The sequence below is a fragment of the Miniopterus natalensis genome, chromosome 8, assembly GCF_054644295.1.
Source record: "Miniopterus natalensis isolate mMinNat1 chromosome 8, mMinNat1.hap1, whole genome shotgun sequence".
Taxonomy (NCBI): Eukaryota; Metazoa; Chordata; class Mammalia; order Chiroptera; family Miniopteridae; genus Miniopterus; species Miniopterus natalensis.
Genome location: NC_142088.1, coordinates 4,942,531 through 5,064,426, shown reverse-complemented (window position 1 = coordinate 5,064,426; position 121,896 = coordinate 4,942,531). Strand labels below are relative to the sequence as shown.

At 45.6% G+C, this 121,896-nt stretch overlaps 3 protein-coding genes and 1 pseudogene across 3 annotated transcripts; 3 read left to right on the top strand and 1 right to left on the bottom strand.

Moving 5' to 3' along the window:
* The first annotated feature begins 10,617 nt into the window (after nt 1-10,617).
* LOC148092548 (nuclear body protein SP140-like protein) lies at nt 10,618-34,349 on the top strand. The gene is made up of 11 exons (XM_087819965.1): nt 10,618-10,800; nt 12,205-12,373; nt 16,620-16,711; nt 24,868-25,048; nt 26,784-26,926; nt 28,074-28,124; nt 31,586-31,701; nt 32,352-32,460; nt 32,755-32,832; nt 33,039-33,170; nt 33,936-34,349. Exons 1-11 carry the CDS (start codon nt 10,618-10,620, stop codon nt 34,011-34,013), a joined length of 1,332 nt encoding a protein of 443 aa, XP_087676091.1. The 3' UTR covers nt 34,014-34,349.
* Nucleotides 34,350-40,854: 6,505 nt separating this feature from the next.
* SP100 (SP100 nuclear body protein) lies at nt 40,855-96,472 on the top strand. The gene is made up of 26 exons (XM_087819524.1): nt 40,855-40,903; nt 55,081-55,240; nt 55,426-55,594; nt 58,037-58,117; nt 59,453-59,515; nt 62,521-62,670; nt 63,115-63,198; nt 65,814-65,960; nt 66,411-66,485; nt 68,047-68,106; nt 68,969-69,022; nt 70,559-70,612; nt 71,204-71,287; nt 75,436-75,552; nt 76,525-76,578; nt 81,490-81,561; nt 84,826-84,873; nt 86,566-86,670; nt 88,327-88,469; nt 88,872-88,910; nt 89,896-89,937; nt 90,734-90,849; nt 92,789-92,894; nt 93,180-93,251; nt 93,642-93,785; nt 94,315-96,472. The coding sequence occupies exons 1-26, from the start codon at nt 40,872-40,874 to the stop codon at nt 94,405-94,407; spliced, it is 2,364 nt and encodes a 787-aa protein (XP_087675650.1). The 5' UTR covers nt 40,855-40,871; the 3' UTR covers nt 94,408-96,472.
* Nucleotides 64,298-64,406, top strand: LOC148092547 (U2 spliceosomal RNA; annotated as a pseudogene).
* Nucleotides 96,473-97,761: 1,289 nt separating the features above from the next.
* Nucleotides 97,762-105,580, bottom strand: LOC107530745 (nuclear body protein SP140-like protein). The gene is made up of 7 exons (XM_087819526.1): nt 105,465-105,580; nt 102,825-102,984; nt 101,826-101,994; nt 101,080-101,163; nt 99,652-99,735; nt 98,452-98,601; nt 97,762-98,047 (listed from the first exon to the last, which is right to left on the bottom strand). Exons 1-7 carry the CDS (start codon nt 105,524-105,526, stop codon nt 98,028-98,030), a joined length of 729 nt encoding a protein of 242 aa, XP_087675652.1. The 5' UTR covers nt 105,527-105,580; the 3' UTR covers nt 97,762-98,027.
* Nucleotides 105,581-121,896: the final 16,316 nt, after the last annotated feature.

Genomic DNA, 121,896 nt, shown 5'->3' with positions numbered 1-121,896 from the left:
GGGAGGGAGGAAGAGGAGGGGAGGGAGGAAGACGAGGGGAGGGAGGAAGAGGAAGGGAGGGAGGAAGAGGAAGGGAGGGACGAAGAGGAGGGGAGAGGAAGAGTAGGGGAGAGGAAGAGGAGGGGAGAGGAAGAGGAAGAGTAAGAGGAGGGGAGGGAGCAAGAGGAGGGGAGAGGAAGAGGAGGGGAGAGGAAGAGGACGGGAGGGAAGAAGAGTAGGGGAGAGGAAGAGGAGGGGAGTTAGGAAGAGGAGGGGAGGGAGGAAGAGGAGGGGAGAGGAAGAGAAGGGGAGAGGAAGAGGACCGGAGAGGAAGAGGAGGGGAGAGGTAGAGGAGGGGAGAGGAAGAGGAGGGGAGAGGTAGAGGAGGGGAAAGGAAGAGGATGGGAGAGGAAGAGATGGGGAGGGAGGAAGAGGAGGGGAGAGGAAGAGGGGGGAGGGAGGAAGAGGAGGGGAGAGGAAGAGGAGGGGAGGGAGGAAGAGGAGGGGAGAGGAACAGGTGGGGAGAGGAAGAGCCGGGGAGAGGAAGAGGAGGGGAGGGAAGAAGAGTAGGGGAGAGGAAGAGGAGGGGAATTAGGAAGAGGAGGGGAGAGGAAGAGGAGGTGAGAGGAAGAGGAGGTGAGAGGAAGAGGCGGGGAGAGGAAGAGTCGGGGAGGGAGAAAGAGGAGGGGAGAGGAAGAGGAGGGGAGAGGAAGAGGAGGGGAGAGGAACAGGAGGAGAGGGAGGAAGAGGAGGGGAGGGAGGAAGAGGAGGGGAGGGAGGAAGAGGTGGGGAGAGGAAGAGGCGGGGAGAGGAACAGGAGGGGAGAGGAAGAGGAGGGGAGAGGAAGAGGAGGGGAGAGGAAGAATAGGGGAAGGAGGTAGAGGAGGGGAGGGAGGAAGAGGAGAGGAGGGAGGAAGAGGAGGGGAGAGGAAGAGGAGGGAGGGAGGAAGAGGAGGGGAGAGGAAGAGGAGGGAGGGAGGGAGGCCAGCGCAGTGCAGGCTGAGCCCCACCTGGGCTCTGACTTCCTGCTCTGCAGCGGGTTGTACTCGACAAGGAAAAGGCCAGAAGTCCTTCCTTTTCTCTAGGAAGGGGTCAGAAATAACACGACTTAATATGTTAAATATTTGGTTCTTTACATTCAAAACAAATACATTCTACGTCCTTGGTCATAAAACTTCAAATGGCCGGGATGTTACTAGAGGGGAACGTCCCACCCACACCCTGCAGCTTCCAGGCTTGGTCCTGTTGAGTGTTGTGGGCATAGTGTTTTAAGTCTCTTTCTCCGCATTTACACATATAACTTATTTTCCCAAGTAAATAATTTCTGTCTTGTTTTTTAATGAATGAGATTATCGTGTATACACCATTCTGGATTTTGCAGCGGTCCAGCCGCAGCAGGAGTCAGGGGTCCCGAAGGTGGGCAAGGCGTCGGCGCTGGGAGACAGCAAACTACGCGACTCGGAGGTGGTGTGACACTGTTCCACTTTATTGAGAATCAACATAATCTTTTATACTTTCTTTTTTGGCTACGATTACATTTCTTTGGTTAGCAAGAAATATTATTCATAGGTTAAACCATACAAATTTCAATTTCATCAGAACGGAACAATTTTGACTTATTTTTTAGAATAGAGGAGAAAGGAAAAATCAGTGACCTATAGAGTGATAGATGCGTCTTTGTTTGCAGCAGTAATATATTAGTTTGTGGACAGAAATTTTATATAATATTTGCCTGTGGTTACTACTTCTTATGGTTATATTTTAACTATGGACCTATTCATAAGCTATTATATTCTTCTTGCCATTTTCTTCTAAGAAAAGAGTGCCTTTTGCCATAGCTATGGATTAACTGCTAAGAATGCTTTTCTTTCGTTTCTTTGGGAGCGAGCACCGGCGTGGCCACCGCCTTGCCGAGCGTTTCATGAAGGGCAAGTTCTCACACTGAACAGGCCTTCCACTTACATTAACTGTTTTGATACTGTTCTCATCGTAAGCACCTGTATAAGGCAGAGGAGGGTCTGGTGGCCTTTCCCCACTGTTAGCCCCTTCAGGGGGATGCCACAATCTGCCATTTATTCTATGTGCTACCCAGGGTGGTCCTTGTACAGCAGGCGAGGGGCAATGGCCTTTTTCCTGTCCTCGACTAATCCTGCAGTCATAGGCGGAGGCACTTGAATATAGGCGGCTGTGTGAGCTCAGCTTTCTCTAGTTCCTCCATAAATTCCTTTTTGGGGGCGCCAGGGGGAGTTTTCCTGGCTACTTCTAATGACAATTTGTTAAAGCATCCGGCACATGTGATAGTGACTGGACTTGGGGAAATCGGGATTTCTTCAGAAGTGAGAACATTGTTTACCATTCCCAGGTTAGTTATTGATTTATGGCCCAAAATCCCCCTCCAAGGAGGAGATATTCCCATTAAGCCAATTCCTCCCACCCACATGCCACGTCCTCTCCCCAGAAGACGCCTTCCTTGAAGCTTCCTCTCCACGTCCGGATCTTGTCAGGCGACATGGTTGGAAGAGGACGTGGCAGGATTTTAAATTTTAAAAAGCTTAACATTAAAATTCTTAGAGGTCTTTTTCACGTTAATAAACATATGCACCTACTTCCTTCAGTTTAACAGCTGCATATTACTCCACAGAATTGATATACCATTATTTTTAAATTATGTTCCATTTAAACCATTTCTGTTGTTTTCAATTGTTACCAACAAACTGCGATAATAACAATTATATATTTCTCTGTTTTTGCATTTATGCAAGTATTTGTCTCGTGTCAAAAACCAAAAGGAAAAAATGGCTGAGGGAAAGGGGACTAATATTCAGTTGTTTGTAGAGCCTCCGAAATTGCCTTCCTAGCAGCTGAAGCCCTAAATTCCCACCAGCTGAGGAACCATCCCTCCACCCCCAGCTCCACACAGGGGATGGATAAAGAGATGCATCCTGTTTATTTGCATGCTCTGATTACATGGGAAGTCGAACAGGTTTCTGTGTCTATTGGCCTTTTAAACGGCCTCATCTGTCAACCGCAGGTTTATGTTTGGCCAATGTAATCAGTTGGGGTGATTGTTCTTTCTTCAATGGTAGGGAGAGTTGGCTACGAAGTCTGAACTTTAGAAATATAGTTCCTTGTCTTTTAACTGTTTTATGGTGACGTCTACCTTATTAAAGCTTTCAAATTTAGAGTGAAAACTTATAGCATTGATTTTATAAGATAGATGCACCCTTTTTATTACGAATAAAAGTGGTGAAGGAAGTTACTGGTGAGCTCCATGGACACTGTCTTTAACCACAGTTCTCACTTTCTTCAGGTGGCAAATTCAAGTCTACCTTTACTTCAGGGAAAGTTTCTTCTCTACTATCTTCACAAACATATTCTTTTTAAATTTGGAAGCAAAACTTTTCCTCCATTGGTGCAACTTTAGCCTTCGCAGCTTTCCCTATCCCTAGAAAATAATCCCTTTAGTTTTTTACTTTCTGTTCATAATGGTTGTTTCAAACCTTTCTCCTATGACAGTTACTTAATTTTTATTAGCCCTTGTGGTTTCTGGTTATTACTAATTTTTTTTTAAATGTTGATTCTGTTAGTTTCTTTGTCCTGAAGCCTGAGCCCTCTGCCTGAGTCAAGTCAGCCTCTAGCTGTGTCCAGAACTGACATATGCTTTCATAGCACAAGGTGACTTCACAGCTTTCAACTCTCTAAGTTCTCTGGACCTCATCATAATTTCATTGCCATTTCTGAAAGGTGAGCCTTCGGATACTTCTACTCTGCTTTTCAGAGACCCCTGACACGGTGTTTTGAGCTTCTTGGCCTGAAAATGTTGACTGTGTATCCTGAGGGAGAAACTGACTGTGTTGGGGCCCCTCACTCCAGCCCTGCATGACCATCACAAGCTTATCTGTCTTCCTTGCTCCCAGCAGAACTCCTTGTCCTTAACCAAGCCCAGATTCTCATTCTCTGTCTGTGACTAATGTTCTCATTTTCTTTTTTTAAATTTATCTTTATTGTTGAAAGTATTACAGGTGTCCCATTTTTCCCTGCCAATTGACCCCTTCACCACGCTCCCCTCTTTCCCCAGGCCTTTACCCCGTTCTTGACCATATCCATGGGTTATGCATATATGTGTATAGCTTCTTTGGTTAATCTCGTCCTACCCTCCACCCCCCTTCCCTCTTTCCTCTGAAATATGATCGTCTGTTGCCTGTGTCAATGTGTCTGGATCTATTCAGTACATCAGATTGTTTTGTTCATTAGCTTCTTCTTAAAGAAGACCCTTCAACATTTCCTGTAGTGCTGGTCTGGTGGTGATGAACTCCTTTAGCTTTTCCTTGTCTGTGAAGCTCTTTATCTACCTTCAGTTCTAAATGATAGCTTTGCTGGGAAGAACAATCTTGGTTGTAGTTCCTTGTTTTTCATCACTTTGAATATTTCTTGCCACTCCCTTCTGACCTGAAACGTTTCTGTTGAGAAATCAGCTGACAGTCATATGGGTGCTCCTTCTAGGTAACTAACTGCTTTTCTCTTGCTGCTTTTAAGATTCTTGCTTTGTCTTTAACCTCTGGCGTTTATAATGACGATGTATCTTGCTGTGGGCCTCTTTGGGGTCCTCTTGTTTGGGACCCTCTGTGCTTCCTGGACCTGTAAGGGAAGTGTTCTTTCATTATTTTTTCAAATAGGTTTTCAATTTCTTGGTCTCTTTCTTCTCCATCTGGCACCCCAATATTACGAACATTGGGCCTCTTGAAGTTGTCCCAGAGGCTCCTTATACTATCTTCATATTTCTGGATTCCTTTTCTTTTTGCTCTTCTGGTTGGGTGTTTTTTGTTTCTTCATGTTCCAAATTGCTGATTTGATTCTCAGCGTCCTCTACTCTACTGTTGACTCCCTGTAAATTATTCTTCATTTCAGTTCATGTAGCCTTCATTTCAAATTGGTACTTTATTATGTCTTTGATTTTTGTCAGTTATTTTCATACTGCTCTTACCATAATGGTTGAGCATCCTTATAAACAAAATTCTGAATTCTGTGCCTGTTAGCTTGCTTGGATCTATTTCATTTAATTCTTTTTCCACAGATTTCTTCTGTTCTATCCCTTGTGACATGTTTCTTTGCCTCTGCATTTTGGCTGCTTTCTGGTGTTTGTTTCTATGTATTAGGTAGAGCTGCTATGTCTCTGGGAATCTGTAGAGTGGCTTTTTGTAGTAGGTGTCCTGTAGGGTCCAGTGGCTCAGCCTCCCCAGTCACCTGAGCTGGGCCTTCTAGGTGCTCCCCTGTGTGGGCTGTGTGCACTGTCCTGTTGTAGCTGATCCTTGGTTGCTGTTGGCCTCACTGGGAGGAATTGACCCAGCAGGCCAATCGGCTGTGAGGACCAGCTACAACTACAGCCAAAGAGCTGCTATGCTGGAGACACCTCTATGGAGCAGGATTTACTTCAGCAGGGCTTTGGTGCTGTCCAAGTGCGCCCCTTGAGTGTGTCATTCATGGATGTGGTAGGGTTGTAATCCAGCGTGGTCAAGTCTGACCACCAGGTGCGCTGTCTCTGGGGCCTCCCAGGAGGTGCAAAGTCAGCCTCTGCCAGTGGCTTGCCCAGGGCCCCCCAGCATGAGCTACACACCAAATCGTAATTGGCTGTTGCTTGTGCTGGGCTTGGAGGTGCCCAGGAGAGGCCCAGCTATGAGCCAGTGCAGCTGCCGCTAGTGCCAGGCCTGGGCCACTTATCAAGTCGCATGGGGCAGCTGCTGCTTGTTTGAGAGATTTTAGGAAAGTCCTAAGCATGAGGCTGGAGTGGCCACTTGCACAGAAAAGCCCCCGGAAATGGCCTGGATGAGCTGCAGGTTGGGGGGGCGGGGCCTCAGGGAATCCCGGGGCGGGGCCAAAGGTGAGTCAGGTGCTGGCGACTCAAACATGGCGCCTGCCTGCGGGCTGTGCGGGGAGGACTCGCCACAGGAGCCATGGCCTCCGCCAGCCCTTCTGCCCGGGAGGAAGCTGCCCTCCACCTCTCACCCAGATCTCAGGCAGGTTAGTTCCCCCCGAGTGTCCCGGGTCCTTTCAGGCTGCTCCCGGCGCTGGGCTCAGAGGGAGCGTCCGAGTGAGTCCGCGCCGGGCCCTTTAGAGGAGCTGCTGGGGCTCCCGCAGCCTCCTCGACCCTCAGGACAGTCCCCGCTGGGTTCACAGCCCGAAGCTGTGGGGACGTCTCTTCCCGGCCTGGAGCCCTGGGCTGGGGCCTGCCGTGGGGCTGGGACCCCTCCCTCCTCCCTCCTCCCTCCTCCGGGAAACCCCCACCGCCGAGATGGCCCCTCACCGCCCGTTTTAAACCGGGGCACCGGGTATGGCCCGGGGCCGTCTCCGACCTGCCCACGTCTCCGCCCCTCCTGCCGGTCTCGGTGCTTCTCCAGCCCCCGGTGTTAGGGCTTCTGTGCAGCCGGATCGCAGGAGGCCCTGAGTGACGGTGGTTCTGGATTTCAGTTGTGATTTTGATGCGGTTGCGGGAGGCGGCGGGTGCAGCGGTTCCCTGCGCCGCCATCTTGTCTTTTCTCTCCCTCTGGACGGGGTTAACCTCATTTTCTTAATGGTGTTTTTTATCCGAAGGTATCAGGTTTTTTCTCTTACGGATCAAGCCTTCGATGTTACAGCTGCCTTTCTGCCTAACCCAAGGCCACAGATATTTGCTCCTATATGTTCTGTAAGAGGCGAGACCACGTTCCCTTTCCCCAGGGCCAGGGCCTGCGACTCGGGCTCCCACCCGCAGTGACCGTCAGCTTCTCCGGCTCCCCTGGGCTCCCCTGGGCTCCCCTTGGGCTCCCCTCGGGCTCCCCTGGACTCCCCTGGGCTCCCCTGGGCTCCCCTCGCCACTCCGCCACCTGTGAAATCGCTTTGCTGGCCTAGTGCGGGAGAAACGGTTCCTTGCTGACGTTTCAGTTTGTCCGTAGCCATCTGTTTATTGCACGTGTTGATTCTCTGTCCTCTAAGTGACTGTTCAGGTGCATTTCCTTTGGGGTCGTCTGTCATATTTTGTAAATAGGCTGGTGTTCTGTGTATCAGATATATGAACCCTTGGACGTGTGCACTGAAAGTATTTTCCTACATTCTTTTAATCTTACTGTATTTTTAGCATTTAAACTTATTAAGTCCCTGTCTACTTACGTTTCTTAAATACTTTTCTTTGCTTGGCTCAGATATTTGGTCTGTCATACAAATTTATAAATTACTTCATCCAGTTTCAGTGGGATTACAAATTGCAAGTGCACTTTTGCAATAATTTCACAAGGATTGACATTTTCAAATAGCTATATCTCCTGATTGGAGGCACCTTCTACATCTCCATTGATTTAGATCTTGTTTAATTTTCTTCAGTAAGACATTATAGTCATTTTCATAGAGGCTCATAACTTTTAGATGTTTATAAATATATGTGTGTGTATTTACTACTGTGTTTGAAGTCCTATTTTATTTCTTTTCAGTATATATCTTTGTTGCTGTAAGTCAAACCTCTTAGTTTTATGTGCCTGTTTTTGTGTGTGTGTGTTTTATTCATGCTCCTTAGCAAATTTTTTTTTCTAGTACTCAGAGAATTTAGTTAGGTCCCTATTGTTTCTTCACATATAATCATATACCATACAATGTTGTATCTTATTTTAATATTTATACCAATAAATTTATTTTCTTGTCCTATTATGTTAGCTAAAACATATATATATAAATTGTGGTAACAGCAGGCACCACTGTTTTTGTATCTGAATGGCCTCCTCATCATTTCAGTGTTTACTGTAGCATTTGCTATTTGGGGAGACTTGATATTGTGTCAGCTTCCGTCTGTTTCACATAGTTTTTCTAAAAATAGCTGCTAGGTGTTTCCAAATTTCTTTTAAATTAATTTATGGATATAATTAAATGCTTTTTCTGCTTTTGCTTGTTGCAATAAACTACATAAAGAGGTTTTCTAATATTGGTCCATCCCTTGACACTATTTCCCTGTTTTTCTTCCTCTTTTTCAAAATAGCCTCTAGCTGCAAAATTTATTTTCTCTTTTACTCAGCAGAGTGTTTTCTCTTTTCTTTCATAAAATCTTTGGGCCTTTCTTTTTTTTCACATGCCCGTTTAGCTTCTACCAATTATAACTTTCTGAGACTTCTTTTGTGGCCAAGATTATGATGTATTGATACATGTTTCAAAAGTATTGGGGAAAATTGTGTGTTCCCTGTTTTTAGGACATAAAATTAAGAAATATGTCTTTCTTGCTAATTTCTCCAGAGCCTGTATGATCATTTTTGCCTATGTGTAAATACTCAAACACTCAAGGTGAATGTTTTTCAATATCCATAAGATTTGTCCCGTTATTTGTCTTTTGAGTTTTCTGTGACATGGGTATGAGCCTCATTTTCGTCTGTTGTGTTGCTGACGTGTGCATGCTGTAGCTTGTCTGTCTTTGATTTTAACAACTTTGTGGCACTTTGTCTTCCTTGTGTTTCTTGTTGAATTCCGATTCTGATCCTGTGCCTTCCAATATCACCATTGTTTCATTTACATTTAGTGTTTTAAATAATATACTTTTATACTTTTTATCCTGTTTTAACTTTTATGCTCTTTATTGTTTTCTTTTGTCTAAAAATGCAAATTGTGTTTTCTTGTAATTTTATTTTTTACTGCTTTTTTTTTTTGCCTTTTCCCATTTGCTTTATTTTTTATTCTATTGTTGACAGTATTACAGATGTCCCTCAATTTTCACCCTGTTTACCCCCTCCTAGGCCTTCACCACACAATTGTCTGTGTCCATTGGTTATGAATATATGCATATAAGTTCTTTGGTTAATCTCTTCCTGCCGCCCCTCCCTCCTTCCCTCTGAGATTCTTCAGCCTGTTGTCCTATAGATTTTGGATGAAATCCCTTATTTGCCCCCCTGCCATTCTTGTTGTCATTGTGAAACCATATTTTAAATTATAATTGTAGTGGCATTTTTAATAAGACAGAGAGACAAATGCTTTTCTTCAATCTGCTATCTTTTTTTAATTGAATTTATTGGGGTGACATTAGTTTCAAGTGTACAATTCAGCAAAACATCATCTGCACACTGCATCAATCTTTATCTTTAACAAAAAAAATTTTAAACAGAATTTGACGCAGTCATGTGACATTATTATTCCCTAATGCGTGTTGGATACTGGGAAGTAGATAATTCTCTTCTGGTTTGAAGAACAAATTTCTGAGTCTTCATAATGTTTAGGAATACGAGATGTTAATTAAAACATTATTATCAGAGCGATAAAATGACCAACTAAGAAGCAGAATTACAGATGGGTTCACAACTACTGTCACAGGAAACAGCAGCCACTTCTGAAATTCAGATGCTTAAAAAGATTCATTATATACAAAAATAGCACAGACAGATATATGTTAACACAAAGCAGAAGTCCCAGGAAAAAAAATTGATATTCTTGTGAAATTTCAGGTTATACCACATCGTTCTTAAACCACATCTTATCATTTATGAACTAGTTTTATAATTCAGGGTGGTATTTCTCTTAACTGATGTCCGTCAGTGAGGGGACACTTTGTATTTATTGTTCTGAGATCACTTTTCTCTTAGATGTTAATGAAGATGCATTTTTAAGGTTAAATTCTATTGTTATTTCATTGTTTTTTATTCCTCCGTGGATGACCTGTTTACTCCATCTCATTGTTGTACAAATTCAATTTTTTTTCTTGTTTTAATTCCCATTTCCCCACTCCCTCCTCTTTGACAACCATCAGCTTGCTGTTCTCTGTGTCTATGGGTCTGTTTTGTTTGTTTGTTTATTTATTTATTTATTTATTCCTTCATTCATTTATTTTATTCTACATATAAGTGAGATAAAAAGGTATTTGTTTTTCTCTTTCTGACTTAATTCACTTAGCGTAGTACCCTCTAGGCCTCTCCATGTTTTCTCAAAAGGCAAGATTTCAGTCTTTTTCATTGCTAAGTCGTATTCCAATTCATGAGCATGGTATATCCTTCCATGTATTTGTATCGTCTTCAGTTTCTTTCATCAATGTCTTATGGTTTTCAGAGTAAAGGTATTTTACCTCTTTGGTTTTATTTATCCCTAGGTATTTTATACTTTTGATGCAATTGTAATGGGATTGTTTTCTTAATTTCTTCTTATAATCATTTGTTATTGGTATATAGAAATACAACAGAATTCTCTATATTAATTCTGTATCCTGCAACTTTACTGACATCATTTGTTAGTTCTAATAATTTTTTGATGGCGTTTTTAGGGTTTTCTAATATAATATCATGTCACCTGCCAATAACTAGAGATTTATTTCTGCCTTTCCAATTTACATGCTGTTTATTTCTTTGTCTTGTATGATTGTTGTGGCTAGAACTTCCAATACTATGTTGAATAGAAGTGAAATTTTTCATAAAAAAAAAAAGTCCAGACATGTTGAGGAGAAAATATGTTTACAATGGCCTTGATTGGGACAATCTGGACTTTTCAATAATATGTATGCCTTTCTGATCCGCCATGATTTCTTCTATTATATCTTTTTTATTGTATCAGTTCCATTTATTCTGGGCTATGCATGTTGATTCTTCACATATATCTTTATATCCTTCCCAAAGAAAGTGTCACAGCCTCCACAAGCATCTCAAAATCATGGTATCCATTCTCCCTAGGATATCTGCAGAAGACCAGAAAATAGACTACAATGCTCTCAGGAAAATTGCACACAAGCACTTCATACAACATAAGGTTGACATTTCAGATGCAATAAAAAAAGTGTTTCCTTTCCTTGAGATTCTTCGTGACCGTGGATTCATCACAGACAAGATCTATAAAGTAAGTGAGGCTTACTTTGTCACAAGCTGGTAAAGCAGCCCCAAATTACTTATGTTTTCATAGTTTGGAATCAAATGTCAGGGAACAATGAGGCAACTGAGGAGTCTCCTCTGTGTGGGGACCTTCTTGAGTACTGCTGTTAAGTGTTCCTATAAGGTCAAAAGGGAAAAGAGAAGCAGGCATTCCTGGGGACAGTCCTGCTCCTAACTGAAGGAATAGGGCTCCATGGTGCCCACTGAAGTTGGGGTGAATAGCATTGAAATTAGGCTGGATCTGAAGCTGGGGGCTCCACTGATGTTTAATGCCATGTAGGAATTATGTATACAATATAGCATGAACTGGGAATTAAAGTAATTTTATGAGTGAATGAATAGATGAATGGACTTGGGGTGCATTATGCTATAGGAAATACGCCGGTTAGCGAAAGACAAGTACTATATGACTTCACTCATATGTGGAATCTAATGAACAAACTGAACTACTAACAAGCAAATAGAGACAGACTTATGGAGAGAGCAGGTTGACGGCTGTCAACAGTAGAGCTGGAGGGGTGGAGCGATTGAGAGAAAAAAAGAGAGAAAGAAAGAACTCTTTGACACTGAAAACAGTGTGGTCATTGCAGGGGGTTATGGGTGGTTGGAAGGGGAAGAAGGTATGGGGAGGTAAATGATAATGGGGGGAAAATTAAAAATAATGATTTAATAAAATAATTTAGACAGCATTTCATTTGAATGCACATCAATTTAAATACTTAGATCTAAGATTAAAATCTACAGAGCATTAATGTCTTGTTAGGGTAAATTTGGAAGTAGCTGCTTGCTAGTCTCTCTCCAGTAGTTTTCAGTTTTCTTTTCTTTTGGTATTTCTGGAGTCTTGTAATTTAGGTTAATTTTAGCAAAAGACATAGGTGGACATACAGAGATGAAAGCCTTCTCTTTCCCCATGAATAGGCTTTCTTTATGGCAAAGTTCACAGAAGGGAGAGAATTACCACTTGGCTTCTTCGAGCCCTTCCAGGACAGGTCAGTCTTGGGGGAGGGACAAGGGTTGCCAGTTAGTAGAACAGCAGCTCATCACCACTAAGTCTCTTCCTAAAACATTTGGCCAGACTCTGAAAAGGCTACGCATCCCTTACCTGTGGACCTGGTTTTGTTCTTCACAATTGCTCTTTCTTCCATGTAATGCAAATGAGAGCGAGGAGATCAGATTCACAAATGGGTATTTTTAAGGAGGAGGGATTTAGGTGTTCGAGTTAGTCATACAAATATAGAGAAATTCTAAAACTTTACATGAGCAGGTACCTATGTTGGGAAATTGTGATGCATTAACAATAAAATCACTTTCTAGGGCTCTTCTGTAACTTGGATGTCTGTATTTATATTTTCCTCATTCGTTAATTTTTAAGAAGTCTCGCAAATCTTGGGAAAAGTCGTTACCTGTAGAAAAGGTGGTGTATGATGTTCTCGAAAAACTGGAGAAGACATTTAAGCTACCCCTTCTGGATACACTGTTCTGCAAGGTCATCATGAAGAGCTACCCTGATTTAAATGGCATTCGTGAAGGCTTCAGGAATGGTAATTGGGTTTATTACCTACCTTTGGATGCCCATGGCCTATTTTTTTTTTTTATGAATATATATCAAGTGTCTACCATGTGTCACACGATGCTGGCAGTAGAAATTTGTCAGTTGAGAAAAGAGACGTATCGTAAGCCTTCTCATAGCTTTTGGTATAAGGACCAGAATACAACACCCACCTGGAGGACAGCTTAACTAAGCATTTAAACTCACAGGGCAATCACAGTCATAGTCACAGTCACACCAGATTTACTTACAAGGACAGATGACAAGAAACACTGCATCCTACTAAGGCAACATCAGTGGCTCTTCTTTTATGGGACCCTCTGTAAGGGCCCACACACCAGTCCACCAAGCTGACCACAACCCACCTCAAGTGACAGCTTAGTTGTGAGTGCAGGACCTACCTGTCTTAGCAGCACCATGCCCAGGGGAGTCAATGTCTCATGGAACAACTTTGTAGTCATAACTTTCAGGGACCCCACAAAGGACAGCTGAGTTACAGAGGCCACCACAATGGCAGAAGGCCAATTATGGCTTCTAGTTTACACATAGTCCCTCTGAGTCCACATACAATTTTCAGGCACGGGTCATTTTTCACCCTAAACCCAGTGTTGGCCTCGTAATACAGAAGACAGACCACCTGCATCAAGTTTCCAGAGTTATGAGCAAGAAAGTTAACCCAGGTCAAATTGGCCTTAGTGAGGGATAATGGTTGTATGAGCTCTTTCTCCACAGAGGTGAAGCTAATATTAGTTAAATAACCTCAAAAACACTTGCTCAGCCAGAGACTGTTTTCCATACTACACAAAACTGTAGATTTGATTCACTACATTTTCCTAAGTTCACAATTTATTCTTTTTCATTGTAGCATGAATTTGTGGTTGAAACTGTCCCTCCCATTATTTTTGGATGGTTGTCCCTGGTTATATTTTGTCTCTCCAGTAATTTTTGTTTTGACTTGACTGGAAAAATTTCTATTCCAACACCATTTGGTATCAACCACAGTGTCCAAATAACGATGGAGAATTCATGAGAAAAATAACTATATGAGCTGAGGAAGGCAGATACTATGGGAAAATGTATAGAGTGCCAAAGGGTCCCACAGATCTGCAAAACAAGGACAAATTAGATTTCTCTCAATCAGAGAGTGAGAAGCAGATTGTGGGAGTTGGTTCAAAAGAATAAATTTGAGGCCTGCCCACTGTGGCTCAGTCGGTTGGAGCATTGTCCCACACACCAAAATGTGGTGGGTTTCACAGATCAGGGCACATACCCAGGTTTCGGGTTCTATCCCTGGTTGGATCCCTCTCTCTCTCTTTCTCTCTCCCCTTCCTTTCCTTTCTCTAAAAATTAAAAAAAATAAACCTGGAAAGATTTTGGAAATTTGGACATCCAAAGCTAAGGCATTCGATGTTTAGTTGCTGGGCATTACAGAGATAATACAGACTTCTAGGTTCATAAGGACAGGTTTATTGACCCAGGAGATTCACCTGCCGTCAGCCTGGGGGAAAAGTATACCCACCACCTTCGTAGTCTCCTCCTGCCTGGAGGCCCCTCAGATACCCACCCTGAGCTTCTTGGTTTATTTCCTCCCTTTGTTTCACTGGGTCACCTGCATGCAGATGCACTGATCTCCCCTTTTGGCAGCGTCCAGGGCCCCTGTCCCAGCCTCTTGGTACACCCTCCAGTGCCGCAATATTCACTCCCGCTTGCAGCGTCCAAGTGTCTTTCCCTTGTTCTGGGATCTGGGTCCCCCTGGGGGTGTTTCTAGTCTTTCCTGTGTCCTCTGGTGTCCCTTTGGGAAGTGCTCATCCTCCTGACCCAGTTCATTCCACCTTCTCTTCACCATTTATTTAAAGTTCTTGGGCTTTCCCTTTCATACACATAAACTTCTATAGGGCCTTCCTTCTCCCCCCAAAATTCCTGTTTCTTCCTTACTATTTGAACAGGTCAGAAAACTCATTCACTTTCATTATTTATTTGATATATGCTCTCCCAGACATCTGTAACTTTTTTAACATAAAAGGCAGGCTCTCAAGGTTTCCATGACTCCTTTATCCTGACGTTTGAGGGGCCCCTTTCTTTGCAGGAAGCATAAGGGCTCCCTTGTTGAGGGTCCTCTCTTCTGTCCCTGGGCTGATGGGGAACTTAACCACGAGGATGGGAACTCAATGAGCTTTGAGTGACCCAGCAGTAGAAATTTCTAAATGTGTAAATTTAAGATGATGTCCGTGGTCTCTGATGGAAATATCTAAGTGTCGTCTTCTCTCTCCCTTTTCTCAGTGATCATTGAGAAAATTTGTCAAGAAGCAAGAGATAGAGAAAGGAGTGCAAAGAACCTGAACACCCTGCTAAGCCTTGACCAAGGTGATTGCAACCAGATAAAAATCAATTCTGATCTGCTAAGAGGAAAGGAGAAGGGGAGGTGGGCCCTGAGTCCTCAGTGGAGTTTGGGGATCAGGGAAGAACTGTTGAGGAGCATGGAGAGGGCAGGGAGGGCTGTTCACATGAGAGTCTGACCAGGGGCTGATCCTGAAGGAGGAGCTGTGACGAGAGACCATAAACCCAATAACCAAGACAGAGAAACGGGAACCCAGTGTGTCAGGAAGCCAGATTTAAAGAGAATGCTGATGGTGAAGTAACTGGGATTTAGAGAGACCCCCTTAGGAGAAGATCAGTGTGAAGCTGTGAAGGGCTGAGAACTCTGGGTCCAGGTCATCGTCACAGAGCAGACCCCTAATGACGGCCGATTGAGGAACCGCTTTAATTGTCAGGGGTGCTGTTCAAGAGCAGAAACTTTCAAGGAGATGGGCAGTCCTGTAGGCGGAGAGGAGGGGAAGTGACAAGGTGTTGAGAAAGGGATGCGGGTATTTTGAGAGAGAGAAGGAAGAGAAATGAAAGACAGGAGAAAAGGGGTCAAGAACAATAAAAGCCACCACATTATTCAGAGCTCACTTCCTGAGCGTTTACTCCGGCAGCTGTGGCTTCCTGCTCACAGCTGGCCCTGGGCGTAGTGTCGCTCACTGTCTGCCCAAGTGCAGAAAAGGAGACTGAAATCTACAGAGACCATGTGTGTAGTTGGCTTGGGGGTCAGACGAGGAGGATGGCCCCAGGCATTCTGACCCCAGGGCCTGTGTTCTCACCCCTCTGCACATCTAGATGATCTCATGGCAGAGGCTGAAAGCTGAGACAGAAATAGGGACGTGTGCAGAGAGAAAGACACCGAAGGAGGAATACAGGAGCTGGAGGAGGGCACGGGAATCGGGCCCCGAATCCTGATGAAACGGCCAACAAGACAGAGGGAGCAGACCTGCGGAGGGAGAGTGGGGTGCAGGCCATGGGAAATCAGCTATGGCCACCAGGCAGGGGTAGCACTGGGGACAAAAACAGGTTCCCTGTGGCCGTGGGTGACAAGAGAAGCCACTGCCGGTTACCTAGTGGCTCGTGGGTGATCTCAGTGAGATGGCCTGAGGCTAGGGGTGCAGCTCTGTATGGACACCAGGAGGGAAGGGAGTCTTCAGCTCTTACTTTATAAGGATTTAAAAGGGATTAGGGGAGAGTGGCACGGCCCATTCTTCAATTTCTGATATAAACTTCTCATTTCTTCCCCCAGGAATTGCTAAAAACTTGTATGAAACATTGCCATGGCTGGCCCCGGATCCCTGGAGTGACAATGGTGTGTTCCTGTTGACTGTTGTGTGATCCTTTCCTGTTCTTGTCCCATCTGGCAGGTGCTGTGGTGGGAGTGATGCTGCTTTTTCCTACTGATCACACAGAATGGTCCGTCTGGGCTTCTGCAATTTCTCCAAGGACTTAGATAACAGATTCTTCATACACAGGGTGCCTGGGAGGTTGGTCCTCTCATTCTCAAATGCACTTGCTGCCAGCTGTTGACAGCTCTGGGACCCATTGCCCATGTGCTTGGCTCCATGGCTTTCTGAGGCCGTCTTACTTGAATCAGGCTGTGGCCTCAGCCATTTGACGTTGCATCTGGTGGCGGCCAGCAGGGGAGGGTTGGGGTGAGAAGAGTGCTGCAGGGCGGCCAAAGCTGCCCCCTGAACTTCACCACCTTCTGGATAGGACCTGGAGCAACCTGCAGGTGACACACTTCGGGCACAGACCGGGGGGACCTGAGTTAGATTAGCTTCTAGGTCTTCCTAGAGCTCTCATGAGGGGGTTTCCTGTCTGGGGGCTCCTTGGCCCCGCCCTGAGACACTAAGGGCTTTTTCTCCTCTGCACAGTGATCCAGAGTGAGGAACCCTCAGAATCCAGCAATGAAGAGAATCCCCCGCAAGCTTCCATCTCAGCATTGAAAAGGGGACCTGGTAAGGAGGTGGGAGCTCAAGGCTTGGGCTGCGGGAACCTGAATTAAGAGCTACTGTTTCCTGAGGCATCTATTCTGAGTTCCTTCTGTACCATAGATCCAGTTTACCCTGGAATCCCATTCTCTGCATTTATTTTCCTTGACCTTTTGGGATGTGCAAGGCAATAAGAAGTTATTATATTTATATTTTTTGAAGATAAGGCTATTGATTGATGGGTCCTATTAATCCACCTATGCACCCATCTATTGATTGTATAGTAGACATAGGCTGGCAAAGTAATGGATTTATTTTAAAACTAATTCTATGACTATAAAGTGTTGGATTTAGACAATTATTTCTGAAGAGAAGAGAAAGCTAAATATCTCTTGATTGGAAGGTCATGTTCCCATCTGATCACAAACTTTGAATAGTGTCAAGGGTCCATTCCTCCAGCTCTCTAGTGTCAGCAGAAATGGAGAAGGTATTTTGAAACCCAAAGTGTTGTTTTGGACAGAGTTCTTCAGCAAGTTCTGATACATGGAGTATCTTTTCAAAGGACCTTTGCAAATAGTGTCTTACTGTTTCCTTGAAAACAGCCCTGAGGAGTAAGCAGGACGGACATCATTGGCCTTGTTTCTAGGTGAGGAAACAGCCAAGTAAACGTTTCAGGGTCTCCCGAAAAGGCTCGTGGAGATACAGGGAAAGGCACGGCTACTGGCCTGGACTCTGTGCTATTTCCTCTGTAAAACTGGAGGTTGAAATGGTTATCAAAATGCTGCTTGCCTAATGCTATGGGCAGCCTTGTTTTATACAGTAGTTTCCATCCCCATCACACATTCCGTGGAACCCACGAAAGCCGAGCATTCTTTTGCTTCTAGATAATAGTGTCATTTTGTCACAGTCTTAACAAGGCCTCAGAAACGACTGATTCTGCCACTAAACTGTTAGGAAAAAAGATGTCAAATCAACTATTCTTAAGCCAGCACATATTTTTGATGGATGTCTGTGCTCCAGCATGTCACAGGTTTATACAGTGATGTCATACAAACCTTGGCACAACCTTCCCCATCAAAAGCTTAAGATCTAAACAGTATGTGATACCCGTTCCTGCCTCTGAGTATTTAACAGTATTTTTCAAAGTGCTATTGAGAAATAAAGGAAGACTCCGGGCCAATTCTGAAGTCCTACTTCTCAATTTAGTAGGATTTTCAGTTCCTTTAGAAAAAAGAAACAATAAACACCCTTATAAACTCAAGCCTTCTGCAGTGTGGGTCATCCTAAAATGTGTAAGTTCTGTGTATTTATTTGGTTTTCTCACCTCCGCCTGTTACTTTCTAGGTGCTGCGGATCTTAGAGAGACATCTACTTCGGAGAAAGGCAAGACGAGAAAACGTAAGACTAAAGTTTCATTTGCTTCTGTTGTGAGAAATGAGATTTAAATAGCAGGGCTTCAGCACCGCCGTTGTTACGTACAGCATTGTGGTGGACAGGACAATGGCTCCTCCAGGATGGCCGTGTCCTAATAGCTGGAACCCCTAATCTGTTATCTAGCATGGCAAGTGGACTTTGCATTTTGAATTAAACTAGGGGCCTTAGGATGGGGGAGATTATCCCGGATTACCTGGGTGGCCCCAATATACTCCCATAGCCCTTAAAAAGTGGAGAAGCCTTCTTGGCTGTGGAGAGAGGGAGAGGGGGCTGCGGAAGAACCGTCAGAGAGCTGCACGGCTGCTGGCTCCGGGGGCAGAGGAAGGGCATCGGGAGTGGGGCTGACCTCGAGAACCTGTAATCCGCACAGCGTTCACCTCTTCGTGTGTGATGTGAGATGGTAATTACAAGAAATTACCCCAACACTTTTTTATCCCGTGGATTGAAATGCCCTTTGGTGGTGCCTTTCCCTGCGTTCATGGGCCTGTGAATAGCAATCTACTCGGAGACACTCATCTGTTTATAATTCGGTACAAAATTGGCTTAATTAGAAAGCTTTAAAGTAAAATTTGCTTTTTTCACTCATTATGTTTTCTGTTGCAAAAAAGAAAAGATACATTGAAGACAAACAGAAAAGACGGATTTTCAGTTTGGTAATGCTGAACCTCTGTGGGTTTCGAATCTAATCAAGATGTTCTGAAACCTTCCGATTCCTTTGGGAATTTAAAAGTACAGTGAATTTACAGATTAGTTGGGGTAGAATTGAAACTTTTTTTAAAGGGGAATGGCCTATGCATTTATTCAAGTCACATTTTTTGTTCTTCAATAAAATTTTATAGTTTTTTTTATATAGATTGTGCACATTTTTACTTTTCCTGTCAGATTTGCTGAGATATAATTTATATACAATAGACTTCATCTCGTTAAAGGTTTAACTGAATATGTTTTAATAAATGTGGATAGTCATGTAAATGCCACCATGATCTTGACACAACAATTCCATCATCCACCAGTGTCCACTTCTTTCTCTCTTTGCACCCTCCGGCCTTGACCACAGTTGATCTGTTTTTATCACTTTTTCTCCCTGGAAATTCATGTAAATGAATTTATACAATGTGTAGTTTATTTGTATGTGTTCTTTTTCACTTAGCATAATGCTTTGAGACATTGATATTGCTGCCTGTGTCAGTAGTTCCTTCGTTTCTATCGCTGAGAAGTATTCCACTTATGACTAAGCAGACTGTCTATTCACCTGTTCGTAGGCATTGAACTATTTCCAGGTTGAAGCTATTACAAAGAAACTACGAGGAACACATTCATACAAATATATGGGCGGACATATTTTTAATTTCTCTTGGATAAATATCTAGAAGAATTACTACTGGGTCATATGAATTGAACATAAGTGCATGGTCGACACTTTGTGAATCTGCTAAGGTTTTTCAAAGTGGTCATACTATTTTACAATCCTACTAACAATGCATGAAACTTCCAGTTGCTCTGCATACTCACCAGTACTTGGTATTGTTAGTTGTGTTTTTTTTTTATTTTAGCCATTCTTAGTGGGTGTGTAATGGTTTTCCTCGTAGTTTTAATTTGCATTTCCCTTATAATTAAAGGTACTGAGGGCGTCTTTTCCTTCACTTGTCATCACCCACAGGTCTCATTTGGTGAAGTGTCAACATCTTTTGACCTTATTGAATTGGGTTCGCTCTGTTTTTCGGGTGAAAGTTATTTATATGTTCTGTATTCAAATCCTTTACTTGATTATGTCGTACGGTCTATGGCTGACCTTTTCATTTTCTTGGCACATCTGTTGAAGAACAAAAATTTTTAATATTTGATGAAGTCTAATTTAACAGGGTTTTTTTCCTTTTATAATCTGTGATTTGGGATTCTATTTAAGAAATCTTTGCCTAATTCAAGATCCTGCTTTCTTCAAGAAGTTTGATGGTTTAGCCCTTACATTTAGATCTGTGATCCAATTTAAGTTAATTTTTGCTTATGATGCTAGATAAGAACTTTTTTGGGGGGGTGGGATGTAGAGATATCCAAATATCCCAGCACCATCTGTTGAAATGACTATCCCTTCTACATTGAATTCACTTGTTTTCACATCCTTCCTGAGAGTCAGTTGGCCATATGAGTTGCATGACCATACGGGTGTATTTCTGAGCCGCTTCTTCTGTTCTATTTATCGATATGTTTACCCTTATGTCAATACTACACCATCTTCATTACTAGCTTTATAATTAGCCCCAAAATCAGGTTCGAAGGTCTACAATTTTGTTTCTCTTTTTCAAAATGGTTTTGGCTATGTTAGGCCCTGAGTGTATGGAGGCTTCTTCTATCTTTCAGTTTAGCCACTTTTAAGATCGCATCACTTTCCAACACGCCTGCTGCGCCCCAGCCACATGGCCATGTTCTAGGCCATCCAAGAGAGAAATGGAGGACAGCAGAACATATCTTCCCGCGAAGGCCTGTCCCCTTTGTGGGAAGCTTTCCTAGAGTTTCCTTCGTCCCACAACAATATTCTGCTCTCATCTCGCTCATCAAGCCTTAACCCGTTCGCCCTGCCAGCTGTTAGGGAAGTTATGAACTATGGTATTTTGTCTGGACTATGACATCTCCAAGAATGCAGATGTTAGTAAGAAAGAATTAAAAATGGGTTTCTGGAGCACGATATGAAGAATTGACTTCATTAACTCTTTAAAATGTGTTGAAAGTCCCTTTGGAACCTGTGTGACCAATATTTGTAGATGTTCTATGTCACTTTGAAGTGTGTACATTTGAACTCTTGGTTGGGCGCAGCTTCTCCCGTGTACATCCCCTTTATCCAGCACAGCTGTTTAAGTCTACTAGATCCATGGTCAATGAGGCTGTATTTGTTCCATCATGTCGTATAAAGATGTGTTAAGTTTTCCAAATGATTGAGTATTTGCCAACTCTCCATGTTCTGTTGTTTTACTTTAAAAACTTGGATGCTATTTATGGTTTTTATAACTTAGATAACTTCTTTTTTATCGTTCCTCTTTATCCGTATAAATGCTTTTTGCCTTCAAATCTCTTTTTCAGGATGCTAATATTGTTACACTAACTTTTATGTTTTTTCTCCTTTTTCTATACCCTCCTAGGCAGCTTTGTTTTATGTCTCTTGTAACGACGCTTAACTTTTTGTAATCTCCCCTGATAATCCTCATCTCTTAATAGTTATGTTTTATTTGTTACTTTTATTATGGTCCCTGATATATGTGGACTTATATATCTATATTATTCATAACCATTATTTTTGTGTGTTTGTGTGTCTCTTACCTACTTTCTGATTGATTGAGATAGAATTTTGTATTCTACCTTTTTTCTCTGCTGGTTTGGAAATTGGAGAAAAATTTCTTCTATTTCTTTTTTTAAAAATTAATCTTTATTGTTGAAAGTATTACATATGTACCCTTTCCCCCACATTAATCCCCTCCACCTGGCACCCACCCCACCCCCAAGCCAGGCCTCCACCACACTATTGTCTGTGTCCATGGGTTCTGCATATCGGCATAGAAGTTCTTTGATTAATCCCTGTGTAATTACTTTAACCATGCCCTAATCTCAACAGATGACAAGGGTCTTAGCATGGATTCCCTCAAGTTGAACATCCCATCCCCATCATTTAGTTATTATAGTTTAATATTTTATTATTTTTTCATTATAAATTTTGAAACTATTATCATTTTTCACCCTTTTATGCACTCATTGGTTCTCTTTGGTTTCATCTTTGGTCTAGCTGAGTAAATCCTTGGTTCTTTTAGTGCGGGTGTCTAAGTGGCAAACCTGCCAAGTGTTATATGTGCAAATCTGCCTTTATTTTGAAAGAATTTTTTTATTGATTCTCTAGAGAAAGGAAGAGAGAGAGGGAGATGTGAGAGAGAAACACCGATTGGTTGCCTCTCGTATGCGCCCTGACCAGCCAGGCACCGAACCAGCGACCTAATTGTGTGCACTGACTGGGAATCAAGCCTGAAACCTTTTGGTGTATGGGATGACACTCCAACCAACTGAGCCACACTGGCCAGGGCTCGAAAGAAATTTTTTATCAAGATTAAAAATTCTAGGTCAACGTTTATTTCTCTTCAGTAAACTAATATGATTACTGCATTGTCTTCTGGAATCTATTGTGTGACTGATGAATGTTCTCCTTGTATTTTAACTAGAATGCTTTGCTTGAGGATCTTTTCTTTCTTGCAAAAATCTCTTTTTCCAACTATATTGACTTGTGAAAATTTTAAGGCTACCAGAACCTTGGGAAATTTTACACTAATCATAGATTCACAATTAACATGTACTGTTCTTGCTGTATCACATTTCTCTCCATCTCTCCATGTCCCTATCCATCCACTAACCATCCTCAAGTTTGAAACATTTTAATGTTGCAGACAATAGTACACTTCCCTCCAAACACTTTAGACTGCATATCATTAACAAGACTCAATATTTGTATTTCCTTTTCTTCTGAGATGAAATTTGCAATGAGATGTACAAATATTAATTATGTCATTCTAGGAGTTCTGATTAAAGTATTCTCCTGTAAAAGCCAAATCTTTATCAAGGGACAGAACATGACCATCACCCTGGAACATAAGCAGCTGTCCTCTGAGGAAGAGACTTTACTATCCTGGGATGTTTAGAAGGAGGGAAATGTTCTCTGGTTTTATACTGGTCAGGAAACAAATGTGCCTTCTGACCTGGCGGGCAAGGGGACGGGTTTACATTAATTCTAGCTTCCACACATCCTTGAGAAGATACTCTGGGGCATGTGGAATTCCATGGAGAATTGCCTCCTAACAAATTCACCTCACACAGCACATTCTGGCAGTTTCCCCATGAGTACATCACTCACCAGACACTATGATTAATCTGACCCCTGGAGGATAGAAACAGGTTCATTCAAATTGTTTCCTTCAGCATTTAACAAATTTTGTAAACCATAATTGTTTAAGTCTCCTATGAAACCCCCACACACACACACACATACACACAGACACTGCCAAGGCTTAAGTCACCATGTTTGCATGAGGGAGGCAAGTGAATGCCTGGCTTTCACACAAGTGTTACAATCTCAGGGACACACACAGTGACCCTGAAAGAGGCATTTACAACTGCTGAGGTTCCTAAGGGGAATATATCAGCCATGGGTAAGGTGGGCTCCTTCACCTGCAACCTTAGAGTTTTCAGTTCTGTTCATTGCCGCTGGAGTTTGGAAGGAGGTGGGGGCAAGACACTCTACCCAATCTGTTCTCTTTGTCCATAATGTCCAGATGGCATGTGTTCCCCTGAAATGGCTGAAAATCAGTGTGGGGACCATGTCCAGAGATGTTCTGCGTGGGTTGTACAGATGCTGGCACCAGCCCTGTTCCCTCCTACCTGATGCAGAGCAGCAGACTCAGCATCTATGTCGTGGAAGAGCTAGACCAGGACGATGTCCTTCTGGAAGGATAACTCGGGGCAGTTCTGAAAGACAGATATCATTAATGCCTCTCCACTTCCCACACCTCCTAGGTGTTTCCTCCTCAGGTGCCTGGATCTATGTTCTTCCTTCAGTGCCACAAAATCGGTACCAACCACTGGCTGTAACTTCATCTTTCTTTCCGATAATCTCCTATTGTCACTCGGACTTTTCGTCCAGAAGGGTCAGATACAAGCAGGGCAAAGGCATTTCCAAAAAACATATAACCCAGATTAAATCTGAATCCTCCAGGCACTCCAAAGAGTGGGAAAGAACGAAGCATCATTACCAGCAGTGGTCAGAACAGAATCCAGGTGTTCAGAGTTGGCCTATATACCACTAATCCCCACCACTTTTGTCCTGATCACAATGCAGGAAGCAGCTGGTCCCTTTCTGCCTTCACTGGGGACAGCTGCCTTCAGTGACCAAAGAGCCACAGCGGAGAAGTGTGCAGACGGGGGGAGACGAGGTCACAGTTAGATGATCAGTGTATTGGGTGTAGCTTTTCATAAAGGGCACGCCATCGTCAGACGGCAAATGGTCCAGCCGGCCGCGCCATTGGCAGGTGGTTCTAGAGTTTCCTGAGCTCCTCTGTCTCTGGGGAAAGCTGGTGTGGGGAGAAATGAGGCAAAGCAGAGAACACAACGAGCAGGCAGACGCCACGCTCACCAGGTTCCCCATCACTGTCCCTCTGCTCCCTGAGTCAGACCCCAGCCGGGGAGGCACAAGGACAGTCTGACTGTCTCCGGGGCCTCACCGCAGCGGGACAGCAAAGCCGGGGGCTTCCTGCAGAGCAGGACGCGCTGTGTCTCGCTGCCAGGGAAGAGTGGGGAGGGGGCTGGCCGGGAGCTGAGGCGGTTTTCCTGATGCCTGATGTCTCTGGTGAACTACAGTGGTGCCTCGGTGTTCGAGCATCGCCGTTGGCGAACATTTGGGTTTACGAACACTGAACCTGGACGGAAATGCTGCGGCTTCCGAGCTCCTCTCGGAGGTCGAACATGCCCCGCGGCTCCCGCTGAGGGCAAGATCCCGAGGCCCAGCTGTCGGCTGTGGATCCCTCAGTTTTCCGACGTTTCGGAGCTCGAGCGGGCTCCAGAACAGATCACATTCGAAAACCGAGGTGCCACTGTATTGATTGTGTGAGATTTGAGAGGTAAAATCCTGGTAGACACTCTGGTTATGCTTCAAACTGCCACTGAAAGGAAAGCTTTGAATTCTGGAGATTTGAGGAATAAAGTTTCCTAAGTCCCCCCTGTGTCTGTATAGAAACGACCTCAACGTGGGAGGAAGGTGCACGTGTACAATTGTAAAACGAGACAGAATGAAGAATTTTCTCTTTCAGGGCCAAGAAGCCACAAAAAAGAGAGTGTGGATTTTAGCTCTGAGATACTTCCCGTGACCTGTGGGGAGAAGAGGGGGCTGTTAATTAAGAGAAAATTGAAACGAGGTAAGTTTCAAGGTCTACTTTAATTCGTAGCCCCTCTATAAGGAATCACAAGAAGTAATGGAATTACCCATCATTTAAGGAATTATTCCCCTTTGTCTTGAGAGGAGGTAGGGGTCCCTAAAATGATATTTTCATATTTTAAGAAATGGCGCATATTAAGTGCTCACTCCCATGTGGAAGTGTCCATGAGGACGCCCAAAGAACCAAGAGAAGTGCAGGAACGTCAGTCTATGAGTGGAAAATATTGCATATTTTACTTTGAATCAGCCTCCACCTTCATCTCCTGTACCCCTCCTGGAAATCATCGCCAGGACAGGGTGTTTGATGTAGTGAGATGACCACAAAACTTAGAATCAGATGACCTGAGCCCCAGCCTCAGCTCTGCCAAGAGTGACTGAGCAAAGAATGAGCCTGAAACTTCTCATCTAAGAAATGGGTCCTTTAAAACCTGCCTCACGGTGACTTTGAGAGTTAGTTTACATAATAAATATAAAATATTTTGTGATTTTAACATTATAAAGCTTTCCAATAATTGTCTATTATGATGAGCTTCATAGCAGATTATTCTCAATGTGGCTAAGGAGCACCAATTGACGTAAATGTTTGCATCTTAACTAATTTTTAAATTGCTTTGCTGAGACTTACCTCACAGTTCACCATTTGACATGTAGAATTCACTGCTGAGTTTTTGTTTGTTCCTATTATTTGTTCTCGAGATTCTACAGCCATCGTCACAGTCTCATTTTGGAACATATTGCCCCCCACTAAAGGAAACCCCAGGTCTCTCAGCAGCCAATGCCCACCCCACCGCCCAGCCCTGAGCAGCCACTGATCTATTTCCTGGCCTATACGCTGGCCTGTTGTAAGCATTTCATACCAACTGACTGATGTAACATGTGCCTTTCTGTGCCTGGGTCTTTCACACAGCATGTTTCCAAGGTTCATCCATGCAGTAGCATGTATTATACTTTATTCTTTTTTATTGTCCGTGGTATGGATACACAATATTGCATTTACCTCTCAGTTTGGGTTTCCTCACTCTTTAGCTATCATGAATAATGCAGTTTTGTGTAAAGTTTTTTGGTGAACATATTTTTTATATTCTTTTCACTATATACTCTGGAGGGGGATTTCTGGGTTATATGGCAATTCCATGTTAAAATTATTGACCAAAAACCAAAGTATTTTCTGCAGTATTGCACCAGTATATATTCCTCCCAGCAAAATCCGAGGGCTCCAATTTCTCTGCATTCTCACCAACACTTGCCATTGTCTCTTTTTTTCCTTACGGCCGTCCTCGTGGGTATGATGTCGCACCTCCATGACGTTTTGACTTCCTTTTTTTGACTAGTGTTGTTAAGTGTATGATTATCTTTTATGTATAAGTTAGATTTTCCACTGAAATATATTTCACAATTGTTTTAATGTTAGCTACCCATGATTTCAGGGATGGAAAAATATCTGTTCCATAATGCCATTCACCTGGAAGAAAATTGTTATAATATAGGGCAGAGACGTTTCCTTAGTGCCATTGTGAACAGTGGGGCCCCCACTTGAGATTTCAATCCAAAGTAGGAAATCCCCTTACAAGGGACTTACAGGCTGGGTTTGGGGATTCTCAAGCATGAAAGGTGAGGCCAGATTCTTCTGCTATTCAGGTCCAATGTGGTGGGAGGCCACTGTCTGAGCTCTGAGGACAAAGAGGTTTCACAATCAACTTACTCTGACCTTTCAGGAGCCACGGTGAAGTGTATAAGGACAGAAGATGGAAACTGGTTCAGCCCCAAGGAATTTGAAGTCGAAGGAGGCTACGAAAAATCAAGTAATTGGAAGACCAGTTTGCGCTGTGGTGGGGAAACCCTAAAATGCCTGATGGAGGTACGCCAGTGACGGGGCAGGAGATGTGACTTTTTGTTGTAGTCAAAGATAAGGTCACTATTTCCTCATGAAATACATGCTGAGTTGTGGCTAGAGCCCCCAGGCCTCTCACTTTATCTTTGTCCCAGGGAGAGGTGCCCAACCCTCATACTCAGCACAAGGCAGCACATTGATGTTGTCAGAGGGGCTCTGTGGGGGTAGATGCAGGAGCCTGGAGGAGGGAAGGGTCATTCTGACTCAGGTGCTTGCACACAACTTTAGGCCTTGAAAGAAAGGAGACAGTCTACAGCCAAACAAGCGGGCAGAAGGCACTCCAGAGAAAGAATGGGGTGAAACCAGAACCACGACTAACGTGGCTCCGTGGGTCGAGGTATACGGATTGTGTGTGATATGGCATAATCCATCAGTTGGGGTTGTTTGTGGAGGGATTCAATGCCAGGCTAAGGAGTTTAAACTCTTAATATAGTCAAATGCAGAGCCAGGAAGGTCTCCTGAGGTGTGAAATGACATATTTAAAACAATATCTCAAACAACATCATGCCTAGAAATGACTTCACTGTCTTTCAGCCCAAAAAACCTATAGTCAACCTACATTGCTCAGCTCCAATGTCACCCCTCTTGGAATATTCCCTGGCTGACCTGCCTGGTCATCCCATCCTTGGGCCCCCTGGCCCACTATTAAGACACCTCTCACACTGTGTTATATTTGCCTCCCATGCAACCTCTTGTTCTCGCTAGACCTCTCTAGGGTTTGTACATCTTTGGGTGCCCAACATTTTCCAGAGCGTCTGACACCTTGTAGGTGCGGGATACATGTGTGTTGGTTGAATAGCCCTGGTGTGAGGATGTAAGCTTGAGTGGCACAGGTAGTAATGGAAAGGAAGCAAGAGGTGTCAATGAGATTGTGAAGGAAAACCTCTTAAAACTTAAGCAAATAATAACACAAAAGAAATGGAAAAGATTCTGACGACGATTTTCCAGCTACCCTTGAGGAATTCTAGAAGAACAGATGGTGTCTCACTTAGACACCTTGGTTAGAGCTGAGGGTGGGACATCCAAGTAGAAATATTTGTGAGGAGGTGAGAATGCCAGACTCACAAAACACAAACACAAGCTAACCACACACTTGGATCTTTTACTCTTTCAGAATCTTCACCTACCTACACCCCCCCCAGGAACGTGTGGCATGAAAAAAAAGGTGATTATTACTTTATACAAGTTCTTATATACAAGTTCTTTATATGTACAGCATCTTTTTTATGGTCTGAGTTGTGTAATTAACATTGTTTCCTTTTCTCCTCTCCCTTGCCTTTATTTTCATTTAGTTATTTATTTTGCAAGTGCCTTCAGATTTGCTCCATTCAGCATTAAGTTGTACGCAAGGTCATCTTTGAATGGCAAACCATTTGAGATGGGGATGATCAGGAGCCATCAGAATAGGCCTCATAGCTGAGTTTTAGCTCTAGATACAGGTGCTGTCAGGGTGTCCAAGTTGTAAAACCAAACATAATTATGGAATACATAAAACCATTTCTTAATAAGGTCACAGGCTCACCTCCAACTTAATCCCTGATTTTTTTTCATAAAAATTACTATTTCATAACTTTAATGAAATCTGATGGAGCAAAAGTTTGCTCGCCAACATCCAGAAAAACCAGGTCTAATACTTAGTCTATCTTAAGACATGTACAAAACCACATACTGTTTCATAACATAGGCAACTAAAAGCATATTTCTTTTCTGATTTTTTATACCCTCTCCCATCCTTCCATAAAATACACACAGAGACATACAGAATTCTCTGTCAAGCAGAAATTATTGGCAGATTTTTCATGAGGATGGTGCTGTTGGGGAGGGAGCCCTTGGCAAGATGCTCCTTGAACCTTGCAGTTTCTCATATATGGCCATTTCTAAAAGCAAAAGAAATGACCAAGAATCCTGATTCCCCTAAAATAAGCATCTTCACCCAAAAGCCCAGAATGACTGGTCATCTTTAACTACTTTCTACACAAAGAGAAATAACATAGCTGTGTTCCAAATTACTCTGCCCATTTGCTTCCAGAAGGACATTTCTGATCTTTGTGGGCTGTTAACCGAGATATAACACAGACTGAGAAACAGACCAGTTTTCTCTGTGTATCAGGGTGGAACCAACCATTCATCAGGGTCTCGGCAGCCTGTACACAGCGGGCCCGACAGAGACAGTGGCACTAACAAAAGAAGTTTAACAATCCGTGTGAGGAGTGAGGACAGATAGGATTTGGGATGCGAGCGAGAGGATAGAACCAGGGTGGATTCTCAGGTTTGCGGGGGAAGGTATATATTTGTTTTATGAGATGGCAGCACCAAGAAAGAACACGTAGTGGTGTGGGGACAGGAGGACACACGGCTGTGACTGGATGAGTTTGGGGTGTGCCTTAAGGGCCCGGAGGATGCTGGTGAGCGCAGGGATGTGCACGAATGCAGAAGGCAGGCTGCACGCCTGGGAGCTGGAGACAGCGCTGGAGCTGCAGCTTGGAGAGAGTTTGGTGGAGACCAGGGGATTCTGTCTACACGCTGGAGGGGAAGGAGGGGAATAGAAACAGGTAGAGCGGAGGCTGAGGGAGCAGCCCAGGAGAGCGAGCGCAGAGACCACCCGCGTCTGCAGGGAGCACGAGTGGCCGTGGCAGAGAAAGCTGGACGCTGTCATCCCTGCCTCCAGCTCCCCGGGGGACCTCTCCCTCCACCCAGCACTCATCAGTGGGCGGGCCTGTCCCCAAGCCAATCTCGTTTTGTCACCTGAGTGGTCAAGAGAATAGAAACTTCTGTAATAGACCATGGGATAGACAGGATGCTTCTACCTCAGATAGAACTACCCCAGAGATGTTCTCAGACTGCCTCGATTCTCTCAGAAGGCAGAACCAGTAGAAGTACCAGGAGCAAATACAGTTTCTGATAGTTCTGGATTTGTATGCAAATGCTGATTCTCATTTTTTTGAAAAAGAATGAAGTGGTTTTCTGTTTTAATCACTTCCTCTTCACCCCATTGACAAGGAGGTGGTGTCCACCGGACAGTCTGGGAAGGGGAAGCAATGGCATCTGTCACTGGACAGATGGACTGACAGGTGTTTATTAGTCACATACCCTCTGAGACCGAGGAAGGAGGGCAGTGCCAGCTTTGCAGGGCTTGCCAAGGTTGCCCTTGGGAGCGGAGGGAGCAACCCAGGGCTCTGGAGGGTGGGCTGGCCCCCTGGTCTCCATGACTGACTTGTTTAAGTCATTCCGTGGCTGACAGTGAACTGAAACCTGTTAGTCCAGGATGGGCAGGGTTACACATGGCCTCTTGACTAGGAGCATCGTTTAGCTGTGGGACCTTATCCAGGGGAGCAGAGTGCAGAGGGGAACTTGCAGTGCAGATAGGCAGTTCGAGGCCTTCTCAATTTTGCCAGATGTCACAGCAGCACATAATATTGAGCTTTAATATCAGTCCTTACACCACATTTTTTTGATTAGCAAAGGGCTCAGTCACAGGCCAGCTCTTTTTCAGGAATACACAGGCATTTGTATATAACACAGTGTTTTTTCATATCTACTCTAAAATTTTTTTTTAAATATATCTGTATTGATTTCAGAGAGAGGAAAGGAGAGGGAGAGAGAGAGATAGAAACATCAATGATGAGAGAGTCATTGATTGGCTGCCTCCTGCATGCCCCCGACTGGGGATCGAGCCCGCAACCCGGGCATGTGCCCTGACCGGGAATCGAACCCCCATCGCCTGGATCCTGGGTCGATCGATGCACAACCACTGGAGCCACGCCCAGCCGGGCAACTCTATAAATTTTGTTGGGTTCAGTGAGTAGGAGTTACACTACAAGATTGGGTGGAAATACTATCTAATTTTATTTTCTCCAAGTGAAATTAAATTTAGTTAAAGGCCACATATTGAGACTCGTAAGAAATCCAGTATTAGTTGTTTAAGGGGGCCCCTCTCTATACTGTTTATAGAACAAAGCAATTGCCACACTCCCTGGCCATTCGGAGACGGAGCCTCCACACCGTGCATGCCAAGCTGAGTCCCCAGGCTTCCACAGCCAAAGAGCTCCAGCCTCCCTGGCACCACCTGGTCATCTGTGCCCATGGTCTTTCCAGCCCAAAGACACTGTCACAGGTTCAGAGGACATCCAGGGACAATCCATAGTTCAGGAACCCTTACCAGGCCCTTCAACTCAGAGGGAGCCTACAGCCAAGTAACTAAGATGCCATGCTTTCTTAGAAGTTTATTCCATCTTACTAATTTCTCAATATACCATCTTCCCCTGACACATCTTAGTCATTGTAGTGTAGGCAAATGCATTTAACACTTTATTCCAGGACTTTGTTTTATCAGCAAGGTAATAAAATGATTCACATTTCTGTCACAAGCATCCTCTTGTTTTGTTGCTAGTCTCTCTGTGTTAGAATCTCTGGTTTTATAGGAAGAACTTGTCCAGTCATCCTGAACTTCACTGCAGACCAAGAATTCTTTTTCTGAAACCACCACTCCATGCAGTTAGTTCACAGCTCAAGGAGAAACACATAAGTTTCTCCATGCAGGTTCGCACAAAGGCAACAAGGTCTAGATTCCCACAGCGCTGGTCTTCAGGGTGGCACTGGGGACATTAATGTTGTTTTGCCTTCTAGCTGGACAGCTCAGATAAATGCAAGATCTGCCTGGACGAAGGAAAGCTCTTCATATGCATTTCTTGTTTTGACGTCTTTCATGGGGACTGTCACCTCCCACCTGTGGAACCTGGGAGGTTTGTGAGATGCAACCCCCTCTCCTTTTAGGGACCTTCCTCCTGCCATGCAAACCCCCCATCAGAGTTCCTCCTTGTGTCCTGGTGGGGAAAGAGCAGGGTCAGAGGTACAGGGTCCAACAGTATGGTCCCGGGAGCTGTTTAAAGATGTGTCAGGTAGAGGGTAATATTCACCTCTCTCCTCTGGGAGGCTGAGGCCAGTGGCTGGGTCCTTTGCCTACATACTACTACTGTCCTTTCCAGAACTTTCCCAGAAAGGACTCCTGTTTACTTGTTTGTGTTCTGTGCTCACTCAGAAAAGGCAGGAAACATGGCCTGGTTCCCTCATTTTGCCATGTCCTCAACAGGCTAATGGAGGCCCGAGGCCCCAGGGGTTAAGGCCCAGTCTCTGGCACTCAGGCCTGGCAGGCAGGGCTCCTAGTGCTCCCAGTAGCTCAGACAGAGAAAGGGGAGCCCACCATGCACCCTGACACCACCTTCGAACCACTAACCCCCTGCTGCTACCGTCTAGGGAGGAGGGCTATCACAGGAGAGACTTGGAGAATCTGGGAGGTGTCCCCTTCATTCCCTGCTGTGCCCACTGGCCATTCCTGAAAGGACAGTGGGTGTTTCTGGGGCTTTGCCTTGCTCACTTATATCTGACATCTCAGGATCGATTGGAGTTGCACCTTCTGCGCAATACAAGAGCCTTCAAGAACTCGGCAGCGTTACAGCGAATCTGAGGTCCTGGCGAGGCAGATGGGGCCCGAGGAGAAGCTGGTGAGTTGGATTTGAGTCCAAGCCTTCTTCCCGCTCACTGTGAGAAGTCAACAGTCATGGGGCGGGGGGGGGGGGTGTCTGAGAGCGCCTGCTCTTCTGACCGTGCCTCAACCACGCTGAAAACCCGCCGGAACCTGTTCGCAGGAAAAACCCAGCTATTACCTGTGAGCGTCCAAGAGCAATGCCTGTTTGGGGAAACTCCGGAAGGCTGGTGTGGTCATGCATGTGTCTGGGCACGCGTGTGGGCTCGTCCTCTCCAAGCTGCTCTTCATTGTCTGCCTCCTTCCTTTGCAGAAATGTGAGTACTCCCTCTTGAAGGTCTACTGCCGTTTAGAGGGCATCGTTCTCCGGGCTATTCCGCATGAAAATTACGTGAGTAACAACAAGCCGGGGTTCCAGGCCGCCGAGGTGTTACCTGACCTGGACGGGGGCTCTCCTGGGCCTGAAACCCGGTGCCACGGGAGGGAGAGCTCCAGCGGCCTTTCCTTTACTTTGGTTTTCCGCTGGGTGTCACAGGAACCCACAGACCGCAGACAGAACTGTGTCGCTGATGCTCCTATTGATCTGTTTTTCACCAGCTTGAAAAGGCTTCTCAATGCCTAGAGAAACTTAAGACATTGGATGAAATCAAAAAGACTCTAACTGAGAGACGCTACCCCCGAGTGCAGAGGTTTGTGTGGGACATGGATCGCATCTTTCAGGGCCCCAGCGTAAGTGGCTCTCCCTGCTCCCATCTTTTCTTTCCTTTGAGTCACTCCGCCCTCATATCCTGGTGCCGGGGAATTTTAGAGTTTCCTTCATCCTCTGACAAGCCTACACAAGCAAGGGTTCAGGAGGTGAGTGGGGTTTTTAGCTGAGCATTTAAGCTCACCAGGGAGAGTAACAGTGAGTCAGGAGGCGGCCCGGCAACCAGACTCCAGGCGCCGGAGAGCTCATCCCTCTCGGTGCCCACTGAGGACAGTCCCGTCCTCCCTGCTGCAAAAGGAGGGGAGGGTTGCTTCCTAAACCATCTTGTTCCTCTCCCCAAATATCTCCATTGGGCCGCTCACAAGTCCCAAACTGCAGAGTCCTTTGCGTGTAAATGAACCACATAACAGATCACCAGAGGGGAACAGAAGTGACCACGTGAAAGGAAGATCACTGATTGTGTGGAAACATCTGTAATAGGTGGTTCTTACTAAGACCTTAGATTCCTTTTCTAACTCTCACTGAGGGAAATGCCCCAAACCCGATGAACAGGGGTCCTCGGAGTGGTCATGATTTCCCACTTCCGTCCAGACCACGAGACACAACCATGCTCTGAGGAAACAAGTCGCTCCTAGGAAGGAAGTCTCTCTCAGCTGCTAGGTTTAAACTTAACCTGGTTAATGTGACTTAGGTGTTTAAGACGAGCCCTGATCATTTTTAATTGCAAGGTGTCTAATGACACTGACGTTGAGAGTCATTATTTTTGTCTGTTTTGTTTTTTTCCCCAGAGCAATGACTCAGATGGAATAGAGGAGGAATTTAAGAAGAATTTCAAAGAAGTCTTTGCTATTCAGGAAAGAAATTAAAACAGCTCCCTGGTGTGGTGGATGCTGTTAATACCCTGGACAGTCCCGCTTCAGGCAGATTTCTCATCCCCCAGCTGCTATGAGGCTTGGCTGCCGATGCCACCTCCCCCCGTGTATTGCTTTGGGCCAAATGGAGCCAGATTCACATGAAGGTTACATCTCTGTGTCCTGGGGGCTGCTTCCCAGCATCAAGGTTGAGTCAACCATGTGGAGAGACTCTCAATCCTGTGCTCCCCAGTGAGTCAGGCTGGGGTTAGTCTCCAGCTATGACCACGCCCTTGCTGAGCTTTTCCCACCATGGTACCCTGCTTCCCTTATCCCTCCTCCTGAGAGGACTCTCCCAATAAATCGCTTACTGAAGAGACTTTATCTCAGGCTTTGCCTTTAGGGAACCCAACTTAGCATAATGGTCTTAGCAAGCCAGCCCTAAGCATGGAGTTCTGAGATGGATCATTGTCTAGCCAGATGATCACAGGCACAATATTGATAGTCCCTGGGGTACTGGAACAGTGCAGTTGCAAAAACATTCACCTGTGGGAAACTGAAGGCGCGATAGGGGAAGAAGCACTGATGCAGTTGTCTAGCATTTTCAAAGAAAGAAATGGTAACTGTCAGAACTGTATGATGACCTGGCTATGTCTAAGCTCCACTAATATGCTAAAAAGAGAACCTAACAGCCTTAAATATATTAATTACTACCTGAAGCTGGAAAGTGGACAGTAAGGAAGGCCTGCTACAGGTCCGAATTTTAAGAATGGCGGAACTTCTGACCAGCTGGGGGGGCTCAGTGGTTAAGCATCATCCTGTGCATTGCAAGGTCGCTGGTTTGATTCCTAGACAGGGCACATACCTGTGGGTTCCATCCTTGGTTGGGGTGCCTATGGGAGGCAATCGATCAATGTCTCCCTCTCATATAGATGTTTCCCTCTACCTCCCTCCCTTCCTCTCTATAAAATCAAGTTTTAGAAAACATATCCTCAGGTGAGGATTTAAAAGTTTTGAAACATAACAAGGAACAGTGCTTTCTATGTTCATAAGTGGTAACCTCTCCAATACCTTAGCTGGGAACTAGGGTGTGGAGTGTTCAGGGGCAGGGCTGGCTCCTGGGCCGAGTCACTTGTCTGGCACCTTTCATTGCATTCTGCCAGAGCTGCGGGGGGCAGGGAGGACCATGTTTTGCCTCCCACACCTCCAAGGGCTCATCCACAGCTGCCTGTGTCTGGATGGGGAGGAAGATCTAGGACCCCAGCCTTGAGGTCTCAGGAGCACAAGTCTGAGCTGTATGAAGACACAGTCCAGCTTCTGGCTCATGTGGTGTCTGTGACCACTCCTCGGGGTCTCTGAGAAGGGTGACTGAGACGATGGCGGGTGCACTCTGCATGCCTATGTTCATGTCTGCTCTCGAAGTTTGTGCCAAGCCTGTGCCACAGCGTGCGACCTGGAGTATGTGCAGGAGCTGACTGGTTCGCTCTGCTTTTGCTTACTCAGGAAACACGAGGCAGCCCCTATGCGCCTATGCTACACTCCTGCCTGATGGCAAGTGGTGGCTTCAGGTCTAACCTGCCCAGCACCCCAGTGGGTGAGGCTGCAATTTCCAGTACTTGGTTTGTGCAGGCACAGCTCAAGGAAATCATTATTCACTTACAGCTCAGCCTGGAACCAAGGCCCGTGGGCATGTGTGAGCCTCCCACTCTCACTCCCCATGGCTCCATATTCAGCAGGCTTCAGTCCCTGCAATTGTTCATGGAAGGGAGTTTCATGGGCTATAGATGGCATGTGGGGAGGGCAGAGAGGCCTTCCTTCTCTATGGAGGGGAGGGCCCAGATGGCATGTGGGGAGGGCAGAGAGGCCTTCCTTCTCTGTGGAGGGGAGGGTCCAGAGGGCATGTGGGGAGGGCAGAGAGGTCTTCCTTCTCTGTGGAAGGGAGGGTCCAGATGGCATGCAGGAGAAGGCAGTGATGTCTTCCTTCTCTGGAGAGGAGGGTGCCATGTGTTACACAACCCACTGGCTGTTCTCAAATAGTACCTGTGGAAATGGCATCTGACCTCCAGGGAACTTTCCCTCTATTCCCTTTATGCCCCAAGATAAAATAAGATGGGTGAGTTTTCAACTTCAATGTAATCATCTTGAGAAACCAGCGGAGCCATGCTGGGCATGGTCCGTCTGTAAGCCATTCTACGTGGAGAACCTAGAAGCCACCTACACTTGACCAGCCTCATGCCAAGGTGAGACACTGGATGTCCCCCAGAACCTGGTGGAGCTCCAGGGTCACACCTGTGTATTCCCGGGGCCACTTTATGACCCGACCAGTCCCATGTGATTGTCCTGTGCTAGTGTGCTGGGACCCGCCAGGATGCCAACCTTCCTCATGGGCATAGCATGTGTACACATGAGAACCACGTGCACCAGGTAGAGGGAAAGCGCAGGACTCGGCCCTGAGGGAGAGCTTGTAGTTAGGTTTCCCCTGGGCCAGAGCTGTTATAGTTGGTGTTCCTAAGAAGTCACACCTCTCCCTTTGTGCAGGACTTTCTGTACCCTGGGCACAGGTGCTCTGAAAGTGCCCAAGGCATCCCGTCTCAGCTGTCTCCCCAACCACAACAGTGCCCAGCAAGAGCTTCTGTGGGCAAAGCAGGCTCCACGCCTTCCCTATATATCACCTCCAGGCAATGGTCAGCAGGTGTGCAGGGGCCTTGCTAGCGTTAACTTAAAAATAAAAAGAACTTTTCAAGTGCCAGGCAACAAATATTTACTGAAATCAATGAGACTAGCTCTTCGGGAAACATTCACTCGGGCAGAAGTCCAAATAATGTCCCCATTAGGAAACAGAGGCAATGAGAGGGTACTTATGAGAAAGGGAAGGGGAGTAATGACATCAATAGAAGACAGGCATCTCTACTGGTGCAGGTAACGACGCAGTGATACTAATTTTAAACAACATTTTTCATTTTCAGTCCAGTAGTCATCAGTCTAGTAGTCATAACTGCTTTATTGTTGTCTTTCCAAACAGTTCTTTAGGACACAAGGTTGCTCAGTCCCAGTCCAAAGGTTATTTTGCCCTGTTTTAACATTCCAAAGGATTGAGGTATAAGACATGCAAGGCAGTGCCTCTGGCCCGGCAGCTCCACCCCATTGTAAAGTGGCTCTGTTTCTACCACTCTTTACACTAGAAATACACTTGGGCTGCCAAGTCCTTCCTGCATCCTTCTGTGTGCATATCCCTCTGACTCCCTCTGTGCGAGGACCATTTAATTCGCCCTTTTCCCATGGTGGAGCCCCCTTATGACATCCCACCTCCAGTCTCACGACCACTGGGTCTTCCTGAAGCTGCACTGGCCACCTCCACTGTCTCTGTTCCGTGCAGCAACTCTGAGGTCCCTGCCAAGATGTTCCTCTCAACAGAAGCACCACTTACAAGCCAAAAAGAAGTGAAGGCCACTCCCAGTGGGCTCCTTCTTTGTGCTGAGCGGGGATGATCAGAATGAGCCACCAAGTGCACGTCTTTTCTTCCTGCACAGGCGTCACTGGGCTGTCCTAAGGCCTAGGACAGCCCAGGGAACCATTCCAGGTCACCCTGATCAGTAATGGCTGAAGGGGGACTTGCAGAAAGATTAGAATTGGGGACGCTGCAAAGGGTTCCCTGCTCATTCGATCATCTCCTTCCCTGGTGCATCCCTGCTCCTTGTGGCACCCAGCCCGGCTGACACTCTGGACTCGCTGGGAGACCCCGGGTCAAGGTAACTCCCACAAAACATTCCTCCCCCTTCCTGAGGGCAGGGCTGGCCCCTACAGCCTTGCTTTTTTCTTATGGGACAAGGCTTATGAGGAACTGCCTGGTTCCAGATACACCAGTGATGGCAGCAAGTGCCAGTGGGGACTCACAAAACACATGCAGATTCCGCCAGGACTCCCAGAATATTAACCATGGTGAACCTCATAAAAGGTATCCTTTTTTTTCCAGCCAAGCAGTTGGGCATCTGAGTCAGTAAGACTTGGGTGAAGCTGAGACACTCAGGTTCCGATCCTCCAGGAGGAAGGGAACCCTAACTGTGGAGGAAGGTGAAGCCGATCCCCCAGAGAGATGGGGGTAGGGGATGACAGGCATTGCTTGAAGTCTGCATGACACCCACAACCTCTTTGTGGTCTCACATTTTCTCTTAATCATTCATTCTACTCTGTTCATTTTTTTAAATGTTTTTATTTATTTTAGAGAGGGGGAGAGAGAGAGAGGAACATTGATGTGAGAGAGAAACGTTGATCTACTACCTCCTGCACATGCCCTACCAAGGATTGAGCCTGAAACCCAGGCATGTGGCACATGGGATGCTGCTCAACCAGCTGAGCCACACCTGCCAGGGCTATTCCATTCATGTTTGAAACTTGTTTGATGATTTTAATTGCTTTACGTTGCTCACCATCGAGTAAAATCAACATGCCTGGGAGGAACCTCAGGGTGAGTCTCTTGTGTGCACCCTGGGAACACTGGCCTCAGGCTGCGGAGGGACAGGTTTGAGGAGTTCTGTCTCCAGGAAGGTGGAGAAGGCAGGGTCACCGTGGGGCTCCCGGACAGAATGAAACTCTCTGGGAAACAGGGGCTGCCGGGAGATGGAAGGGGCCACAGTTTCAGGAACCCCTCAATTTTAAACCCAGACTTCTCTGTCCAGGTCATAAGCACATTTTTATGCTGATGAACAGCCAAATACCAAAATTATCTCAGAACCCAATCCTTAAGTGGTTTCACCTTTATTTAGAAAGAAAGAATAGCACTTCTATTGCTAATTTAGAGGGGTTTAGATAGACGCAGCCTGGAGAGGAGAGGGATTGTTGCTTTCAGTCTCTCTGAACAGGCAACAAAACCCAGCTCTAAGGAGACAATAATACGATGCACGACCCCTAGAGGGAAGTGCAGACGTGGCTGGAGCCAAGTCCAGGAGGGGAGGAAAGGGCTGCCCAGCCTGCGGTAGGGGGACACTCGGGCTAAAATGAGAAATGCGAGGGCAGTACCAGGCTCCACGCCGTGTGCCTGGGGCTGGGTGGCCGTGGGAGAGAGGCGTGAGGTGGTTTCAGGGCGCTGCAGAGAGTATGGTGCTGTCGAGCGGTAACCAGGTACCAGGGAGATCAGTCCTGGTTCCGGCGTGGATGCAGGTCACTAACCCCCCGGAGGTGGAGCCCAGGGCTCCAGGTGAAGGGCTGTGGTGACGGTGGCAACTGTGGGCTGGGGATGACCATGTGGCCTTGGGCCAGCCTCCTTCCTTCTTGGGCTGCACAAGGACTGTGAGCTTCCTCCGGGTGTTTCTCGTGCATAGCCCTAGACCTTCCGAACGTGGCCCAGACAGACTTACTGCGCTCCCCTCTGGTCCCCTTCTCTCTTGCACACCCTACAACCCTCAGTCCTTAACCTCTGCCCCCTCTGCCCAGATGTCTCCTCCCATACCCTTTCCCAAGGATTCGCTGCCTTCGCTATAAAAATAATCACATTTCACCGCCATCAATCCCTCTGGGTTCTTACCAACTTTGAAGGAAGACTCAGGAGTCCACAGCTGTACCACCCCTGAGCCGAGTCCCTAAGGCTCTACTAAGTGGGATAAGGGGCTCCACCTCACCTCAGTCTCTGAGAGCCGAAATACTGCCGCCAAGTGCCACCAAGTCTACACAACCGTGCAGCTGAAGGGGACCTGACGACCCACCTCTTTACCCATCTAGGGCACAAAGTGGACAAGAAATCAAGGAGCAAAACATACACCCAGGTGCTTGACTCATTTTAACATGTTCGTGGGCGCCCCAAAAGTACATGCCTTTCCACCACTTGAGTTCCAAACCAACTGACAGGCAGGCGAGACAGATGGGCACCAAAATACCAGCTTTCTTCCTGGTAAAAGCTGGATGTGTGCCAAAAAAACATTCCTCAGTCTGAACCCCGAAACTGGGCTTAGCCTCAAGGTCTCAGGCTGCTCCAATCAACCACACCCCCCACACTCCAGGCCGCTGGCCCTGTGCCCTGGAGCTCGGAGGGGCACAGAGCCCTGGCCTCTCCAGCAGGATGAGCCCAGGAGGCCAACAAGGAGTGGACCCACCCTCACAGAGCTCCCAGCCTGAGTCTCCCCAGGAAGAGGGGAGGGCAGGGGGACCCGGAGTCCTGCCGACTGAGGGGCCCCTCCTGGAAGGGGACGTTGGTGTGGGGCCTGAGGGTTCCCCCTTAGTTCCCTGGTGCCCCCTCCTCTCCGTTTCTGCGTCCACAGAGGCGCCGGGTCTTTGTCCTCCGGCCCAGTGGCTGCTGTTGCTGCTGCTCCTTCCTCCTGCCTGTGAATTCTCAGGTCCCTCTGCTTTGTCTCAGGGACAAACTCTGTCCCCACAGGGTCTCCCAGGCTGGACACTCAGCCCACCACTGACATCCGAATGGAAGCTGCTCCTGGGGAGGCTAAGGAAGCCTGTCCCCTTGGCACGTCCTCTGCCCCCTGCCCCTCCTCGGTCGCTGCCTCTGTGCTCTCCAGGTTTCCCGGCCCCCTGGCTCAGGCTACTTCCCTGTTTTTGGTGTCTTTGCACAAACAAGGAGACCCCTGGGGGCTGGTCCTGCTCCTCGCTGGGGTCCTCCAGGTCCTGTCTGTCCCTCTTTGTCCTCCATTCCTGCTGCCACTTGTCCTGATGGCTGAGAACCACGCTGGGGCTGCAGGAGGAGGAGACATTGTCTGAGAACACTGGGTATTTATTTTCACTTTCATTTTCCCCACTTGGGTGGAGCCGACTCAGGGCAGCCTCACCCACTTCCTGCTCAGCGCTGGGCAGCCACACTGGTCCCAGGCTGGGGGCACCAGGGGCATCGAAGTCCAGGCTCCAGGCCCAGGCAGTGCCCAGGGCAGGACGATGGCCAGTGGGGGCAACAACTTCAGCGCCAGGTCAGTCTCAGCCTCCCTTTCTTTAACTTTCCCTCAGGCTGTGCCACCGCTTTAGTCTCCGCCACTAGACACTCGTCTAAGCGTTGACCTCAGTCCTGCGCTGCGGGACGCTCTCCTGCAATGTGAGAAAGTGCAGGAAACTGCAGAGAGGAAATCAGATCTCTGGAAGGCAGAGGGACATCTGCTGGTGTGAGTGCAGCTGCCACGACCCACAGGGCTCCTGTCTTGCAGCCACCGCTCAGCTGGCAGCCATCTGGGCTCCTCTGTCTGTCCTTCCTGATGCTTTCAGGCAGTGACTTGTTATTTTCTCATGACCTCTGAACCCTCTTGTTTCCTTCGGGCCCCTCTGAGTTCACCTAGGTCATTCCAACGAGGGCACTTTGAAAATATAAAATTCAGGGAGAACATGTGGCCTTTCAAATCTGGGCGCCTCGGTCTGGTACCTGACCTGGGCCCGCGCTGGCCCTTCCTGCAGGACTGAGCTGAGGGAGGAAGAGGAGGGAGTGAGGAAGAGGAGGGAGGGAGGGAGGCCAGCGCAGCGCAGGCTGAGCCCCACGTGGGCTCTGACTTCCTGCTCTGCAGCGGGTTGTACTCGACACGGAAAAGGCCAGAAGTCCTTCCTTTTCTCTAGGAAGGGGTCAGAAATAACATGACTTAATATGTTTAACTTTTTTAATACAAAAGAATTACATTTTACATTCTTGTTCATGAAGTTTCAAACGAGGGAAAAAGTCCCCCTCACTTCCCACCCCCCTGACGGTCTCAGTCCTGGCCCTGTCCAGTGTTGAGAGCATATCCCTTTCTCTGCATTTACACATATAACTTATTTTCCTAAATATATAATTTCTGTCTTGTTTTTTAACAAAGGGGATTATATTATATATGCTCTTTTGCATTTTTACTTATTTTAGTAGCGAAAATAGATCTTTTCACTTTAATGAACATCTAGATCTCCCTCGTTCTTTTTAACAGCTGCATACTACTCCATGCCATGATTTTTTTAAACCCTTCTCTTCCATTGACAGACACTTAGATCATTTCAGCAAGCTGTGATAACAATCATGCATGTCTCTCTTTTTTGCCTATATACATGAATTTGTCTTGTGTCAATAACCAAAAAATCAAATTGTGAGGCAAAGAGTACTCATACTTATTCGTTTATGGATTCTGCCAAACTGCCCTTCTAAGTAGCTAAACCGATATATTCTTTTAACAATAGCAAATGAAATGACTCATCTCCCAATGCTCAGTTTCAAAAAAGTGCTATATAAAGGGATGCATTTAGTTAATTTGCATTTCCTGATGACACGGGACATTGAACCGTGTTCTGTGTTTATTAACCATTTAAATTACCTCTTTGGTGAGTTGCTGCCTTATTTATTACCAATGTTATCAGTTGAGGTGACTGTCCTTTCTTTGATAATAAGGGAGAGTTTGCTAAATATTCTGAAAGCTATAAATTTACTCTCATTTTCTTTACTTTGTTTATGGTGACTTCTACTTATTAAAGTTTTAAATTTGAAGTATAGACTTATTATAGTATTGATTTTATAAGATAGATGCACCCTGGTTATTATGAATAAATTAAAATGATGAGGAAAGTGAATTCCATGTACACTGCCTTTAACCATAGTACTCACATTCTTAAGGTGGCAGATTCAGTTCCACCTTCACTTCAAGGAGTTTCTTCTCTAGTATCTTCAAAACATATTCTTTTTAAAAATATGTATGTTTTTATTGATTTTTTTAGAGAGAGGAAGGGAGAGGGAGCGAGAGATAGAAACATTGAGGTGAGGGAAACATCGATTGGGTGCCTCCTGCACACCCCTTACGGGAATAGAGCCAGGAATCTGGGCATGTGCCTGACGGAATCGGGGAATCGAAATAGCTACCTTTTGATGCCTGGGACAACACCCAACCAACTGAGTTACACCTGCTGGGCTAACATATTCTTTTTTAATTTGGGGACAACACCATTCTTCTATTGGTGCAATTTAGCCTGCACAGCTTTATCTGTCCCTAATAAATCATCTCTTTAGTTTTTTACTTTCTGTTCATAATGGTTGTCTCAAACCTTTCTTCTATAATAATTATTTAATTTTTAATAGTTATTTGCTTTCTTGTTATTTCTATTTTTTTTTTTAAGTTGATTGTGTTTATTTTGAGCAGGTGTCTTAATTTCCTACAACAGCTCTGCAAGCTCCCTTGTAGGTAACTAACTGCTTTTCTCTTGCTGCTTTTAAGATTCTCTCTTAGTCTTTAACCTTTGGCATTTTAATTATGATGTGTCTTGCTGTGGCCTCTTTGGGTTCCTCTTGTTTGGGACCCTCCGTGCTTCCTAGACTTGTAAGTCTATTTCTTTCCCCAGGGAGGGGAAGTTTTCTGTCATTATTTTTTCAAATAGGTTTTCAATTTCTTGCTCTCCTCTCCTCCTGGCACCCCAATAATACGAATGTTGGGCCTCTTGAAGTTGTCCCAGAGGCTCCTTATACTATCTTCATATTTCTGGGTTCTTTTTTTCTTTTTGCTCTTCTGGTTGGGTGTTTTTGTTTCCTCATGTTCCAAATTGCTGATTTGATTCTCAGCGTCCTCTACTCTACTGTTGACTCCCTGTAAATTATTCTTCATTTCAGTTCATGCAGCCTTCATTTCAAATTGGTACTTTATTATGTCTTCTATTTTTCTGTTATTTTCATCATACTCTTACTAATATGCTTGAGAACCCTTATAAACAGTATTCTGAACTCTGTTAGCTTGCTTGTTTCTATTTCACTTAGTTCCTCTTCTAGAGATTTCTTCTGTCCTTTCCTTTGTGACATGTTTCTTTGCCTCCGCATTTTGGCTGCTTCCAGGTGTTTGTTTCTATGTATTAGGTAGAGCTGCTATGTCTCCTGGAATTCATAGAGTGGCTTTGTGTATTAGGTGTCCTGTAGGGTCCTGTGGCTCAGCCTCCCCAGTCACCTGAGCTGGGCCTTCTAGGTGCTCCCCTGTGTGGGCTGTGTGCACTGTCCTGTTGTAGTTGAGCCTTGGTTGCTGTTGGTGTCACTGGGAGGAACTGACCCACCAGGCCAATTGGCTGTGAGGACCAGCTGCAGCTACAGCCAAAGAGCTGCTGTGCTGGAGACACCTCTGTGGAGCAGGATTTGCTTCAGTGGGGCTTTGGTGTTCACCAAGTGCGCCCCTTCAGTGTGTCACTCGTGGTTGTGGTAGGGTTGTAATCCAGCGTGGTCAAGTCTGACCACCAGGTGCACTGTCTCTGGGGCCTCCTTGGAGGTGCAAAGTCAGCCTCTGCCAGTGGCTTGCCCAGGGCCCCCCAGCATGAGCTACACAGCAAACCGTAGTTGGCTGCTCCTTGTGCTGGGCTTGGAGGTGCCCAGGAGAGGCCCAGCTATGAGCCAATGCAACTGCCACTAGGGCCAGGCCTGGGCCACTTATCAAGCCCTATGGGGCAGCTGCTGCTTGTTTGAGAGATTTTAGGAAAGTCCTAAGCATGAGGCTGGAGAGGCCACTTGCACAGAAAAGCCCCTGGAAACAGCCTGGATGAGCTGCAGGTGGGGAGGGGCGGGGCCTCCGGGAATCACGGGGCGGGGCCAAGGGCGTGAGTCAGGTGCTGGCCACTTAAACATGGCACCTGCCTGCCGGCTGTGTGCCGGGAGGACTCTCCAAAGGAGCCATGGCCTCCACCAGCCCTTCTGCCTGGGAGGAGGCCGCCCTCCGCCTCTCGCCCGGATCTCAGGCAGGTTAGTTCCTCCCCGAGTGTCCCGGGTCCCTTCAGGCTGCTCCCGGCGCTGGGCTCAGAGGGAGCGTCTGAGTGAGTCCGCGCCGGGCCCTTTAGGAGGAGCTGCTGGGGCTCCCGCAGCCTCCGCGACCCTCAGGGACAGTCCCTGCTGGTTTCACAGCCCGAAGCTCTGGGGACATCTCTTCCCGGCCCTGAGCCCTGGGCTGGAGGCCTGATGTGGGGCTGGGACCCCTCCGGGAAACCCCCACCACCGAGATGCCCTCCCGGTTTCAACTGCGGCACCAGGCGTGGGCCCTCGGCCGCGTCTCTGCGATTCAGCTCCGATCCGCTCGCCCCTCCTGCCGGTCTCGGTGCTTCTTCAGCTCCCTGGGCGTGGGGCTTCTGTGCAGCCAGATCTCAGGAGGCTCTGAGTGACGGTGGTTCTATACTTTAGTTGTGATTTTTATGTGGTTGCGGGAGGCGGCTGGTGCAGCCGTTACCTGCGCCCCAGCTTGTTTCTCTCTTCCTGTCCCCCAGCTTTTTAATCCACTCATCTGCTGATGGGCACTTGGGCTGTTTCCAGGCCTTGGCTATTGTAAATAACACTGCAATGAACATAGGGGTGCATATATTTTAAACAGTATTTCGGGTTTCTTTGGATATATTCCCAGAAGTGGGATCACTGGGTAATAAGGCAGCCCCATTTTTAATTTTTTGAGGTAACTCCATATTGCTTCCCACAGTGGCTGCCCCAGTCTGCATTCCCACCAACAGTGCACCAGGGTTCCCCTTTCCCCACATCCTCACCAACACTTGTTGTTTATTGATTTATTGAAGGCAGCCATTCTGACAGGTGTGAGGTGATATCTCATTGTGGTTTTAATTTGTATTTCTCTGATAATTAGTGACAGTGAGTATCTATTAGCTTTCTAAATGTCCTCTTTGGAGAAGTGTCTATTCAGGTCCTTTGCCCATTTCTTAATTGGATTGTTTGTCATCCTCTTGATGAGTTGTATGAGTTCTTTGTACACTTTGGAGATTAGCCCCTTATCAGATACATCCTTGGCAAATATATTATCCCAGACCTTGGAGTTCCTTTGTATTTTGAGGCTGATTTCTTTTGTTGTGCAGAAGCTTTTTAGTTTGATGTAGTCCTGTTTGTTTGTTTATTTTTTCTTTTGTTTCTCTTGCCCTAGGAGATGTATCAGTGAAAAGTCCACTATGTGAGATGTCTGTAACTTGACTGCCTATATTTTCTTCTAGGACTGTTATGTTTTCATGACTTACATTTAAGTCTTTTACCCATTTTAAATTTATTCTTGTGTATGGAGTAAGTTGGTGATCTAGTTTCATTTTTTTGCATGTACCTGTCCAATTTTCCCAGCACCATTTATTAAAGAGACTATCTTTACTCCATTGTATGCTCTTGCCTTCTTTGTCAAATATTAACTGACTCTAGTGGTATGGGTCTATTTCTGGGGTCTCTGTTCTGTTTCATTGATCTATATGTCTGTTGTTGTACCAATACCAGGCCATTGTGATTACAATGGCTTTGTATTATAGTTTGATATGTGGTAAAGTGACCCCTCCAACTCTGTTCTTTCTCAAGATGGCTGTGGCTATTCAGGGCCTTTTTTGGTTCCATATAAATTTTGGGGATATTTGTTCTAGCTCTGTGAAATATGCTGTTGGTTTTTTAATAGGAATTGCATTGAATCTATAGATTGCTTTTGGTAATATGGACTTTTTAATGATATTAATTCTTCCAATCCATGAACATAGTATATCCTTCCACTTGTTTATATCTTCCTCTATTTCTTTTTTCAATGTCCTATAGTTTTCTGAGTACAGGTCTTTTACCTCCTTGGTTAAGTTTATTCTGAGGTATCTTATATTTTAGTTGCAATGGTAAGTGGTATTCTTTTTTAGTTTCTCCTTTTGAGCGTTCACTGTTGGTGTATAAAAATGCCGTCAATTTTCAGATGTTAATTTTGTATCCAGCTGCCTTGCCAAATTCATTTATTAAAACTCATAGTACTTTGATGGAGTCTTTAGGGTTTTCTATGTACAATATCATGTCATCTGCAAATAATGACAGTTTTATTTCCTCCTTTCCAATTTGGATGCCTTTTATGTTTTCTTCTTGTCTGATGGCTGTGGCTAGGACTTCTAGTACTGTGTTGAAAAAGAGTGCTGAAAGCAGACAACCCTGTCTTGTTCCTGTTTTTAAGGGAAGTGGTTTTAGATTTTGACCATTGAGTATGATGTTGGCTGAAGGTTTGTTGTATATGGCCTTTATTATGCTGAGGTATGATCCCTCTATTCCCACTTTGCTGAGAATTTTTATCAAAAATGGGTGCTGGATTTTGTTGAATGCCTTTTCTGCGTCTATTGATATGATCATATGACTTTTGTCCTTCATTTTGTTTATGTGATGTATCACATTTATTGATTTGCAAATATTATACCAGCCTTGCATCCCTGGAATAAATCCCACTTGGTCATGGTGTATTATCTCTTTAATGTATTGCTTGATCCAGTTTGTTAGTATTTTGTTGAGGATTTTAGCATCTGTGTTCATCAGGGATATTGGCCTATAATTTTCTTTTTTGTGGTGTCTTTATCTGGTTTTGGGATTAAGATGATGCTGGCCTCGTAAAAAGAGCTTGGGAGTATTCCCTCCTCTTGAATTTTCTGGAATAGTCTGAGGAGAATAGGTGTTAATTCTTCTTTGAATGTTTGGTAAAACTCGCCTGTAAATCCATCTGGTCCTGGACTTTTGTTTGCTGGGAGTTTTTGATTACTGCTTCAATTTCATTAGTTGTTATCGACCTATTCAGGTTTTCTGATTCTTCCTGGTTCAGCTTTGGAAGATTGTACTCTTCTAGGAATTTGTCCATCTCACCCAGGTTGTCCAGTTTGTTGGCATATAGTTGTTCATAGTATTTTCTTACAATCCTTTGTATTTCTGTTGGGTCAGTTGTTATCTTGCTTCTTTAATTTCTGATTTTATTTATTTGGGTCCTCACTCTTTGTTTATTCCTGAGTCTGGCTTGGTTTATCAATCTTATTTATCTTTTCAAAGAACCAGTTCTTGATTGCATTGATTTTTTTTGCTTTTTTTTTTTTTTTTTAGTCTCTATGTTGTTAAGTTCTGCTCTGATCTTTATTGTTTTCTTCCTTCTGCTTCCTCTGGCTTTTCTTGTTGTTCTCTTTCTAATTCTTTTAGTTGTTGTGTTAGGTGGTTTAGTAGAGCTTTTGCTTATTTTTTGAGGTATGCCTGTACTGCTATGAACTTTCAGGACCGAATGGACAGTTTCAGCACCCTGGGTTCAGTGGATTCAATTAAAAAAAAAAATTCCTGTGAGCACTTTGCCTGCACAGCCCCTAGAAGGGGTTTTAAGCTTTTCCTCCAGTTCCCAAACTGAGAGTCTTATTCTTGTATTGTTGTCCTGTGAGCTGTTCTCCCTGCCCCCTCAGGATTGTCCCCTGCGGCGGATATCTGGGGCTTCAGTGAGCTGAACCAGCCCCTTTCCTGTTGGGGGTGCCGCCTAGCCTAAGGGAGGGGTAGGTGTGCTCCGCCCCTCCCTTCCCAGCTCTGGTTGGCTGACCTCACGGGGTGCTCATTTCACTCTCCACAATGCAGACACAAATGCCAGCTTTCGCTGGTCTGTCTGCCCAATGCAAGCCAGGAAGGTGGACACCCATTCAGCAATCAAAATCTCAGAAACACACAAAGCAACACACACATTAGAGAACCTGCCCTGCGAGGTCCTGGTGCCCCCATGCCTCGGTACCAAGCAGGAGGGGTCACAAAGTCAACCTCATGCAAGTCCCCTGCACAGCTGATCCTCAGTAAAGCTGGGGCAGCTCCTTGCGAGCTCCCCCAGCTCCCCTCAGAGAAGGTCAAAAATCCCCAATTGGCCGCACCATCAGCTCCGGCAGCTGGGGACCTGAGCCACCCACTGGCAGCTCCAGTCCCTCTCTGGCAGCGGGAGGGCTCTCTTCCCCTTCCCCGCACCACACAGATCAAAGGCTTTCTGGGATCCTACACAATGCCCTACGGGAAGGCAGAGGGTCCCCGTATGTGGCTGCTCAGCACAGCCCTCCGGCCCCTTTCTATTCAGGAGCCACACACTGTGGGACAGCCTTTCCCAGGGTCAGCACCATTCGCCGCTTTGTTTCGCTAGGAAGGCTCGGCCCCCTCCACACAGGCACACTGTTCCCCTGGCTCCCTCTGCCCTCTGCGTGGGGCTCTCCTTCCCCTCTCCTCCGTTCAGGGTTCAAGATCCCTGCTTTTGGATGCCGGTCTGCACTCCCAAGGGGAGGGAACTTTGCAGCCTCTAGCCCTAGGGCCTCAGAGCCCAGCACAGGCTTCAGGGGGGACTCCCCCTTTCTATGCCCCCCTGTTACCAGACTATGATGTTTCTTCAGTGCTCCCTACTCACAATATATCCACTCAGATCTGTTTCTCTGGCTTTTCCAAGCTGGTTATGCAGTATTTTAGTGCTAAATCGAGTCCCTGGCTGGGAGCGAGGGCGCTCTGCTGCTTGTCACAGTGCCACCGTCTTCCCTCCTCCTTAGTCATCAGTTTTGATTTGCTCTTTGAACGTGTTTGGAAGGAGCTTTGAAAAGTCAGTGTGTAGATTGGGGAGCTCCTCCTTTGTCCTGTTGTTTATGCTGATCTTATCACATGTGGTTAGAAATGTTTTCCTTAAGATTTTTTTTCATTTGAGAGTTTTTGTTATTTCTTTTGCGGCCTAATGCCTGTCATTTTTGAGGCTTCCTCGTGTTTGAAAGGCGATATGATGCAGTGATTAATACTGTGCTATCTACTGCCGGTCAGGAAGGAGGGAAGGTGGGGGTAGGTCGGAAGATCGGGGGCGGGGTGTTCTGAACCGCAGCTCTGCCTCTACATAGCTGCAAAATATTTACCTTCAACATTTTAAAGATCTTTTTATAGATTGTAACGTCTGCCATACAGGCTGGTAGAGTGTACATTTTATCAGTATGAAATAAACTGCATTCTTTGTCATACTTTTCAGCCTAAATTCTATTTGTTTCTGATATTAATTTTGCTACAGAGCACTCTTAACTTTGCATTTGCTTAGTGTGCCTTTTTCAATCTTTTTACTTTCAATCTTTTTGAGCTGTTTGATTTTTTATTTGTCCCTTATAAATTGAACATGTATAGCTAACATGTTTCCTGTCCAATATACGTATTTCTATATTTTATATCAGTTTATTCCTTTAACATTTATTTCTCTCCTGGAAATTCCACTGTTAGAATGTTGAAACATTAAATTATACAGTATATCTTAAATTTTTTATATTTTCATTATTTTTTTTTCCTTGCCTTTCAGAAAGAAATGTGGCTAGCTTTTCTTCAAATGAGTATTCAGCTAACAGGCCTACCTTTAGTCTTTAATATTTTAATGAGGTATACTTGACATACTATAAAATTCACCTGTTTTAAGGGTACGATTCAATGACTTTTAGTAAATGTATCGAGTTCTGCAACCATCACACAATCCAAGTTTAAAACATTTCCACTACCCCATAAAGTTCGCTCATGGCAATTTGTAGTCAATCCTTAGCCTATCCCCCAGCCCCGCGGAACCATTAGCTCCCTTTATTTTTAGATTTCCTTTTTCTGGGAAGTTCATATAGATGGAAGCACATATTATGTGTCTTTTGCATCTGGCTCCTCTTACTGAGAATGCTATTTCTGAGGTTCATTCATGCTGTAGCAGGAATCAGTATCTCATTCCTTTTTATTGCTAAATAGTGCTCCGTCATATGAATCTTACCACATTTTACTTACCTGTCCAGCTATCAATGGGCATCTGGATTTTGGGCTATTATGAAAAATGCTGCCATGGGTATTCGCATGCTCGTCTTTGTGTGGACATACGTGTTTATTTCTAGGTAGATACCTAGGAGGGAAACCATTGGGTCATATGTTAACATGATGGTTAACTCTTCAAGAAATTATCTTACAGTGTTTTCAAAGGACCATGTTCTATTCCCATCAGCACGTATAAAGGTTCCAGTTGTCCCACAATCTTGCTAGCACTTGTTACTTTGTAGTCAACCCAGTGGGTATGCTTTGATGTCTCATTTTTTATTTTTTATTTGCTTTTTCCCTAATTAATAATGTTAAGCATCTTTCCATGTGCTAATACCCTTTACATGTCTTTCGGAGAAATTTCTATTAAAAGTATTTGCCTATTTTTTCACTGGGTTGTTAGTCTAGTTATTGAGTTGTAAGAATTATTTACATACCTGTAAACAAGTTGTTCATTAGAAATATGATTGGCTAATATTTTCTCTCAGGCTGGGGCTAGTCTTTTATTTTCTTTATGGTGTCCTTTGAGGCGAAGAAGATTTAAATTTTGTTAATTTCCAATTTATCAATGTATGCTTTCATGGATCATGCTTTTGGTGGTGTGGCTACCTTGTTGTCTAACCTAAAGTCACAACGATTTTGTCCTATATATTCTTTGAAAGCTCTTATCATTTTCACTCTTACACAGGATGCTAATAAGTGAAAGCAAGGGACCCTTGATTACAAATCAAGAATTTCAAAACTGTGCAATCAGCATTAGAGCAAACACGGGGCCTTGTGTGACCACGTGGACGCATGCCAGTGCACTGGCCCTGCTCTCACAGGGCTGCAGTCTATTTTGAGTTGATTTTGGTATTTGCTGTGAAGTATAGGTGTACATTAATATTTTTACATGTGGATATCCAAATATCTTATCACCACTTGTTGAAAGACTATCTTTTCCCTAGTGAATTGACTTGGCACTTTTATTAAACATCCATAGACCAATAACATAACAGTTTATTTCTTCACTCTCAATTCTGTTCCATTGATTCATATATCTATTTTTATGCCAGTATTATACTATATCAATTACTGTGGCTTTATAGTAAGTGTTGAAATCAGAAAGTATAAGACTTGCATTCCATTTGTTAAATTTATTCCTAAATATTATATTATTTTTTCTACCTTTATTTTTTAATTAGAAAATCAACTTTTAAATTTCCCGATTAATGGCTTTATAGAAATAATATTATAAGCTACAGGGGTACAACATATATTTATTCTAAAGTGTTGTTACTTTGGCCCTATTATTTCTATTTCCTCTGATGTTACCAAACACGATACAAGGATAGGAGGGGACCTGGGTGAAATCCTGACTCTTCTCTAAGCCAATGTTAGCAGCCTGGGTGCAGCATTCAACCCCTTTCCCAACATTTGTTCCAAACTTTACACACAAATAAAAGACTTCTATTACTTTGATTTGTATAGAATAGAATCATAACATATTAATATGAAATTAATGTGTTTCATTCATCAGTAAAACTATGCCCTTCCATTTAAATACTAGAAGTAAATAACTATGTATCCAGCAGAATGGATTTACCATAATTTACTCAACCATTTAGCTTAATGAACCACCAGACTGTTTTCAGGTTTGGGAGATCAGTGTTATGTAGTTATTGTTATATTTTGCTATTAAAAAAAACAATTCTTCAATAAAAACTTTTGTACTTATGGGCATCTAACCAATAAATATTAATTATCACCTTGTGTGTAACAGGTACTCAAAAAAAAAAAAAATCAAGGGACAAAACAGACACAATCCCTGTGCATATAGCTTATATATTTTTGAGAGAAGATATATAAGTAATTAATTTAGTATATTAGGGAGTAGCAAAAATAGAGCTAGATTAGGGGCTTGGGAGCATAAGGGTAGGGTGGAGTTTAATATTGTTAAGATGTCAATTCTCACCAAATTTATCTATAGTTTCAAAATGCAAAACTTTATAAAAGTTTTGGAGCTTTTCTTGTAAAAAGTGACAAACTGATTTTAAGAGAGAGAGTGCCAGGTGGATACTGGAAATATCTGGGGGAACACTTTGTAAAGTATATGATAGTCTTACCACTATGATGTACACCTGAAACCAATACAAAATAATATTCTTTTGAAAAACAGTGCTCTCAATAAACACCTGTTGAATGAAAAAAATAAATAAATAAATAAAAATAATAATTAAAGAGATGTGGAAAACCAAAAGACTTTGAAAAACCCAAAATAATCTTTCCCCAATTGATTTCAAGGCTTTCTATAACCTATAGTATCTAAGCCAATGTGCTATTGGCATACAGATAGACAAACAGATCAATGGCACAGAAGAGAAATCCCATAAATATACTGATGCTTATATGCAAATGGCTACTTTGGGTAGGCAAAGATTTCTTAGTGCACTAACGGTATTAACTGCAAAAGAAATAGATTTGGCTTCATCAGAAAAATTTCTTCTCGCCTGGCCAGGCGTGGCTCAGTGGTTGAGTGTTGACCTGGGATCCGGGTGATCAGGGTTCGATTCCCTGACAGGGCACATGCCCGGGTTGCGGGCTCGATCGATGACTCTCTCATTGTTGATGTTTCTGTCTCTCTCTCTCCCTCCCCATTCCTCTCTCTGAAATCAATAAAGACATCTTTAAAAAAAAAAAAAAAATTCTTCTCATCAAAAGACATAGTTAAGAAAATGAAAGGCAAACTGGGAGGAAATGTTTCCAATACTTAAATCAAACAAAACACTTCTTTCCACCATAGATAACAAACCCCTACACATGACTACATAGTAAAAGACAATGCAATAATCTAAATGGGCCAAAGACTTGAACAGACGCTTCACCAAAGACGATACATGAATTGCCAAGGAGCGTATGAAGATGCGATCAGCGTAATCGGTCGTTAAAGAAGCACACACTGACGCTGTCTGCCAGGCGCACCGCACCTTAGAAAGGCCGCAGCAAGGAAGGCTGCGTCTCACGGGCCCTGAGGCCGATTTGGCAGACACTGTAACAGTCAAACGTGTTCCCGCACAACGCCCAGCACTCCAGCCTTAGCTTTCCCCAAGAAAAATGAAGACACCCCCCATAAAAGGCAGCAGCAGCTTTATTGACGCTAGTCCCAAACTGCAATCAACCCAAATGTTCATCGGCGGGAAAATGAATAAGCGGATTGTGGTGGAAACCCCCGGGGGGCCCCCGCACGGTGGAAAGCGACAGCTGGTGACCGTCACCGCATGGGCGACGAGCAGAAGTGAGCCGCTAGGCCTGGGTGACTGCCACTCCAGCGTGACCCCGGAGCAGCGGCAGTGTGTGCCTCGGGCCTGCCCGGCCCCAGGCGTCGGCCTGCGGGTTGCGGGGCACAGGGTGCGCTTGCTCCGCTCTGCATTTGCCAAGTGGCACGTCAGTGGTAAGCAGGGTGCTCCCTGCCCACCTGCCCGCCTTCGAGGTGTCACAGGGCGCGTAGCTGCTCCCTGACCACTGAGCATCCCCCCACACCAGCAGTTACTGTCCTCTCACTCACCACGTTTTGGCCTACAGATTTTGGTTGAAATCTTTCATCTACTCATTTTCTCCGCCATTCCCTCTGTCCCTGTAAACCCAGCCCCTTTATTGTCATCTTAGTGGGATTCTCAATGAAAGAGAAGACAAATGCTTGTCTTCAATCTCCCATCCTTAACCAGAAACGTTTGCCCGCAGGAATTTGATACAATAATGTGACGTTATTATTTCCTGATGCGTATGTGTGTATTAGGTACTGGAAAGTGCCAATAATTCTTCTCTGGTTTGACACACACACAAAATGTTATGAGTCTTCATAACATTTAGGAATACAAGATGTTGATTAAAATATTATTATCATAGTAATAAAATAATTAACTAATAACCAGAGTTACAGACTCAGGTTTACAATTACTTTCACCAGAAACAATAGTGATTTCTGAAGTTCAGAAAAGGATTCACCATATATAACAAAGTAGAGAAAGAATTATATTAACACAAAGCAGGAGTCCCAGAAGAAATGAGGATATTCTTGTGACATACTCAATTTATACTACATCATATCATTATCAAACCACATCTTTTCACTTATGAACTAGTTTTATAATGCGGAGTGGTATTTCTCCTAGCTGCCATTGGTCAGAGAGGGGACACCTTGTTTTTATCTCTGAGATTTATTTTCCGTTAGTTGTTAATTAAGATGCATGTTCAAGGTTAGATTCTATTGTTATTCCATTCTTTTTTACTTCTGTAGATGACCTGTTTACTCCATCTCAATTTTGTACAAATTTTTAAAATGTTAATTAAAAAAATTCCAGATATGTGATGATATCTTTACAATGGCTTTGACCAGGACAGACTGGACTGGACTGCTCAGCTCTGTGTTTAAGTCTTTCTTAACCTCCACACTGTCTTCCTTTAAACCTTCGTTTATTGCTTTAATTCCATTTACTTTCTTCTCTACTCAGGACCAATTACTTTACGTATGTTGGTTCTTCACAGCCTATCCTTCATTTATAAAATCTTACAGCCTCCACAAGCATCTTCGAATCTTGGTGACCATTGTCACATGATATCCTTTCTCCCTAGGATGCCTGCAGACCAGAGCATAGATGACACGTTTATCCGTGACATTTTATTAAATCACTTCAGAAGACATAAGGTCGAGATTTCAAAAGCAATAAAAAAGGAATTTCCTTTCCTTGAGGTTCTTCGTGACCGTGACTTCATCACCAATAGAATGTATGAAGTAAGTGAAGTTTATTATGTTACAGTCACTTAGTAGCCATACAAATACGTAGAAATTCTAAAACTTTACACGTGAAAGTACCTGTGAAGGAAAATTGTAACACATTAACAACAAAATCACTTCCTAGGGCTCTCCTGTAACTTGGAAGTCTGTGTTTATATTTTCTCCATTTATTGTTTTTTAAGGATTGTCAAGAATCTTGTAGAAACCTGGTCCCTGTGCAGAGAGTAGTGTACAATGTTCTCAGTCAACTGGAGAAGACATTTCAGCTGCCACTTCTGGACGCATTGTTCAGCGAGGCCAACAAACAGGAATACCCTGACTTAAATAACATTTATAAAGGCTTTGAAAATGGTAATTAGATTTATTACCTACCTCTTGATGACCTTTTTTTTGACAAGTATATATTTAGCTCCTACCATGTGCCACACACGGTGCTGGGCAGTGGGGATGTAGCGGTTAAGAAAGCAGATGTATCATGATCCTCCTCAAGGCCTATGGTATAATAGCTACTGTACAAACCCGACTTGCATTCTGCTTAACTAGGCATTTAGAGTCACAAGACAACCAGAGCCACAGTGGCATCAGATTTACTTAGAAGGACAAATGACAGGAAACACAATATCCAAACAGGGCAGCATCAGTTTGGGCTCTTCTGTGGGACCCCTTGCAGCTGTCCACACAGCAGTCCACCAAGTTGACTACTACCTACTTCAAGTAACAGCTTAGCTGTGAGCTCCACCCTGATTTAGCCACACCATGCCCATGGGAGTTAATGTCCCATGTAACAATTCTGTAGTCATAACTTTCAAGAATCTCACAAAGGTCAGGTGAGTTACAAGAGTCAACAGATTGAAAGAAGATCATAAATGGCTTATAGTTCATATATAGTCCCTCCTAGTACGCACACAATTTATCTACCTACAGTCACAGGTCATTTTTGCCCCTAAGCTCAGTGTTGGCCTACTCACACAGAAGAGAGGCCACCTTTATCAGGTATCCAGAGTAATGAGCAAGAAAATTAACCCAAAGTCAAATTTGCTTAAAGAACGAGAAATGGTTTTATTAATTTCTCAACAAGGAGTGAAACACACATTAATTATAGAATCACAAAACCTAGTGCTCTGCCAGGGACTACTTCTGATGCTATATAAAAGTACAGGTATGACTCTCAAATTTATTCTGAGAAGGCATAATTTATACTTTCTAATGGTACCCAGTTAAGAGAATGCTCTACTGTATCTAGATAGATGATAGATGATAGATAGATAGATAGATAGATAGATAGATAGATAGATAGATAGATAGATAGATGATAGATAGATAGATAGATAGATAGATAGATAGATGATAGATGATAGATAGATAGATAGATAGATAGATAGATAGATAGATAGATGATAGATAGATAGATAGATAGATAGATGGATGATAGATGGATGATAGATGGATGATAGATGGATGATAGATAGATAGATAGATAGATGATAGATAGATGATAGATAGATAGATAGATAGATAGATAGATAGATAGATAGATAGATAGATAGATAGATGGATGATAGATGGATGATAGATGGATGATAGATGGATGATAGATGGATGATAGATGGATGATAGATGGATGATAGATAGATAGATGATAGATAGATGATAGGTGATAGATAGATAGATAGATAGATAGATAGATAGATAGATAGATAGATGATAGATAATAGATAATTTACTTGCCTAAGTGAACCTTTTATTCTAATGGAGTCTCAGTGTGGAGTTCTCCAGATAAGAGACAGAGATATTAGAAGAAAAATGGCCACCTGTCCTGAAGAGAGTGGATGCTGTGGGATCAGACATAGAGTGTGAAAAAGACTACTGTGTCTTTGAAAGAAAGACAAATTTAATTTGGCTCAACCAGAGCGTGAGAAGCAGACTGTGGGAGCTAATTCAAGAGAAATAAGTTTGACGGTGATTTTGCAAAGTTTAGTATAGAAAGCTAAGCAATTTGAAGTTTATAGATAGGCAATAAAGAGATACTACCAGGTTTATAAGCAAGGAAAAAATGCAAAGCACGTATGAAGCATGTGGCTTATTGACTTGTGTCAATAATAATCTTACTTATGGAGAACAAAGTTGTTTCTCCAGCAAGTCATTTAGTCAGAAAAGGAAAAAAGGAAGAAGTCAAATACCTAGTCACAAATTTCAAGGCAACATCATATTTGTATCCAGGATGTCCCAAAACATGGGTAAGAGGCAATGGCAGGTACCTTTACTACCTGCATTGTAGGGGCTCTGATCCTCTCCATGGACTGTGCGGACTTCCCTCCCCAGGGCCTCCCTTGCCCTTCCCTGACCCAATTAAGTCCAACCCTTCTCTTCTCCAAGGCCATCTTTAAAGCTGTTGGGCTTTTCCTTTTATACACACGGATCTCTCTAGGATCCTAGTCCTTCTACTGAGGTATCCCCTCTGTTTCTTCATTACAGTGGGAACAGTTCAGAAAACAAATTTCACTTCCAGTATTTATTTTCATATTTTCTTTCCCAACCATACGATACCTTTTTACATGAGTAACAGGCTCACTATATTGTCACAATTTCTTTTTCCTGATATTCAAGGGGCTCCTTTGTTGGGGGTCCTCTATTCTATCGCAGGGATGATGGGGAACTTTACCATGAGGATAGGAACCCAATGAGCTCTGAGTGACCCAAGGACTGGAAACTCCTAAATGTGTAAATTTAAGATGATGTCCCTGGTCTCTGATGGGAATATCTAAGTACCTTCTTCTCTCTCCATCTTCTCAGCGGTCCATGAAGCACTTTGTCAACAAGACAGTGATGAAGAGAGTGTGGAGAACCCTAACACCCAACTAAGCCTTGAACAAGGTGATTGCAACCAGATAAAAATCAATTCTGATCTGCTAAGAGGAAAGGAGAAGGGGAGGTGGGCCCTGAGTCCTCAGTGGAGTTTGGGGATCAGGAAAGAACTGTTGAGGAGCATGGAGAGGGCAGGGAGGGCTGTTCACCTGAGAGTCTGACCAGGGGCTGATCCTGAAGGAGGAGCTGTGAGAAGAGACCATAAACCCAATAACCAAGACAGAGAAACGGGAACCCAGTGTGTCAGGAAACCAGATTTAAAGAGAATGCTGACAGGGAAGTAACTGTGATTTAGAGAGACCCCCGTAGGAGAAGATCAGTGTGAAGCTGTGAAGGGCTGAGAACTGTGGGTCCAGGTCATCGTCACAGAGCAGACCCCTAATGACGGCCGATTGAGGAATGGCTTTAATTGTCAGGGGTGCTGTTCAAGAGCAGAAACCTTCAAGGAGATGGGCAGTCCTGTAGGCGGAGAGGAGGGGAAGTGACAAGGTGTTGAGAAAGGGATGTGGGTATTTTGAGAGAGAGGAAGAAAGAGGAAATGAAAAACAGGAGAAGGGGGTAAAGGGCACAAAAAATAATCATATTAAGAGCTCACTTATTGACTGTTTGCTCTCACAGTCGTGGGCTTAGTGCTCACAGCTGCCCTTGGGAGGAAGTATCACTCTCTGTCTATTTGCAGAGAAGGAGACTGAAATATTGAGAGACCATGTATGTAGCTGGCCTGGGGGTCAAATGAGCAAGATGACCCCAGGCATTCTGAACCCACAGCTAGTATTCTTAACCCTCTACACACCCAGATAATCTCATGGAAAAGACAGAAGCATGAAACAAAAATAGGGAAACATATGCAGAGAGAAAGAAACAGAAAGAAGAATACCAGGAGCTGGAGGAGGTGCAGGGGAATCAGGCACTGACCCTCGTAAAAGGCCAACGAGACAGAGAAACAGACATTCAGAGGGAGAGCGCGGTGTGAAGGGGGTGGGATGAGGCACCAGGACTTTGTAGGAACTATGGCAAGGCCACCAGTCAGGGGCAGCTCCGGAGACAAAAACAGGTTCACTATGGCCATGGGTGACATGAAAAGCCATTGCCAGTTACCAGAGGTGCTCATGGGAAACACTCAGTGAGATGGACCGGCTAATGCCCTCTCAGCCCAAAGAGGGACTTGGGTCTGACTGCAAGAGTCAGGTGGAATCCTCCAGGCCCAGATGGCCTCTGTATTGATACCTGGGGGTGGGGGGTCCTCAAGTCCTACTTTATAAAGATTAAAAGGGAATTAAGGGAGAATGGGATTTCTGAAATAAACTTCAATTTATGAAATAAACTTCTCATTTCTTCTCCCAGGAACTAGTGGAAGCTCATATCAGTGCCTGACCTGGATCCACCCACATCCCTCAGATTGCAATGGTCTGTTCCTGTTGACTGTTCTGTGATCCTTGGTTGCTCTTGTCCCATTTGGGCCGGTGCTGTGGTGGGAGGGCAGCTTCTTTTCAGTACTGATTGCCCAGAATAGTTGTCTTTGCATCTGCAGTTTCTCTAAGGATTTAAATAACAGAGTCTTCATTTACCTGGTTGCCTGGGAGGGTTGCTCCCTTCACATTCCTTAAATGCACTTGCTGCCAGCTCCTAACAGCCTGGGCCAGGATCTATCGCCCATGCACCTGGCTTCATGATTTTCTGCCTCTGTCTTGCTTGCATCTGGCAACAGCCTTGCTTTGACATCACATCCTGCAGTGGCCAGCACTGCAGTGAGGGTGGTGAGGTAAGGGTGATGAGTGTGTTCCTCCTGGATCAGGGTCTCTCCACTACTGGGTCCCTCACACAGGGCCATGGACACCATGCGCCTCCTGTGCCAACCCTCTCCCATCATCTCCGAGCTGCTGGCCTGAAACTGCCCGCGAAGCACCTGACCAGCTTCCAGAAAAACACTTTAGTACTTTAGCAACCAATACCCACTGTTTACAACTCTTGACCTTCCCTTAATCTATAACACTCTTACTAATGTTATTAAATCAAAGTATTATAAATTTAAGATATTGATCAGGAAGAGTTAATTTTCTGATCAGTCACGATATCCCTTATAGTAATACAGACAATGTTTTATTTAATCTTCTCAAACATTTAAGATGATGATGTATGGCCCTCGCTGGTGTGGCTCAGTTGGTTGGAGCATTGTCCTATACACAGAAAGGTCAAGAGTTCAATTCCCGGTCAGGGCACTTACCGAGGTTTCGGGTTGCATCCCCGGTTGGGGCATACATGGGAGGCAACCAATTGATGTTTCTCTCTCACATGGATGTTTCTCTCTCTCTCTCCCTTCCTCTTTCTAAAATCAATTACCATGTCCTCAGATGAAGATTAAAAAAATAATAAAGTGATCATGTATCATCCACGTTTTTCAGAGGACAGAGAATCAGCTGAGACTTTGGCTATTGGTGCAAGTTCAGCCACTGAGACTAGGGATTGACCTCTGGCTTAACCCCTAGAGCAGGAGGTCTGGTGACCCACAGCTGGCTTCAAATTCTGCCCTGTGACTTTGAGGAAGTGACTTCCCCTCTTTGTCTCTCAGTTTCATCTATAGCATGGAGGTGATAATAGTACCTACTTCACAGGGTGATGGATTTTTAAAAAGTGATGTCATGTAAAGCACTCACAGTCATGCCTGGTACTTCGCCAGGGTTCCATGCATTTGCTAATATCACTATGTTTAAAAATCATTATTATTCGTATCTGGGCCAGAGTCTAAGCTTTTAACCACTATGTTAAACTGTGGGCTATTTGGAAAAGCAATGATAAGAGCAATACCAACCTCAGGCCTAGGTAAATAAGTTGAGGACCTCAGAGCACCCCAGAGCACACTAGTCTATAATAAGTTTCATGGGTTTGTCGCATGACTCTCCTCGGGAAATGAGTGATGTGGAAGAGATTTGGGGAACTTCCTGCACCATGGAAGGTGTTATCATGTAGCTTCCTGTGGGATGTGCTATTGAAAAGGTGCTCTAAATTAGTAATACATTTTTATAAAAAAACTTTCAGAGTGATTTTTGAAAGCAGAGTTATATTTTTAGCAAATCACATTTACTCAAAAAGTTGAATTTTAAAATCTTTTTTTAAAGTATCTTTATTGATCTCAGAGAGAGGAGAGGAGAGGGAGAGAGAGAGACAGAAACATCAATGATTAGAGAGTCATTGATCAAGCCCACAACCCGGGCACGTGCCCTGACTGGGAATCAAACCCCAATCGCCCGGATCCCAGGTTGACGCTCAACCGCTGAGCCACGCCCGGCAGGGCTAAAATATCTTTTAAAAATGTATGAATCCATATTAGCCATGTACCTACCAGTGCAGTTGGTGGGAACAGAAAGAGGTGAGAGGAAGGAATTGTAACAAGTAACGAGCAGAGAGGGGATTCAGAGTGTGTGTGTGTGTGTGTGTGTGTGTGTGTGTGTGTAAGGCAATAGTGTTATAACTCACAATGTGGCCTTAGAGCAACCCTGCTTGGAAATGAAATTTCAGAGTATCTCAGTGATGGGGAACAAGGTATATAAAGAAATTTTAACCTACAACCTAAATGATGCACAACAAGCAGGAGTGGGTGACTGTGACAGGCACAGGCAAGCTAAGGGCTGTGTGTCATCCCCACCACCCCAAGAGGAGGCTCTAAGGAACTGTGGATGTGGCATAAAAATGCACCAGGGTTCATATTCTATATTAAAATTAGGGGAATTATTTTTAAATCATACTTTACATAAATTACTTTCCTTTGAAAATAGCACTAAGTGAAAAACTCTAAGCTGCACTGTAAAAATATTTATCCATTCATACACTACTGAGGTTGGTGGGAACAGAGTGGCATGGGCCGATGGAGGCTCACCATGGGAAGGGGTGCGCTGGTCCTGGGTGGTGTACCCCGGGATTCATTCCTTGTCATTTCCTGCTCTGCTCTGCCCTCTCTCTTCGGCCACAGGCCCCTGCAGTCTTGCTTGTCACCTCCCCTGCTGCTGCTTCCTGCTGGGTTCCTAGGCTGGGAGACAGAGCAAGAGAGTGGCGAGTGGGAGCAAGGGAAAGACCGCGCGTTTCCCCACCCCTGCCATGGGCAGCAATTCTGGCAGCAGCTGCATCTCCCATGACTCCACCTCCCACCAGGCAGGTCAGCCATGGTCCAGCTTCCACCTACCCTGTGGCCCTGGCTCCTGGGCTCCCCCTTGGTTCCGCCCCCTTAGCTTTCTGTTGACTGTTCTTCAGGCTGTGGCCTTCCTGCATTTGGACTTCTCAGCTCTTCCATCAGCTGCATAACTAATGCCCTGGGTTAAATTCCCTCTGCTCTAAAGCTGAGAGCTTTGTATTTTCCTGTTAGACCCTGATTGATGCAGGGAACGAATAAAATATCTATGAAACAAAATGTGGTCTAGGTACAGCCACAGCTGAAAATAGACCCTCAGAGGACCGCCGTGAAACAGAACAGACAAATGTGAAGAGAAAAGGTACGACCTGTAACAACAAAGATGCACCAGGAGGCCAACAAGCAAACGAACAACGTGCCCAAGAGTCTGAGCCCGCAGGTAAGAATGAGTGGCTGGCTTGATGAGTGTGGAGGGGCCGAGGGGTACTTGCTGGCGGCACAGAATGAAGTAAGGCGTGACTCATGGAGGTATCTATTAACAAAAAGAGGGCAACCACACAGATACACAGAGCGCAGTAATGGAGCCTGATATGTTGATAGGAGAAACCTGGAGAAAGAGAGAGACGCTAAGAGGCAAAGGGTGAAGAGCTGCAGAGCCTCTCTGGGGAAGAGAGACAGAAACAAACATTAAAATGAGTCAGGAAGAGATTGCCTGTGGAATCAATGAGGCACAAACACTTCCATTGAGTGAAGGTGACCATATGTGCTGTCAGGCTCTAAGTAGGAACAGGAGAAGGAAAGAGAAGCCGATGAGGCTCAACAGAATGGTCATAGGCAGAGCAAGGCTCTGTGGGACCTCAGCTGTCATGTTTTTTTATTTCAGAGTCCTGCAAACAAGTACCCATCCAAGGAAATTATGAAAATGCAAAAACCGAGGCACCCAGCCCATTGCCCTCCGATGACGAAAGTAAGTATTACCCACCTTACCAATGATCTAAGTATATCTTTGTTTTTCTACAAGAGAGGAGCTTTCCTTTGTTTCCCCATAGTAACTTCTCCCCCACCCACCTAAATACCACCCAAGACACACAGCCTTGTGCACAGCCTCTGGCTGCTTTTAACAGGTGAGAGAGGCCAGGGAGGAAGAGAGCTAAGCTCTTCCACAGAGGACTTTCCCTGGGGGAGAACGCAGAGAGACTGTGGAGAAGGTGGACTGGGAACACCAAGCCACAGTGTACAAAAGTGAGGTAGAGTTCACATACCCTGACATGGAATCTAAACAGTGCCATGTTGTGGAGCTGGTGAAAACAAAGTAAGTTGAGCTTCATTTTTAGAAGTTATAACAGAAACATGGAAGTTGTGAGTGATGCTGCTGGTTAGATTTTCAAGCAAGGAAGCCAAGTGAAGCACCTTTAGAATGAAGTAGCAGGTGGAGGGACTTGATGTAGGGAACAAGGGGACAACTTTGGTGGTGATCCGAAGCTTGAGATGAGGAAAATATATGGAAAGACAAAACTGATAGAGAAGAGGCATGGGTCATATTACTAATTAAGAAATGGGGATAGAAGGGAAGAAAATAAGAACCATAACAGAGGATGGATGAACTGAAAAATCAGGTAGGGGACAGGGCTAGGCCTCGAGCGAGGCAAGGGACACCCTAGGGCACAGATAAGGAGGGTCTCACTCTCAGCACCTTCTTGTGTCCAGGGCACCCCATTTGCATCACCCTTGACCCTGCTGGGCCCTGAGGGAAAAGTTATAAGAATGTGGAGGAAAATAGTATGAAGAAAGAAAAACACAGGAGGGAAGGAACAGCATTAAATAGAAAACTGAGCTGGAGGCACAAAGTGGACAACTTAGAGGAAGAGTAAAGAACACTGAGTAAAAAGCCGGCGGAGAGTGGACCAAGTAAAGAGAGAGCGCAGACAAATCAAGACGTTGTCTCGTTTGAGAGACAGTCACAGGGAAAAAAGCACGAGAGGCTGTTCATAATACCATCAAGAAGGTGAGGTGTCCAGAATGATCAGAATGGCCCTGGAACCTTCTCAGGTGAAAGTAGGCCTCCTATTGCTTCTCGGCCTTTTGACTAAAATCAGGTGTAGTGTCTATTTTTATCAGTTTAGCATCTGATACATCCTCTGTCTGAGAACAATGTTTTGTTGAGCCGTACACTTGAAACCTGTATGGTTTTGTGGACCTGTGTCACCCTAATGAATTCAATTTAAAAAAATTAATTAAAAAGAAAAAAAAAATGGCCCCTTTCCAGGCATCTCATCCTCTCCATGGCTTCAGTCACCATTTATGATCTTTGACTTCTAAACACACATCTCCAGCCCAGACGTGTCACCCAGGCTCATTCAACCATGTGCCTGAAGATCTTTATGGGAAGATCTAATGGATGTCTCTATTGGAGGCTGTATCAGTTATCTACTGCTGAGTGACAAACAGCCCCAAAACTTAGTGGATTAAAACAACCATGATTTTATTTGCCAATTCTGTCAATTCCAACTTTAGAAAATCTCCTGCCTTCCATTTTTTCCATCCCCAGCATACTCGCTCTAATCCAGATTCCCATCACTTCTCACTTCTATAGTCTCCTGCTGGGCTACTTCTTACCTTGCTCCCTTCAGATCCATTCTCCACATCGGAGCTCAATGAGTGTTTCAAAAATTCAAACAAGGTCCTATGGCTCTACTGCTTAAATCCCAATACCGTCTTGTGGCCCTAGCACTGCGTGCTGTGGTGATTAAAGGACACCTACCACAGCTTCATATTTCCCCATCCTTCGTGCCACCTTCCCACTGAACAAGCTCCTTTTAGTTACTCAAATTTGCCAAGCTCTTGCAACTAAATCTCTGCCTTTACATACATTTTTGGGAAACAGTTTGGTATAATCCTCCAATGCTTTTATTTTTTTAATGGATAATTTCTATTATGGAATACTATTCAGCCGTGAAAATAAATATGCAAAATAAATGCAGATGACTATAACACACATAATGTTGAGAAAATACATCAAATCCCCACAACCAGTTGGCAGAGAGGCAGAGAGATACCGAGGGCATGATTCCATTTATACACATTTATATAGATTTCAGAACTGACAAAATTAATCATCTGTGATGTTAAAAGTCAAAGTGATGGTTAACTTGAGCAAGATGGGTGGGAACAGTTAGCGGCAGGCATCACTAAGAGGCTCCTAGGGTGTTAGAATCCAATATTACTTGACCAAAGTGATGGTTACTCAGATATGCTTCCTCTGTAATAATTCAAAATATATTATTTACCCATTTTTATCCATGTATGTTTACTGCAATTATGATTTTTATTTTTGAAAAAGTAAAAAATAAAAATTATCAAGGAATGATAAGAATAGGTAAAAAGAAACTAAAAATAAAAAAAATTTAAAAAAACAGAGTGAAGAGAGACACAAAGAAAGAACAGAGCTGAGCAGCAGGGAAGGGGTGGGGGAGCTTTCCCTGCAGGGAAATTTCAGGGCGAAGGGCTTGTTGACTGCAGTGAGGGTGCTCACTCCCTTAGGGGAGACAAGTGAAATGCTTCATTTATTATAATTTTGTCCAGGAGCGGAGCTACCCAACCATGGAATCAAAATAAACTCCTGTTCTGTATGCCTGGTGGATATAAAAAAGGAAAAGCCATTTTTTAATTCAGGAGTTGAAAAGCAAACCCAAACAAGGACTAATTATAACCACGAATCTGACATAATAGGTAAAGCTGACTGAGAGAATGTGTGATGTGAACCCCAGATACTGGGCAAGGGTCTGGGGCACGTCATCACTGCCTACGGAGGAGATCCAAGTCACCTTGGGTGGAGGCAGGAAAGGAGGGGAAGTGCGCTGAGCGAGAGGAAAGTGAAGAGGCAAAATGAGAAAGAGAGAAGAGGTAGAATGGGGGTGGGGGTGGGAGGTGGATTGAGGGTGGAGGCAGGAGGCAGGGGGAGGGCTGGGGTGAGGAGAGTGCTGCAGGGCGGCCAAAGCTGCCCCCTGAACTTCACCACCTTCTGGAGCAACCTGCAGGTCACACACATCGGGCACAGACCAGGGGGACCTGAGTTAGCTTAGCTTCCAGGTCTTCCTAGAGCTCTCATGAGGGGGTCTCCTGTCTGGGGGCTCCTTGGCCCCGCCCTGAGACACTAAGGGCTTTTTCTCCTCTGCACAGTGATCAGCAGTGAGGACTCCAGTGATGGAGACGACCGCCCCAAAGCCTTCGCCAGGGAACAAAGAAGGAAGGCTGGTAAGGCAGTAGGAGCTCAAGGCTTGGGCTGCAGGAATCTGAATTAAGAGCTACTGTTTCCCAAGATGTCAATTCTGAGTTCCATCTGTACCATGGATCCAGTATATCCTGGAATCCCATTCTCTGCATTTATTTTACCTTGACCTCTTTGAGAAATGCAGGAAGATAAGAAATTATTATTTATGTAATTATTAAATAAACATGCCTATTTTTGAGGATGACATCTATTGATGGTTCCTATTAGTCAACATATGTACCCTATATTGACTGTATAGTAGAAATAAGCTAGCAACGTGATGAGTTTGTTTTAAAACTCACTAGTTGCTATGCCTATAAAGTGTTGGGTTTCTACAGTAATTTCTATAGAGAACAGATACCTAATATCCCTTGATTGGAAGGTCATGTCCCCACCTAATCACAAACTTTGAATAGTGTCAAGGGTCCATTCCTCCACCTCTCTAGTGTCAGCAGAAATGGAGAAGGTATTTTGAAACCCAAAGTGTTGTTTTGGACAGAGTTCTTCAGCAAGTTGTGACACATAGAGTGACTTTTCAAAGGACCTTTGCAAATAGTGTCTTACTGTTTCCTTGACAACAGCCCTGAGGAGTAAGCAGGACGGACATCATTGGCCCTGTTTCTAGGTGAGGAAACAGCCACGTAAACGTTTCAGAGTCTCCGGAAAAGGCTCGTGGAGATACAGGGAAAGGCACAGCTACTGGCCTGGACTCTGTGCTATTTCCTCTGTAAAACTGGAGGTTGAAATGGTTATCAAAATGCTGTTTCCCTAATCCTATGGGCAGCATGAGCGGTCATAAACTCTGCAGCACTTTAGTGCACAGACTGCTCATGGGCTTTCCTTTCCTCCTTTCTCAAAGGACACTGGAAAGAGGCCTCTTTCGGAAAATACACTAGGAAAAGCCCGAGAACAAGTAAAAATGTTACCTGGTCTTAATACTACAAAAGATCAGTATTTCAAATAAAATGTTCATTCAGTTGCTCACTAGACCTATCAAAGTAAAACATAAATTTACTTCAGTGTTCAGGGAATGCGTGTTCTAACTTACGTGTTAGTGTAGGCAAACTGCTCTAAAGGTGGTCCCCATACAGGCCTATGTCTCAGACACAAGAGAAGGTAATTTCCCAGCGTTGTAAACAGTTTCAGGTGCGCCGGGGTGCACAGGAGGCTCTCTGCCTTCGACACAGATGTCCAAGGTCTCCCCACAAAGAAACAGCAGATGAAGGAAGGGTGACGTGACTACAGAAGGGGTAAGAGGTGGAAGAGAGAGAAGTACAGGAAGGCAATGTTCCAACAGAGTGGAGGGGCCCCTTGCCAGGGACTTGTCTCTGCTCTTGGGACAGGGAATAGAGCATCACTAACCTACAAGGCAGGTGACTTAGAACGACAGACCAGGTGGCCCATGTGCAGGCCATGGTATACATGGGTTTTCAAGATTTTCCAAGTTGTATTAGGAAATTTCTGCTGATTCGGTTCCTTGGTCGCAGTGAGACGCCTAATAACTCCTATTCCTTTTTGCACTGATCAATAACCTTTACTCCTTAGAATCAAACAAGAGGGGAGAGATCCGAGAAGTCACCTACTCAGCCCCCAAGACTGCATCACGTAAGACTATTGGGATTGCATTCCTAGACAAGAAACACGCAGAGTCTAAACCCAGAGCCCTGTTTCCTGATGTGTCTTATTCTGACTTTCTCTACATGCAGTGATTCTGCTACTTCTAGGACACCATTTTCCGCATTTAACTTCTTTGACCCTATTGGAATATGAAAGAGAGCGAAAAGGCCTTATAAATGGTTGTTTAACTGGATGAGCCCAGTCAACTGCTATATTGAAAATGTAGCAATAATACACTAGTAAATGACAGTCTTTTTTACTATACAAGATCATATCTATTAATGCTACAGAATTTAAATAATATACTTAGTCTCTACCAACATGCTTTATATTCTACAGAGCACAGTTAGCACAGTATTTCTGTATTCGTTGACAATATTGTCATTAGTCCCCAACTTAGAAAGTCTTGAAAGAATAATTTGTGCTGCTGTTTAATTATTGACTAAGAAATAGCTTCAGCCCAACTACTCTCAAACCCAAACGATAATTAAATCATGGGCTTACATTGTGATTTTGCACAGGGCTTTTGTGAATAAATGTTCATTTTGTTTCACAAAAATCTTAACAGGGAGATGGAGTAACTAGGCTACCCCAGCATTATAGTGGAGGACCCTGGAGGTGGTCAAGTTTAAGAGTCGGTTACAAATTCATGTGGAGAGTAGAAGGGAGATCCAGGCAGGAGCCCAGCATTATGACCCTGGGCACCGGAACTGGGTTCTACTGAAAGAGAGGAAACTGATCATCTCAACATCAGCACGATCGCAAACCCTATCGCCTGGCCGCATGACTGCTCATAGAATCTGTGAGGCCTTTGTGTATGAATAGCTCTCTCTTGCCTCCTACTTTACAGAGGCCGTGGATTTGAGAGAATCACCTCCTTGCAGGAAAAGACTTTGGAAAACTGGTAAGAGTAAATAAGATTTCTTCATAGTTATAAATGGACAGGGCTTTCTACAAAATATTCATTCTAACTTTTTTTTATGTCCTTCAAAGTAAAATATAAATTTGCTTTCATTTTAGCCTGTTTGGATTTTGACTTTTCTATGAGTTAGGCTAGTGGTTGTAACATATACACACAAAGAAGTCAGAGACTCAAACACAATAGAATTGGAATTTTTTCTCAAGTAAACATTCCTGGACGTATTAGATGCCGGAGGGAGGGGCTCTGTTTCCCAGTCATTCTGGGAAGCAGCCAAGTGGCAGGGAGATCTGCCTTCTTCAATACCACATTTCCAAGACAGCCCTGGGAGGGGAGCAGAGATAGATATAAAAGCAAATACAGATCCAAAAACAAGAACAGATCCATAAAGGGACAAGTAAAAGGAGAAAGAGAATCTGGGATAAGAAAACTGGGCCAAGAGGAAGCCGAGGTGCCGGGGGTGAAATATCTCAGCCCCAGGCTCAGGGGACAGGAGGGATAAAAGGCTGGCCTTCGGGTCATGTGACAAGGCAAGGCAGCTGAAGGAGGTCTGAGGGAGGCACGTTCTAGCCCTGGGCTTTCAGCTTCCCCACTCTCCTCTCTGGGTTCCTTTTCTCCAAGGGCCATCTGCTCCTTCTGCAGGGAGAAGTCGTGAAGGGTCTTCCGAGTCCAGTGCGGACGAGGTGCCCCCCAGGGCCGGGAGCTGTACAGTGAGACGTGGTCCTGATGAGCAGGGTGAGGTGCCATCGCTGGGCTCCAGGACATCAGGAGTCTGAGCTCAGAGCTCCTGCCTCCCTGAGCACACGCCATGGCCGGGAGCCCATTCCTGCCTTGATCTCACGCGGCCGCTTGCAACACTGCAAAGAAAGGAAACGTTATAATTCAGGCTGAACAGGATGGCTCTAGTTGGCCGGCAGTGGGTCTTACTCCGTGTTCGCGGACGCCCTGCCCTCCAGTGCGGTGAACCACATAGTGATGTCCCCTACTCACCACCTGCTCTGCACAGAGCAGAGAAACTGGGACAGAAAGCTGTTGGTCAGTTTTGTCACAAACCTTTTCAAACCTCAATAGACTCTGGTCATACTCTCTAATTATTGACGGAAGAAGCAGCGTCTGGTTATTACCATCAATGGGAATTTATAACTTTTGTCAGATGACCCCAATATGACATTGGCCTATATAGTGATACTTTGAAATAGCTTCACAATGAGGGGAAATCACACGTGTGATAAAGAGAGTTTACGTAGACTCATGGCAGCTAAGTCCAGATTCACTGCCAAATTAGTTAGCTGCAAACCTATGAAAAAATACTGGTTTTCAAAACGTCTTTGATTTTGCACATGGGCTAAAAGGTTGTGGGCCTTTGCCTCATTTGGTAGAGATCTCTTTCCTGCAGATGGGAAGAGACAAAAATGATCATCATCACGTCTTTATGTTCCAAATCCTTCTACAATGTGAGGAGTCATAAGATCTAACTCTTTTCATTATAGATTACTAGTTGTGTTTTCCTTTATATCCTAGGTTCTTCAGATATTGGAAAACAACCTACTTTGAAGATGAGAAATGTGAAACTACGTAAGAACAATTAAAACTCTTGATGTAACAGCTTTTTTTGCTATAAAAGCTTCAGTCATTTTTTTGGTTATATCTTTTAAATTTAAAAAAAGGAATTTGTTGGGATTTTAAATGATACGCATGATATATTTGGATGAGCTGGGCTAATTGGTATAAAAGGTCAATGGCACAAGAGCAATGCAAGTTTACTCTCCACTCAAACAAAGGATAAAGTGGTTCAGGGGTGGAGGGCTGCTCTGTTGCACACGATCATTGAGGACCCAGCTGATGGGGGCTCCCACTTCTAGAAAATGTTGCTTCCATGGTGTCCCTGCATAAGAAACAGAGACAAGGGGAAGGTTAAGAAGTGTAAGAAATGGTGACAGAAGGGAGTGCTTTCCATGGCATAGTTGTCCCCTGTCCTTGGGGATGGTTCCTGGAGCAACCTTGACCAACGGGTCAGATGGAGCCACCGGGTGGCCTGGCAGTAGGAGCGTCCCTACCCCTCCTACACGAGCTTCCCTTTTCCAATTTTCCTTTTGGAGAGTCCGTGCTGGATTGGCTCCTAGGACGCAGACTGAGGCTGTTACTGAATTTTACTTCCTTCCACAGGGCTAGTCATTGGTGACTCTTCAGAATCGAGTAACGGAGAAGAGCCTCAGGAAACGTCTAGTTCAGCCCTAAGAAATGGGTCAGGTAAAGAAGATTAAGATGCCGAGCCTTGGCCTGCGAATGTCAGGAATCTGAATTAAAAGCTACTGTTTCCAGATGCATTTTATTCTGAGCACCTTGAAGACCTTATACCCAGTTAATCCTGGGAACGCCTTTCAGCACTTTAGAAAATGGAAGGAGGCAGGAAATTATTATAAACTCTTGTTTAACAGGATGAGCCCTATTGACTAAATGTATATAATTACCCATTGCTCTTTTAGAAGAAATAAATAGCAAAATGATAATATTTTTTTAAATACCTGCTGTGGCGCCCACTAACAGAGATCTTAGATTTATATTGGTCCACATTCATGTCGCTTGTAATGGTAAAAGAGAACTGGTCCTGCTATGTAATTATAGACAGAAATAAAAGCTTCAGATCAAGCACTCTCAAACGTTAGTATAGTTTTTGACAGATTTCCATTACATTGTAACTGGATTATATCATGCTATTTTAAAGTACTTTGGCAAATAAGGCTTTACTTTGTCATCACAAAATCCTTAAGACTTAGGCAGGGTAATTCTTGCTATCTCCGTTTTGGGGTGAGGAAATTGATGTACAAATTTATAAGGGTCACAAAGGGTGAGTGTTGTATGTAGGAAGGAAGGTTGTAGGCAGGAAGATAAGAGCTGTGTCAGATGACCAAAGGCCAAAGAGGAGGCGCAAGGGGCCTGTCATACTCATAGGGGAATATATCAGTGCCTGATAAAAGACAACTTATTTAACAATAACAATAAACATATATATATGTGTGTATATATATATATATAGACACGTGATACATTGGTAGATGTATAAACACCTATATTGGTGTGGATATTAATATATTAATATATACATATATATTGATGGAGAAGGAAATATGAAAATCATAAAGAAACCAAGAGGTAGGAATAGAGCCAGCTATATGGCATACAAAACACCTAGAATAATAAAAGCTAAAAAAAATGGACAGAGAAATAAAAATAAACAGAGACTAACAGCATCATTGATTTAAAAAGAGAGAAACAGAAACTGAAGACAGAGGAGAGGAGCTCGCAGAATCTCCGCGATGGAGATAGAATCGTGTAAGGCAGACCAATGAGCTTAAAACAGAGAAGTGAGGGAGCGGGGGTACAGCTAGATTAGAAACAAAGAGACAGTCACCTGCTGTGTGTGAGGCGCAGGTGTGCCCCTCGTTCACCTGAGCTGGGAACCCACTTCAGCGCGACCGCATTGAAGCGCGTTCCTGGTCACCATGTACTGTGTGTCATTTTCTTACTTCCCTTCAGTGTCCCGTGGATTCAAAGCTCTTCAAATGACTAGAGGAAGCGAGTCAGAAGAGATGCCAGCCTTAGAGTGTGGCGGAGAAGCCAGTTGTGACACTGCTTGTCAGTTATCTTTGATTCCCTTCTGCACAGAGGAAAAGCTCTTCCCTCTTTTCCCCCGCCTCTCCCCCAAACATTGCGCACACGCGCGTGCAAATGAACACGCGCTCGTCCGCAGGCGGCCCTGGCCCGGCCTAGGCCCCCCCGCCCGCTGGGTCGGAGGGGCCGCAGAGAAGGGAGAGCAGGGCTCCTGGGTGGAGGGGGCACTGAGCGGATAATGTGAGGGAAAGGGTGGGAGAGGCAGGCTGGGGTCGGCAAACGAAAGGTGTCTGAGTTTCAGGCGTTTCTAAGTGGGCATGGAACCCAGCTGTCACCAGACGGGGGCTTTGTGGGGGAAGAGGGAAGACTTTCCAGGTACATCTCGGGAGCTTACCAGAAATACGGTGACAAAGCCCGTGACTGACGGACAGACTTGCCATGTAGAGAGCTCGGAGGGAGCTGGCGGAAGAAGCAGCGGCCAGCAGTGAGGTCCCTGGCGGAGAGCAGGCCCGGGGCGAAGGTGAAAGCAGGAATCTCTAAGGCTAAGCGGAACGGAGATGAAAATGTAAAGATAAAGATTGCCGTTGTAAAAACCGCCAAAAAAAACAAGATAAGATTGAGGGGAGGAAGCAAAGAAACAAAGGAAAACAGAAGGGAGGTGGCAGCGGGAAGAGGACCACTCCAGTAATAAAACCAGATCCGGAGGGAGAAGCCCGAGAAAAGAGGCGGGCGTGAGATGCGTACAGGGCGATCTGAGGCGCAGGAGGAACTGCGCAGAGACGAGGAAAATAGGAGGGAAACTTGGCAGAGAGAAGGGGTGGTGGGAAAGGGAGAGGAGGGCCAGGTGGGAAACGGGGGTCTGAGATGACGTGAGACGAAAGCCGTGTCTGCACAAGGGGTGGCTCACACCAGCAGTGGGTTTCAGGGTAAGGTGTCCCCAGGTGTCAAAGCGGCCTCTGTGACTCGCTCAGATTACTAGAGACGTCACCAGGCATTTCACCCACTCTTACGGCTTCAGTCACCACCCGCAAACGAATGGCTCCCAAACATACATCTGCCGCCCCGCCCTGTCTTCTTAACTTCTCAACTCACCCATCCGACTGTCAGGAAGACCTGTGGGCAGGGTCCTGAAGGCCTGAGCCGTCTGCACTCAGATGTCTTTCGATTTGAAACTCAACCTTCCAAAACTGGGCACATCACGTTTTCCCTAAAACCAGCATCTGTTCCCAGCGTCTCTCAGCTCTAAAACTCGCTGTCAGTTTACCCATCCTTTCAAGTCCATATTCTCAGTCACCGCCGACAGTCATCTCCTTAATCAGCGTAGCCCCCGGTTACCTGACTCTATCGATTCTTCCTTTAAAATGCCCCCGGCCTGTCCATGCACCCGCCTCCCCGGTGCTATGACCCTCACCAACGCCTCTGTCACTTCTCACTGGAACTAGAGCAGCAGGCTCCTGCTTGTCCCTCTGCTTCTAGTCGTGTTCCCACCAAATGTATTCTAAGCGATTTAGCTGAACCGGTCTTTCAAAAATGCAAATATGGCCCTGGCCGGCTGCTCAGTGGTTAGAGCGTCGGCCTGCGGACAGAAGGGTCCCGGCTTCAACCTGGCCAAGGGCACGTACCTCAGTCGCAGGCTCGGTCGCCTGCCCGGGTCAGGGCGTGTGCGGGAGGCACCCAATCGATGTGCCTCTGTCATGTTGACGTTTCTCTCTCCCTTCCACTCTCTCTGAAAAGCAATGGAAAAAATATCCTCAAGTGAGGATTAAAAAAAAAAAAAAAAAAATGCAAATATGTCCACGCTGCTATCCCTCATAAAATCCACTGTCCTTTCCTTTCCTTTCGGGTTAAGTTCATTCTCCTTCGTGTGGCCCCCCAAAGCTACCTAGGCCGAGGCCCCTTCCTCTTCACTGTCATCGTTGCCACTAACTTTCCTGCTCCGGGTTCAGACGTACTAGCTCCTCTTGGTTACTTGCATTTTCTGAATGTAGACCTTTGCACAAGCTTTCCACCCGCTTGGGGCTACGGTCTTGGTCCCGTCCTTCCATAATCTGGCTAACTCCTGCTTCCACGACACATCCTCTGGGAGGGGTCCCTCATCTCAGACCAAGTTCTTCCTGCCTTATGCCCCACCCTCCAGAGCACTCTGTGCGGCGATGTGCTCTAACACTCTTCAACTTTCAGTATATTCACTTCTTTATGTGCCAGTGTCACGGTTGCCCTTGAGGCTGACAAGACTGACGCTTCCGTAGTCTTATGCCCTTGATGTTATCAGTGCCCATCTCAGCACCTGGCACGTGAGAAAGCCTAACAAATGGGTTGAGCGAATGGAAAGAACTGTTCACTCTCTACTCCAACATTTGGAAATTTGTCTGGCAAAAGTTAATTTATTAGAGTATTTATATGAAATGCTTACAAAAATTATTTTAATAATTTAATTATATATACATATGTGTAGACGTATAAATGTAACAGCATTCCTGAAAAAGAATAACATCACCTAAAAAATATACAAAAATTTGTAAAAAATGTCATTAAGGAATGGATGGGAGAAAAATCTAAAGAAAAAAATAGAAAACCAAAGATGCAAATATGGGGCCAAAAGAAAAAGAAAATAGAGGGGGGAAAACAGATTGAAAGGAAAGGACAGAGACAATGAGGATCAGCAATAGTCAAAGAGATTTCCAGGTAGAAATATCCTTTGATTTAGGGGGGAAAAAAGGATGGTTGGAGGGCAGGAGGCACAAATTCAAATTACAAATTAAAATATTTTACAAACCATAACATAGGAGCAGAGCTCCAAGGACTTGGAAATAAGAAGTGTTCCTGCGTCATGTGTTCATCAAAGGATGTTCCAAGAGGCCAAGAGGCAGGGACGGAAAGTAGCCAAGCATCTGACACGATGGGTAAGGCCACCCAAGGGTCTTGGGGGGGAGGTGATTCAGCAGATACCACAGACCTTGGTATGTCAGAGGCAGGTGATCAGGGCTCAAGGACAACATGAGGCAGCTCACCAGCAGGGAGCAGGTCAGTTGTGAAGGTGAGAGTCAGGACTGGGGCCGCAGGATGTCGGGGGTCTGAAATCAGCGTTCCTCTCTCCTGCCGCACTTGACTCTGAGGACACTCTGATGAGGAAGGGTCGAGTCCACGTCTCAATCTTGCGCTCTACATTTGCATGACTTGACCCTTTGGGGAATAGCAGAGAAGCAGATCATGACCACAGTCGTGTTTAACAGAATGAGCCCTGTTGATTTTACGTGGATGATATAGTAGAAATACGCTGATTAAAAAAAAAAACAGTACCTTGTGTACTATACTAGTGTATCAATACCAAAGTGTTGGATTTATATAGTTATTTCCACCCTTGTGCATGGAGCAAAGAAATCCAAGTGTTCTTCTGTTGATAGATAATAGTGTCTCTTTGTCACAACCTTGAAAAGTCCTCAAAAGACAAATAAATAAATGGTCCTGCTACTTGTCAGGAAAAAGACCTCAGATAACTATTCTTAAACTCAACATATAGTTTTGAAGGCTGCCCGCCAGCATTTTTATACAGTGATTTCTCATCAACTTTTGCAAATAAGATTATATTTAATCTTCATTAAGAAATCTAAAGCCTGAACAGAGTAACTTTTGCTACCTCCCATTTAATAAATGAAGAAACTGATGCATATAAGTAATGAAGTGTTTTTTCAAAGCCTCAGAGAAACCAAGACTTTAGATATCAGTTTGTATGTTTGATTTATTTAGATACTCAGACATCGTTATAAACTCAAGCCTTCCACAATGTGAATTGTCATAAGATTTGGAATTTTTTTTAGATTTGTAAGTTTTATTTATAAATTACAGTTCTCTGACCATCACCTGTTACTTTCTAGGTGCCACGGACACTGGAAGCAGATCTACTGTGGAAAAACACAGTGGAAAAAGAAGTAAGAGTCGATAAGAACTTTCTTGATTTTTATGTTAAAAATTAACTATTTTTTAACGCTAATGTTTATCATCATTATTTTCTATACCTTTCATGGGGGGGAAGCCTTTTAAAGTAACTATATTTTTTTCAAAATGCTCATATCTTCATGTTGGTTTTTTTTCTGATTTTGAAGCATATGTGGTTTATAAACATTGGTGTATGTCTTTCCAGAATTTTTCTATCATGTATTAGTACATTTTGGAATATAGTTTTATTTATCTAAATAGGTTAATTCTATGCATACTTTTTCTTTTCTTGCTTTTTAAAATTAACGTGCCACACCTAGACAATAAAAACATTTAACATTTTTAAGAGCTATAAAAAATCTTGTTTAAGGGTGTTTTAACATGCACTGTTTTCATTTGTAGTATGGCTGAACATTTTTTCATTTGGTTTGGTCATTTGTTTTACTTCTTCATAGAATTCTCTGTCATAGAATGGCAATGCTTCCTGTTGTGAACACTTACATTTTTTAAACCTGGTCTCTGGAATTTCATCAGTTAACCTTATAAGAAACACAGGCCCATAGAGTTGTTTTGTTGGTAGAAATAGAGAAGGGCCTGGAAAGGATTTTACCTAAAACAGTAATATAGGATGTATACAGATATTTTTACTATAGCCTCCCACCTTGTTGCTTAAACTGGAATCAGCTTGAGATCTCGTATCTTTTTATTTTCAGATTTCTTTCCTAAGTACATAGTGTGAAAGATTTTTTTCAGTATTTGGGTGAGGATGCTTATTATACCTTGTTTTTAAAGACTACATCTTATATAATATTTTGTAAGCATTACTACGTATAGGATAATCATTATTCCCAGCTTCACTAAAATATTTTCCACATTTCCACATTTTTTTCCTTTTATCTTCAAATACTGATGATTTTTTGTTGTTAATCCTCAGCTGAGGACATTTTTTTCCATTCCTATTTCAGAGAAAGTGAAAGAAAGAGAGGGAGGGAGGGAGGGAGGGAGAGAGAGAAAGAGAGAGAAAAACATTGATGTGAGAGGAGAGCCACATCGACTGCTTGCCTCCCACACGAGCCCCAACCAGGAACAGGGAGCGAACCCACAACCCAGGTACGTGCCCTGGACCAAGAATGGAACCCGTGACGCTTCCGGACCGATGCTCTAACCACTGAGCCACATTGGCCTGGGCCAATGACTCTTCTTTTTATGCTTTCTGTCTACCAGACCTCATCCTTGTAGGCTTCGTCACACTCTCTTTCTTACTGCTCTTACTGCTACATTTCATACTCCCAAGCCTTCCACAACTTCTTTCCTTGTAAGTCAAACCACATTTATACTAATGACTGCTAAAACTCAGTCTTCCTTCAGTGTACACATTTTGGGTGAAGATATACAAACAGACTTCACAATTGTCAATCATTAACAGAGTAGCACAGGAAATTTGGCAAAATGAAAGGAAAAACAAGATTTGTGGGGAAAGGGGTTGTATCCCCCAAATGGGGGTGTGGAAGGCTTCAGCATAAAGGTCAAGATTATGAAAGATTTTGGCCAAGCTTTCACTCAAGCTAAAGACTGAGTAGAATCCTGTCAACTTATGCAAACAAAATCCCCATAGCTCAGTTTATAGGACATGGCAGGACAACTCACAGTGACCCCAACTTTCCGCAGAATAAGGTGGTGAACCCAGAGTTTTATTTTTTTTTTTTCAAGTTTTATTTTTTTTTTCAAGCTTTAAGTTCTACCCAGAGGCAAAGAGTCAAGGATCCATTTTTAACATAGCCCTGGGTATGGTCACAACACGGTTCCCAGTGGCACAGATACTTATTGACACAGCCTCACAATCTAGCGACCACAGGGGCTAAATGCAAGGTAGGAACCTCTGTATTTTCCACCATGATGCAACAGAGAAGAGCTAATTTTACCGGGTTAGAGTTGTACCCTTCCTGCTTAGGGTGCTTTTCTCCTCCAGCTGTCCTCACCCCAGGTGAAAGGTACTAACATCCCAGAAATTCCTTCCTGATGCTGTGTGGCCAATAACAGAAACTCTGCATCAGAAATAGTTACTTTTGCATATTGATGCATCCAAGAATGTGTTGGATGAGTAATTTAAATGAATATATTAATTCTATCGGTTTGTGAAAAGTTTAATCCTTGAGGTAGTTTCAAAATAAATTTATTAAACACAAACTCTTATCTCAACATCTGCTTTTGGGAATAGTAGACCAGGACACACTCATTTTATTTCTCATTTAAATCTTTAAAAGGAGTCTTTGTTTTCTGAGCACTAGGCCTCAACAGTGGGCTTAGAGTATTCAGTAAACCATGTTTTAAACAGATGTGCTACCATCCGAGCTATGTTGTTGCATTTAGAGAGCACAGGCAGAGTATATTTAGCATTATTCTTAAGGGCCTTGCTATTTTCAGGATGGTAAATGAGCACTGGCTTCAGCTTAAAGTCACAGCTGCATTAGTCCCTCGCAGGAGAGTCAGCCTATCCTTTGAAGCTTTGAAGCCAGGCACTACTTCTCTTTTCTAGCTATGGAAGTCCTACATGGAATCTTCTTTCAATATAGGGCTGTTTTTTCTACATTGAAAATCTGCTGTTTAGTGTCTTATTAATTATTAAACTAGATCTTAGCTAGATCTTCTGGATAACTTCCTACAGCTTCTACATCAGCACTTGCTACTCCACCTTGCACTTGTATGTTATGGAGATGGATTCTTTTCTTAAACCTCATGAATCAACCTCTGCTAGCTTTCAAAGCAAGTCTCTGAATTACACTTTGCTGGTGATGTCTGAGATCAATGGTTCCTTGATCTCCTTGACACTCCCCCTAATTTGCTGTAAGCTTCTGCCTGATTTCAGGTGCTTTTTACATTTTCTTTATCATGAATGAGAGAACCACATGTGACTATGTAAAAGCATACTGTAAATGACTGGTGCTGTGTACAGATAGGTTGTTTTTGTTGCTATTATTGTTTTCAGTGTGATGACAACCAAGACAGCACAAAAGTTGAATGAAGGCAAAAATAAAACACTTGAAGGTTACTGACATATATAAAGCTTGTAAATCTCTGTTTATAATTCTAAGTGATTATTTTCTTTTCTGTTTCAAGGAGAAAAGGTACGACACATCAATAAAATAAATAGTCTCCAAAGAGGTAAGAACAAATGTGAGGATTCACACCTGTGAGCTTATCGCAGACCTGGTCTTCCTGCCAGACCCTGTCTTTGCCACAGCCCCGAAATCTCCTATGGGCTTCATAACTAATGGATTATTTAGCGTACAGCCTGAATCTTTGTTGTAACAAAGAGACCCCCATGGCTTAAATCACATAATTTGTTTCTCTTTCATCAAACACTCCAGATGTGGTAGGAAGAACCTACCCATTCACCTGAGTATTTCTGTCACCTTGATTTGTGTGTATGTGTGTGTGTGTGTGTGTAAATAGTATGAATATAAACATTCAAATATAATGCAAATAAATATATGCATATATTTCTAGCATCTCTATCATTTTATCTCCATGCTTATCTTTATCATCTTAGTTACTTCCCAGGTTATACTTACCCAGGTCTAAGATTTTTTTCCTCTGAGTTTTTGTGAAACCTTTTTATCTTACCTGCTTTAGTAAAACAGTTGGAATTGGTAGTCTAAATACAAGCCACATTTGCTTTTTCTCCTGCTTCCTTTTAAAACATATTCTCTCAAATAATTTTTCCTGCCCCAGGCTGAAGTCTTAGATAAGCCCCAGAGCTGTGCCAGTGTCTTTCAGCAGCAGTGATATATTCTCATTCGGCATTAAAAAGCCTGAGCCGATATGTTAAAACTGGAAAATATGTAGTGAGGAAGCTGGATGGGGCGAACCTCTTCTCTCATCCACATTTCTTCTCTAATTGCAATCAGTATCTATTGCTTTTAGCTAAGTCAAGTTTAGGGAGGAAGGAGAGAAGGAAGTGGTAAGGAGCAGAAATGGTCCTCTTATGACATTCTTTATGTCTCCCAGATATGGTGGCTGCATGAGCCACATTTGAGGGTTCTTAAGAGACCTCTTTCTTGAGAATTTCTCAAATGTATTTCTCCTAATGCAAGAACTCCACTGACTGCTTACCACTTCCCTCTTAGTCTCCCAGCTTTAAGGAGGTTCACACCTCATTCATCTAAATGGTTCTCCTAGAAGCAGCATCTCTTAAGAAGAACTAATGGAGCTCCTCCCTTCCCCAGAGAGGCCCATGAGAATCATGCCTCTTTATGGTCCTACTGTCAGTGAGCAAGTAGCTAGCTCCCAACATACTCATCCTCTCTAGACTTTCCAGGTTGAGTTTTTAAAATTCTCTGCCTCCTTCAAATTCCTGGAATCTCAGATCAATTACTTTGAGGTTGAAGGCTTCTTATTTGCCTTGAGGGTTGAGGGAACACCTTACTGAGCTTCTACAGAAAGTCTGTGGTGTTGATAGTTTTTGAACAGGGAACTAAAGAACAGCCACTTTACTTCCTGGGGGGGTAATTAAACTCTCATAAAAAGATTAGTATATGTAAGGGCCTTATATTTATGTCTACCATGTAATAAGCACTTATCAAATGTTAGCTGTTATTATTGTTATTCTCAGTGTTCCTTGAGATACAAATGAAACTCTGTCTTAAGTTCTTTTTTTCAATTAATATGGGTATAAATGAATTAAGATTAATGTGAGGCTAAAAGAAAAAGAAATCTAAGATGAACCCAGGTCAAACATCTAAGACTTGGTAAGTATAAGGCTATGGGTTATGTATTTTTCTTTATGTGTTAGGCTTTTGAAAAGTTACAGTAAAATGGAATTATTTGAAAGCACTATTATATGCAATGCAACTTTTCACAGCATCTGTTTCTTTTTTTGTTTGTTTGTTTGTTGTTTTTTTCAGTGACAAACAGAGGCAGACATAGAATCCAGTCTCTGAATAACAAAGTCCCATGGAAAAGAAACAATTCAAAAGGTAAGGTTTTAAAAGATGGATACATTTTCAATAACTAAACACCTCGATTCTCATGCTTTATTCTTTGCTTTTAGTAACAAACCTATTTCCCTAGTTGCTTGATGTAACTGTACTAACTGTTGAGAAATATATCAGATTTAGTCAATTCCAAAATGCATCAGGGATTGAAAGATGATAACACTGCAAACAAGTAACTTGGTGATGAATCTACAACCAGAACCCAGGGCCCAGGGGGGCCACTGCAGGGCTGCCTCTACTGAACTGATAACTTTTGGGCTGGAAATACAGCTGAACCATGAACAACACAAGTTTGAGCTGTGCCTGTCCATTTATACATGAATTTTTTTCACGTTTCACATCTGGGGATTCAACCAAATGCAGATTGAAGAAAATGTTTTCATTCCCAACTGCAGATGGAAAATACTCCTTTCTATTTGCCATTGGTTGTATCTGCCTGTGTGAAGGGCCAGCTGTAGAGTCGAAACTTAAACCTAGATTTTCAACTGGGTGGGAGTCTTCACCCCTAATCCCTGAGATGGTCAAGGGCCAACTGTAGCCATGAAACACTGTAACTCACAAGTAATGTAGCTGTCTTGCCTCATGTCCCACCACCCTGAGGTAATTGTGTGGACCTGGGTCTGTTGCTTCTCTTTTTCTGCCCCAGGTTACTCATATGTAAAATAAAATGAAATGAGATAATAAATAATAATAAATAGACTGACTGCTCTCCAAGGCTCATCCCGGTTTCATATACAGCTTCAACATACTGCGGATCCCCCACTGCACCATGGACAGCTCCTGCTTCTGCATCCTGAGCAGGGAGCCCAAGAGGTGTCTTTGGATACGATCATCCTGAAGTTCATTTTAAGATTTCTACATCAGTTACTATGGAGTCAGATTCTCAGTTATTTACTCCACCTCACCCCCACTATGCAGAGGCTCTAAAGTTCAAAGCCTCCTCCCTGTGCAATTTGCAGATGACTCTAGAACTCCACTGAGCTTCCAATTCAGCCAGAAGAAAGCTGATGTGAGAGGGACTGAGGAAGCAGATAAGACAGGCACTGCCTCCTGTTGGGCTGCCTGATCATGATCCTGCTTCCCCCGGCCCAAATCTACAGACAGATTTGTCAAATTATAGACAAATTACAGTCTAAAATTCTTTTTCTGGGCACAAAACTGGGGAAGGGGAAGGAAGTTTCGCTGGAAATTCTCTACTTCTCTACTAGTATAGCAGACTCAATATATGTTACCAACTCTCAGTAGTTGAATGGTGGCCAACTTGCTTAGGAATTCAGACATTGGACAGTCCTTCTGGAAGGTCTGCACCTTGCTGTAGTTACCTCATCACTCAAGGTGGTTCTCTTGGGCAGAGTATCTCTCAAGAACACCCAGTTCTGGTCCCATCCAAACAGGGCCCCATCAGGCCATGGAAATCATGCTTCTTTATTGATTCCCTTACTGGCTCCCAGCTCAGCCTTTCCTCCACTGCACCATGCTCTAGCTATGACCTTCACCTTTACATTTCTTAGGGATGAGTCTAAGAGTCTCTCCTTCCTTGGCATCCCCAAGGACAGAGGTCCATCTTCTGTGTGGAGCCTTTAACACCTTCTCTCTTGGATTAAGGAGAGGTGTCTGACAGTTCTCTCCAAAGAAATGTAGCTTCTCGGGGCCTGATGGTAGGGAAGGCAGAACCAGCCTCACCATCCCCTCCCATGTTCTGTGCAGCAGGACTAGACTAGCATCTTGCTTTATGGGTACTAGGCTCCTGTTGTCTTGTTCTTGGATGTTAATGCTTCTGCTACCACTCTGAGGAAATCAAAAAGTCACCTAAATACCCTGATATACTTTTTTGCCCATAATGATTAGCCCCAACTATTAAGACAATTATTTTTAAACTGACTTTAATTTTTCTGACCACATTATTATTTATAAGGGTTAATGTGGGGTTTTTTGTGTTATTAAGATGATAGACCCAAGAACAGTTAAATCCTACTTTTCCAGGCATCTTACTTCATGGATGTAAGGTAACAACAAGGTGCTGGAACATGCCAACACACCAGGAACCATTGTAAAGCAAAGCTCATCAGTACTTTGACACATATGATTTGGTGTTCAGCCCAAATTTCTTCATGCTGAAAACTGGGCTAGAGAACACTGAGCTTCTGTTTGTTTGCCCTGAAGTGGTCTACAAACCTGAAGATTTTAATGAAAGGGGAGTCTAGCTCCTCCACTAAACCCAGAAGGATTTAAACAGAGACACTAAGAGCAAGAGAATGTATGTTTGCCGTTAGTAGCTGCTGATGAACAGACTCTGGTTATTGTCAGGAGTATACTTCAATCTTATGAAACATCTTTTTGTCAACCTTTTGTGTTATCTTTACCCCTATAACTTTTAGAATGCAGGCGTCTGTTTCTATAAGTTCCCCTTCATTGAGTTAGTTTTGAAGTTCTCGCTGATTTTTGCCACCATTCTTGGTATAAAAATGTACTTGCAAGTTTAGGTTTGTGGCAGCTATCTGATCTGTAGAGTCCACGCGGGGGTCCACCCTTGAGACCTTGTACTACTCCCTTTTATCTGTGTCTTTAACAAAGGACATCTCCAATACCTTATTTAATTTTAATTTTTATCTGTACACATTTATTTCCTCATCTACTGAATGAAGATAGTTTTAGTTCCTATTTAATAGATTTGTTTCAAGGATGAAGTAAGTTAATAGAGCCAAGGTCTAAGGATGGCTCCTAACACATAATAATCACTCAACAGATGCCCAGTTTCATTATTCTTCTCACCCTCTTGCTTGGGAAATACATAAAACACTGTTTCAAATTTATTTGGAATAATTTGGAGATAATAGTAAAAGAAATATAGTGTGAACCTCAGTTAAGCATCATCTTTGTAACTAAGTATAGGCTTGGGTTCAGCAAACTGTGGCCCATGGAGCAAATCCTGCCCACTGACTGTTTTATAAATAAAGCTTTATTGGAACACAGCCACAGCCACCTCTTTTTATTTATGTAGTACCTATGAATGCTTTCACAGTACAACAGCAGAGGTGAGTAATCACAGCAGAGGTCATGGACCTTAAGTAGTTACTATCTGGCCCTTTACAGAAAAAGTTTCTAAGTCCTGATCCAGGCATTTAATATCTGTATTGAAGTACTGGCCAGGCTCCTGAAGAGCTTTCACTTGACTGGTGTTTTTCTACAATACCACTGTTTGCAATTTTACAAACAAAGACATTTATGTTACTTTTTCCTCCTTAGGGATAAAAGCTGGCAATACTGGGCCTTTGAAAAGATCCAGAAAAAGAGGTAAAAAGAAGTGATTAATACAGTTTTAGTAATTAAGCATCTAAATTTTTATTTTATACTGTTTTCTAAATGACAAATGAATTTTTTAAAATATTTTTATTGATTTCAGAGAGAGAGGAAGGGAGAGAGAGAGAGAAACATCAATGATGAGAGAGTCATTGATCAGCTGCCTCCTGCACGCCCCCGACTGGGGACCAAGCCCACAACCCGGGCATGTGCCCTGAACAGGAATCGAACTGCCATCTCCTAGATCACAGGTCAATGCTCAACCGCTGAGCCATGCCGGTTGGGTGACCAATCAATTTCTTTTTTTCTTCTTTTTTTTTAACATATCTTTATTGATTTCAGAGAGAGGAAAAGAGAGGGAGAGAGAGAGATAGAAACATCAATGATGAAAGAGTTATTGACCGGCTAGCCCGCAACCCGGGCATGTGCCCCGACCGGGAATTGAACCCCGGTCACCTGGATCCCAGGTCGATGCTGAACCGCTGAGCCACACCTGGCTGGGCCAATCAATTTCTTAATTGGTTTATAGAGCTGGTAACAGAGGTTAGGGTAGTCAGTGGCCTTGGTCAGTTTCAACAATATGACAGGATGCTGATAATACCTACTTTATTGATGTTCATCAGTTGGTCTGTGGGAGAGCTCAGGCCTCCTTGGGCCTGTGCAGGACTCCCTTTGCTGCACTGATAACTTTTGAGGAGAACACTGTGAAGTGTGTGACTTGCATGCTATTTAGCTGACCCTTCTCTTGACCACATTGAGAGCCACCAGTTGCCCACCAACCGGGACCCTGGGTGGTGGTAATACAAGATGTGTGTCCTAATTCCTAAAATTCCTTTGGTTATGTGATTTTTGCTTATCATTTCTTCTTTTTGCCTCAATTTCCCCCTGTAAATGGGTGAGTGACAGATGAACTCAACTGAGTGGCCTCCCAGGCCCTACCCAGCTCTAATAGAACTGACTCTGAAAGGACCAAGGGCAGCCCACTCTCCCCATCCCAGACAGTAGCCTCAGTGTATGTCTTTCATGGATCCCCCTCAATGTTGGTCGGAAGGACAGGAGCAGGTGCCGCTGCTACTGAAGTTCATTTTAAGATTTTCAACACCTGCCTCAGCAGAACCAGGCCAGTGCCCCACCCCAAGGGTGGACAGAGGCCCCCTTCCCAGTTTCTTCTAGAGCACTTCACCCTGGGAGTCACAGGGTAAAAGCCGTAGAAAAAGTTCGCAGGAGGGAGAAGTGAAACAAGGCAAAGAGCAAGGACAGGGGTAGACACTGCTCCTGCTGGGTGCCCCATGGCCATCCTGCTCTCTTTTCCCCAGGGGGGCCTCAGATGGGGAGAGAAAACTAAAAGTTGAGGGGTCTTCTCCACCCACATACTCAAAGCAATAATACGGCCATCAATCTTCTGCACTAACAGAAGAAAAACCATTGTGCCACAGGCTGCTGTGGCCAGCAAGCTCTGGAATTCAGTCCTTCACACGAGGATGTTACGTAGGATTTCAGAGAACAGGATTGGAGGAAGACACCTCTATGTGTCTAACCTGCTATAAAAGAAAGACCTGGCTCATGGGAAACTCCTTCCAATACATTATTTTAATTTATAAAAGAAGTATCCCAAGGTGGGTGAGGAGAGAGAGGGCCCAGTTGTAGAAGAAGATGGACTGAAAAAATAATAATGCTTCCTTGCAGGTCCAAGAATTCCCAGAGATACAAATATGGACTTTAAACCTCCTATACTTCCCGTGACCTGCGGTCAGATGAAGGGGATGTTGTACAAGGAGAAAATGAAAGAAGGTGAGTGTCCTGGTCTTCTACACTTCAACTGGAGACTGCCCATGTGGATCTGATATTGTTCAGGGGCCGGACGCCTGTGTCGGGTCTCCAAGAGCATCCCAGGTTTGGGGATTCACTAAGAGGACTCAAGGGATTCACATCTAGTCAGACTCATTGCTACGATTTATTAAATTGATACGAAGCAAAATCAGCAAAGGAAAAGGGCACATGGGACAAAGTCCAAAGGAACCAGGTGCGCTTCCAAGAGTCCTGTCCCAGTGGAGTCGCACAGGGCACGCTTAACTCTCCAGCAACAAACTGTAACAGCGGGTGTGAGATGTCCATCAGGAAAGCTGCCCTGAGCTTGGGAGTCCAGGGTTTTTATCAGGAGTTAGCCACATAGCTACACTTTTCCTCACACCTGCCAAAATTCCAGAAGGAAAGCAGGTGCTCAGCGGGTGGGACCCCTCCCAAAACCCAGGTTCTCAGATGTTAGCCAAGGACCAACCTTGGAAGCAGATATTTCTAAAGACAGCTGTCTCAGGTCTGCTCTGTTAGGTCTTTTCTGCACAGCATCCCAGGTAGGCTGGAGGAAAGATGGCATTTCCACACTTTTAAAATTCATAAACATTAGCCTACCAGGCCACCTCCCCTTGCCCCCTTGGAAAAGGTCCCTATGATGCCCACCCAGCACCCAACCCAAGAACAAGCACCTCAATATCAGGGTGGGAATGTACACATTTAAGAAACCCGGCAACAAGTTCACAGCCCGGTTCCCTGTAACACTGTACCGCCTTGTGCCAACCGGGGGAGCGCAGGACTTAGAATCAGGGGGCCTGGCTTCAAGCTTCAGCTTTACTGAGAGTCCGTCTCATCTCGACCAAGTCATTCTCTCGCATCCTAAACTTCCTCCTCTACAAAATAGAAATTGCAATAAAACTTGCCTCGCCATATGAGAGAAAGCGGCATAACAGATATAAAATAATTTGCAAATCGTAATTGTTAAAGTACAGCACAAATGTTTGGCTGCCATGATTGAGTCCCCCCTCCTAAAAAAGAGCCCTTTCGACACCAACAAGTATAAATGTGTGCCCTGGAGCTATATTGCATATGAGTAATTTAACTTTTCCTACTGTGTGACATTTCCGTAATGACTTTCCACATAAAATAGCCATGAATCCAAAATATGAGAAATAATTTGCTTGCCATTACCTGGCTGATCAACACTGTACAAGACGAGGCAGGAGAGGCTGTGGGAGCAGCTGCCACGTGGCCACCTGTGTGTCCTCAGCTGTCCCCTCTGAAATTCAGCCCGGCTCCATCCGGAGCCTCAGGGAAGGGCAGGGCAAGAATCCTGGTCTTCTTTGTTTTAGAGCCATTCTTTTTTTCTTTTTCTTTCCTCTTTTGAATATAGCTAAATGCTTTCTAAAAGTAAATGCTGGTAATAACTGTTGCCCTCCTCGTTGCCCGGTGAAAGGAGCGTGGGCACAGGGCAGGGAGCCCCCTCCCGCCCTCGCCCTTCGCCAGCCGTGGGGCCCCGAGAGGCGACTCAGCTCTTCTGTGCTGCTGATTCGAAGCCCAAACTGGGGGGGGGGGGGAGCCAAGTCCTGGGGTTTTCCCAGTCGGGGGCACCCCTGGCACCAAAGGGAGCTCAGCCTGCCTTGCCCGGACCAACAGGAATCTCGGCAAAATGCATAAGGACCAAGGACGGGAAGCAGCTCACCCTCAAGGAGTTTGAGGTCGAAGGAAGCCACGAGCGGTCCAAGAACTGGAGGCTGAGCGTGCGCTGCGGGGGGTGGCCCCTCAAGTGCCTGATCCAGGTACCCTCCCGGCGGCCTGTCGCCTTCGCCAGCCCCAAGCTTTCTTGGCCCCCGCCCAGGGCGCGTGCACCTGTCACTAAGCCCCCCCCCCCGGGCATGCTCCTGGCCGGCTCCTGCGCGGCCTAACCCTCTCCACGGGTCACTCTTATCCCTCGGGAGGTAAACAGTGACCGGTGGCCTGGGCTCTGTCACTAGTAGTCGCCGCTGGGTAATTTGGTGACAGGGAAGTAATTTAAATTGGGGGGCGGGGGCAGGGAGGCGGTCTTGGGCTTTGGGGACCAATGTTAGAAGTAGCACAGTAACGTATCTGGGAGGCAGCTGGAAATACCAAGCTCAAAACAGTAGAAAAAGTACGAAGAGGACACAAAGGCCCTCGTAGCATTCATCTCATTTCCCTTTCAGAAAGGACACCTCCCAGACCCACCGAGAACCAGGAGAAAGGTGATTGTCACGTGACTTTCTGCCCATGTCGCATCTAGCCTGTAGCTGATTTTCCTCTTCTGCGGCCTTAGTCTATCGTTCCTAAATTTGCTAATTCTAATAAACCTTGATGTTATCATATGGTGATTTTGGGCTTGCTGCTTTCGAACAGGACAGTGTCTGAGGCTAGGACTCCCTTATGCCTTAAAACATTAGAGACAGAGGTGAGAATAATCCTTTAAACTAGATGAGACAGAGCTGACCTTCTATGATTGTTTCAACTTAATTGTCTAACGTGGGAGAATAACCCGTGGGGTGAGCAGGGCTCTAGGGCAACCAGAGAGGCAGTCGTAGGGCCACCTCTCAGGTGATGCCCTGGGTCCACTGGGTGGCTTCTCTAGGTCCGCTCTGCTTCGGGCTGGAGATAAGAGCTGAGGCAGTCATTGTCCCACACTGGAAGGAGGCCAACTCATTTCACAGATGCCCAAGGTCAATGCAAGCTCTTGAAATTTGGGAGAAAATGTAGAGGTGCTCACCTTCAAGAAGGTGCAGAACTGGGACCTTGTACCCATTTTACCTTTAGGGCTGCATCCCTCCCGGGAGAGCTGCAGAAGCCATGGTGCCTGCAGGAACATTTGCATGGCATCCAGGACTCTGGGCCCTGTGGTCAGTGGGGGCTGCGGGTGATGAGTCCTCCACCTGAGTCTCTCATTGCAGCTCCAACTCCATCTGAGAAAACCAGGGCCAGAGTCCCTCCCTACTTGGCTTCACAAAAGCCACCTTGGGTCTAAGAGCCAGAGAATGGAATTTGCATTGGGCCAAACCATCACTGACACATAATGTAATGATTTTTATTCTCTGGTTAGATATATAGACCCATAAAAGCAGATGTGAAACAAAGGGAGGGCTGTTGCATGAATCCTTTGCATAAAAAGTCTGCTCAAATGTGTGGTTAATGAAAACTCATGTTCAATATCGTCACTAGATCTTTCTCTGTTTTCTATAGACAATACCAGAGTTTCACAGTGATGAGTTTATTGACCCATATGTAAGTACTGTCACCTGTAACCCCAGAATAATCTAGGCCTTTTCCCTCAGTACGTTACCTATGTCATTGTCACCTTTCCCTGAAGCATCATCCATGGACCCAATGGTTGTCATTACCATACTCCCTGGCCATTCAGAGGTGGTTCCTCCACACCTTACATGCCAAGCTGAGTCATGGGGCATCTTCCCCAGGCTCCCACAACTGAAGAGCTTGGTCTTCCCTGACTTTTCCTGGTCATCTGTGCCCATGGTCTTTCCAACCCAGAGGTACTGTCACAGGCCCAGAGCACCTCCAGACACAGAATCCGTAGTCCAGAATTTTCCCAGGCCCTTCAACTCATGGGGAACTTATGGTTGAGAAAATGGGGTGCAGTGATATCTCAGGAGTTTATTCCATCATATTAAATTCTCAGGAAATCATTCTTTGATGAGTCAACTTAGATGATACAATATAGACAACTAGATAAGACTGTATTCCTGAGCCAGATTTTTCCCGCAGAATAATAGATTTCTCAGATTATCTTTAATTCATCCCTTTTGTTGCTAGCCCAGTCTCTGTCTTCATAAGGAACACATTTCTGATCTAATACAACCACTCCCTCCTGAACTTCACTGCACCCAGAATGTCTTCTTCTAAACTCTCTGCTCAGTGTTGTTCCTTAATATTCTGAGGAGAGAAATTTACAAGTGTTACCTTGGTATAAGCAAAGCCTGTGTTCTAGAGTCCCAACATGTCGACCTCTGACCTTCCGGAGTCTCACTGATTCCAGTGGTGTCTACATTATCTCCCCTTCTAGCCGGAAAACTTCAATGAATGTGAGGTGTGCCGGAAAAGAGGAAAGCTGTTCTGCTGCGATACTTGTCCAAGGTCCTTTCATGAGAAATGCCACATCTGTCATATTGATCCCGACAGGTTAGTGAGACCCGGCCCCCTCTTGCCCTTCCCTCTTGCGGTACAGCTCTTCTCACCACACACACTCAGCCTGCAAAGTTTGTCTCTGGTTTTATGTGTCTTGATGCCGAGGGAGCAGGACCCTTAAATAACAGGATCCAGAAATATGAGCCAGAGCTGTTTAACCGTGCTGGCGGCAGTAGATTCGTGGGGAGTGAAAACTCCTCAAGTGGTTATTAGGTGGAATAGAAAGAGGTGTGACCACCATCTCCCCTGCTTGGTTCCCCAACCCACGCTCTTGGATGGGGTGATGACATACACCCCCTTCCTTGGGAACATCACACAGTTGGTAAACCTGGGGCTGTGATGAGTCCTCAGAAGGCCATCCCTGCAGTTTGTCAGATCAGCTGACCTGGGTAACAGGGTCCATGATAAGGCTCATGAATTCCGAGGGTGAGTCCACGGCTGCGTTTCCTTTGCTGTGAAATGTCTCCTTGGTCAGAAGGGATGGACGCAGGCTAGCACGGAGACTGATGAGGCACCTCCGAGTGCTGCTGCGTGCGGAGCATGTCTGCCAGGAATGTGTGTCTCCCCGGGAGGACAGCGCTGCCCTGCACAATGGGAGGAATCGGGCGTAACCCAGCTGCTCCCGGGTAGCTCCCAGGCAGCGGTGCCACCGCAGGGACTCAGCATAAACCTCTGTAGTCAGGCAATCTGCAGAGTCAGAAGGCAGACCCACCTTTTTGTTGAACCCACAAATATTCCCCATCCCTGTACCACAGGCACTTTGGAATGGGCCTCTTTTTTTTTTTTTTTTTAATATGTTTTTATTTCTTTTCAAGAGAAAAGAAAGAAGGAAAGAGAGAGAGAAACATCAATGAGAGAGAAACATTGATCGACTGCCTCCTGCATGCCCCCCAAAGGGGATCGATTGAGCCCACAACCCAGGCATACGCCCTGACCAGGAAACCAACCTGTGACCTCTTGGTTCATGGGTCAATGCTCAACCACTAAGCAACACCAGCCAGGCAAAGGGCCCCCTTTGTTTTCCATTTACAATTGACGTGCAACATTATATTATTAGTTTCAAGTGTACAACATAGTAATTAGACATTTATATAATTTACCTATTGGTGTCCCCAATAAGTCTAATACCCATCTGATACCATAAATAGTTATTACAATGATATTGACTATTTCCCCCTAAGCTGCGTGTCGCCACAACTGTTTCTGTAATTGTTTTTACATCTCCATGACTATTTTTATAACTGACAATTTGTACATCTTAATTTGTAATGAGCCTCTGAGAAAGGACTGGGGTGGCCCGGGAAAAAGGCTAAATGTCCTCTGTAAGATGAATCATTGTATCCACCTGATTCTGAAGAGCCTCCCAAGACAGAGAGCCGAGTAGAGAGGACTCTAGGGACAAACAGAATATTTGACACTCTATTGGTAGGTTCCCTTCCCAAGAATTCTCTGCAGCACAGATTCTAGGTACAGATATGGCAACGCCAGAGGGAAGGATGCCTGTGGCTTGTGCTCTACGCTTCTCAACAAAGTTGAGAAACAAAAGCTGGTTCCTGACTTTTCCTATGGCCTGATGGTCTGTCAAGGCCCAAGACTCCAGTCCTTATGGTGCTCATTTCCAACACTTGACTGTGGCAGACAGGGCTCATTTCCACACTCGTAGTAGCTCAGATGGGAACCCTAAGTTTTGAGGTGAATGAGAGTCCATCACCCATGAAGCATCTAACTCAACAGACTTTGGCACCTAACTCATCAGGGTGTCTTTGGCAATTGAGCCCAAATGGGACTCTAGTGCGGAGGGGCATCCAAGAGAGAAGTTGGCCTCAAGGTGGAAACCAATAGTCCTTCTTGAACAGAGGGCTTCAACAGCTGTAGGAATGGTGGCTGTTTCACAGAGAACCTGCCCTTGGTCACTTTTTATCCTGCTTCTCAGGAACCCATGGAGTTGCATCTTCTGCCAGATAAAGTCTATTCCGGAAAGTCGACCATGTCAGGAATCAGAGGTCCTGAAGAGGAAGATGCTGCCTGAGGAGTGGTTGGTGAGTTGCAATGTGAAGCTGAAGCCTCCTCCTTTCTGCTCAGTTGAGAGACGATGCACAGTCTTGCAAGGGCTGGAGGAATGGTGCCCAGAGGCAAGCTGCTGTGCCTCGCTGTGCTTTGATCACATGACTTAACACCAAAATTTGTTTCCAAAGGAAACCCACATTCATTCCGTGTTGTTTCCGAATCCACAGGTTTGGGAGTTGTGCATTCTGTCTGAACATGCGTAACAGTTCATTCTCTCCGAGCTTCTTTTCACTTAAGATCTCCTCTGTCTTTTGCAGAAATGTCAGTTCCTCCTCTTGAAGGTCTATTGCTGTTCAGAAAGCCCCTTTTTTGCCTCAAAACCGAATAATGTAAGTAACAGCAACAAAGCCCCAAACTGACGTTTGTCAAATTTGTGATATGAATGCAGTGGGTACAAGTTGCCATTTTCATTGCCTTGTTGATGGATGTCTTAGTCAGCCCTTAGCAGCTAAGCTAAGCTGCAAGGTGGAAACAGGGAGAAAGCTGTCTGGGGTCCCCTTAAAAAGGGCACTAATCCCATTCACAAGCACTCCACCCCCATGACCTTATTATCTCCCAAAGGCCCCACCTCCTAACACCATCGCTTTGTGGGGTTAGGATTTCAACATACGAGTTTGGAGGGTGGGACATAAACACCCAGTCCATGGCAGTGAGAGGCTACTACTTTCCAGTAGTTGGAACCACGCTAATAGCCTGCCCTTTGGCACTTTCATCCACAGAGTGAAAACTCAGCTGAGGACCTGAAGAAATGTATGTGGTTAAACAAAATCAGGATAAAGCTGACTTGGAAGATGTACACCCAAGTGAAGGGGTTTGTGCAGGACATGCGCCTCATCTTTCAGAACCACAGGGCAATTTACAGGGTAAGTGGCTCTCCCTAAATCCCTTTTTCTTTCCATCGAGTCCCTTTGCCTTTCATCTTCTCGTATCAGGTAAATGTTACAACTTCCCTTATCGTGCGGCAAGCCCACACCAGCAAAAATTTGGGAAGAATTCCAAAAGCCCTGTGCTGTGCCGAGGGGGAAATAATAAACCAGAGGGTTATTGCCAACGTTGCCCCAGAGCCTCAGAGTCTGCTCACTGCTCGACAGCCGATTTTCTCCCAGAGAAAACAGACTGCAGGCCTAGTCCCTGCCACAGGAAACAGAAGTGCCTTCTAGGAGATACCAAATCGAATTTCTCAGATTTCAAAATCTTGGATTTCTTTACATCCAAATTCCCTAGTGCTGTGTCAAAAAGTTAAGAAGGACTAGGTCAAGGGGCCAGAATCAAGGGGAAAGGAAGGAAGATGAATTTGCTGTAGACATTTCCATACTATCGTATTGTTACAAGTAATATGTGTTGTGCTCAAAATCCAAATAGCATGTATTGTTTTTCTCTTTGCTTTTTCAGGACCACGAATTCCTCAGGCTGGGAATTCAACTAGAGGCCAAGTTTGAGTATCATTTCAAAAACATTTTTGCAATTCAGGAAACCAGCAAGTAAAGCTCGCAGTCCAAGCCCCTTCCCTCGTGGTGGTGTCCATCTCTCTTGCCCCCTTCGGGCCTCCAGCTGCACGCGGTCAAGTGCCCTGGTCCCACTGACCATCTGCCCATTGCTTTGCAACCGACATCGTATCACACTTCTTTTTTCAAACTTTCTTTGTCACTATTCCTGTTCATTTATTTTTCTAAAATTGCTTTGTCCAGTTCTCTTATTAAATAATTTGGAGTGAAATTTACAATAGAAAATATTGAGTCTCTCTATAAAGGATCATCATATTATGTGCTTCCATTTACTTGAGATTATTTATTATGTTCTTAAGTAAAGTTTTCTGTTCTCTCCTCCTCTCCACATAGAACTTATTCATTTCTCTCTTTTTTACTGTCAGGTATGTTATGCTTTTTCTTGTTATTCTGAAAGTGCGCTTTCTCCCATTGCAGTTTCTTACTGATCACTGCCTGTTAGGAAGCCCCTGTGATTTACACATTTTGGTGGCCGACGACCACACCGAGTGCTCTTTTGCCTTCACCGCCCCACGCCCGCCCCGCGCCCGCCCCGCGCCCGCCCCGCGCGTCAGGACGCCCCCGGCAGACGCGCAGCGTTTCCAGCGCTCGGCTCAGAGCCAGAGCCCTGACTGGCACCTGATGGAAGACTCCTCACGCGGGCACGGGAACCTCTGCGGGTCCTTGGTCCCTTCGGGGGACGGTCACCACGGCATCCTGGTGAACCTGCATGTCTCCCCGCGGCCCACACAGGCAACACTTCAGTGCGGCTGGTCTGACCTAGGTCTGGGCAGAATGGCCTGTGACTTCCCTAAACCACAGAGCCTGGGGGGCTTGTGAGGAGCCGCTGCGCAGCCACTTCCCACCCATCACCTTCTCTCCAAGTGCTGTCACGACCCTCTCCTTGCCTCCCAAGTTCTGGTGAGGTAGGAGGCCTTCTGATTCCTCTGTTAGGGCACAGCCGTAGGCCACACAGCTGCTTGGCTGCAACAGGAATGCGGACGGTCACTCATGTCGCACCATGTGGCATCCGCATCCCTTTTGCTTTGGTACAATCCTACGGGACAGAGGAGTGGGAAGCTGGCACCTTTCCTCTTTTGCCTTTGTTGTGCATGTAATAAACTGTCTGAACACTAAAAGGGTGCATCATTTCTTTACCAGCCAAACCTTTTAGCTTTGCTTGACAGGTTCTCAGACCCAAAATATTCTGGTTACAGGAAAAAGAGTGCCATGTACTGTAGCTGGTTCAGAGTATACACCACACCATTGGGGGAAGTACCTCAGCCTCAGAGAGCACTGTCCCCAGCTGCTGCCGAAGTTGAGTCTCCAACACCCCATCACCATTCAATAATGAAATTTTGTAATTGGAATGGAAAATTTTGAAGATTAAATGAATTTATGAGTGTAAAGTGTTTAAAATGATGTCTGAAACCCATGATGTACCATTGTGGCTACACATAGTAGGGCTTCTGTATTCAGAAAGTTAATCCAAGCCAAAGGCAGCAATTCTTGTCTGCTCAGCTGGTTGATGGAAACAGAAACATATGGAGCCAGAAAAACCAAGGTCGATACATTTCCTAGCCCTTCCCAAAGAGACCAGTGTCTGTTTTCCAAGTTAATGAGGCTCTGGTAAAAGGAAAATTCCCATGGCCTTAAAGGATTATTGAACAAGAATCATCAGCTAAGTCTAGGGGCCTGAAACGCCATGATGACCAGCCTAACAGAAGAGGTTTGTGCTTTCAATACCATTTCTATCTTACGGTAGATTTAGTCAAAAAACGTTTCTTATTACAATTGATGCAATTATTTAGAGATGATTCAGAAATAAGCGTGCCTGAAGCTCCGTGTCCCTTTACTGACGTTATGACTGAAAAAGCACGGTCACGTTAGTAGGTAAAATGTCCAGGGGTCCTGCCAGAGAATCAACCTCCTGGGACTACAGTTATCTAGAAAGATGGATAAGTTCCATCGCGGACCAAGCAAAATATTTTATCCTTGAAGCTCTCTCGTGTAGCATATTCTGTTTCCAATCCTTCGGTTCCTAATAAAGTTATATTTTTTGTTTAGATTTGCTGTTTACATTTTGACCTTTGGTTCCTTTGAACCCCTTTTTGTTCGCTTTGTTGGGTTGGGGGTTCGGCAATGTGGCTTCGCTGTTGCATCATTACCTAGAATTGGTGTTTTTCTAGTCGCATTCTTTATTTGGGGCAGAGAAACAGTGTTCACCAAATACTACATCTATCCTCCAGAATGTTCCACCCCCTTGCATTAGGCAGGGCCAAGGAACCCTTACCAATGGGCTCCGACTGGAGGTGGCGTGTGTCACTTGCAAACTAATTCATGAAAGAGCGTGAGAGTTCTCCAGGCACCCTCTCCCCTGCCACATTGACGATGGAAGCCTGGTGTTGAGGGGGCAGAGCCCGACGGCTGGAACAGCCTGGCAGACGTATTGCTGCCGCCCAGGGGGGCTCCCGGATGCACCGTGGACCCCGAGTGCGCAAGAGGTCAGCTTCTTGGTGTCGGCGGGTGAACGGAGGGCTGGTTGTTGCCTCCACACAAGCCAGTAAGTCCTGGCTTAGTCGGTACTGGAAACAATGGAGAACACTTGTAGGAGTGAATTTTAGGGTTTGAGGAGCTCTGTGCCAGGAACTAGAGACAAAGGCCAAATGCATATTTTTTATTATGCTTCAACAGGCATGCTGTGTTGTTTCTATTCTGATGTCACTATATGAACACACGTGCTCAGTAAGTAGGGCCTTGCCTCCCACATTTCCCAAGAGTGGGTGCCCAGGGTTAAGTGAGCCGTTGCCTGTGGAGTGCACCCAAAGTAAAGTGCACCAAGCCCAGCCGGTGTGGCTCAGTTGGCTGAGCGTCGGCCAGGCACCAGGGGGGTCACCAGTTCAATTTCCAGTCCGAGCACTTGCCTGGGTTTTGAGTTCAATCCCCTTAGGAGGCATGCAGGAGGCAGCCGAGCAATGTTTCTCTCTTATCAATGATTCTATCTCTCTCTCCCTCTCCCTTCCTCTCTCTGAAATCAATTTTTTTTTATTTATTTTTTTTTTTAAATATATCTCTATTGATTTCAGAGAGAGGAAACGAGAGGGAGAGAGAGAGATAGAAACATCAATGATGAGAGAGTCATCGATCGGCTGCAGCCCTCAACCCGGGCGTGTGCCCTGACCGGGAATCAAACCCTGATCGCCTGGATCCTAGGTCAACGCTCAACCACTGAGCCACGCCCGGCCAGGCTGAAATCAATTTTTTTAAAAAACATTTTTTTAAAAAAAGTAAAACACATCAAGAAACAGGAGCTCTGAATTCAGACAGATGCTCTGCAGCGCCAGGCTGGCTGGCCGCGCCCTCCCCGCCCGGCCCACGTCTCGGTGCTGAGCTCTGGGCTTCCAGAGACGCTTCCTGTCCACGAGATTCATTACTGATCACCGCCCACAGGGACAAAACCCCTGAGGGGTCTCAACGTGGGGCCAAGGAGCCAGCAGGGAACCCCATAATAAGGGGACTCCAGGAGAGACCCAGCAGCTTGCAGAACTTCTACGTAGGGAGTCCCTGCTCCGGACAGTCGGTCTTCCCGTGGACTCCTGCGGCCTGCAGGTTGCCGGTGCTTCAGTCACTCTCACCAGACACTGGGGTAAGGACAGATGACCGTGACGGACAGCTTGTCTTGCTCCCCATTTTCTGACCCCTCACTCTCTTCCCCCCTTTCCCGCTGTCTCTCCCCATTTCTCTGCCGCTGCTTCTCTTTCTTGGGGCGCCTCCCTCTCCGTTCCGCTGACCTCTGCGCTTCGTGCTGTGTCTTCCGTCTCCTTCTGCCCTGTGGCCCCTGCTCTGTCCATCCCTAAGGTACCTCTGCCCTCCCTGGTCCCACAGTCCTTGTCACTTCCCCTCCACTTTCCTCTGTTAGGTAGAAGCCCCCTGCACAGAGCATCAGGGTCTCCCTCTCCTGCACCCCCTGCTCCCTGGGCCACCTCCTGTCACCCCCGCTGTGACACAGTGCCATCCGATGGCAGACTCCCTTAGCCAGCCTTACCGATTATTTCAGGGGCTCCGTCACCCGCTGGCTTTGCGTATTCGCCTTCTTGGCTCAGTTGGGGGGAGCCGGATGAAACTGCCTCCTGCACATCCCCCGGGCCCACAGCACAGGACTGCACTTGACTTTCCCGTGTGGAGAGCTCGGCCCCTAGAATAAAGTGACTCGTGAAGAACCTTCATCCGCCCCCCTGAGCGAGCCTCGTGGCTCCCTGTCCTTCCTCTCTCCCCACGTCCCTCGAGAGGCCCCTCTCCTGCAGAATCTTGCCTTCTTGCCGACTGCTGGCTCTGTATTTATATCTTTCTTCGCTTCTCGAGTGCTTTTCTTTTTCCCTTGGATTCTACCTTTTGGGTTTTCTCTTTTCCACCTGCTATTCTCATTCACTAACTGGTAATAATTTTAGATGAATTTTGTGTTTATTCATAAGTTCTTTTTCACAGAGGTAGCTTATTACATGTATACATAAAGTAATTTTGAGAACTATAACTTTCCCTACAAATACATCAGTAATGTAACGTGTGCATCCCTCTTTTAAGATGTCTGATCTCTAGGACCATAAAACAACTGACCTTCACCTCCACCTCTCAAGAGATGGTTCAACCCATTTTATAGGAATAGCACCGGCAAGAATCCTGGAGAGACTATGCCTTGGGCCCTGCTTCATCCCACTTGGGAGGTCTATGCTCACCCCCCGAGTTGTTCCATGACAAATAATATTCCTCTTGAACAAAAGGGGGGACGGACAAGGTTGAGCTTTACTGGAGCCCTACACAACCTCAGCAGTGCCTTCTGTCTCCCCTTCTGTATTTCAGAAATGACAAACCAGCTAACCTCAAAGGACCACACTCTCCTCAGATTTTGCGCAAGAAGTCTCATCACCGTCCTTTCTCGCGATGCCCTCAGGACGCTAAGATGACTCCCTCGTTTACCTGCCTCTATAAAACCCCAGGCTCTCTTCCTTTTCTTTAAGATGTTCCTCATTAATGAATGTTCTCCTTATTGCAATAGCTTGATAAAACCATCTCCTAAACTTAAAAAAAAAAGTCGTACCTTAAGCTTCTCACATGCCTCGGCCTGCTTGCCTCCCTCAAACCTTAGAAAGGAGCCAGAGACTGGGCTTGCGTGTGTGTGTGGCCCCTCCTTTCTCCACATGACTTAACCAAGTAACCGATTATTAAAATGCAGGAGTCGATCAGTTACCTTGTCCACCATTCAGCAGTAGGCTGGGCAACTCTTCGGACTCTCTCTCCCTTTTTATTCCAAGACCTTTGGATTTGCTGGGCACTGAAGAGAGATCAAAGGAAAGGAGAGACCAGAGCCAGCGGCCAGGAGAAAGACTCAGGTGTGGCCATACTGAGCTCTGAGGTTGAAACTAAAGTCAACTGCTCCTCCTCGAAATATACTCCCACCCCAAGAACCCCACCTCAAATCCAGCCAAGCCCCTCCCTCCCTCTCTCTCTCCCTTTCTCAATTTTCTACCAAGAGCCAACCTCCAGGCATTGCTGCTTCTAACCTAGAGAAGTTTTTCTACATCCTGGACACCACTGGCTTGTCTCCCAGCTTCTCCTGTCACCTGTTCCTGTCTCTCTTCTTTCTAGTGATGCTCTCCAGCTCGGTCCTCGACAGCTCTGTTTTCCTTCCCAGCTCTTTCCCTGCACCTCCCCACCCTCTGTGTTAGGCGCCAGTCCCATTCTCTGCCTCTGGGATTTTCCCCACTCGACCCACAGGAACTAAAAGATACACTTTTTAGTCTTATCAGGGTGTCTTCTGGCAGTGGGAGGAGGGGGGTGGGAAGTGGGAAGTGACAACTTCAAGGATACGGGGTTTCCTTCTGAGGGGATCGAACTGTTTTGGAACCAGATAGAGGTCATGGTTGCACAACGCTGTATACTTTTATACGGTTGATTTTATGTTATATGAATTTTACTTTCATTTAAAAGGGAAGAAATAACACAGGCTCTGGGTGCAGAATGCCTGGGTGCAGCCTGCTTGTTTGATGCCGGGCCAGCTACACACACGGTCCCTCTAGATCTCAGTCTTCTTACCTGCATCACAGGCACATCAGTGATACTAACCTCTGAATGCCGCTGTGGCCACTAAACCCACGACTACCAGACGCATGCTCAGTCCAGTGAGCACTTATTAATAGTTTCCGGGTGTCCTTCGCCCCTTCTCTGTCTTTCCTTCCCCCCCTTCTTTCTCTCGCCCTCAGAGTGGCCGCACCCCTCCCACACCTCGTCCGCCTTTCTTCTCGGATACTTCTGCTCTTAAACAGCGGCCCCGTGTTTCCGTCAGTCCCTCCTTCCATCGTCGAGGTTGAGGCTGACCGTGGGCCCATCGTCCTCAGTCCTCCGCAGCCCCTCACACAGGCCCCCATGGAAACCCCTAGATCGCACTCGGGATCCCACGCACCCCCAGGTTTCTGCGCGGAGCCCCTGCCGCCTCTCGCTACACCCTCGGATTCCACGCAGGATCAGGTCACTTCGGGGCTGATTCCGAGTATCGCTCCTCTACCCGCCCCGGGCTCCCCTGGCCTTCCTTCCCCGGCACCACCGTCTCCCTTTGGCACCTTTGTCTGCTTTTCCTCTTAGTCACCAGAAAACAAAGTTTGCGTCTTATAATAATTACCTTGTTCACAGCGTGGCTGAGTGCTGGGAATTTCGTGTATCTCTTCTCTATCACTTTCCCAGGGAAAATGTTTGTCCTGGATCACTGACCAGAGGAAAAAATTAATTAGAGGCTGCAGATAGGTGATCAGGGACACCACCCCATAGTTACACATCTGGGCCAACCGTGAATCCCTGTTCTTCAGGGGGGGAGTTTCTGGCCCATGAGTCACTGAATCTCAGTGGCTCCTGACTTGGTGTTGCCTGGCCCTTTCCCCGGGACAGTGAAGAGGGGGAAAGAGCCCACTGAAATTCTACAGGTGATGAGTCTTGGGTTTTCAGGATAGTAGTGAAACTGGGAAAGTTATAAAAGTAATTAATCACCCAGCAAGATGATCAGAGCGGAGTGGAAGCTATCTGAACATGAACTGTGTAAGCTGGATGTCTCTGTGAACTGTACACACCTTGGGAAGGAACAAAGGGATTTTCTCAGTAAGAGGGCCAGGTATTCCCAGAAGAAGAAGAAAGAACATAATTAAACCCAAATTAGGCCCTAGCACAGTTGTCACTTGGCAGATTATTTTGCATGGCAGTTTTGTCCACAGTTACTTCCATTCACACTGCCACACACAGGGCCGGGGACACAGTGAGCATCCCATAAACACTTGTCAAATGAGAGACTGAGTGAATGAATGAATGAATGAATGAATGAATGAATGAATGAAAAGTAGACCTGGGCCCCAAAAGGAAGGGGAGGAAATTGATTACCATTTTTGAAGCTTCTATGAACTTGAATTAAATCAGGATACTCCTTCAGATGAACCCTGCTGAACAGGGCTTGTAGTAGTGATGGATCGAACGTCTTCTCAATTTGGCAGAGAATAAAATACACCACTCTCCCCACAGGAACCAGGTTTCTACAGGCTTCTTGAGAATCCTTTTAAAAAGTTCAACAGAAAAATATATATGAAGTGATCGTTTTAAAGTTAAACAGACATCAAGGAAGTAATCGCGTAGAATACTGTCTGCTTTTTCAGTGTCGACTACCATTTTCATGTTATATTTTAGAACTTCTAATACATTTAATCACCCATTTAAAATCACCAATGGAGCCTTCTTCTTGGCTTCTGCACTTCCATCCTACTTAGGCTGTTTCAAGAATGGAGCTTATAGCAACCCTTGGTGTTAGAAGTCTTGCTAAGGCTTCAGGAAGCAGGGAGACGGTCCTTCCCTTGCTGGAAGGAGCACAAGGCACAATCGCGAGGTGAAGAGATGGCTTCTTCCCCTGTGTACCCAAGAGGACCCACTAATCAACTCTGCTTGAATCCCAAGTCACCCGAACCACCTAATGAAATGTAAATACTCTGGAGGAGACAACAAGGCTGAAATTTGATTTATAATGGCACAAATCCCCTGAGGATTTCATTTGAGGTAAGTGGATGTTATAAGGGAACACTGTCCCAATTCTTTCCATTATTTTAATTTTCTTTCATTTTGTTACATTGTGCACATCCCTACGCATTTGCAAAGCACAGCAGCTGCAATGCGACCCTATCACCGCCCCCCGCCCCCCGCCACCCGCACACACTCCATCGTTGCACAGAGAGGGGCTTCTAGATGCGTTCCACAGACGCGTCCCTAGTGCTCTGGCCGCCCTCAGCCTTCGGGGTGACTAAGTGACTCCACAGGGTCTCCCCAGGAGAAGCAGGGAGGGCTGCATCCTGAGGCCAGGTCGCCAGGCCTGAGCTGGCAGGAGGCCCGGCTTACATCGTAGAGCTTGTCGGTGATGAGGGCGCGGTCCCGGAGGCTCTCGAGGAAGGGGAAGGGCTTGGTGACCGCGTTCGCGATCTCCACCTTGTTCTCCCTAAAGTGGGTCAGGAGGGCTTCGTGGAGAACCGTCTCCTGGCGCTGGACGGCTGAGGACATCCTGAGGGCGAGGCGGAAAGAGGAGAGAAAGGCTAAGGCTCCAGCCGGCCGGCCCCCACCCCCGGGCACCCCGCGGGCCGTGAGGCCGAGGCCTAGCCCAGCGCACTCGGTTTCCTCCTGAACTCAGAATCCAGGACGCGAAGAGAGGCTTTAGGAGAAATCCAAGCAGATCGGTGTAGAAGCCAGGTGTTGGGCTAGTGTCAGGACCGGGAGAGGGGGGAAGAAAAGATGCCCTGATCCCATCAGACCCGCGCAGAGACGACACGGCCGAGCCCGCGGAGGGGCAGGCTGGGCGCTGAGAAGTCCTGCGGGGTCAGCACCCCGGGAGCCTGTGAGAACAAGACCTCTCACGGCGGTGGGAAGGGACTGACAGGTGACACTTCCCACCCCACAGAGACAAAGTAGATTATTCAAGCCCTGAAACTCCACTCAGAGGCAGAGGAGGACTGGAAGCTGGGGAAAGCGCCACTGCAGGAGCTGTGGCAAGCTTCACCAAGAACAGATTCGGGTCAGCCCTGGCCGGTGTGGCTCAGTGGACAGAGCGTCTGGGTGTCCGCCTGCCGGCCTGTGCACCAAAGGGTCACAGGTTTGACTCCCCTGGGCCCAGTCAGGGTGTGGGGGGAGGCTATCAGTCAATGTGTCTCTCTCACATTGATGTGGGGGTTTTTTTCTCTCTCTCTCCCTTCCACTCTCTCTAAAAATCAATGGAAAACATATCTTCAGATAAAGATCAGCAATGACAATGAAAAGCGGCTTCAGTTCAGGATTCTGCCCCGAGGGGTGAGTGTGAGCTGAGACAGGCGGTTTGATGGTCGAGGAGAAGGCTTCCTGGGCCTGCGTTCCAAAGGCAGGAGGCAATGGTGGCAGCGGCCACTGTGGTTGACGAAGAGAGGGCCCAGGCTTTCTCCTGTGGGTGAGAATTGGAAGCAAAGAGCAGGTGCCTGAGAACTTTGGGTAGAAACATTCATTCCCGGCTGCTGCTGTTGCCCAGGAGAGGGGCAGGAATCTGTGTGGCACCCTTGGTCTCTCCCTGCACCCCCTCCTCCCCATCAGAGGAAAGTTCTTAGATGTTCTGTACATCAAAACACACGGTCAAGAAAGTGGAAAGACAACTTACAAAATGGGAGAAAATACTTGCAATTCATATATCTGGTAGGGAGTTAATATTCAGAGTCTGCAAAGAACTCCTAAAACTCAATAACAATAAAAACCACAAACAACTCAATTCAAAAACGGGCAAAGGATTTGAGTAGACATTTTCCCAGAGAAGATGCACAAATGGCCAGGAAGCCCATTAAAAGATGTTTAACATCATTACTCTTTACGGAAATGGAAATCAAAGCCACAGTGAGATATCCCTTCATTCCTACCAGGATGGCTATAATTTAAAAAAAATTTTTTTTAATTTAATTTTAAAACACACACACAAAAAAGCTGGTGTGGCTCAGTTGGTTGAGTGTCATCCCATGTGCTGAGAGGTCACTGGTTCGATTTCTGTTCAGGGCACATGCCCCCTGATTGAGGGCTGGATCCCCGGGGGGGTCATGCAGGAGGCAGCAGATTGATGTTTCTCTCCCTCTCTCTTCCTCTCTCTCTAAAATCAATTTTAAAATTTTTTTTAATATTTACAAGTATTGGTGATGATGTGGAGAAACTGGAATCCTCATGCATTGCTCGTAGGAATGTAAAGTGCTACAAGCACTGTGAAAAACAGCTTGGTTTTGATCTCAAAAAAAATCAAACAGAACTACCACGTGACCTAGCAGTTGCATGTCTAAATGCACACCCAAACGGTAAGTACAGAAGTAAAGGGCATGGGGTGGGGGTTCTCGGTTCAGTGGAGAGCAAGGCCTTGTAGATAACTAGGGTCAGGCCAAATATCAGAAACCTTTCAGAGGCCTTGGATGTGGTCTTGAAGCCAGGCTCCCCGCTCCGCTCCTCCCCTCCCTCGGTTCAGCCACACCCTGGCGGGAACTAGGTTAGCAGGTTCAACTGAAGGGGTTTAACAGAAAACAAAAGTGGAGAGATCCAGAAGGAGCAGGCACTCCGGTCCCCAGCCCCTCGCCCTTCCCCAGGCGGAGGAGTCCTGATCCGACCCAGCCCCTTCCTGGGACCCGGGCTGGGCCCCCGGGGCAGCGCACAGCGCTCGGGAAACACAGAGGCCAGGCAGCGAGGTTTTGCCTCAATAAACACCAGACGAAAACCTGGGCGCGCCTCCTCTTTCTGGCACAAGTGCTCTTACTGGAAGTTAGCTGCTGGCACCCCGTCAGCTGGCGGGGAGCCCGGCCACTTTCCCAAAGCACCCTCGGCCGTGCGGGCTGACCTCGGCCAGGGCGCTCTCTCCATAAAGCCACGCGCACTGTTAAAGCAGGAACATGCTTTTCGCCCAGTTGGCAAACAGCCGCTGCCCCAGACCCTTCAAGGGCCTCCCTGCGGTCGCTCACCCGCACCCCCACTCCGCAGACCACCCCAATCAGGGACCTGATGGCAGGGGGTCCTCCAGGAACCGGCTCCAGCAGCCTTCGGTAAGGATCAGTTCTCATCGGGAGTAGATTCTACTACCGGGTTATTCTGTGTCCTACTGTTAGCAAGCGAAACTTCATTTGAAATTTGCATTTTAACGGTGCTTCTCCGGTCCCCTCTCCGGGCTCTGCAGCCCCCGGGTGGCAGGATGTCGCTATTGCACAGTCCCCTTTAGAAGCATTCTGCCCCTTTCCCCCTCTGAATTCACACACTCAGAAGGTTAAGGCTTTTTCACATTAATACTTGTGGAGAAGACAGTTGGGGTTTGCATGTGTCCTTGGCAAGGGAGATTTGGAGCCAGAGGAGCAGTCTGTACTTTGAAAACAGTCCTCCTCTCCACTTTTCTCCTGTAGTCTTAGGAATTGGGAGAGAGAAAGACAGAGGGGGCTGTGAACTGCTTCTAGAGCCACGTTTCAGGTTTTGCAAAGATTTGTAAGAAAAGGACAGTTGCTCTCAAAATTGGGTTGTAACTTAGTGATATCATTGGTTGACCCACCTGTCTAACTACACAATCCTGAACTTGCTTCTTTCCCTCTGGGTGTACAGTTTCATTTTCACTTTGGGGAGGAGGCGGAGTCCTCCCTGGGTTTAAGAAATCCTCTAAGTATTGCCCTTAGGTTGGCCTTGGGCCAAGGAGTGCAAGATATCCAAGGACAATCACCTGTAAGGGCAACGTCAGTTTTATAGTCTTCTGTTGTAGCTATTTGCTATCTTTCAGTGAAGCTATTTAAGTTGTTTCTTTAGCATATTTAATTAATATTGCTTGAAGGGTGGATTTATGTTTTCCTTTTACAGTATTAGTCAAGGGAATGCTCCCCAGTGAGATGCAACGTCTACTCCACATTCCAATCAGGTAAAAGAGATACTATCAGTTCCGATAAAGCCTGTTCAAAATATACCAATTCACTCGTAAATTTTTATCTTAATTCGATCAACTCTTACATTCTTAACTACAGCCTCCATTAGGACTTTATCAACGGTTTTGATCTTAAAAACTGAGCTCTCTGGCCTTAAGACAAAAGGAGACATACCAGACAGAACAGAGAAAAACAAAATTAACAAAACCCATGAGTACTCATTCCAAATAACCAAGAGTCATTAAGCCCAAGAAACTAGTTTTACAAATATTTTCTGGTGCTAATTGTGGACCAAAAAAAAAAAAAAAAAAAAAGTGGTTCTGTAATAAAACTGACAAGTGCAATAAAAGTAACCTTACAGGGTGATCTGATCATAAATTCCTAACTGGGCAGGTTGTGGTAGATAGTCACGCCCCAGGCACATAACTTTTTAGTAAAAGGTTTATCTTTGTTTAAATTAGTCCTGTCCATTGTTCTTGTACATCTACATGTACACACCTTTGAGATGCCAGAATAATCAGAGCCCTGAAGCATAACCGCTCTCAATAGAGCATATAATCATGTTAACTATCCTGTAATCCAATTCTCACCTGGCTTTCTCCCACCTTCATTTAAGCTTCCTTACCTCCCCTCCTTAATTCCAAATGTGTAAAAGAACTACAAACTCATTCTTGGGAGCATTTGAGATCTTGCTCCCAGCACTGTTGTCAGTTTGGCTTAAATAAAATCTTATAAAATTCCTTAGAGGCTTAAACATTTCTTAGGGCATAACAAAACAAAAGGAGAGATACCAGACAAACAGAGAAAAACAAAATCAACCTATACTTGGCGTAGTCAGCCCACTCAGGACCATCTTGGGAACCTGAACTCGGACACAGGCCCAGTGCCAGGTACAAGCATGAGCCCTTTGTGCCCCACCGGCTCCCTGCTTTGCATTTGGGTAGAAAATCCCCAAGGTGGGTAAGGGCTAAGAAAAATGGGTGGCTGCTTTTCATCTGTTTTTTAATTGGATTGATTTCAATTCTTTGCTAGTTAAATGAGAGACAGAACTCTCCTTAGCTCCCAAAGAGAAAGGACACTTGCTTCCCCACCCTGAATACCCAATGGGGCTGTTGTGGGCGGCGGGAGCGGCACCAGGTGTTAGACCGGTGGGGTCAAGCCGGGCCTGGGCTCAGCAGCCTCAGTACTTGGTTCCAGCCAGGAAAGAATTCAGAGTCAAGCCTCAAACAGTAAGAGAAGATTTACTTATAAAATCACAGAGGTAGAAGTAATTTGTTAGAATAAATGGGCTGAGGAAACAATTTAGAGAAGCAAAGGAAGGGCCCTAGGAGCTTGGGAGTGAGGAAGGTGATGGTAACAAGTCTGGAGGAGGGAAAAGGAAAGGGAAAGACGCCTGAATGGCCCAGGGATGGAGAGTCCTCCATCCTAAGGGTTTTAAGGGTGGAGATTTTAAGGGAGGTCCCAGGGGAAGATCTTATTATAATATTCAGCAGTGTTCCAGGTGTGTCCTTTCAGGATCTAGGTCTCCACTGATTGATCGGTCGACTCCGACCCAGGACGGGGTCATTATCCGACCCAGGGGGGTCATTATCCAACCCAGCTGGTCCTGAGGTCAGCCTTGGTGTCCCTTGTCTGGATTTGCTACTCTTCTGGGCCTGGAGCTGAAATACAGCTGAGACCTAGATGTTATCTCTAGTAAGGAAAAGGTCAAGGGGTCCAAACTGCATGACCAAAGGTCACCCTGGGGGTGAGGTACCACCTTACAATTGTCCTTTGCGAGGCACCCAGGACTTTCTGCTCTGGTGACGTTCTGTACCTGACCCATTGTCCTTGCTCTGCTCACTGGGTGATAATAGTTGCTGCAGATCCCAAAATCCGGAGTGGTAGAGATGGGTTCTGTGAGGTGTCCAGTTTGGTAATGCAACCAATCTGGAAAAGCCAGCAGGAGCCCTGGGAAGAGTTCTTTGTGAAGGGGAGGGCACCGGGAGAGAGCAGCCCATGCCTTGGAAAGGATCAAGGTTCCGGTGGCATCGAGTAAGCTCTCACTGGCCCTTGCTCGGGTATTTTTAGCTGACGAGGAATCTTTGAGGGGTTGCCTGAGGAAAAATTTCCTCTAGGGCATGGAGCAGTCCTATAAGGATTCCCACCGCATTTGGCTTGTCCAGAGACACACACACATAAAGGCTGGCTTTCCCTAGAAGCTTGTTCAGACTACAGATCTCAAAGGAAAAACTAAAATTAGCATGGGAAATTGTGCCCCTGAGGCAGATAAGCCTCGGGACAGTCAGCCTCCTATTAGTACTAAGATGGCCAGCAGGAGAATTCTATGCTGCCTCTAAGTTAATCTTTTGCATGTACAATTAGAGAAAAGGCCAGCTATAAAATTAGAGCAAATAGAAAACATATTTTAATTGATCTTTTGAAGCTTCAAAAAGAGGATTACTCTGGCTTTTCCAAGGTGCGTTAACCTAGATGCACAAGAACAATAGACATGGCTGGCTTAAGGCAAAGATAACCATTTCACTAAAAAAGACATGTGCCTGGGGTGTGACTTCCCACCATGAGCTGCTGATTTAGGAATTTATGATCAGACAACCCTGTGAGGCCACTTTCTGCCACCGGACTTCCTGTCAGCTTTATTACAGAACTCCTTTTTATCCCCATAATCTAAGTTTTAAAGGAAAAGAAAAAAAAGGACCCTCACTACTCTGCCTCCACCAAACTCTGTAGGTAGAGGCCCAGGAGTCTGACTTGGAAAGAATTCCTATCTTTGCCGACTCATGTCAGTGGTCCCTGGATCTTTCTACTGGGGCAGCTTTGGGGTGAGCAATGCCCAGCAGGTGAGGCATCCTGCTCACAGCCCAGACTGTGGGGGAAGAAAAACCTTCCCTCTGCCATCCTAGGTTCTTTTAGTCGGTCCAATAATTAAATCTACATGAGACAGGTTAACAAGAGAAAATAACTAAATTTAATTACATACCTATGCATGGGAACCCGGTATGCATGAAAGGGTCTGAGATAGAAAGGGAAAGTGAGTGTTGGCACAAGAACATACACACCTGTAGAAAATTATAAAAATTTATTTGAACCAAAAAGAGGGAAGCAAGATCTCACCAGACTGAGGTAAAGACTTCCAGGAATAGCAATTAGCAGCTTCTTTTTTGTGTTTGAATTAAGACAAAGGTAAACCTTTTACTAAAGAAGTTATAGACCTGGGGTGTGACTGCCCACCATGACCTGCCCAGGTAGGAACTTATGATCAGATCACCCTGCGAGGTGACTTTCCATAGGACCCCTATTTTGTCCACAAGGTATATATGACATCCTAAGCTAAGGATGAGGGAAGATGCCTGGGACTTCAGAGGGGAGGAAGGTCACTGCAGGGAGATAAGAAGAGCAAATGTTTAGGAGTTAGTGGTTTGCCCTGCCCTATATAGGTCATAAAAAGTCATGTCTGGTAATAGCTATTATTATGGGCAAGGCCCCTAATTTAAATTCTTCCAGGTAGTTAAGGGGGGGGGGGGGGTCTTGTGCTCACAGGGTCTTGGTTGCCTTTAACTCAAATTATCCACTTATCCCATTTTAGGTGACTCGTTCTGAGTCCCTACACTTCTTTGACATAAAAATTATTTTGAGTTGAAGGTAATTAAGCAGCAAACAAAGGAAAAGTTCTCTCTACCTTCCGCCCTTCTGCCTATGAGCAGGATATAAATTCTCCTCATACTGGAGACAGACTCTTATCAGCCCAGACTCTTATCTGCACCCAGAAGAACCTGCAAACAAACCTTCCTCCACCCTTGGCCTCCTGTGTATTTACCTTCCCACAGTAGCTCCCTTGGAAGCTGGAAAGTGCTTTCCTTCACGCTGTTGTGGTAGGCAATTAGTCGAGCAGAGCAAGGACTATGGGCCTGGTTCCAGCCCCAGGTGCCTAGCAAGGGACAGTTGTAGGGTAGGGTGGGACCTTGCCCCTAGGGTGACCTGTCCTCCCCTAGCATATCGCTGGCCATTCGGTTTGGACCCCCTGACCTTTCCTCCCTAGAGAGAACATCTAGGCCTCAGTTGTATTCCAGCTCCAGGCCCAGAAAAACAACAAAACCAGCCGCAGCTGACCTCAGGCCCCGCTGCATTGGATAATGACCCCCCTGCCCTGGTGCTGACCAATCAGTGGAGACCTAGACCCTGAAGGGACACACCTGCAAAACTGCTGAATATTCTAGTAAGATCTTCCCCTAGGACCTCCCTAAAATCTCCTCCCTTAAAGCCATTAGGACAGAGGACCCAGTGCACTCTCCCACTCTCCCAAGCCTTTCCCTTCCCTTCCCTTCCCTTCCCTTCCCTTCCCTTCCCTTCCCTTCCCTTCCCTTCCCTTCCCTTCCCTTCCCTTCCCTTCCCTTCCCTTCCCTTCCCTTCCCTTCCCCTCCCGGGAATGTTCCTAAGTCCCAAGCTCTAAGGCCCCTTCCTTTGCCCCTATAATTTGTTTCCTCAGCCCATTTCTTCTAGATATTGCCTCTTGCACCTCTGTCATTTTACCAAATAAATGTTCTCTTGCAGTTTGGAAAAAAAAAACACCAGGAAGTAGAACGTTCCCATAAAGTCTTTCGTGAGCTCAAGTGGTGTAAAGCCAAGAGTACCCACCACTTTCCGAAAGTTCACATTGCATCACTGTGTTTTTAGAAAAACCTACATTAGTGTGGTAATGTCCTCTTTTGTAAAAACAAAAATCCTCTTGAGATTTGTTCCCATTCACAAAAACAAGCAGTACTAATGCAGGTGGCCTAGGGCATACTTGGAAAGCTGGAGACACCTGTGCCGCAGAGGAAGCGACTGCCTCCAACACCAGGCTGGACCCTGACCGCTTAGTCAGCATCTTCCGTTCCCCCATCCATAAATCACTGGTTCAGGGATGGACATGTATCCTAAACTGGGCCAATCTGAGTGCCTCTCAGGACTCTAACACAGAAGGATTGAACAGAGGGATCTCCAGAGAAGGGTGTAAACCACCAGATGTAAACCAGGAAATATGAAGCCTGGATGGCCTCTGGCAACCTCCATCTTCAGAGACAGCCATCGCAGCAAGCAACAAAGCAGAGAAATGCAAAGGCCCTGGGTCCTTAGCTATATCTTTAAACCACTAGACCAGCCTGTCCCGAAACACACCAATCCTACAGTTAGAGGCTCTGTAGCTCAAGCCAGTTGAACTTGGGTTTTGCATTCCTGTCACCCAAAGCTTCCTAGGCGACAAGCTGGTATCACAAGGCAGTATGCACCATCTCAAGCCAGTGAGAGGGTCTTGAAGAGGACCCCTTGGAGATTAGACATGGAGGACGCAGGCTGGCACCTCACCCACAGAATCTGAAGGCTGTGAGTTGTAGGCATCTGGCAGCTGCAGGAAATGACATGATTAAGTGGGAATGGCCTGGGTGTGCATCCCCATTGGCCAGAACTGCGCCTGCTGAAGGGAGCCAGGCAGGTCTTCTCAAGGGAGACCCTGCGCGTAGAACCACCTGAAGTCGGAGCAGCAGGGGAATGAGTCAAAGCAGGAGGGGGAGCCCTGTGCTAGTAACCAGTTGACCAGCAGGGGGAGTCATTGCCCGCTTCAAGGCAGCTGTAGGTGCCAGATGCCCAGCGATGGTAGAATCCCTGAAGAGCTCCCCAAAAAACGTTTCCAGAGAAAATAATGCAGCAACTGGGCCTCTGCCCCATGCGGAGAACACCAGGGCCAAATTACAACACAACCGGTCAAGCGAAACCTTTCCTGACCCTTACCTCCCCTCCCCTGCCCAGCCTGGCCCTGCAGAGACCAAAGAGAGCAAATAATAAGGGAGGAACAGACTGGGTCAGAAAGAAAACCAACCAGACTGTTTTCCTGCTGATCCCCAGTGAAAGGCAGGCCCCAGGTGAAGTAGGGGAGAGGAGTTAAGTACAGTAATATATCAAATATTAGAGCAGATGAAACTTTTTCCAGTTGCTAAAAGGAGTCTTTTCTCGCGACCTTTGTAAAAGAGCCTGGAAAACTGAGCCCTCCCAGATTCTGAGCAGTTTTAGCGGACACTGTTGTGCCCATCCTCCTGGTGCTGATGCTATGAGGAAGGCTGTGTTTTGAGGACAGCTGAGACTCTAAGGGCTTTTATCTGGCCAAGGCAGGTGCCCAACCCTTGAGCAAGGCAAACAGAAAGTGCTGCAGAGCTCAAGGGAGGGGAAGCGGCCCTGCACTGCTTCCCCTCCCTCCCTCCCGAAGGACGGGAGACTGTGATTAAGGTCCGCAGCCTCCTAGTGCCAGTGGGGATGGCTCTGTAATGCCTGAAAACTCACTTTTCTCTTTATATATATATTTTTTTCAGTTACAGTTTACATTCAATATTGTTCTATATTAAATTCATATGTACAGCATGGTAGTTAGACAATCACGTACTCTACCGAGTGTTCCCCCTGATGTTTCCAGTACCCTCCTGGCCGCGTACATAGTTATTACAATTTTATTGACTGTATTTCCAATGCTGTCCTTTACATCTCTGTGACTATTCTGTGACTGTCTATGAGTCTGTTTTTATTTTGTTTGTTTTTTTGTTCTTTAGACTCCACATCTAAGTGAAATCATACGGCATTTGTCCTTCTCTGGCTGATTTCACCTGCCATAGTCCCCTCTAGGTCCCTCCGTGCCGTCACGGGGGTAAGATTCCATTCTTTTCATGGCCGAGTAGTGTCCCACTGAGGACCAGTAGCAGCCTTTTTAGGCCGCACCTGCGGAGGGGCCTTGGCGGCTTCCATCGCCTGGCGCCTGGAAACGCCGCTGCGGTGAGCACAGGGCCGCACAGATTCTTTCGAATTAGTGTTTTGGGTTTCTTGGGATATGGGCTTATGGCCCCTTCCCCATCTCACTCCTTACTCCCCTACTTTCATATCAGCTGCACTCAGATTCATGTCTCGGGGTGTGTTTCTGGGGAGGCCCAAACCAAGACAGCGGGAAAAGATGCCGGCTTCAAAGGGCAGGTTGAAGTTGGCGCTGGAAGAAAAAGTGGTTTCTTGCTGTTTGTCCATTTGGCGCGTGAATCACACTCGCATTCTGGTTTTTACTCAGAACGAACGAAGTTTCCTGCTCGAAACCTGGGGACCGGGCAGCGGGGCTTCCCCCTCCCTTCTGGGTGCGCATCGCGTCTTGAAACGGAATTTAAATCGAGTCCGATCCTCACCGCCCAGCTCTGCTGACTCCTCCCTGCCAGCAGGCTCCCCTTGGGCTGTATGGGGGGGGGGGCAGTTTGCGGGAGGCGCGGTTCCTGGAGCTGGGCTGGTGGCCCATCGGTGGCTGGCTCCCGTCAGCCCCACAGCCTTCCTTACTTTGTTTTTATGTTTTCTTATCAACGCGTAATTTACAGATAACACAATTCAATCGTTTTCTCATATAGTTCTGACACTCCTGTTTTGCTTTTTAAACAGATTTTTTGTGTGAAGTGTAATTCATAGATTAAAAGACATAAAGCAAATACATAGCTGGATGAATTGTCGCAAAGCAGACAAACTTAACAAGCTCGGGTTAGTCATATAACCCCCGCTGCAGTCAAGATATCCCATCCCACCATGCCTACTGTTTTCACTTTCACGTCTAGGACTAGGATCCAGCTGGGTTAAATTAATGTATATAGTGTGAAGTAAGAGGTCAAGATTAATCTTTCCCTATGAATGTTCAACTGACCTACATCATTTACTGAGGAAAAGCGTTCGTCCTTTACTGACTTGCCATGGAGCTTCTGTCATCAATGCAGGTCCTGTGCCTGTGAGGACAGTTTCACGACTCTTCTCCGTCCCATCTGTCTGTCTGTCTGTTCTTGCACCACAATCTTGCAGACTGTCTTACTTGCTGTAGTTTTATAGTAAATCTTGAAATCAGATAGTATAAGTCCTCCAGCTTTGTTCTTTTTCAGAATTGCCTTGGCTATTCTAAATCATCTGAATTTCCATACAAATTTCAGAATCACCTTCTCTGTTATCACAAAATAGCCAACTAAGACTTTTACTAGAATTGCCCGGAGTGTATAGGTTAATTTAGGAAGAAATGGCATATTTGGTTCATAACAATATTTAGTCTCCCAATCCATAAACCATGTATAGATCTTCACCTATTTTGGCTTTCTTTAAATTTTCTCAGTAATGTTCGGTGCTTTCGCTGTAGAAATCTTAACATCTTTTATTAGAGTTTTGCCTGGCTATTCAATATTTTCTGATAGTTTCTTGAAGCAAGAGAGGGAGAGAGTGAATGCCTCCTTAAATTTTGCACCCTGGACTCTTCTCCTGCCTCTCCCTGGCTGTTCAACATGATACAAATTTAAAATATTTATTTCTACTAATTTGTTTCTAGTGTATAAAACTTCAATTGATTCTTATATGCAGCCTTTGTATTCGGCAACCCTTGTAACCCTGATTCTTTTTTTTTAAGGTTTTTTTTTTTAATTGATTATTTTTTTTAAGAGAGAGAGGGGAAGAGGGAGAGAGAAAGAGAGAGAGAGGGAGAGAGAGAGAGAAAGAGAGAGAGAGAGGGAAGTCAATATGACAGTGAAACATCGATCAGTTGCCTCCTGCACCCCCACTGTTGGGGGTCAACCCCAGCAACCCAGGTATGTGCCCCGACCGGGAACTGAACCAACAACCTTTTGGTGCAGGGATGATCCCCAACCATCTGAGCCACACTGGCCAGGGTACAGACAGAGACTTTAGAGCAGACGCAAGGTTCTGCCTTTGAGAGTCAGGCTTTATTTTGACCACCATCATCATCTGTCTGGACGACTGCATTAGCCTATCTGCTCTCCCAGTTCCAGCTCTCCCCACTCCCCACAACCTGCTGTCCAAATGGTGACCAGAGTGATCTTTTGAAAACCCAACTTAACCCCAGAATGGGAGAAAATATCTACCAATCATATCTGGGATAAAGTTCTAATATCCAATATATCTAAAGAATGCTTACAACTCAATAAAAGACAACCCAATTTAAAGATGGGGAATAGATTTTTCCTCAAAGAAGATCTACATCTGACCAATAGGCACATGAAAAGATGCTCAGCCACGTTAGTCATCAGGGAAAAGCAAGTCAGGACTCTGATGGGACAGCACTTCAGACCCACTGGGATGACTATGAATCAAAAGACACGACAGGGACAGGTGCGCATGTGGAGAACCTGGAACCCTCATACTTTGCAGGTAGGAACTTAAAATGGGGTCATCGCTTTGGAAAAACAGTTCGGCAGTTCCTCAAAAAGTCAACGTAGAGTTACCACTGACCCAACAATTCTGCTCAAGCCCGTTGGAATATTACAATGCCGGGAATGGGGAAATCTACTGGTATCTACAATGTGGATGAGTCTAGCATAGTGTTGAATCAAAGAAACCAGGACGAATTACTACAAATTGTATGATTCCATTTATGCAAAGGTCAGAAATAGGCAAAACTAATTTTTTAGACCAATATCAAAAGTATGGGAAGGGACTGGAAGCCCTGGGGCCTTGGGGATGGCAAGAATCAGGCCTCGGGCACCATGTAGGCTTTCTTTGCCTCTTGCCTCAGCTTCTGTTTAGAAGTTAGCTTTAGTCTCCCCAAATGTGTTTCTCTACAGTACAGAAATCATGGCCCTGGCCCACTCTGGACACACATGTTTCCAACCCCCTCACATGGAACAAAATCTCTCTTCCGCTTCTTCCCATTCAAAAAGTGCTGGGAACTAATATAATCGCTAATAAACTAGTGATTATGTTCACTGACCTTTGGCTAGGCTGGCGAACAGCAGCACAGGTAGCTCCTGCTAGAGTCCAATAGTTGGAGCTGGGGCGTGGGAAGAGGTTTCTCCCAAAGGGATGTACTGTTTCCAAAAGACAGATGGACTGCAGACAGACAATTTCATAAATGTTTGTGTCACCCAGGCCCCTCCTTTCCTGGAACTCGCTCATCCGATGGCTTCTGTCCTTTGCGGAGCAATAGTTCACGCCTCTGTCCTCTCCTGGGTCAGCCCTCACGTGCAAAGCTGCCTCGAGTCCTGCAGGCAGCTTGGGAAACACTCCCCTGGCTGTACTCAAGGTGAACAGCCACTTCTTGTGCCCAGTGGCGGTTCCTACCTTTAAAAATCCACAAACCGAACCATAGCAATGCCGGGGTCAGTCAATTTAGCAACTCCTACTAAATTTTAAGTGTCTATATCTTTGACCCAGCATTTCTGCTTCTAGAAATGTATTCTAGCCTCACAGAAACACTCACAAGAATACAAAAACCTATGTGTAAGGATATCCGTTGCAGTACTGATTATACAAAGGAAACATGGTGTTGAAAGGGGTTCAATTCCAAGTATCTACTAATAGGAAACTCACTACATAAGTGATGATTCATACACACAACGAACACTGCACAATTGTTTAGAAAATGAGATCCTAATACTGGAACAAGTTCAGGATAAGTCGAAAAGCAAGTTGCAAAACAATATTTATAGTAACAATGATAAGGGTGATGATGATGATGATGATGTTATCTACATTAGTAGGTACAGAGGAAGAAAATCTAAGCAATACATACCGAAGTATTACCAAAGTATTAGCAAAAGTTTTCTAGCATTGGGGGAGGGGGAGGGCGAGGCAGATTTATGAGGGACTTTCATCTTCCCCAAAGTATGTATTTCTGTCATATTTGAGTTTTTAAAGGAAAATGTCTTTCTTTAGGATGTAAAACATAAAATTATGAATTTTTTTTTAAGGAAGGGTCTGAAAAGCTAGGGCGGCATGACAGATGTCTGATTGCCTTTCAGACAGATGTCATGTGCTCACAAAGTTATTTAAGAATTCAGACTTATCTCCTTGCTCACTGACCCATAACACAACAAACTAAATGTTTGACATGGGAAAATTCTCTGGGACAAAAGAGCTTATTCAAGCAGACCTAACAGCCATGAGCTATCTCATAATCAGCAGAGAGACAGACGGTTGTTGTGCCTGCGCTGGGGGTGGGGAGCGGGTGGGAGAGGCTGGGGAGGGACAGCCATGGGCTGGGAAGGTGACTAACTCTTTTCTCCTGCTACAGCCCCGGTGGCCTTGGCTTTCTGAATGTGGGGGAACCTGGGTAGGAGGCCCCAAGGGGAGTCAGGAAGCTGGTGCAGGGAGGAAGGAAGCCCTGCTCTCCACTGGGCTTCAAAGGCGCAATCATCGTTAGAGAAAAATGCAGAGGGTGAGATGCATTTTGAAGATGGGTGGCTGAAACAGTGCCATTAAAAAGAAAGGCTAGCCCTGGCCAGTTTGACTCAGTGGTTAGCGCGTCGGCCTCGGACTGAAGGGTTCTGGGTTTGATTTCAGCCAAGGGCACGTACCCAGTTGCAGGCTCGATTCTGGCTCCTGTCCGGGGCCATGCAGGAGGCAACCAATTGATGTGCCTCTGTCCCATCAATGTTTCTCTCTCCCTTCCACTCTCTCTGAAAAGCAATGGAAAAAATATCCTCGGTGAGGATTTAAAAAAAAAGAAGGGCGAGGCCCTGGTTGGGCAGCTCACTTGGTTAGAATATCATCCCAATACGCCAAGGTTGTGGGTTCAATCCCCAGTCAGGGCACACACAAGAAACAACCAATGATGCATAAGCAAGTGGAGCTACAAATCATTCTCTCTCTCTCTCTCTCTCAATCAATCAGTTTTTGAAAAATTTAAAAACAAGGCCTATGTTAGGGAGACCAGCGTAGAAACTGCATCCTGAGCTTCTCTGGCCTGAGACAGATGATCCCTGAATCAGATGATACTAATAATAATGCCAACCTGGCAGGCTGTCTTCTACCCTCCCAGATCTCCTCAGATCAACAGGCCTTCAAGAGGCCCAGGGCAACTATCAGGTGTATGGACAAGGAAACCAAGGGCCACGTGCCTGGTGTCCAGCTCCCTCCTAAGACCCATATAACCACACAGGTCACGATGAGTCTGTTTCTGTCGAAGACCCAGTTTAGACTCAAGTGGACCCTCTACCACGTATTTTATTGTTATTTTAGGGCATTTTTTGGTGTTATTGTCTCTCCTTGTGGAAGGAGCAGGGAAAGAGGTGTTTCCACAACTCCTGACGTAGACACAGGTGTGTCCTCTCTGCTCCTTCTTTTTACAAGGCAGCCAGGTGGGCCGGACATTGGTTCCCCACTGATCTTAATTGTATTAAAGTTCATCAGAAATGTGCTTGTTTATGCATTTTGTCAAGAATACTGCTTTCTTCCGAGAAGGAAATTACTAATTGCATCACACAAAAATAGTTCTGTCCCAAACCAGTTTGGGAACAATTTTTCTTTTACAGATTGTTGGCATGCATAAAAATCACCTGAGCTGCTGATTAGAGAGCCAAATGTGTTCACAGAGAAGGGTGGGGAGTGGATCCCTCCATACCCCAGGTTTGTCCATGTGGCCCCTGCTCCTCAAACTTTCCCAGAACTTTCTGCTCCACTGGGGCCACTGGTCACTGCTGGTCACACCAGGATCGCAGGCTGAGGGTAACTGTGGCTACCTCACCCATGGCCTCCTCAAGGGCAAGAGGGTGGGAGTTTGAACTTGGGGATGAAAGAACTTCCCTTCTGTTTCCAGGGTGAACACTCCAGTTAGGGTCCAGCCTACTTTACTGAAAGTTTGAGAACACAGACAGGGCCCTACCCACCACAGTGACAAAGTAGGCGTTGCTATTCTTACAAAGTTTCTTGGCCATTTGGCGAGCAATCAGTCGGTCTAGACTTCCTCCTCACCCCCTTTGCTGATGTCCTGATCCACCCCCAACTCCAAAAATATTTCTCCCCACTTTATTATGCAAAGCAATTCCATGCTCATTACTCTCTCCCACCAACCTGCTTTGCATATTCAAAGACTCATTGCTGAGCCCTTCCAGTAAAGAGGCATCTTACCCAAGTCTTGCCCTCTCTGCTGGCCCCTCCCCAGTTTGAGGAAGGAGGTGGAGGGTGGCAGGCACCTTATCGCCCATGCACCCCTTCTCCTGTAAGGCCCTGTTTCTCTAGGTAGGATCTTGTGGTTTGCCATTTGCAAAAGGGATGTGACACATATTCAGGGCTGTCCCCTTCTACCTTCTGCAACATGCTGAGAATGCATCTCAGCAAAGGCTGGGGGACAGATGCTGACTGCAAGGCAAAGGACAGAGTGGATGCCAGCAGGGCTTAAGGATGCCCCCCAAGGACCCTACTCTTCCCCCAGTGTCTGGACCCTTCAGAGAGGCACCCCAGCTTGGATCCTTCTACAGAAGCGGGGAGGAGGGAAACAGAATAAGTGGAGCATACATTGGACTGTGGGGGAGGGAGGTCACAGAAATGCTGTATCCCCTGGAATTGGCTCAAGCGTCTGCCGTGAGGCAAATAGGGGGCTCAAGATAGAGACTGAGCTGTCAAATTATTAAACTCTTTTGATTCTCACACTTTAACTGAAATGACACCTGGATCCCCCACAGAGCTATGAAGGCATCTCTCCAGAGCAGCCCTCAAGTTTCAAGGGAACTTGTGTCCCTGACTGTAACCCCCCCTTTCTCCCTGGTGGAAAAACCCAGGCAAAGTGAAAATTCATCTCAATCCACTGCGGTGGGTGGGGCCAGTGCGGTGGTGTCCACGTCCACAGAGCAGAAATGCACGGCGGTGGGGCTGCCTGGCCGTCACACAGGAATACGGAGGGCCAGGTCCACCAGGGTCCCGCCCTGCCCGTAGGGACAGGGGAGGCGTGGGGGCAGGAAGGTGCAGAAAGCCATCTAGTTTGGTTCCAAAGTAAGCTGACACTCAAAACTCAGGGCACCTTTCAGAATTTGAGGGGGGCCCTCTTCTAAAGCGATAACGGCTCCTGTGCGCTGAGCATGGGCTCGATGCCAGGACGGAGCCAACACTTCGACCAGAGATACAATCACAGATCCTAATTACTATGAGTTGTCATCTTCACTGAGACTCCTCAGGCCATTCCTGCCTCCCCCCCCCCCCCCCACTTCCTGACCCCCGTTACCCTTCTCAGCCGCCCACAGAGCCCCAAGGCCCAGTTCAGGGCCACGTCCAGTGACTCCAGAGCCCACACTCTGTCTTTGCTCCTTTGGGTGCAAGCGCCTCCCTGCTTCTTGTTGGGGTGAAAAGGGGCTCTGCCTCGTTCACCTTCTCCTCCTTCACATTCTCACTGGGCCTCTGGAAGGAACCGCTTCGTGAAGGGAGAAACCAGCCCTTCTGCTGAGCGGGGGTCCCCAAAAGGGAGCAGCAGGGGCATGGTAGCCTCTGCTCTCCAGACTGGGGCAGCTGTCCTCTCAGTGGCCATTGTGTCCAAACCACAATTCTCTGCCACAGCCCTGTGGTGACCAGTATCAGATGCCCCACAAAGACCCTTTTCTGTGTCTGCTGTTCATCTATCCCCTGGCCTGCAGCCCCCGCCAGGTATCGCTCCCATCGTAGCCTCAGGGCCCCCGCGGCGGTGGCTGCGATGTCCTCTTCAGCCGCTTCCAAAAGAAACTGCCTCCTCCTCCCACCTCTGACCCGTCCCTGACCCGCACACCTGCCCCAGACATAGAGGCTCAGGCCACCTGCTTCCTCCAAGCCTCCAGTGATCCCACAACAGCCTTGATGTGGAGCAAACAGCACCTGCACTGAACAGGCCTCTCAGAGGCTGTCACAGGTATGTCCCTGGGAGCCTTGGCCACGGTCCTAGTGACCACAGTCATGCCTGGGAAACCTGCCCCCTCTCCAGCTCCCATTGAGACCAGGCCTGCTTGGCCTGGTGTGTCCCCCACATCTTTAGCCTGGCCTCTGCTGCCATCCCTGGAGGCCACCCCACCCCCAGCCCACCTGCTCCTGGTTTCCCATCTCTCTTCTGCCACTCCCCCTGCCCCAGTCAGGAATACACCCAGGCTTCCCTCGCAGACCCCTCTCACTCCCCCTGTGCCTCCTGCCCACCCAGCTTTCTCGAAGCACCCACATTTGTCCCAGTAACCCCGACCTGCCTAGCAAACCTACTCCAGGCCTTGGCTCCTCTCATTCTACCCCTTGCAGCTACAGGCTGCCAGAGGTGTCTCGTGGAGCCATGAGGTCTGTGTCACCCACTTCCCGGGAGCTACAAAATGCACTTCTCAGAACACAGCAGGTTCTAATTTCTAGAATTGAAGAGTCATCCAGAAAATGAAAAACAGGGTGCTGGGTGTCTGGTAAGTAAAGATAGGGGTTCAAAGGGGTTGCAGGTTGGGGGAGGTTCAGAAGGGAAGGCAGCCACACTAATTTTCCTTCAGAAGAGCCCCAAAGCCAGCCCATGATGTAGGATAAGTGTGGTTGGGAGGTGGGGTCTTTGCCAGAACACACAGGACGCCCCATACAAGTGACCCTCCGCCAGCGCCAAGCCCAGGCCCAGGGACCACAGCTCGAGAGGCCCCGGATGTGCAGCCAGAGGCGGTTGCCTGCCTGTGGCTGGGCGTTTGGGGCCGGGGCCCTGCCACTTCCTCAGACTCTGTGAGTGGGCGTGGCCTCCTCATGCCATCTGGCTTCCCACCAAGGCCACCCAGCCCACCTGCCTGTGTCCCAGCCTACTG

Bases quoted from the DNA above. Each gene is read 5' to 3' on its own strand.
- SP100 (XM_087819524.1), top strand. From the start codon at position 40,872: ATGGCCAGTGGGGGCAACAACTTCAGCGCCAG. The intron at 63,199-65,813 runs GTAAGTATTACC...AATTTTGTCCAG, and splicing joins ATTGCCCTCCGATGACGAAA to GAGCGGAGCTACCCAACCAT. The intron at 93,786-94,314 runs GTAAGTGGCTCT...TTGCTTTTTCAG, and splicing joins ACCACAGGGCAATTTACAGG to GACCACGAATTCCTCAGGCT.
- LOC148092548 (XM_087819965.1), top strand. From the start codon at position 10,618: ATGGTATCCATTCTCCCTAGGATATCTGCAGAAGACCAGAAAATAGAC. The intron at 16,712-24,867 runs GTGGGAGCTCAA...GTGTCTGTATAG, and splicing joins AAAGGGGACCTGGTAAGGAG to AAACGACCTCAACGTGGGAG. The intron at 26,927-28,073 runs GTACGCCAGTGA...TTACTCTTTCAG, and splicing joins CCCTAAAATGCCTGATGGAG to AATCTTCACCTACCTACACC.
- LOC107530745 (XM_087819526.1), bottom strand. From the start codon at position 105,526: ATGAGAACTGATCCTTACCGAAGGCTGCTGGAGCCGGTTCCTGGAGGA. The intron at 102,985-105,464 runs GTCCCTGATTGG...CCTCGCCCTCAG, and splicing joins GGAGGACCCCCTGCCATCAG to GATGTCCTCAGCCGTCCAGC. The intron at 101,164-101,825 runs GTAATCAATTTC...TCCTCTGGTCAG, and splicing joins TCATAGAAGCTTCAAAAATG to TGATCCAGGACAAACATTTT.